General features: G+C 52.3%; 8 protein-coding genes across 19 annotated transcripts in view; 3 read left to right on the top strand and 5 right to left on the bottom strand.

Annotated features, from left to right (window-relative positions):
• The window catches only part of SLC37A4 (solute carrier family 37 member 4), a 6,477-nt gene extending 1,304 nt beyond the window's left edge, over window positions 1-5,173 (top strand). For 2 of the 3 annotated variants that reach the window (XM_027581520.1, XM_027581521.1), the window contains exons 2-10: window positions 1-325; window positions 1,160-1,392; window positions 1,700-1,943; window positions 2,454-2,612; window positions 2,862-2,947; window positions 3,459-3,572; window positions 3,784-3,849; window positions 4,189-4,327; window positions 4,458-5,159. The exon at window positions 1-325 is cut by the window's left edge and continues 19 nt beyond it. In XM_027581520.1, the coding sequence (XP_027437321.1) occupies window positions 178-325; window positions 1,160-1,392; window positions 1,700-1,943; window positions 2,454-2,612; window positions 2,862-2,947; window positions 3,459-3,572; window positions 3,784-3,849; window positions 4,189-4,327; window positions 4,458-4,624 (1,356 nt within the window). In that variant the 5' untranslated portion in view covers window positions 1-177 and the 3' untranslated portion in view covers window positions 4,625-5,159. Of the gene's footprint in view, window positions 326-1,159; window positions 1,393-1,699; window positions 1,944-2,453; window positions 2,613-2,861; window positions 2,948-3,458; window positions 3,573-3,783; window positions 3,850-4,188; window positions 4,328-4,457 lie in introns of all 3 variants that reach the window. The other variant, XM_027581522.1, reaches the window with a different exon arrangement.
• A 649-nt stretch (window positions 5,174-5,822) lies between these two features.
• Window positions 5,823-8,453, bottom strand: TRAPPC4 (trafficking protein particle complex 4). The gene is made up of 5 exons (XM_027579794.2): window positions 8,279-8,453; window positions 7,929-8,103; window positions 7,218-7,321; window positions 6,452-6,578; window positions 5,823-6,169 (listed from the first exon to the last, which is right to left on the bottom strand). The coding sequence occupies exons 1-5, from the start codon at window positions 8,451-8,453 to the stop codon at window positions 6,091-6,093; spliced, it is 660 nt and encodes a 219-aa protein (XP_027435595.1). The 3' UTR covers window positions 5,823-6,090.
• A 251-nt stretch (window positions 8,454-8,704) lies between these two features.
• RPS25 (ribosomal protein S25) lies at window positions 8,705-11,570 on the top strand. The gene is made up of 5 exons (XM_027579795.2): window positions 8,705-8,955; window positions 9,167-9,262; window positions 9,784-9,967; window positions 11,331-11,430; window positions 11,524-11,570. Exons 1-4 carry the CDS (start codon window positions 8,953-8,955, stop codon window positions 11,423-11,425), a joined length of 378 nt encoding a protein of 125 aa, XP_027435596.1. The 5' UTR covers window positions 8,705-8,952; the 3' UTR covers window positions 11,426-11,430; window positions 11,524-11,570.
• Window positions 11,498-18,509, bottom strand: CENATAC (centrosomal AT-AC splicing factor). 2 transcript variants are annotated; one of them, XR_003517468.2, is made up of 11 exons: window positions 18,335-18,509; window positions 18,055-18,218; window positions 17,535-17,633; window positions 15,234-15,300; window positions 15,099-15,161; window positions 14,704-14,768; window positions 14,452-14,557; window positions 13,506-13,536; window positions 12,037-12,126; window positions 11,827-11,939; window positions 11,498-11,742 (listed from the first exon to the last, which is right to left on the bottom strand). XR_003517468.2 is itself a non-coding variant. In XM_027579792.2 (11 exons), exons 1-11 carry the CDS (start codon window positions 18,452-18,454, stop codon window positions 11,667-11,669), a joined length of 1,014 nt encoding a protein of 337 aa, XP_027435593.1. In that variant the 5' UTR covers window positions 18,455-18,509; the 3' UTR covers window positions 11,498-11,666. The 2 variants fall into 2 exon arrangements, 1 of the variants encoding a protein (XP_027435593.1); XM_027579792.2 differs by having other exon boundaries at window positions 11,827-11,959.
• A 7,157-nt stretch (window positions 18,510-25,666) lies between these two features.
• Window positions 25,667-34,925, bottom strand: FOXR1 (forkhead box R1). The gene is made up of 6 exons (XM_027580574.1): window positions 34,833-34,925; window positions 28,307-28,381; window positions 27,941-28,203; window positions 27,500-27,726; window positions 26,202-26,440; window positions 25,667-25,743 (listed from the first exon to the last, which is right to left on the bottom strand). Exons 1-6 carry the CDS (start codon window positions 34,891-34,893, stop codon window positions 25,715-25,717), a joined length of 894 nt encoding a protein of 297 aa, XP_027436375.1. The 5' UTR covers window positions 34,894-34,925; the 3' UTR covers window positions 25,667-25,714.
• A 7,651-nt stretch (window positions 34,926-42,576) lies between these two features.
• On the bottom strand, window positions 42,577-44,792 carry UPK2 (uroplakin 2). Of its 3 annotated transcripts, none has more exons than XM_027577769.1 (5): window positions 44,663-44,792; window positions 44,054-44,185; window positions 43,729-43,867; window positions 43,404-43,474; window positions 42,577-43,030 (listed from the first exon to the last, which is right to left on the bottom strand). In XM_027577769.1, exons 1-5 carry the CDS (start codon window positions 44,736-44,738, stop codon window positions 42,894-42,896), a joined length of 555 nt encoding a protein of 184 aa, XP_027433570.1. In that variant the 5' UTR covers window positions 44,739-44,792; the 3' UTR covers window positions 42,577-42,893. The 3 variants fall into 3 exon arrangements, with proteins under 3 accessions (XP_027433570.1, XP_027433572.1, XP_027433569.1); XM_027577771.1 differs by having other exon boundaries at window positions 44,054-44,098; window positions 44,663-44,749; XM_027577768.1 differs by having other exon boundaries at window positions 43,729-44,185.
• A 21,773-nt stretch (window positions 44,793-66,565) lies between these two features.
• Window positions 66,566-94,737, top strand: BCL9L (BCL9 like). 5 transcript variants are annotated; one of them, XM_027578851.2, is made up of 11 exons: window positions 66,566-67,247; window positions 73,613-73,670; window positions 79,824-79,856; window positions 82,268-82,369; window positions 83,623-84,008; window positions 84,688-84,807; window positions 87,566-87,776; window positions 87,942-88,026; window positions 88,132-90,409; window positions 90,870-91,151; window positions 91,587-92,680. In XM_027578851.2, exons 4-11 carry the CDS (start codon window positions 82,344-82,346, stop codon window positions 92,678-92,680), a joined length of 4,482 nt encoding a protein of 1,493 aa, XP_027434652.2. In that variant the 5' UTR covers window positions 66,566-67,247; window positions 73,613-73,670; window positions 79,824-79,856; window positions 82,268-82,343. The 5 variants fall into 5 exon arrangements, with proteins under 5 accessions (XP_027434652.2, XP_027434651.2, XP_027434650.2 ...); XM_027578850.2 differs by lacking the exon at window positions 79,824-79,856; XM_027578849.2 differs by lacking the exons at window positions 73,613-73,670; window positions 79,824-79,856 and having other exon boundaries at window positions 91,587-94,737.
• A 155-nt stretch (window positions 94,738-94,892) lies between these two features.
• On the bottom strand, window positions 94,893-106,072 carry CXCR5 (C-X-C motif chemokine receptor 5). Of its 3 annotated transcripts, XM_027578855.2 has the most exons (3): window positions 105,960-106,037; window positions 102,301-102,572; window positions 94,893-97,651 (listed from the first exon to the last, which is right to left on the bottom strand). In XM_027578855.2, exons 2-3 carry the CDS (start codon window positions 102,349-102,351, stop codon window positions 96,584-96,586), a joined length of 1,119 nt encoding a protein of 372 aa, XP_027434656.1. In that variant the 5' UTR covers window positions 102,352-102,572; window positions 105,960-106,037; the 3' UTR covers window positions 94,893-96,583. The 3 variants fall into 3 exon arrangements, with proteins under 3 accessions (XP_027434656.1, XP_027434655.1, XP_027434657.1); XM_027578854.2 differs by lacking the exon at window positions 102,301-102,572 and having other exon boundaries at window positions 105,960-106,072; XM_027578856.2 differs by lacking the exon at window positions 102,301-102,572 and having other exon boundaries at window positions 94,893-97,646; window positions 105,960-106,066.
• Window positions 106,073-136,651: the final 30,579 nt, after the last annotated feature.

Here is a 136,651-nt window from a genome sequence, read left to right as displayed (position 1 = left end):
GCTGCCCCAGGCTTAATGATTGTCCAGAAGGTGGCTATAAAGGGAGCCTGGGAGGCTGGGTGGAGGAGGGAGCCAGAAAAAGCCTAACTCAGCAGATCTGGGCACCGAGAGAGCCACCGGCAGGAGCTGTGGTCAGAGGCTCCGTGTCCCCACCAGTGGGGCCTGCTCCCTTCCACCATGGCGGCCCGAGGCTACGGCTTTTACCGCGCTGTGATCTTCTCGGCCATGTTTGGAGGCTACAGCCTGTACTACTTCAACCGCAAGACCTTCTCCTTCGTCATGCCGTCGTTGGTGGAGGAGATCCCTCTGGACAAGGATGACTTGGGTGAGCCTTGGAAGGCAGGGGCGTGGGCCCTGGGACCCAGGACTAGTAGACAAGTTGGGTGTTTGTGGCAGTGTGGAGGGTCTTTGCACAGCAGACAGGGAGCGGCCTGCAGATGCCGCCTGAGGGACTCTGACCATATACCTGTGGACGGGCGAAGAACTAGGCATGTGCTGTCTGTGTGCCTGAGGGGTGCTGCTCATCTGATGTGTCTCTGTGGGCCTGTGACCCACGAGTGCCCCCAGAGGCATGGCTTATTCTGAGTGTGTTTAGGGGCGCTCTGAGCACTGTTTCCACACTGCGTGGGGGCATGCTAAGACCACAGGGTGCATGCCAGCCACTGATGTTGTGAGTCACGGGAACTGGGGAGTTGGCAAAATAACTTCATGTGGCCCACCAGGTGACATTTTAGGAGGGAGAAGGCCCTTGACTCCACTTCTAAGCTCTTCACCCCATGTTCAGAGGTGGGGCAACAGAACTTCCAGAAGCCCTGGGTTGGCATCCAGTGTGAGGGGGAAATGTCATCAGGCCTTTGTAAATCCCAGGGACGGGGCCTGCCCTGTCCTCCCTTCTTGCCTCCTGACAGCTGCAGCTGGACCTCTCCAGGAGGCTGAAAAGTCATGGGTCAGCCTGGGGCTAGCGCTGGTGGTGAGGAGGAGCGGGGCCCCACGATTCCAGCACAGGCTCTTCCTAGCTCTCTGGGAGGGAACGTATCTCACCCTGCAGGGCACCTCTACACACCTGACCCCATGCCTTCCTCCATGCCTCCTGGGCCTTTGCCCAGGCCCCTAACTCCCCAGGTGTCCTGCTTCCTGCTCTCTCTCCCCGCCCCTGCAGGGCTCATCACCAGCAGCCAGTCGGCAGCCTATGCCATCAGCAAGTTTGTGAGCGGGGTGCTGTCTGACCAGATGAGTGCTCGCTGGCTCTTCTCTTTGGGGCTGCTTCTGGTTGGCGTGGTCAATATAGCGTTTTCCTGGAGCTCCCTGGTACCCGTCTTTGCTGCTCTGTGGTTCCTCAATGGCCTGGCACAGGGGCTGGGCTGGCCTCCATGTGGGAAGATCCTGCGGAAGGTGAGTGTCTGCTTCCAGGGAGCTGGTTTAGACTAGCACAGAGGATGCCCAAAGAGCATGTGGGAGTACCAGCACCCCCATCCCAGAGCAGGCTCCTTGGGAGTTCCAGTCCAGCTCCTATTGCTTGTCAAGATATTTTAGGAGCTAAACATGGTGGGATCAGGTGGCAGATGAGGGCATAGGCCCTGCCAAGTAGAAGCGCACTCTTCCTCACCCCTGTAACGTGAGCTCCTAGGTCTGCCCCACCTGACCCTCACCTTCGGCGTGTTTAACATGGGGACCTACTCTGTCCCCCTCTGCCGCACAGTGGTTTGAGCCATCTCAGTTTGGCACTTGGTGGGCCATTCTGTCCACGAGCATGAACCTGGCTGGAGCGCTGGGCCCCATCCTGGCGACCACCCTCGCCCAGAGCTACCACTGGCGCGGCACGCTGGCCCTGTCCGGGGCCCTGGGTGTGGTTGTCTCCTTCCTCTGCCTCCTGCTCATCCACAACGAGCCTGCCGATGTTGGACTCCGAAACTTGGACCCCACTCCCGCCAAGGGCAAGAAGGGTGAGCCCCCACCCAAGCTCATCATGGGGCCCCCTTCATTCATCATTCATCTGGCAGACTCACTGAGGACTGGCTGGATGCCTGGCCCTGGGCTAGCCAATGGCTGTAGGGCGAGGGGTGGTGATGGCGAGTTGGTGGGGAGTAAATAAAACTCCGTTCCAAGAGACACTTAAGTACCAGACAAGTGGCAGAGCCAACAAATGCTGTGACTCACGTTATATCCTGGTCCTTCCTCACAGCAGAGCCAGACTTCCCGGTCCTGGACAGCATCCTCAGCTTAAGTGGCTTGGGTGCCTTCTGCCATGCGCCCTGATCCTCAGTTTTTCTCTCATTTGCTGAGACTTGCTGTGGAGCGGACAGGGCAGAGCAGTGGGTGAAGGGGTACCTTCCTGCTGGTCCCTGGCTATGTGGATGGACTCTGGCCCTGTGGCTGGTTAATGAGTGGTGGGGGCTCAGTCGGGGCAGAACAGCAAGAGCAGAGCCTGAGGCTTGGCCTCCTCCTGCCCCCAGGTTCCTTGAAGGAGGAGAGTACCTTGCAGGAGCTGCTGCTATCCCCCTACCTGTGGGTGCTCTCCACTGGCTACCTTGTGGTATTTGGAGTAAAGACTTGCTGTACCGACTGGGGCCAGTTCTTCCTTATCCAGGAGAAAGGACATTCAGTCCTCGTGGGTAAGATGGGTGTTGGAGCAGGGGTGGGCCTAGGAGCAGGAATCGATGAAAGGGATGGGAAATTCAGGCCCAGCTTCTCTTTATCCCTTTCTTCTTTCCCTGAGGCCAGGCACCACCCAGACAGCTGTGGCTGGTCACCCTTGGGGACCCTGTACCTCTCTGGGTTACAGCCAATCTGGGACAACCCTAGTGTGTTTAACACCCTTCCACCCCTCCTTTCCCTCTTCCCACCACAACTCCCTACGCCAGGTAGCTCCTACATGAGTGCGCTGGAGGTTGGGGGCCTTGTAGGCAGCATTGCAGCTGGCTACCTGTCAGACCGGGCCATGGCAAAGGTGAGTGGGCAGAAGGGACAGGAAGGAGGAGGGTCCCTTTAAATCTCCCCAGCGTGACCGGGACAGGCACCAGAGAGGCAGGAGCCCTGGGGCATGGGCAGGTTGGCATATGGGTGGGGGGAGGTTGGAATGACTCCAGGCTACTCTTACTTGCTGAGGGTGTGGAGGCAAGGTAAGGTTCCTGGGGAAAGGGTTTTAACGGATGTCAAGGAGAGCTAGAATTTCTCTCAGCCTAGCAGTGGGCTTCTCTACAACCCCAGGGAAACTGGGGTTGAGGAGAGACTAGGTGCAGCTTGCCAGCATATGTCCCCATGGTGGAGGAGGGGATGTGGTGGAGTTTGGCCTCAGAATATAATGAGCAGGTCCCAGGGCCTCCCAGAGCTGCCCCGGGGCCAAGAACTGTGGTAGGACTGCCAAAGACCTGTCAGCAGAAGCCCTGCCGTGTCAGGGTCCAGAGGCGGAGGTTCTCTGCTGCTTTTAGGGCCTGACATTGCTGGGCCTGTATCCACAGGCAGGGCCGTCCATCTACGGGAACCCTCGGCATGGCCTGTTGCTGTTCATGATGGCTGGCATGACCGTGTCCATGTACCTCTTCCGGTTAACTGTGAGCAGTGACTCCCCCAAGGTAAATGAGGCGGGCCTGGCCCACCACCGGCACAAGGATGAGAGAGCAAGGGCCACTGTCTGGCTTCCTGTCCCTGGCTCCACCCTGGCCCAGGCCTTTCTCTGCCTCTCAGATTTCCCTTTCTAGTTCTGGTTTACCTCGTGTCCTCTGTACTTTGGTGCTCCTCCTGGACCTGGGGCCCGGTTTTCTTCTCTTCCCTGTGCTCCTCTAGGATGTTGCTTTCTGGACTCCAGCTCTTCACCCACTCGCTGAGCTCATAGGCTTTACGGAGCATGAGGTGCCTTGTCTGTGGTTTTCCTCCTGGTTTGTCTCCCCCTTGTCCTACCCTGTCTGCCTTGCCCTAGCATCAATTCTGAGAGAGCGCATCTAACGGGGAGGGATGGCTTCTTCTGTCTCTCCTTCACCTACCCACCCAGGCCCTCAGGTTGGCTCAGCGTGGCCCCACTCCTCTAGCTCGGCCTTGTCAATTGTATCAGGAAGTGGGATGAGGGAGGTCACTTACTATCTCCTTACTACAATCATCTGTTCCTAGGGCCAAGCATTTTTCTCCCCTCTGGCAGTGGTAGGTAGGTAGACTTTCTCAGACTCTAAATGCCACCCTGCCCTGTCCTTGCAGCTCTGGATCCTGGTGTTGGGAGCTGTGTTTGGTTTCTCTTCTTACGGTCCCATTGCCTTGTTCGGAGTTATAGCCAATGAGAGCGCCCCTCCCAACTTGTGCGGCACCTCCCACGCCATTGTGGGACTCATGGCCAATGGTAAGTGGTGCCCTCTAGAGTGTCTACCTCACCCCACTGTGCCTTACACATAGGCTAGCTAGAGGCTGGGGCCAGGCCTACTGACTCTAGCCTCACAAATGACCCGGGCTCCTCCCCTTCTCCTTGGCAGTGGGCGGCTTTCTGGCTGGGCTGCCCTTCAGCACCATTGCCAAGCGCTATAGCTGGAGCACAGCCTTCTGGGTGGCTGAAGTGATCTGTGCACTCAGCACAGCTGCCTTCTTTCTCCTGCGAAACATCCGCACCAAGATGGGCCGAGTGCCCAAGAAGGCTGAGTGAAGAGTACAGGCTCCAGTGCATCCTCTCCCACCTGTGGCCTTCCCCTGCAAGGGGCTGGGGGGGAGAGCGGGGCAGAGAGAAAGAAAGGGGGGCTGCTCCGGTTAGCACCGAACCTTTGATTTCCTCTTGTGCGCCTTTCCCCTTGCCCAGGTGGCGCTGGAAGTTACCAGTGGCTAATGAGGTCCCAGCTCCCCATCCCGTGTTCTATTTAAAAGGCAACTTTTGTTCCTGGACTCCATTAGCTCCTATTTCCTGGCTTCAAACAGGAAACCCCTGCAGTCAGGAAGTCCCCTAAACCCTATTCTTCCCCTCCTGGGCCCTCCCACGCCATCCCCAGTAGAGGTGAGACTCCTCCTGCAGCTGCAGGCTACCAGTGACCCATGATTGCTGCCCTAAGGCCTCTTAGCACCGAAAACGGTTATTGCCAATACCTTCGATTCCAAGGGGAGAGGAGGCCATGACGTTCACTAGTACCCTGTGGACGGTGTGGGGCATGGGCGGGAGGGGGGAGGACTTGACACAGATTAAAACTAGATTTGATACTAAACACTATCAGTGAGTCATTCTTTCCAAAGGGGTACTACAAGCCAGAGACTGCTTTCTTTGGAAAACATTCTCTCGATACCTGCTCTTTCCACCCCAAAAGGGGCAAACTTCATCTCCTTGGGATGGGAAATCTGACATGGACTCCTTCAAGTTTATGGCTCCTTTGCCTCCAATTTCACTAATTCAGTGATCATTTTACAGATGAAACTACTGGGTTTCAGGCAGATGAAACCATTCGATGGAGAAAGGCAGTGTAACCGTGGCTCACGGATAGTGTAGTCAGAAAGCCTGGGTTCAAACTCAGGGGCTAGTAACTAGCTTTGAGACTCTGAGGCAGAGAGTCCGTACTTTGCTAAATCTATTGTCCGTAATAGAATGCATCCTGAGATTAGGGTGAGGGTTAAGTTAAAGCAGTAAAGCCTGGCTGTAAACACCTGATAAATACCCTACCGTCATGACCACTGCCGCCACCACCTTAGAAGTCAGCAATTCCGGAACTAGACCCAAGGCTCCCGACTCAAGGCCCCATGCTCATTCAATGAACAATTCCTTGTTTTCTACTAGAACGTATCTCATTTTCCCAGAATTCCCTTATCATTCCTGTCTCCCCACCAGAGCCTTTCCCCCCCAAACCATTAATGAGGATAGCGAACACAGATCAAAGGAATGTTTATTAAGCATTTATGGGCCTACTCCCTCCATAAATAAACCTGTACAGAGTTGGGAAGTAGGCTCACGGTGGATACAGGAGGGCAGAGAGCATGGCTTTAAGGCTCGGGGATCGGTACATGTCATCAGGCTTGGCACCCTCCCATTTTCAAGTGCACTAACGAGGCTGCGGGGATCTCCACTGGAGTGGATACAGCAGGATCCCTGCTGTAGGATCTCTCAAAACTTGGGGGATCCATTGCGGGCTCAGCCTACGACCCAGGTCCAAAAGTTCCAGCCTTCTCTGCCACCTCCAGGGCTAACTTCAGGTTCTGGTCAAACAGCTCACACCTAGGCCAGACCCAAGAGGCACAAATGAGGACAAAGTGTGAGGTCTCAGACTCTCCTCCCACCTTGGGTGCCGAGGTAGAGCCAGGGGAAACTCTTGCTTGAAGAAGGACATGAATGACAAGAAAAGTCTTTGGTTTCTCAAAACAGCAAGAAAAGACTAGCCCACTTTTGTTCTATTTAAAAGTAACTCTTCTTATCCTTTTGGAAAAATGACCTCAGGGAAGAGCACAAAGGGAGGGGCAAGGACGCTTTGACCAGTATCTGGGGAGGGGGACCGCCTACCTGATGGGCATTTCCAGGGAATAGAATGGATTCTTGAGGGCAAAGTCTGAGTAGATCTCATAAATCTTTCGGAGAAGAGAATCTATTCCAGCTTGCCTAGGATCTGCCAGCACCACAAACTTGATCCCTGGAGAAGGACCAAGAATGGTTACAAAAGGGTAGAGAATGCAGCAAATAACATCATCCTGTGTGCATGTGGCATTTTCATAAGCCCATTTTTATTTTTATCCTTATTGCTCCATAAAGCAGGAAAGGCAAGATTGTGAATCTGTAAGACCAGAGCAGGGAAGTGACTTTATCACATCACCCAACTGACTGAGACCACGCTTTGACATCTAGCTCTGTCACTTAATTCCTAGTCTTGTGGTCCCTCAGCGGCAAGTGCCAGGCAGGGGGCAGACTCAGGCAGTTTTCAATTGTCCCCACTAAGGGAGTGAGGCAATTGCCTCGATCCAAAGGTCATTTCCATTTGGCATTCAGGTTTCATTTTGAAACACACCTTGCAAAACGTGTGCAACATGAGATACCATTACGGTGAGTTTTATCTGCACACAGGATAACCAGGGCTGAGCATTCTGGGTGGTGTGGACAAAATTGGCATGAGATTAAATATTGGCTTTGGATTCACAAAACAGACATATGTGTCTGTGCAATTGTCCCAGGAAAAGTTAACCATCACCCCCTTGCTTACCAAAGTTGTCTTTGGTCAGTCCCCTTCCCCCAACCTGCCCCACTGCATCCCTTTGGCCTATTGGGAGACGCCTACCTGTCAGTGTCTGGAAGCAGTGCAGTTTGAACGTGTCGGTCTCCAGCATTTCAATGCCTGAGCTGCCCTGTTCTGGAGACAGCTGGGAACCGATTGCGAACAGCCTATTTGCAAAGGAGGTAAGGTTGGGAATGCACCCTGCTATTTTGAGGGAGGAGTGCTTCTCAAACTTTTCCACTGAAGCGACCCTCTCTGCTGAGTTCACATTACACCCTGAGAGGTCAGAACAGGCCGTGTCAATTGCCCAGCAGCAACAGCACCCAAATTTCTTTAAAATGCATTTGAGCTCTGCATGTATTTTACACTCATACTTAAAACATTTTACATTGAAAACTTTGGGTAAAATTACCACTGGGAATGCGTGCCATGGTTACTTACTCCACACCTATGATTACTCAGCACACCTTCTACTATCGTTGAGAATGGGAAAAGGTCTTAACGATCATTTAATTCTGTTACCTTACTTTAGAAACTAAAGCTGAGGGAAGAGAAGTTGACTTGTGCAAGGCCACACCACTGCCGGTATTACCTAAAACCTAGTCATCTGGATTAATTCTCTTTCTTTCACAACTACAAGAACTGACGATTTAAAAGGAGGCGAAGAAAGGTAAGCACGGCCGCTCAGGAGACTTCCCGCAGAACCACACTAATCCAGCCGGCCTAAGGGCCAAGCGCAGGCCCACAGGCCCTAGGAAGGGCTGAGGGACTTACGAGTGGAACATGGAGGCCAACATGAGCTTCTCATTGGAGGTGAGGCGAGGTCGGCCGAATCGAATGGACACCGGGTAATTGGCAGGGTTGCCCAAGTACTCCAGCACCTCTTTCCCATCGGCCGTGTACTTGCCGTTCACGTCCACGCCATTGATGGCCAGCACGGCGTGTCCCACTGCAGAGGTGAGGCTAAGGGTCAACGAAACCCCAGCGTGGGGATTCCGCCGAAGGGACTAGCGACCCGGCCTCACCCACCTCTCCCTTCTCCCTCCGCGCGCTCCCCAGCCCCGCAGAGACACCAGCCCACGCCGCACCACCGGACCCACCCCTCGGACGCAAGCCTAGCCCACCCCGGATGCCGTCGCGCTGGCCGAAGGCAACCAGCACACGCTCGTCGTGCAGCTTGAGCAGGAGATCAAGGGGGTAACTGAAAGTTTTCTCTGCCTCGGCCCGGGGCGCGTAGCTGTCCAACTGGTAGATGAGGCCGCCAGCTTTGTTCACCACATACACACTAAAAATCGCCATTGCGGCCACCGCGCCTCTGAAGACTCGGATTGGGCTTATTCCTGACGGCCCCGCCCCGGAACCGCAGCGGCGGGGCCCGCCCCCCGCCCCCTCCGCCCAGCCCCGAGCGCGCTGATTGCGGCGCCTGCGCACTTAAAGGACCACGCTTAGCACCACGGGTCGCCGGGGGTCGTTGCGGGGCCTGGCAGATTGTTTTCTGTCTCTCGTTTCCAGAGCCAGGGAATACAACGTGGGGCTGCCTCACAACTAGCGGCAAAGCCCAATAAGTCGCGGGCAGCGTCCGGGGTGCGCGGCTCGGGAACGACTGCCCCCTCGCTGCGCCCCGCTCTCCGCTGCACGAGGGAGCCGGGTCTCCGGCCTTCCGCCGCGGGCTCCGCCCCTTGCTCCGGAAGCGCTCGCTGCGGGTGGAGGTTTCTGGGCCGGTCGGGGAGCCGGGCTTCCTTTTTGTCCGACATCTTAGCGAGGCTGCAGGGGTGGACGCTGCTCTCCAGGCTTCGCTATGGTGAGCTCTCGCGGGTGGCAAGCCGGTGCGGTTCTGAAAGCCGGGTGGTGCTGGGGCGCAGTTGGGGCGGCACTGGACGGAGGGCCCCCGACCCTCCGGGCCGCTTCTTAAGGCGGGCGGGGGATGGCTTCACCCATGTGCTCCGGTAGTGGGGTTAGGGCGGTGCGGGGCTGCCTTGTGACTTGACTGCATTCCACCTTTTTCTCTACAGCCGCCCAAGGATGACAAGAAGAAGAAAGATGCCGGAAAATCGGCCAAGAAAGACAAAGACCCAGTGAACAAATCTGGGGGCAAGGCGAAAAAGAAGGTAGGAGTGAGCCCCCCCAGGAGAGGGGGGTACTGGGGACGCCGGACCCATGTGGTTGTGGTAATAAGTGACATGTAGAGCAAATGGCTTTTAGAGTTGTGCGGTCTAGAGTCCGATTGTTAGAGCTTGGGCTCTCATCACCGTTCTGTGTTTTTGGAAGAATAGGGTGGTACGCACTTAGAAATTAAATAAGAGTGTATGTTTTGATGCTTAGTACATGATATTTTATTTGATGTCGTGGGGTTCAGCCTATATCCGAAATTCGCAAAGACTTTTTTCCCCCAAGACTTTCCCCCCCCCCAGTCTAATGCATCTTTGACGCCGTTAATGGCAACTAGACTTCCTTTTATTTTGGGTTCTTGTTTCAAATTACTTGAATCTTAGTTTGTAGAGTTGGAATAGCCACCCTTGCGGTATAGCACCACGGCTATGGAAGAGAGTTCTCCGACACAGGTTGTTTGGGGAGGGAGGGAGTGGTTTCTTCGAGGAGTACTGACTTTCCTTTTCCTTTTGGTGAGCAGAAGTGGTCCAAAGGCAAAGTTCGGGACAAGCTCAATAATCTGGTCTTGTTTGACAAAGCGACATATGACAAACTCTGTAAGGAAGTTCCCAACTATAAGCTTATAACTCCAGCTGTTGTCTCTGAGAGACTGAAGATTCGAGGTTCCCTGGCCAGGGCAGCCCTTCAGGAGCTCCTTAGTAAAGGTGAGAGGGGTGTGTTGTACTGGTGTGGTTTTACACGTTAAATTGGCCTGCCCCTATTAGCTACCCTAAATGGTTTTGTGTCTTCGTTTTTTTAAGGTTATTTATTTGACAGGGACAGCGAGAGAGGGAAGGAACACAAGTAGGGGGAGTGGGAGAGGGAGTAGCCCGCCTCTGGCGGGGGTGGGGGGGCTGGATCCCAGGACCTGACTGAATGACCTAGGCGCCCCCCATCTTAAATATTTTTACTGGAATTTCCTAAAATAGGCACGGGCTGACCACTGGTTGTAATATTTTTTTTAATATTTTATTTATTTTATTAGAATGTAAATGACAAGGGGGGAGGATCAGAGGGAGAAGCAGACTCTCCGCCGAGCAGGGAGCCTGATGCGGGACTCGATCCTGGAACTCCAGGATTATGACCCGAGGCAAAGGCAGTCGCCCAACCAACTGAGCCACCCAGGCGCCCTGGTTGTAATATTATCCCTAGGGTAGACCCCAAAGCAGGGTTCTTGGCCAGTTTTGTCCCATGGACCCCTGTGTCGTCATTTTCAAATAATTTCATTTTAAAGAATTAAGAAACCCAATGATGTTGAAGTGTGGCTATGAAAAAAGTAAAGCATTTTTTGCTTAAGTATTTTAAAAATTTCGTTGTGGATATAATTACCATAATCTCATATTAGTATATGTGAGTGTAAATATTTTAAGCCACCTGTAGTGTCTAATAGGGAAATAATGACTATTTTTTTTTTAAAGATCTTATTTATTTGACAGAGACATAGCGAGAGAGGGAACACAAGCAGGGGGGGAGTAGGAGAGGGAGAAGCAGGCTTGCTGTGGAGCAGGGAGCCCGATGCAGGGCTCGATCCCAGGACCCTGGGACCACGACCTGAGCCGAAGGCAGACGCTTAACGACTGAGCCACCCAGGCGCCCGGAAATAGTGACTTTTAAGTTAAAGTGCTATGAGGGTAACCATCCCAACAGTAATGGGCCCCTCATTTAGAAAGAATAAATAAAATTCGATTATCACCAAGAAATGGAGGGATCTGGGGCGCCTGGGTGGCTCAGTCGTTGGGTGTCTGCCTTCGGCTCAGATCATGATCCCAGGGTCCTGGGATCAAGCCCCGCATCAGGCTCCCCGCTCAGCGGGAAGCCTGTTTCTCCCTCTCCCACTCCCCCTGCTTGTGTTCCCTCTCTCTCTCTCTCTCTCTCTCTCTCTCTCTCAAATAAATAAAATCCTTTAAAAAAAATAAAAACGTAGGGATGTTTGCCTTTGTTATTAAATTCTCATGCTCAAATTTAGTATTTCTAGCGTCTATGAAGCATTTCATAGTACTGCGTGAAAACCTTCCTTTTTCTCTCTAGGACTTATTAAACTGGTTTCAAAGCACAGAGCTCAAGTAATTTACACCAGAAACACCAAGGGTGGAGATGCCCCAGCTGCTGGTGAAGATGCATGAACAAGGTAAGCAAGAACTCGGGCCCACAGAGTAGAAAGTATACATCCCACTTATATAAGGCTCTACAATTCTGATTCTTTTATTTTTATTTTTTGCAGATCCCACCAACTGTACATTTTGGAAAATAAAACTTTATTAAATCAAATAAGCGGATGTGTCTCTTTCCTAGGAAAAGCAGTTACAGAAGGTAATAGGTATGGGTTTGTTGACTTGGTGTTATGCCTTATGGTGGTTGGAAAAGTTACCAGGAAATGATTGGCTTTTTCTCTTTATGTGACTCTTTGTTCCTTGCTGCAGCTTCCGTTTTGAATTGATGTCTGAAAGGAAATGAAGGGTTAGCAGGATGAAGGCTGACATCTCCAAGGGGGTAGTGGTTTGGAGTCCTGGCACTGTATCCATACCTGGATTGCCAGCGGCGTCCATTATTCCAGACCCGGCCAAAAGAGGGCAGCCAGCCTACACTGGTGCTAGAGCTGTGATCAAAGTTGGCCCCAACTCTGTCTGGGGGTAGTTTCTTCAGTTTTTGTTTTTCCTCTACAAATAAGTAAACTTTTTAAACAGTTTTAAATGGGAAAATTTTAGAGAACCCATTCTTGAATTTGTTTACTTACTTTCTTTAATAAACTCTTCATAGGATGGTCCTATTTGTTGGTTTACGGAGCTGTGTTCCTCATCCTGGACCATCCAGGGAGGTGTAGCACCTGGAAAAGACCCATTAAGCGGGAATGAAGGCACTCTTAGGTTCCAGGCTACTGTGAAACATGCCCTAGCTATAAACTCTAACCTAATTGACAACTAGAAATGTTCAAAAGCAAAAGCCAGGAATTCTGGATCATGGGAAGTTGAGGGCCCTGGGCTAATTTAAAGCAACATATCTTACATGTGATATGCCGTACTGGTATTTAACAGTTTTGCTGACGCATAACTGACCTGCAACTGCGCACATGTAAAGTGTATAACTTGAAAAGCTATTGAGTGAAACCATCACAGTCAAGATACTAAATATCACCACTATGCATTGTTCTGCCCCTTTAAAGTACTTGATCTCTGTGTTCCTTTTCCCAGCCCCAGGCAACCATGGATATGCTTCTGTTAATTAATTTGCATTTGCTAGTATGTACTCTTTTAGATCTGGCCTTTAATAGTTGAGATTTATCTATGCTGCACTTAACAGTAGTTCCTTTGTTGAGCACTGCTATGTTCCTTCATTGAGGCACGTTTGGATTGTTTTCAGTTTCAGTTTGAGGGTACTGCAACTAAAGCTGTGACCATCTGGTGTGCAAGCCTTTGTGCAGACATGTTTGCTTTTCTCCTGCAATGTCTGGATCATAATGGTGGGTGTATGTTTAACTTCCTAAATCCCTGAACTGTTTTTCCAATTGGTTCTGCCATTTTACATTCCCACCAGCAGTTTATGAATGTTCCTTCACATATACAGTCTTTAATTTTAGCCACTCCGATGAACATCTTTTTACATGCCTCTGCTGAGTTTTGAGAGTTCTTCATATATTCAAGATACGGGTCCTTGATCAGATAGCACTTTATCATAACCAACTTTATTCTTTAAAAAAGTAATTGGGGCTCCTGGGGGGCAGTCGGTTTGGTGTCCATCTTTAAAAAGAGATTTATTTCAAGGGGCGCCTGGGTGGCTCAGTCGTTAAGCGTCTGCCTTCGGCTCAGGTCATGATCCCAGGGTCCTGGGATCGAGCCCCGCATCGGGCACCCTGCTCCACAGGAAGCCTGCTTCTTCCTCTCCCACTCCCTCTGCTTGTGTTCCCTCTCTCGCTGTGTTTCTCTGGCAAATAAATAAAACCTTTAAATCTTTTAATTTTTTTTATTTGAGAGAAAGCGAGCACGGGGGGGGGGGGGGGCAAAAGAAGAGGAAGAGAGAATCTTAAGCAGACTCCGTGCTGAGCATGGAGCCTGTCGTAGGGCTCAATCTCACGACCCCCTGATCAGACCTGAGCTGAAACCAAGAGTTGAACACTGAACTGTGCCACCCAGGTGCCCCTAAAATAAATGGTTAAAAAAAAGAAATAATTACCTCTTACCATCTGAGAAACACTGCCCTGGGCCTTACCTGAGTGGACGTTACCAATTCCTGGTGTATCCTGTAGGGGAGGGAGGGAGAAATCCAGATAAGAAACTGATGACACTATTCCTAGCTAGAAAAAGGACAAGCCACAGGAGGGGGTGCAAGCACCACAGTGGTGCTTCTGTGCCTTGGCTGGTGTTAAATAACAGAGTCCTGTCCCTCAAAAGACTCATGGTCTCAGTAATGAAGATGTCCAAAAAACAGAGTGCCTACTAGGTGCCACGTAAGCAAAACCCTTTCCTCACAGGGCATATGTATCGTGGGGGAAGAGATTTAAGTATAAATTACACAGATTACATTCACAACTTTTTACATGGTCCCATGTACATTTACAACAGGCGACCTGTTCACATAAGCCTTCCATGAAAAGGTGACCTTTGAGCTAGAATGAGGAAAGGTAGGCCTATTATTTAAGGCAATGACGTGCAAAAAACACAAGACACAGTATGGCTGGAGTATACAGAACATCAGGTGAGGCAGTCGCTTTCTGTGTTCAGCACAGGATTGCAGGGGGGATAGAAACTTCCAGAAAAGTGATGGAGGACATCTAGCCAGGAGGTAAAATAGGCTGCCTCATCGACAGGATGTAGGAGATGAAAGAGGAAATAACTCTTCCACAGTTCTGGAAATCTAGGGATGGTAGGGGTTAGCCTCGGGTGCCTGTGGGATATTTACAAATGTCCTAAATTGAGCAGGAACTGGGGGTTCTGCAGAGGATGAGCTGTAGGAGTTGGCACTCCTTAGTGGCAGTGGGGGCAACGGGCGGATGTGATCACTGGAGGGTGAGGAAAGAGGTCTGAGAAAACACTATGGAGTGGCACAGCAAGAGACAAGAGCCCAATGGCCAGAATCGGTACAAAAACCCAGGAGAGATGGGTGTCCTGGGAATTGAGGGGGCACTGGCCCTTCCTAAATGGCTTATCCATTGTACCTGATGGCCGATGAATGTCAAAGGTTGTCCTGTCTCCATCCAGTCAAGGGCTGGGGCGGGTGGCAGGTCCAAGTACGAAGGCTGCTGTGAGGTGGAAGCCACTAGACTGAAAAAGACAAGCAGGAGCCAGGCTGGCAGATGAGGTCCTTGAATCATGAGGATAGCAGAGATGAACTTTCCCATTTTCCAGCCAAAAAGTTAACAGAATGCTCTAACAGGCCAAACTCTGAAGAGATTCCTTAGCAATTTTACCTGTTGGTCCTTTTCCAGCTTCCAAGTGTTGAAGAGCCGCCTTCTGGGTCTGGCACTGCCTGAGGCTGAGTTTGATTCAGGAAAAATAAATGTGTCTTGGATGCTTAAGAGTCTGCCTAGGCCATGCTCCCACCCTCCAGTAGGAAACAAATTGGCATACTGGCCTATAGTACTGCCCATCTTGCAAACTTCCTTCCCTCCCTCCCAGCTCTGCCCACATTGCCACTGACAAGGCCTGCCCCCTGGCGGACAGGTAAGGGAATTCAAGCCGAGCAGATGAAGCGTGGAGTCCATGAGTTCTTTTAGAAGAGCCTGGTAGGTGAAATGCTGGACCTGGGAGAACCAGCGACCAAGTGGATTTGGATACTGCTCTGGCTCCTCCGAGGGACACCAACCTCTAAGACGGACCGAACCAGCTCCTGCCGGCTTTGCTCCACCTCACGGATCTGAGCTGCCATCTGCGGGGGAGAGGCTGCTTAGCTACGTACAAGGTCATGGGGGCTGGGTCCTTCAGTGGCCTTTTAACTCACCTCTTTGATCACCTCATCTTCCTTTTCCTCATAGGTATCCAAACCTTTCACCATGGATTTCTTGAATCTAAAAAGAAGGGCAAGTCAGCCAAGAACCCCAGCCCCTGCCATTTATGAAAACATCTGCAGGGCACCTGGGTGGCTCAGTCGGTTAAGCGACTGCCTTCGGCTCAGGTCATGATCCTGGAGTCCTGGGATCAAGTCTGGCGTCGGGCTCCCTGCTCGGCAGGGAGTCTGCTGCTTCCTCTGACCCTCTTCCCTCTCGTGCTCTCTCTCTCTCTCATTCTCTCTCTCTCAAATAAAATCTTTAAAAAAAAATCTTCAACAGATTATTTTTTTCTTCAAATTTTGGATAATTTCAGAATCACAGAAACAAAATGAACAATAAACACCCATGTACCTTTCACCCAGATTCACTGTTGACATTTTGCCATACTGGCTCCACTTCTCTACTATGCACACATTTCCTTTTTGCGAAATCAAAAATGGGCTTTAGAACATCATGAGACTTATACTTGTTTTATCCTACAATACACACGGAAAGGTATCAGAAAAATAACAATACTACCATCGACAATAAAACTACTAAGCAAAGCTCAGGATTCCTCCGCAGTACTTTAGTCCTTGAAAAACATCCTAAGGGTATAGAGTCAGAATTTTGTGTTCAAGTTACTTGAATTACTATTCTTTTGTGATTATTATCAATTTGATATATAGCTACGATAATCTCATTGTTTGCAATCAGTTTTAGGATTTTTTTCCTGGTAAAACACATGTAGGGGAATGGCTCTACCATAGTGCCCTGGCAGCCTTGCACCTATCTGTTTGGGCAAAGCCTAGAACCCCAGCATCAGAATCTTGGCTGAGCACCTGTGTGATGCTCCTGGAACACAAGAGGAAAAGAGCTGCTGTGGGGCCATCTCCCACTTGCCTCCTTGTCTCCCCCCGCATACACCCCTAGGCTGTCATGAGAGTTTCTTATCACCTCCCGGGTTCCAATGTAGTATGCAGCTTTCTGCCCAACCCTCTCAGATTAGAGCTGCAGGCCACACTGGGCTCCCCAGCAGCAGGGTGTCACTGCAGTTAGCCCTTTTTTTTTTTTTCAGAGTGGTCCTTTTTGGTGGGTGGGACAAGGACCTAGGAAGCTGGCACTTTGGGTTTATTCTCTTCACTATGTAACTAATAACGTGTCTAAACCTAAAAGTGGCTCGTGGTATCTTAACCAGTCAAATCAGTCAGACTTGGCTTTGCCTTGTGCGTGTGAGCTTTAAATTTATAAGGTTCAAAAGTCAAAACTGGGGTGCCTGGGTGGCTCGGTTAAGCATCTGCCTTCGGCTCAGGTAATGATCCCAGCACGTGCTGGGATGGAGCCTGGTGTCAGGCTCCCTGCTCAGCAGGGAGTCTGCTTCTCCCTCTCCCTCTGCCCCTCCCCCTTCTCATGCTAGCTCTCTAAATAAAATCTTAAAAAAAAAAAACTATTTAATAAAAAGCTCAAAGAGTCCATCCTCATAATTCTCAATTACAACTTTTTCTGCTCAACTATTCTTCATTCCCACCAAACACCATGTGGAGCTGGGCCAGGGTGTAAGGAGTGAGTGCTTTTTGGCCTCAGTTCCCCATCTCCCACCCAGTGTGAACCACAGATTTGAAGACAAGGTAGTAGGATTTAGGCATTTCTCACAATTCCCTCATTATTCTCCACACAGAGTAGGAAACAATAATAGATGTCATGAGTTTTTCTGTAATTTTGGTTCTGGGATCCCTTTGGGTTCCATTCCCCATAATCTCAATATTGTCCCAATAAAAGTAGTGTGAGGCTGTCTGTGTCCTTTTCCTGAAGCAGCAACACTCACTCTGTGCTGACCAGCTTACTGCACTCCAGTTTCTCAGGGTCCTCTGGAGGCTAGTTAAAATAGAGTCTAACACTATTCAAAGAGGGCACTGGGTGAGTACCAGTTGCTTGCACACACTATAAAAAGCCTCTTTTATTCCTAAAGGACCTTAATATTCTCTGTACCACAGATTTAAATAATCGATTATAGATAACTTTTATTATATACAGTTCTCTATTTGCTAAATGCATTGTAAATCCCATGCCCCAACTAGATAGAAACCTTTAAAGGACTCTATCATAGTTCTTTTGTGTCCAATATAGTGCCTAGAATAATGAGTGCTACGAAGACAACAGATACTTACGAAGGCCCTACTGAACTTTGCAATTAGTAGAGAAAGCTCCAGTACCTGACACAGACCCAGAGAAGCCCCATTCTGTTATTTCATCTCTCATAATCAGTGACTTACCGTGCATAGTCCTGGGGGGAGATCAGAAACTTCGCTTTCATTTGGAACTCAGCCTTGTTCTCCCACCAGAATCTGTTGGTTGCTTTCTTGTGCTCTGGGCTGAGAATGAACGGATAATCTCAATGATAGATTACAGAATATCCCTCAGACATCTAGGCATTAGATAAGTAATGCACACTGACATCTGGGTTTCTGCCTCTGGGCAAAGCTGAGCGAATACTGTTACTAGTCTCTTCCAGATGTCCAGTCTCCCTCTTCCAATAAAAATGGGAGAATCTGAGAGCAGATGATGGGAGGTAACCGTGAGCCAGCTGCCCAGCTGGCTTTCCCACCACTACCATCCGGACCATGGCAGCCCTAAGCCCTCCACCCCTCAAGGATGCCATGCCTGTAAGCTGACTCGACCCACCCAATCAAACCACAAAAGCATTCCTCCTCTCACTCACCCCAACCCCTCCCCGCCCCCGGCCACGCACCAGTATGCGAAAGTGCTGGATGAGGCTCCCAGGCCGGATCTCACCTGGCCAGATGCTCCAGCAGCCCCCCGTGCAGCACGGTCAGGTCTCCGTGGCTCAGGTGTTTCCGCACCTCACAGCTGCAGCACGGGCACCAGCAGCGCCGCTCGTGCTCGGGCACGTAGCGCTCCACCTGAGCGGCGCGGGTGGCCTTGCGGGCGGCCTCTACCTGCGGCGGAGAGGGTACCAGGTGGAACCCCCACGTCCCACCCTCGCGCCCTCCCTGCACTGCCGGCATCCCCCACCCCAGGCCGTCCGCGGCCCCTTCCCGCCTCCCGGCCGCACTTGGGGCAGGAGCCGCTCCAAAGCCGCCTTCAGCTGCCGCTGGTGCTTGCGACTGTAGACGTGTCCGCGACCACAGAAGAAGGTCTGGCGGCACAGGGGGCAACGCTGCGCCGGCGCCATGGGCCCAGGACTGGGCGTCCGCGACGCGCAGCGGCTCTTTCGCCATCCGGTGACCCCTGACCCCCTCGGGGGCGGGGCGAACCCAGCGGTCCCCGCGGCCCCCAGCGGCGGGCAGGCGCCACTGCAGACCCATCTGCGGCTGCGCGAGTCCCTTTGGGGCTCTCTGCAGACGTGCGCGCCCAGCCGTCACCGACATTCCCAGATGCCGTCTACCCAGAGAAAGTGGCGGCGGCGCTGTGCGGATGCGCGGGAAAGAGCAGGCGCCACAGTTAGGTGCCACTGCAGGACCACAAGCCGCACGCATGTCGGGGCATTGACAAAGACCCGCATTGACAGTGGAACAGATTGTAACTAGTACTATAGGGTGCTCACTGTGTGTCCAGAGAGAGCTTCATATTAACTACCTCACTTAATCCTCACAATAGTCCTACGTGGCGTACTATTACTGCCGGTATTTTACAGATGGGGAAACTGAGGCACGGGGAGGAAGTAACCGTGTGGAAGTTTGCGCAGGCGTGAAGCATCGGAGGCAGCACCTTTGGTGCTCTTCAGTTCCGGCTGGCGGTAAGGAACGCATGCTGCAGGCGGCCTTCATCTGAGACCTAATCACAGCCATACTCCCAGGGGGTGTTCTGAGCAGTCGTTACTGTGAAGCTGTGAAGGGGAAGCTATAAAAAGGCTGCAGAGTCATTGCTGAGGGTTAACAGACATTTTTATTCTGTAAATTTTCTCATCCAGTGGAATTTTCATTCTTTACAAGCTTTTGCTAGCATGAACAGCCTTCTTGTCTGTCCTGCTCTCCTAAACCTTAGGGCCTAAGGTAAATTGCTCCCTTAAACAGCTGAAATCCCCAGGCTGTGATCTCTACCCTAGAGCACCCCAAAAAAGCTCGGGGCCCAGCCCAGACCTTACTTATAGGATGTGCCTGACAGAACTAACACAGAGTCCCAAATTTCACTTAGATTTGTTACCAGTACTGGTGCATTAAGCTGGATGGGCTACAATGTCTGTGGGTGTATATACAGTCAACTATACATAATTCAGGCCCAGAAAGTAGCCAGACTCTCCTTCAGATCTTGACCTCCTCTTGGAGCTTCCCAGTAGACTCAGGCCTCTGTCAGATGTGACTCATTTTGAAGATCCCCCAACACGCAATTCCTTGACCTCCCATCATTTCCCTGGCGGGGTCAATCCTGGACCTTGTCTGCCCAAAATTGCTCCTTCTCTAAATTCAAACTCTGAAGTTGTATTCTGACCACCATCTTCCACCCTTCCACGTGGCCTTAGTTTCCATCTTGCCTTTAACTGCAGGAAGACCTCCAGTCTTGAAGATGAGTGCTCTTACCCGTTCACTCAGAAAACTATTCAGCATCTACCAGCTGCTTCGCTCTAGGTTCTCAAAGCGTGGCCTCCAGGTCAGCAGCATCAGCATCTGGAAGCTTGTTAGAAACGCAAGTTCTTGGGCCCCACCACAGACCTACTAAATCAGAAACTCTAGAGTGGGGCCCAGCAATCTATGGTTTAATGAGCCCTTCAGGTGAATTCTAATGCTCAATCAAGTTTGAAAATTAGTGGTCTAGGGCTTAAGTCCTCTTGGCTTCGCCGGATCCCAACATTGTTCCCACTACACTCTCATGGCAACCTACACTTCACTTGACCTTCCCAGACCTCTCTTTTTATCAAACCCCAAATGCAGATCAACACAGCCATCTGTTTCCCTCATTTGTTCCCAAGCTGCTTAGAGTAGTCTACACTGCTTCAACTTCTACTCACTTCTTAGCCCTCTGCAATTTTGCTTTTGAAACTGTTTCCCTAAAGTTCTCCATTACGGAGTGTTCATTCAGTTGCAACTGAACTTGACTTGTGTGAAATGGAACTCAACATCTTCCACTTGAGAACATCCCCTATTTTCATCCTCCCAGGGAATACCACCAAGCTAAAGCCTGGAGTTTTGGGGAGAGTTATCTTTGACACCTGCTTTTACTCAGTCTCCATATCCACCCTGTTTAAGTTGTCTTACTGGATTTCTGAGACGTTTAAGTTCTGTTCTATACTCTTTATACTTCTAGAGCAAACCTTGCCTCAACTCCCTTGCTCTTTTGCTTAGAGTCACATAAAATTTTTCTAACTGGTTTCCAAGTGGATGGTCTATGTCAGCTCCATTTATCCTCCAGACTCCTCACTGAGCAGAGCCTAACTCGAGGCTTGACACGGGGGCTGGATCCCATGACCCTGAGACATGACCTGAGCCGAAAACAAGAGTGGGTCACTTAACAGACTGTGCCACCCAGGCGCCCCAGACTCTTGATCTTGGGGTCATGAGTTCAAGTACCATGTCTGTAGATTGTACTTAAAATAATAAAATCTTAAAAAAAAAAAAAAACTAGGGCGCCTGGGTGGCTCAGTTGGTTGGGCGACTGCCTTCGGCTCAGGTCATGATCCTGGAGTCCCGGGATCGAGTCCCGCATCGGGCTCCCTGCTCAGCGGGGAGTCTGCTTCTCCCTCTGACCCTCTTCCCTCTCGTGCTCTCTATCTCTCATTCTCTCTCTCTCCCAAATAAATAAATAAAATCTTAAAAAAAAACTAAAAGGTTTTCTATGCTTAGACATCACATTTATATATATGCACATAATTTTTGTCACATTTGTAGTCATATCCAACATATTATTTTGCTGGGGGTTTTTTTCTCCTCAGAATGTGTTGTGGGTATCTATGTTAGCACATAGAACATAAATACTATCTATATCCCGATGACTCTCGGATGTATTTACATCTTCAGCTCAGACTTATCTTCTGAACCCCAGACTTATAACAGTTATCTGTTATAACTGCCCTGATGTCTCACAGATTCTAAAGATTTTATTTATTTATCAGAGAGAGAGAGAGAGAGAGAGCACAAGCAGGGGAAGTGGCGGGCAGAGGGAGAAGCAGGCTCCCCACTGAGCAAAATGCCTGATGTGGGACTCAATCCCAGGACCCTGGGATCATGACCTGAGCCAAAGGCAGGTGCTGAATGCACTTAGCCACTCAGGCATCTCACAGATTCTAATCAGAACTGCTCAAACCTGCTCCTCCCACAGGCTTCCCCACCTCACCATTCTCCCCAATTGCTCAAACCAACCAACCAACCAACCAACCAGATCTAAGCCTCACTTCACCTGCATCCAATCAGTCCTGTTGACTTATTGATGCTGCCTCCAATCTACATCTCAAATCAGCCTGCTTCTCTCTAGTTCTCTGGCCGCTGCCCTAGTCCACCTGGACTACTGCATCACTTCCTAACAAATCCTGTTGCTTCCATGTGTGCTCTCCTAGCAGCCACTGCCAATGAGCGGCTAAGCAGAATTTTAAAAATAAGGGGCACCTCGTTAGCTCAGTCTGAAGAGCATGAGATGCTTGATCTCGGGGTCGTAAGTTCGAGCCGCATGTTGGGTGTAGGGATTACTTAAATAAAACTTAAATAAAAAAGTCCTGTTACTTTCACTATACTTGAGAAAAAAATGTAAATCCCTTATCATAACCTAGAAAGGCCACATGGCCTGGTCCTTGCCTCCCTCCCCAGTCTCACCTTGGGTTTTTCTCCCCTCGCTTACTATATTCTGTCCTGTGGCCTTATCCGCATTCCATCAACAGGCCCAGGTGAGGAGGTCCCTCCCTCCCAGGCTTTATCCACTTTGTGCCCTCTACAAAACACTTTTATTCCCCATTCTGCAGCCTGGATACTCGTTATCCAGGTCTCAGCTAAAATCTTTTAGGACTTCTCTGGGGCGCCTGGGTGGCTCAGTCGTTAAGCGTCCGCCTTCGGCTCGGGTCATGGTCCCAGGGTCCTGGGATCGAGCCCCGCATCGGGCTCCCTGCGCCGCGGGAAGCCTGCTTCTCCCTCTCCCACTCCCCCTGCTTGTGTTCCCTCTCTCGCTGTCTGCCAAGTAAATAAATTAAAAAATCTAAAAACACAAAACAAATAATGGTTGCATAAGTGAAAAAAAAAAAAAGGAGCCGAGAGTAGGAGTAGAATATGCTATCAGAGGGCAAAAGAGGCAAAGGCAGGTTTCTCTCAGGGCTGCTTTTTCCACAAAGGCTGTATTTTGTTCTTTACTTCTGACCTGTTGCCTTTGGGATCCACTTGCAACTCAGACCAGACATGGACAGGAATGTAGGCAGGGATAAGGATGTGCAGAGGAGGTGGACAAATTGAGGCCAGGCCAGATGAAACTAGAGCTGAGGACTTGGGACCCTGTCCTTCTTCCTGGGAGCTAGCTAGACCCGAGTGGTGGTGGTGGTGGTGGGGCCTCTGGGTGCACAGTGCTGGGTGGGCCCAGAGGGAAGGACATGAACGACCTGGTCCCTCCACCCACTCCCTGAGTGGATATCACATAGAGATTAGCATCCAGAGGGTCTAGGAGGAGAGAATCACAAAGCACCTGCAAGTGGATTAGGGAAAGGCCGCTCTTGTCTTGCTCCAACTGGGCACCTGCACATGTCTGTGCTGTCTTTTCCTTGGAACTGGTCACTTTTTCTTCCCATCCCCTCGCTGCTCTTCCGCACCTCCCCAGCCTGCCCCTCTGCCTCCTTGGAGCATCAGCAGCACCCCACAGAGCCCAGCTGGCTTTGGGCACTTCTGGACAAGTAGTGGCTGTTCTTTTCTAGACCTGGGATAAAGAACCAGTGCTAACTCCTCCTGTGAGAAGCCTTCCCTAGCTCCCCCAGACAGGGCTGATTGTTCTCTTCTCTGTGCTTCCAGAGAATATGGAATGTGCCGCTTAGAGAAGTTACTAGTGACAAATCATAGCAAATAGTGCGTTCTTACTACCTGAAAAGCCCCACGCTAGGCTTTGGGGGGCTGGACTTATAAACGTGCATTGTCCTCCCTGGTTGCCCATGTCGCTGTGGGTGAGCCCCTCTGGGCAGGGGCTATATTTTATCTGTGCTTGGTTCAGTGGTTCTCTACCCCACCAGCCTTAATGCCCCAGGAATAGAGCAAACGATTTGTAAGACTGTCTTTACCAGGGCGCCTGAGTGGCTCAGTTGGTTAGGCGACTGCCTTTGGCTCAGGTCATGATCCTGGAGTCCCGGGATCGAGTCCCACATCGGGCTCCCTGCTCAGCAGGGAGTCTGCTTCTCCCTCTGACTCTCTTCCCTCTCATGCTCTCTCTCATTCTCTCTCTCTCAAATAAATAAATAAAATCTTTAAAAAAAAAAAAGACTGTCTTTACCATCTTGGGGCGCCTGGGTGATGCAGTCTGTTGAGTGTCTGACTCAGTTTCAGCTCAGGTCGTGGTCTCGGGTTCGTGGGATTCAGCCCATGACAGGCTCTGTGCTTAGCATGGAGTCTGCTTGAGATTCTCTCTCCCTCCCCTCCACACACACACTCTGTCTCTCAAATAAATACATAATCTTTAAAAAAAAGACTGTCTTTACCATCTTGAATCTTGCTGATAAAATAACTTACCAACACATGTAATTTTAAAAAGGTCGATATAACACTTTAACTGTAATATAACAGAAAAATAAAGGGAGAGAAATTTATGAAATAAAGTGTATTTCAGTGGATAAACTAGACTTGAGAATATGAGATAGTAGGAAATTTGTACATACCTACGGTGAGAAGAGCTTAGATTTAAGAGAGGATATTCAAATGACTATTGAAAATACTTCTTTATATTGGCTGTCCTGATATAACAACTATTTGTCCATGTAGAATCCCCGAGAGAACAACAGACACAAACACAGACTCATACAGCTGTGTGCTATCGGTTTTAAATATTAGAGCAGCTTTGCTGTCAGTGAAGTGATTTTCTGAAGTGGCAAACAACTCTTGGTAAACTTCCAAACCAAAAAAAAAGGCACAATTATCCTTCATTTTACAGAACAGTTGCATTCCTGAAAAGTTCAGTATATCTTAAAATGATGCAACAAGGGGCGCCTGGGTGGCTCAGTTGGTTAAGAGTCTGCCTTCCGCTCAGGTCATGATCCCAGGGTCCTGGGATCGAGCCCCACGTCGGGCTCCTTCCTCGGCAGGGAGCCTGCTTCTCCCTCTCCCTCTGCTTGCCACTCCACCTGCTTGGTGCTCTCCCTCTCTCTATCTCTATTAAATAAATAAATAAAATCTTTAAAAAAAATGATGCAACAAATACTCTCTGCTTAGGTGTAATACCAAGTTAGGTTCCTGGCTGAACTCCTTGTCTACGGCCCCAGGTATAAGGGTCAGTTCTTCAAGGTCAAAGGCTGCCTTCAGCATGGAGGATATCCCAAGCCCTGGGTTCTGAGAGTGGAGCTATGTTCCCGGGCAGGACTGGGGTGGGGGAGCAGGACAGGGGGGAGCAGGAGAGGGAATGAGAGGCTGATGGGAAAATCAGTATTGTCCTCAAGCACTGTCTGAATGCCTGGGGCATCCGGATGCAGCTTTAAACCTGTTCTTTCTCCCTCAGCCCACGGGGCTTCTCCGTATTCCCCTCGGACCTGAGGCTGGCACCTGGCCCTGCCCTGGACACCAGCTCCTGCCACCAGGAAAGCTCCAGCAGTCCGGCTGGGATCTGAAGCCTCTGAGAACTCTGAATCCGCTGGTGCTCTGGCTTCTCCCAAGGGCGTGGTGGAGACAAACAGCAAGGGGGATGTGCCTGCATCTTGGCTCTAAGTTCCCATCCTTTGCTCAAAATGGTTACATGGGGAGGAGAATGAGGCTCTGAGCCTGACTATCCCCTTTTCCAAAATAGCTCTTTCCTCTCGCCCTTCTCACTGCTCCTTCTTGGCCTGCTCAGAGGGTCTGTCTCTCCTTCAACTGCCCCACAAGTAATGTCTTTCCTTAGGCTGCTTTCCACTGTTCCCAGTTGATTACATCCCCTCCTGTGAGTGGCGGGCTGCTATGAGCTAGCATCTCCCAAGACTATCCTCATAATCCAGAAAAATGGGAGTGGCTCCAGGATCCCTGAAGGGGGTGGAGTATTTTCTTCCTTTGAAGAAAGAAGAGCACGAGCTCCCTTTGTGGCGCGCCAGGCCAATGGTGTCCATTTCCAGCCCCAGAGCTGACCCCCGCCTCCCACCCCATCCCCATCCCCAGAGACTACACACACACACACACACACACACACACACACACACACCAGAGACCACACACACACACACACACACACACACACACACACACACACACACACACACACACACACACACACACACACACACACACACACACACACACACACACACCAGGCTGCTGCAGGTAACTTTAATAAGGGATGGACTGACTCCTGCTTCTTGGATTTAAAGGTCAAAGAGGAAGGGCATCACATCTGTAAGAAAAAAAGAGTCAAGGGAATCTACCTGCCCTTTGCAGCTGCTGTTCCCTCAGCCCGGATCATCTCACAGCAGATGATCTACTTCTTTTCCCTCAAGGCCCAAATGCCACCAGGTCTCCAGAAAAAGAAAAAGCCTCCTTTGCACATGACCCCTCATACCATGCTTCTCTCGCAGCGTGGCCACCATTTCCCCAGGCTGCGGGCTGTGAGGCCAGCTGCACCTCAGTGGTTTTTCCATCCACCCCCTGGACCTCAAGGCCATGCCTGTGTGGGCGGGGTCCCACCGCAGGCAGGCGCCACGCCAGGGTCTTGGGCCACTGCCATGCTCCCCGCCCCCCAACAGAAGGTGCCCCGTGCATGGCGTGACCCAACCTCCCTCCCTGCACACTCAGCCTCTCGTCAGGATGGCCAGGCCCCCTCCCCTGAGCCCCTTGCGTGACAGGACCTCTCACCTGGCTGGCTCATGCACTGCTGGATACTTTCCAGACGCGTGGAGGCCAGGCTGCGGGCCTCCTCGGCAAAGCGGCGGTGTCCCTCCTCGGTCAACTTCCAGAGGCAGGAGCGGGGCCGCGCGCTGGCCCCCACCTGCATGCTGACCGGCACTTTCTCAAAGCTGTCTCGGAAGCAGAGATTGTGACGGATCGTATTCTTCCAGCCTTCCGGGGCCGTCCGGAAAAAGGGGAAATGTTGTCTGTGGACAGGGAGGAATGTCAGGAAAGGCACGGTTTCTTTGGGAGAGGCCCTGTCCTGATGCTCTTGTTCTCCCCCAGGGCCCAGGAGCCCCAGCCCCTCTCTCGCGGTGGAGAATGGCAAGCTGGCCTAGAAGAACGGCTCTCTGCTGGTGGAGCCCGTGGCAAAGCCCCACCTGGTGCGTTGCTTGTGCAAACCCAGTTTATTGTTTTAAACCCAGTTTATTGTTCCCATTCCCGGGCTCGTTTTCCTCCTTCCCTCTGAGGGCTCAGGACTGTGACTTGCGACGCAAACAGAGCAGAATCAGGATAACCGACTCCTGCAAGAGGAATCCTGGTCAAGGAAGGACACCACTTGTGGATCAACATTCTGAGATTCTCCGGCTAGAGGGAAAAGGTCGGAGAAGCTCCTCACACCCATGTGCACACGACTCTCAGAGGCAAATGTAAATCCCTTCTCAACTGGGCACCCCTGGCCCCTGGGGGTGCCGGGAGCTGTGGCCGGCAGTCCAGCCCAAAGGGAAAGCATGTGAGAAACTGCCGGGGAAACCAGACTTTCTACTGGAAAATCCTGACAGGGAGGATGGGAGAATTTCTGACCCAGGTGAATTTATGTTTTAAAGAACTCAGATACAGGGGCGCCTGGGTGGCTCAGTCATTAAGCGTCTGCCTTCGGCTCAGGTCGTGATCCCAGGGTCCCGGGATCGAGCCCCACATTGGGCTCCCTGCTCCGCGGGAAGCCTGCTTCTCCCTCTCCCTCTGCTGCTCCCCCTGCTTGTGCTCTCTCTCTCTCTCTCTCTCAAATAAATAAATAAAATCTTAAAACGGTTGGATTTTTCTAGATGTGGAAGGGAGTGAACGTGGATATCTTCCGGCACACAGGATACGTGGACACACATTTGGGGACACCCTGGAAGCAGTGCCTGGGAAAGGAGGCCTGGGAACACACTTATCCTTTCAGACCCACATGGTAAACCAAGGCAGCAGCCCAGGGCCACTGGGGCAGACTGGCCCTGGCCCCCTCCCCTCCCCCTCCTCACAGGACCCCCAGTGGCACATACCGAGTGAAACTGTAGATCTGTTGCACGTTGAGGCCACAGGGGGAACTGTTTCTTAATGCCAGTGCAATTAGGTGGAAGTAATTGAGGGGGGGCCGGGACCAGAGCCTCCCCTCCTGGCTGTTGGCTTGCCGGAGCCTCCGACTCTGGAGGGGGGCCCTTTTGTGAGGGGACGGGAGAGCCACAGAGGAGCTGTCATCGTGGTCCTCAGCCTCCTCCTCTTCTGTGAGCTAGAGGAGCACAGAGTAGGAACTGGTCCTAACTCCACCACCTCTACTCCACGGGGTGCGGTGGCACGGGCGGGGGTGGTCTGGGCCACCGCCTGGGCTTCTCCCCAACCCAAGGGCGCACGGCTAATTCCTGAACCCATTCACCCTTGGTTAGCCCTAAGCAAACAGCCCTGCCTACAGCCCAAGTCCAGCCCACGGGCCCAGAAATTCCTACCTCCCAGGGGCTGGGGGAAGAGGCAAACCGCTTCCGCTTCCGAGGGGGAGACTGCTCGCTGGAGGAAGGCAGCGACTCTGACCCCGGCGCTGTGGCCTCCGAGGAGCAGTTGGCGCAGTCTTCCTCTCTTGGGGGCAGCTGAGGGGAGGGGAGTGTGCTTGGCAGATCCTGCCACTTACGAGGTTCTGGGACTTCCAGCTTTCCAGGGGGAAACACGATGTTGGGGTTTACCCACATCCACAGGTTGGGCTCAAGGGCTGGGCCTGTGTGGAAAGACAGGAGGTTGTGCACCACAGCTCACTGGCTCGGGGCGGGGCGGGGGGCCTGGGCCGCACGGCCATGCTGGAGAACCCACCCCCTACTCACCATCGTTACCAGGGCTGGCTGTTTTCTCCACGGGTACTTTTGGTGGCTCAACTATTCGGAGTCTGTATCTGGCAACTGACAAAAAGAAAGGTTGAAGAGGGTCAAAACGTCCTGGGATTTCCACTGTGGCCCCAGGATCCTGGGCCTGGAAGTTTCTCCGAGAGAGGGCTGTGGGCCCGCCCCAGGGCGTTAGGACACCATATTTGACCTCTCTGACGGGCTCGTTCTCCTCACTCCACACGCACTGTCCCCTGAGCGATCTCATGAATGCCTGTGACTGACTTCAGCCACCATCTATCAACTCAGGGCTTCCAAAACTTCACCTCTAGCCCAGACTTCTCTGCTTGCCCGTAAATAGAACTGCCTCTGGGAGGTCTCTACTATGCAGGCACTTCGAACTCAACATTTCTAAAACTAAACTCCATCTACCTCCTGTATTCCTTGTTTCAGCAAGTGGCACCACCACCTAACCAGTCCTTCAGGCCGGAAACATGCAAATGTTCTTGACTTCCTAACTCTTCTCTTTCCAGTCTAGCTACACCCAGTCAGTCCCCAAGTCCAGCCATAACCCTACAGCGTTTATCTGCTGTTCTCTAACTTAATCCTGTTGCAGTGGGAGCATCTTCCCAATATATCAATCCAATCTTGTCACTCTTCTGCTTAAGAACTTTTTGATGGCTTTCCATGAGGGCCACATTGAAGTTCCTTGAGGTGGTCTACAAGGCCCTGGCCCCTCATCAGTGTTGTCATTCCTCCCAGGCTCTCTCTACATCTCCAACACACCACACTCTAGATCCCGGGCCTTTCCACAAGCCATTGTCTTTGCCAGAAACACTCTTCCCTCTTCCTGCTGCCCTAGTTAATTGCTAGGCACTCATCACATTTCTGCTTTTTTTAAAGATTTATTTATTCAAGAGAGAGGGAGTGCGAGTGAGTGGGGGGAGGGGCAGAGGGAGAAGGAAAGAGAATCTCAAGCAGACTCCCCACTGAGTACCGAGCCTGATGTGGGGCTCAATCCCTCGACCCATGAGATCATGATCTGAGCCAAAATCACAAGTTGGATGCTCAACCGACTGAGCCACCCAGGTGCCCCCATCATGTTTCTGTTTTTGTTGTTTTTTTTAAGATTTTATTTATAGGGGCGCCTGGGTGGCTCAGTCATTAAGTGTCTGCCTTCCGCTCAGGTCATGATCCCGGGGTCCTGGGATCGAGCCCCACACCGGGCTCTCTGCTCGGCGGGAAGCCTCCTTCTCCCTCTCCCTCTGCCGCTGCTTGTGTTCCCTCTCTGTCAAATAAATAAAATCTTAAAAAAAAGATTTATTTATTTATTTGACAGAGAGAGACAGCGAGAGAAGGAACACAAGCAGGGGGAGTGGGAGAGGGAGAAGCAGGCTTCCCGCCGAGCAGAGAGCCCGATGTGGGGCTCGACCCCAGGTCCCTGGGATCATGACCTGAGCCGAAGGCAGACTCTTAACGACTGAGCCACCCAGGCGCCCTGAAAAGTGGAAAAAGTAGAAAGAGATATAAAGTTGGAAAGAAAAAGACACAACTACCATTATTTATAGAAAAAAAGAACGTTAAGATAGAAACCATACAAAATCAATATACAAATTATTAGAACCAATAAGGTCCCAGCAAGTTTGCTAGACATAAGAACAACATACTAATAAACACTGTTCCTCTACAGTAGCGTGAAGAAACTGGAAAATATACTAATAATAAATAATAATAATAAAAATTATGTTATTTGGTTACAGTAGCAATCAAAATTATACATTTTCTAGGAGTTGGGGCGCCTGGGTGGCTCAGTTGTTAGGCGTCTGCCTTCGGCTCAGGTCATGATCCCAGGGTCCTGGGGTTGAGCTCCGCGTCGGGCTCCCTGCTCTGCAGGGAGCCTGCTTCACCCTCTCCCACTCCCCCTGCTTGTGTTCCCTCTCTCACTGTGTCTCTGTCAAATAAATAAAATCTTTTAAAATAAATAAATAAATTATCTAGGAGTTAACCCATCAAAGAATGAACTAGACCTTCATGGGAAAAAGATGCAATCACTATTTAAGGACATAAAAGTTCTGAATAAATGAAGACATGATACATATTATAAAGACACCAACTGCCCTCAAATTAATCCATACATTTTATGCAGATATCATAATACCTAAAAATTAAAATGTTCTGCATAGTAAAACCACGAAAAACAAAAAACATTACTAGACAATAAAATAAGCCAAAAAAGAAATTTTCAACTCATAAAGTTCTTAGCTCTCTACTAGATAGACAACCTTTCACTTTTTGATGTTGTAGGAGCTAACAAACCTATAAATGGGCAAAAGATATGAATCAGTATTCACAAGGAAGGGATATCTGAATTACTAACAAGATGCTCTCAGCCTAACCAGTAATAAGAATACGATAAAATAATGAGATAACACTTTACATCAAACTGACAAGAATTATAAAAACAGATAATACCAAGTGTTGACAAAGATGCAGGGAAATAGAATCCTTCCTCACATTGCAGATCTGAACAGCCACTGGTGCTTCCATACTGAAGGACTGATCGCTACACGTGACAGTCTACTCCTGGGTGTGTCTATTCAAGTCAATACAGGAACTTTTATGCTAATCTTCCTTGTTAGGATCATTTAGGTGTAGAGATTGATTCAACAAACAAAGAAACAAACTTAAAAAAACAATACTTCACCCATCTTTCCAACTAACTCCCTCCCAACTAGCCTTGGATACCATGATATCACCAATCCATTGATCCGTGGCTTTGGAGTACCTTTGGTAGACCTGGATTTATTCAGGGTTGTGGTTTGGCCAAGCAAGTGCTCCAAAGCCAGCGACGGTCAAAGGAATTGATAGTGTTTGCAAGAGAGAACACGTTTGACCATGGGATTCCAGGTTAAAGAGGGGAGACTATCCAGGGATGGAGAACAGTGAAAGTAACAGGGTCAGCAGGTTGGTGATCTCAGGGAGATCAAAGGAGAGTGCTGCTGTCAGTCTCCCTCCCTCCCTCCCTGGCACTGATGCTCTCATGCCTTCTCAAGGACAATGTTGGTGTAACCAACCGCTCCTCTATTCACTGTTGTTTGTGTTTCTGTTGGATTATTCTCATCAGCATTCAGGTATGATGTTAAGTCTCTCATCTTACCGAAAAGACCTTCTTTTGTCCCCATTTTCTGTGCCAGGCCATTGCACCACGTTTTTGCTTTCCTTTGAGGCAGAACTCCTAGAAAGAACCACCCTTGAGCCCTTGCCAATCAGGCTTTCATCTCTACCACCCCACCCAAACCACCATCATCATGGTCGCCAATGATGTCTGCTGTACTAAATCCAATTGTCGGTCTACCTCACACCTGACCTCACAGGGGATAGGTCCTCTCATATGACCACTCCTTCCTTGACACATTTTCTTCACTTGCTTCTAGGAGACCACGATCTCTTGGTTTTGATTCTCAGTGGTCATTTCCTTAATTTTGGCTGGTTATCTCTCTTCTCTCCAGTATCTTTACAAAGGAATGTCCCCAGGGCTCATGCTTGGTTCTTCTCTCTTCTCTTCTTCTCACTCCTTAAATGCTACCCACATACCAAAGACTCTTAAAATACACCTCCCTCCAGTACTCCAGACTTATATATCCTCCTGCTTACTCAACATTTTTACTTGGAGATCTAAAAAGTATGCCAAACTCAGCATCAGTCCCAAACAGAATTCCTGATCTTCCTCCCTAAATCTGTCCTACCAGAAGCTTCCCCTGTCTCAGCATGAGGCCACTCCATCCTTTTACTTAATCAGCCAAAACTTTGGAGGAATCATGTTCTAATCTCTCTTTCTTACACTATACATCCAAATCCATCAACGAACCCAGATGGTTCTGCTTTCTCGGCCACCACCCTGACCCTCCAGCCTACCACCATCTCTTGTCTGGATTACAGTAGTAGCTTAGTCTACCGGCTTCTTAGCTCCATATTTACAATGTACTTTCAACACAGCAGCCACAGTGATCTTTTCAGAATATAGATCATGCAGGATTAGTTACATAATTTGCAGGGCCCAGTGCAAAATGAAAATGAAGGGTTCCTTGTTCAAAAATTAAAAATCTCTGGGGCGCCTGGGTGGCTCAGTCATTAAGCGTCTGCCTTAGGCTCAGGTCATGATCCCAGGGTCCTGGGATCGAGCCCCACATCGGGCTCCCTGCTCGGTGGGGAGTCTGCTTCTCCCTCTCCCACTCCCCCTGCTTGTGTTCCCTCTCTCGCTGTCAAATGAATAAAATCTTTAAAAAAATGTTTAAAAAAAATTAAAAACCTCAAGACTGATAGCAGAACATCGAACCAAGTACCAGCCCCCTATGCAACCACACGGCTCACACGCTCGGGAAGCCTGAATCATGTCACTCCTCTGCTCAAAACCTTTCAACCATGCCACATCTTACTGAAAGTCAACCCCAAGGTCCTTAGAGTGGCACATGGGCTCTTCCGGATCTCTGCTCCACACCCTGTGAACTTCCCTCTGTATTTAACTCTGATCCAGCTTTGCTGGCCTCTTTCCCGTGCCTCAAACACCCCAGGCATATTCCCTCCTTAGGAATTTTGCCCTATTTCTTCTGCCTGAGAAACTTTTCCTCTAAATATCCTCTTGCTCACTGTCTCACTCCCTTCAACTCTTTGCTCCAATATTATGTTCCTAAGGAAGCCCAACCTGATGACCCTATTTAAAACTGTGGCTGCCACCACCTCAACCCACAACCACCATTCCTGAACCCTCTTACGGTGTCCTTTTTCCCTTAGTTGTCACCTTATAACATACCATATATATTTTTTTTAATGTTTTATTTATTTATTCATGAGAGTCAGAGAGAGAGAGAGAGAGAGAGAGAGAGGCAGAGGCAGAGGGAGAAGCAGGCTCCCTGCCTAGCAGGGAGCCCGATGCGGGGCTCGATCCCAGGACCCTGGGATCATGACCTGAGCCAAAGGCAGATGCTTAACCATCTGAGCCACCCAGGCGCCCCATATATATATTTTTTATGTGGACTGTCTGCCCCCAGTAGAATGTAAGTTCCGTTTAGACTTGTCTGTTTTGTTCATTATGTATTACCAGGGTCTAGAACATCGCCTGGCAAATTGGAGGTGCTCAATAAATATTTCTTAATCAACAAAGATACTGGAATTCGTTAGCATTACTTATGGTGGCAGAGAGTTGGAGACAATGTAGGTTTCCATTAGTAAGGAGAACTAAAATGCAAAAGGTAGTATATGCAGATGATAGAATACCACCCAGCCATCAGAAATAACGAACCAGGGCGCCTGGGTGGCTCAGTTGGTTAAGCGACTGCCTTCGGCTCAGGTCATGATCCTGGAGTCCCCGGGATGGAGTCCCACATCGGGCTCCCTGCTCAGCGGGGGGCTCTGCTTCTCCCTCTGACCCTCTTCCCTCTCATTCTTTCTCTCAAATGAATAAATAAAATCTTAAAAAAAAAAAGAAATAATGAACCAGATCTTCATTCAGCAACCAGAGTAGCTCTCAAAAACAATGTGAGTAGGCAGGGGCGCCTGGGTGGCTTGGTTAAGCGACTGCCTTCAGCTCAGGTCATGATCCTGGAGTCCAGGGATCAAGTCCCACATCCAGCTCCCTGCTCAGCAGGGGAGTCGGCTTCTCTCTCTGACTCTCCTCCCCCTCATGCTCTCTGACTCAAATAAATAAATAAAATCTTAAAAAACAAACAAAAAAACAACGCAAGTAGCCAAAAAAAAAAGCAATGAGCATTTAGTAAATTAAGGTCATCTATAAACATAAAATAACGTTAAATAGTTCTCAAAGATACACCTATCTAATGACATTAAAACAATTAGGGTAGATACAGGGGAGTGTGGGAGGTGAGGGAAGGTCGTGTGGGGGCGTGGGGGGTGAATTGAAGGGGGACAATGGGTTAATCCAAGCACCTTGCGGGAACAGATGACAATAATGTACCACGAACTAGGAGGTGATCACCTCCACTCTCTGCCCTTGAGGTCCCAAGAAAAAGTCCTCTTTTTAAAGACCACGACGGTCACCCATCCCTTCAGCAAATATTGAGCACCTCTAGGTGTCAGCCAACGTACTAAGAGGGGGCTACAGCCTTGAACAAAACATAACTTTTTTAAAACACAGAATGAGTGAAATGCGTGGTGTGCCAAATGGCGGTAAGCGCCATGGAAGAGGGCCACGGCGAGGCCTAGAAGGTTCTGGGACTCAGCTGGCAGTGGGGCGGAAGTGGCAGGCAGCAGGCGGACGGATGCTGGGGCCGGACCCGCTGCCCGCAGGGGGCTCTCGGTGGAGGCCTGCCTTGCCCCCTCGCGGGGTGGGAACGGGGTGGGGGCGCCGGCCCGGCGAAGGGGCATGGGCCCCGAAACCGCAGCCAGCTCCAGGTTCCCCTGCGGGACCCGCGGTGGGGGGCTGGGGGCCGGGGAGGGGGTGAGCGCCCCAGCGCCCAGCGAGGACCCCACCTGCCGCCCGCCACGCCCCTCCCCCACAGCGCCGGACACTCACGGTTCTGCTCGGCCAGGGGCAGGTGCGCCGTGGTGAAGGCCAGAAAGGACTCATTGCCCATGTCCCAGTCCAGCAAGCCCGGGACCTGGCCATGGAGGCTGGCCCAGAGGTCGAGGTGTTGGAGTTTCAGGTCCACCTTCAGGGAGAGGAGAGGTCGCCCGGTAGGGGGTGGGAGACTCGGAGACACTGAGGCTGAGGCCTCGCACCACTTCCTCAAAGCCCCGGGCTCGGGCTCGGATCCGGTTAGTTGGCGCCAGCTCAGGTGTGGAGAGTCCCCAATTTGAGGCCTTTAATCGCCTCTGGCCTCCACCGGCTACTCTCTGCGACCTCTCTCCTCAACCCCTTACACTTTGATTTTGGGGCTTGGGGCCCCTGAGGGTCCCGAAGGGAGGGATCCCAGGCCCTCTTTCCCCTCTGCATTTGCACAAAGCTCTGCTTGTGTTTAGTAAGTTTCTCTACCACCACCACTGAAGAATGATCCCTTGATAGTATTAATAGCTACTTTCTAGAGGTTCTGATAGATTTCATGGCTTATCCAAGATCTTACTCGTAGTACTTGCTGAAGATAGGATTGGGGGGTGGTTTTTTTTTTAAGATTTTTTTTAGGGGCACCTGGGTGGCTCAGATGGTTAAGCGTCCGCCTTCGGCGGCGGGCATGATCCCAGAGTCCTGGGATCACGGCTCCTTGGTCAGCCAGGAGTCTACTTCTGCTTCTCCCCCTCGACTCGTGCTAGGGCACTCTCTCTCTCTCTCAAATAAATAAATACAATCTTAAAAAATAAATAAAAAATAAAGACTGTATTTATTTATTTGTCAGAGAGAGAAAGCACAAGCAGGGGGAGCTGCAGGCAGAGGAAGAAGCAAGCTCCCCGCTGAGCAAGGAGCCCGATATGGGACTCGATTCTAAGATTCTTGCATCGTGACCTGAGCCGAAGGCAGACACTTAACCTACTGAGCCACCCAGGAGTCCCAGGAGAGTGTTTTGTTTTTTAATTTGGTTTTTAAAGATTTTATTCATTTGAGAGAGAGGAGAGCGAGAGAGAGAGTGCACACAGGGTGTGGGGGGCGGGGCAGAGGGAGAAGCGGACTCCCTGCTGAGCAGGGAGCCCAACTCAGGACTCCATCCCAGGGCCCTAGGAAGCGGAAGGCAGACGCTTAACCGGTTGAGCCACCCAGGTGCCCTAAAATTTGGTTTTTAATCATTTCAAATTTACAGAAAAATCCCAAGAATAGTATAAAAATTCCTGTATACCTGAATCCTATAATTCACCAATGACACCAAGTATTAACATTTTATCACATTTTAATTTTTCTCTCTATATAAGACATTTATTGTTATTTTTCTGAACTATCTAAGAGTAATTTGCAGACGTAATGCCCTTTACCCATAAATACTTCACTGGGTATTTCCTAAAAAAGGGGATAATGTCATATATAACCAGAAAACCAGAAATGAGACCATTATCAAAATCAGAAAATTTAACATTGACTCAATACTATATTTAACATACAGATCCTATTCAAATTTCACTAATTGTCCCAATGACGTCCTTTATATAAATTTGCTCTCTGGTCTAGGATCCAGGTCAGGCTCACACAGTGCATTTCATCTTCAAGTCTTTTGCTCTCCTTTCATCCCAAGCAATTTCTCAGCCTTTTTAATCTTTCATACCATTGACATTTTGGGAAGAGTACAGGCCATTTATTTTGTAGAATGTCCCTTAGTTTAGGTTTGTCTGATGTTTCCTCATAATTAGACTTGTGCATTTTGGGCAAGAATATCATACGAGTGATGTTGCTTCCTTCTCAGTAATTCACATCAAGAGGCACACGATGTCAGCGTGTCTCATTATTAGTGATGTTAATTTCAATCACTTGGTTTAGTGGTATCCACCAGGTTTCTCGAGGGTAGTTACCTTTTTTTCCCTCTCTCTTTCTCTCTTTTGTAATTAGTAAGTAATTTGTGAGGAGATACTTTGATCTAGAATCCTGTTCCTCAGGGCACCTGGCTGGCTCAGTCAGTAGAGCATGTGACTCTTGATCTCAGGATTGTGAGTTCAAGCCCCACCTTGGGTGTAGGTATTACTTAAATAAATAAAACTTCATTTAAAAAAATAAATAAGGGTACCTGGGTGACTCAGATGGTTGGGCGTCTGCCTTCGGCTCAGGTCATGATCCCAGGGTCCCGGGATCGAGTCCCGTGTCGAGCTCCCTGCTCAGCGAGGAGCCTGCTTCTCCCTGTCCTTCTGCTGCTCCCCCTGCTTGTGCTCTCTCACTCTCTCTGTCAAATAAATAAATAAAATCTTTTAAAAAATAAAAATAAAAATCCTGTTCCTGAAAAAAAGTTTAAAATTTAAAAAAAAAAATCCTATTCCTCATCAAGTTTAGGCCCATTAATTCTAGTATCCATTTATGATTCTTGCCTGAATCAGTCATTACTAGGATGGGTGTAAAATGATGATCTCTCTAAATCGATCATTCCTTTCCCATTTATTTAACTGACATTCTATTGTAAAGAAGAGCTTTTCTGTATCTCATGTATATTTTTTAAGATTTATTTATTTATTTTGAGAGAGAGCGATCACAAGTGGGAGGGGCAGAAGGAGAAGGAGAGAGGATCCTAAGCAGACTCCCTGCTGAGCAAGGAGCCTGAGGTAGAGCCTGATTCTAGGACCATAAGATCATGACCTGAGCTGAAACCAAGAGTTGGAGGCTTAACTGCACCACCCAGGTGCCCCTATTTTTAAAAAAGATTTTATTTTATTCTATTATTTATTTACTTATTTTACAGCTTTTATTTATTTGAGAGAGAGGGAGAGCATGAGTTGGGGGAAGGGGTAGAGGGAGAAGGAGAAGCAGACTCCCCGCTGAGCAGGGAGCCAGCCGGCACAGGGGCTCCATCCCAGAACCCCAAGATCATGACCTGAGCTGGAGGCAGACGCTTAACGGACTGAGCCACCCAGGCCCCCCTATTTATTGATTTTTTAACTCCAAGAGGTAGAGATTTTATTTTTAAGTAACAGCTACGCCCAACATGGGGCTCAAACTTACAACCTTGAGGTCAAGAGTTGAATGCTCCACCGCCTGAGCCAGTCAGGCACCCCTTATCTCATGTTTGTTTGTTTATTGTTAGTATGGACCCGAAGGATTCTTAGAGTGGATTATTTGTAATTATTAATTATAACAACTTATTATAATTATTATAAAATTCTATAATTCTAAAATTGTCCCAGATTAGGCCAGTGGGTGAACTAGCCCCCTTTGGTTCCTCTGTGCATCCTGGGTTCCCTATCAAAGCCTATGCACCCTGTGCTGAGCTGCCTGTGGCTTGTCTAATAGCCCAGAAACTTTGAGAGTACCTAGCATATAGGAGGCCCTCAATAAATGTTTTAACTACTGTGAAAACAACAGCTTCCCTTTTAAAAATTCGCTAGGACTCTACCTTTAATACCAATAATAGTAAATTTAATGCTAATTTCTCTAATTGTAAAAATAATTTATGTTCAGGGTGCCTGGCTAGCTCAGTGGGTAGAGCATGAAACTCTTGATCTTGGGGTTGTGAGTTCGAGCCTCACCTTGGGTGTGGAGATTACTTATTTATTTATTTATTTTAAAGATTTTATTTATTTGACAGAAAGAGACAGCGAGAGAGGGAACATAAGCAGGGGGAGTGGGAGAGGGAGAAGCAGGCTTCCTGCCGAGCAGGGAGCCTGATGTGGGGCTTGAGCCACCCAGATGCCCCTGGAGTTTACTTAAAAAAATAAAATAAGGGGGGGGCACCTGCGTGGCTCAATCGGTTAAGCGTCTGCCATCAGCTTAGGTCGTGACCTCAGGTCCTGGGATTGAGCCCCATGCTGGGCTCCCTCCTCAGCGGGGAGTCTGCTTGTCCCTCTCCCCCTGCCCCTCCCCCAGCTTGCGGGCAGACGTGCACATGTGCTCTCTGTCGCTCTCATAAATGAATAAATCTTTTAAAAATTTTTTAAATTGAAAAAATAATACATGTTCAGTGCAGAAAACATGGAAATATAGAAAACACTAAAGGAAAAACAATAAAGCCAAACTCATTCTTTGTATCAACTCAGAGATAATAATTGATTACATTTTGATGTATATGCTTCCAAAATTTTTCCATATGGGTGTTTCATTTTTGTTTTGTTAAAAAAAAAAGTTATTGTAATGCATCTACTCTTTAATAGGCCTTTTCAAATTAGTCTACCATTTAAGAATGTTTCAATCATACAAGTAATATATCTGATAAGGGATTACTATCCAGAATATATAAAGAACTACAACTCTCACACACACACACACATGATTTAAAAATGGGCAAAGACATTGAATAGACATTTCTCCAAAGAAGATATACAAAGGTCCAATAGCCACATGAAAAGATTCTCAACATCACTAATCATTAGGGAAATGCAAATGAAAACCATAAGAAAATACTTCACATCCATTGGGATGGCTATTATAAGAACAAACAAAACACAGGAAATAACAACTGTTGAGGATATGGAGAAATTAGAACCCTTGTGCAGTGCCTGTGAGAATGTGAAATGGTGCAGTCCCCATGGAAAAAAGTACAGGGGCTCCTCAAAAAAGTAAACATAAGGGCGTCTTTGTGGCTCAGTCGGTTAGGCGTCTGCCTTTGCATGATCCCAGGGTCCTGGGATTGAACCTGGCTTCGGGGTCCCTGCTCAGCGGGGAACCTGCTTCTTCCTCTCTCTCTGCTGCTTCCCCTGCTTGTGTGCTTGTTCTCTCTCTCTCTCTCTCTGTCAAGTAAATAAATAAAATCTTAAAAAAAATTAAACATAGAATTACCATATGATCCAGGAACGTCTGGGTGGCTCAGTCGTTTAAACGTCTGTCTTCAGCTCAGGTCTTGATCCCAGGGCCCAGGGATCGAGCCCCACGTCGGGCTCCCTGCTCGGCGGGGGGTCTGCTTCTCCCCCTCCCTCTGCCCCTGCTTGTGCTCCCCTTCTCCCTCTTGCTCGCTCTCTCTCTATGTCAAATAAATAAAATCTTAAAAAAAAAAAAAGGAATTACCATATGATCCAGCCATTCCATGTCTGGGTATACACCCCAAAAAAACTGAGAGCACAGACCGAAACAGATATTTGTGCACCCATGGAGCAACACTCTTCCCAATAACTAAAATGTGTTGGAAACAACCCAAATGTCCATCAGCAGGTGAATGCATAAACAAAATGTGGCCTCTACATATAATGGCATATTATTTAGCCTTAAAAATGAATAAAACTCGGGGCACCTGGGTGGCTCGGTCTTTAAGTGTCTGCCTTCGGCTCAGGTCATGATCCCAGGGTCCGGGGATCGAGCCCGGCATCGGGCTCCCTGCTCGGCGGGAAGCCTGCTTCTCCCTCTCCCACTCCCCCTGCTTGTGTTCCTTCTCTCACTAACTTTCTCTCTCTGTCAAATAAATAAATAAATTCTTGAAAAAAAAAAAAATAAAACTCGGACACAGGCTACAACACGGATGAACCTTGGAAATATTATGCTAAGTGAAATAAACCAGACACAAAAGGACAAATTGCGATTCCACTTTAATGAGATACCTAGAAGAGCCAAATTCATAGAGACAGAAAGTAGAATGGTGGTTGCTGAGGGTTGTGGGGAGGAGGGAACGGGTACAGAATTTCTCTTTGGGATACTGAAAAAGTTCTGGAGATGGATAGTGGTGGCGGGTGCCCAGCAAGGTCAATGTATTTAATGCTACTGAACTTAACAGAAATGGTTAAAATAGTAAATTTCAGGTTATGTATATTTCACCACAACTTAAAAAATGTTTATATCAGTAAGTTGCAAACTTTGCTGAGCATTGGAACCTCCTGATCTTAAAAAAATACTAATGTCAGGCTGCCACCCCAGTCATTCTGATTCTAGTATAGGGTATGGCCTAGGTGTTGGGGCTTTTTTAAAGCCCCTTAGATGAATCCAGTGTGCAGTGGAGTTTGGCTCCCAGTCCGATGCTCTTCCCCCAGCGTAAGGTTGGGCCCCCAAACCCCCCTTGGCTGGTGCAGTTAGGGTGGGGGGCACAGGTCAGACCATTCTCTCTGCAGGGCACATCCTCCCTGCCCATCTCTCCCGACTTCAGGCCCCAGCTCTGTTAGGCCGACCCAAACAAAGAAGGTCCCAGCGTCCACCTCCTTCCTCATTTTTCATAGCACTTACCACATTTTTACAAGATTTTATTTATTTGAGAGAGAGAGAGAAAGCACAGGTGGGGTGTGAGGAGGGGCAGAGGGAAGAGGAAGAAGCAGACTCCCCACTGACGTGGGGCTCGATCCCAGGACCCTGAGATCATGACCTGAGCTGAAGGCAGACATTTAACTGACCGAGCCACCCAGGTGCCCCACACTTATCACATTTTTTATTTAACTTATTTACTTGTTCGCATTTTGGGGATCTGTCTCTCGCATTAAGTTCCGCATAAACTCCACGAAGGAGGAAACAATGTCTTTCCACATTTTATTCCTAGCACTTCTAGTAGCACCTGGCATGTAAGAAATGCTCAGTTAATGTTTGTGGAATGAATAAATACTGTTGTTTCTTCTCTTCCACTGCCTCCCTCTCCCAGGGTCTTGGGTTGCTCTAGAAAGGGGTGGTTAAGACCATTGTTCCAGCATCTTCTATGTTTGTTGTTTTTTATTGTTTTCACAATTTTTGGCGACTTCCCAGTCCCCCTTCTCTTCAGGGCCTTGTTCATTCATTCATTCGTTCATTTGTTCACTTATTCAACAAGTATTTACTGAGTACCTACTATGTCCCAGGCACTGTGGGGCACAGGTGCTGTAGGCACAAAATGACTGCTCTTGGGGAACATACAGTCTGCTGCGGGAGACAACTGAAGAGTCATATAAACATATAATTATAAACCATAGTAATGCTATGAAAGACAGGATAGGGGAACCTAGTGAGGGGATGGCGGTCAGAGGCTTCCCTGAAGAAGTTGGGTTACCTGTGCAAATAGGAGTGGGGTGGGGATGGGGGCAGTCAAAAGAGCAAGCCAGGCATATGGAATAGTCTGTGCAAAGGCCCCGAGGCAAGAGGGAACACAGGATATTGGAGGGAACACAGTGAGAACAGAGGGGCCGTTAGGAGAAGGACCAGGGCTAGTCTTGAAGGTTGCCTTAAAGATCCTGGTGTTTCCCCTAAGAGCAATGCAAAGGTCACTGATCCTTGTAAGGGCTGTGTACCGGAAAGCGGACCACGCTTGCTCTTCTCCCTCAGTTACCAGACTCTACCACCCTTGTCCTCCCCCACCCAGGGTTCTTCCACTTCTGCTCCCTCCTCCTAGGCCCCCTTAGCCTATTCTCCACTTCCCCCACCCCCAGCCTGCTGTCCAGGGTCCCACCCTGGCGGCCCTCTTTGTCCCCAGTCAGAGCTGTACTCCTTTCCCCAGCATTTCCCTTTGCTCCGCCAACACCCCAGGACCCTCCGGCCTCCAGCCCTGCCCACAGAGCGCACCATGCGGGCGGCCTGCTGCGGGGCGGTGCAAAACCCACAGGCCAGGGGGTCTGAGAACTCTTGACTCCCGACTTCTGGTCCCATCCAGCCCCTTCCTGCCTCCTGAGAGAAGCAGCTCTGGGTTGTGGGACGGGAAGGGGACTAGAGCGCCTGCTGCCTGACGTGGAGTCTCTTCCCGCCCAGGTGGAGCCCATGGAAGGGAAACAGGGCAGATGGGGCATCAGACTTTATTGAGGGGATTTCTGTCACTGAGGGAAGAGTGAATTATTGGGGGGGCGGTGGTGATTAAAGAGGTGAAGTGGGAGGAGCGTCAGTTCTGACAGGAGTGGGCTGAGGGGCTTATAGGGAGTATTGGGAGGTGAGGCACCGGGAACCTAGGGGAGGGCAGAGGGAGGAAAGGGCTCTGGTGAGAGGGGGCAGCGAGGAGAGGTGAAGGCCCTGAGGAAGCCATGGTTGAGGCCTGGGAGCAGGCAGTCTTTTCAGGAGAGGAGGCAGGCACACAGGGCAAAGCCGTGGCCTGGGGAAATGGACAGCATCCTGGACCTCCTGGAGGCCTGCTGCCTGGCACTGGCCTCCTCACTTCTGGGCACCCAGGGCCAGGGCGATGATGAAGCCCAGAACCAGCAGGAACATGGCGACAGAGAGCAGCACTGTGATGACCACCATGCCCCCCGTCCGGGCCATTCCCAGCCCAATGGATTCCACCTTCCTTCCTGTCGGAAGAGAGAGTGGGGAGGCCTTGGTGGGCAGGAGGAGCCCTTGTCCTGACCCAAGGCTCTCTGGCTCATCCAGCTGTCCTTCGTGCATTTATTCATCCAACCAATCAACTGATCCACACATCCGTTGCGTAAACATTTATGAAGCGTCTCCTGTGTTGGTCACTGAGGACACAGAAATTAATTGGACACAATTCCTACCCACATGGAAGCTTTAGTTTATGAGATGAGTCAACAGGCAGTCAAAAGGCCAAGGGCTCAGGGCTAGGATACGAGTACGCAAAGAAGCTAAGGGAGCCCAGGGAGGAGTAGCGGGGGGGGAGGGGGTGGAAAGGCCAGGGAAGATCTGGGGGGGCATTGATTTACTTACGAGGAAGTGTGGACATTGGGATCTCTCTACTGGACTCAGTGGATGTCCCCTTCGTCACTAGGTAGGAGATGCTTTCGTGGTGGGATTTGGGAGAGAGAGGAGAGACTCCTCAGTGATTATCTGGGACTTGGGGAAAGAGGGAGGGAGCCCAGTCCTCCCCCTTCATAGCTGTGCCCTCCTCCAGCAGAGGCCCGTTCTTGACCCCTTCACCTGTACCCTCGCTTTCTTACCCCAAGCTGACCAGCTCCCTCCCCACCAGCAAATGTCAGGACCCATCTTCTCTCCCTGCACACCCTCCAACAGGTGGCCTGAATCTGGTACCTACTAGTATTTGGTTCCTGGCAAGAGGGCTGTCACCTGGTACGCACTGAGCCGGGTGACCGTGAAGCCGGCCCCACTGTCCACCACACTCACCAGCTCCCTGCGCCCACGGCACGGAGGCACCACGAAGCTAGATTTCACCACTGGGCGGGAAATTGGGGGTGAAGTCAGGGGTGTTTTCTGGGGGCCCCAAGGAGAAAGGGCAGCAGAATATGGGTGGCCAAGGAGAAGGGTTGATAGGAAGGCGGGAGCAGGGGAAGGGGTGCAGGTGGTGTCCTGGGTAGGGGTCTCTGGGGACCAGGGGGCCATCTTGGGAGGGAGTAGCAAACCTTGGCTGTCATTGGCTCTCCGGACCATCAGTGTGGCATTGCCCCCTGTGAGGTGACAGGGGGGCAAGGCAACAAGCAGACTCTCTGTTAACGCCGGAGACAGCAGACCAGAGACGCTTGAGATGTTGAAGTCTGCTGGGGGGCCAAGAGGGAGTTCCGGGTGGGGGCAACCAATCCCCTTCCCAACCATCAGATCTGGCCCTGGCCCCTGGGGGCCGTTTCTGAGGATGAAGCTGCTTCCCCGGCCGCTCTACCTCGGGTTGGCAGGACACAGGCCTTTGCTTGTCTTACCACCAGGTGGCAGCCTTGGGCTGCAGAAGCTGGGCTGTCCACCAAGCGGTCAGACTCTGGGTGCCAGTAGGGGTTACCAGCGACCGACCTTACCCCAATTCCTAGCCTGGGCCCTTCCCCACACCTCTCTGCCTTCCGGGTTTGGAAGAGGACCAGGAGTGTGCCCTGGGCTCAGTGACTGATGCGTGGTCACTGCCATCACCAGACCCCCAAACCCAACTGGCCAGACCAGCTCCTCTTTGAGGGCCTTGGAGGGCACAGCACCTCCTGCGTGGGCCTCAGAGTCCCTACCCCCACCCCAGCAGAGATGGCAGAGACCTGAAGCCCCCAGGGCCAGGACAGTCAGCAGAATCAGGATCGAGGGCAAGGTCCGGACGGGCAGCAGGGATGCCATAGCTGGGCTGGGAGCTGGAACGGGTGCTGGCAGGCTGTGGCCTCTGGAGGCAAGTGAGGCCAGGCCCCTGGGGTGGCTGATTTTGTCTTGGGGTGGGAGTGGCTGGAGGGGAATCCTGTCCAACCTGCCCTTGGGGCCCTACAGCCTCAGGGCAGGCCCCCCAGACAGGTTTTTCAGGCCGGGGGACTGGCTCTCAGGCCAGAAGTGGGGATGCCCTGGCTGGATCGTGATGGCTTAGTCAGCTGCAGAGGGGCAGGGTAACTAAGGTGGGGGTGGAAATCACCCCTTCCCCTGGCACTCCCACATGTTAGGGCCTGAGTATTCCTGCCTGCACGTGCATCGGGAGTGTGGCCTGTTGAGGACTGCTCCCCACAGATGGTGGGAATCTTCCAGAAGGGTAGCAAGTTCTGAGACTGTCCTAGTGTGCAAGAAGAGGAGAGGAACGCCAAGGGGCTCCAGATAGGGCCTTGGCTGGGCAAGGATGGAAGGGAAACTGAGGCTGGTAGTAGGGAATGGGGGCAGCAGAGCCAAGGGTTCCAGTTCACTTTGTCCAGTGAGGCTCAGACAGTGCTGCTCTGGGAGAGGCAGGGGGCTGTTGGCGCCAGGGAGCGTGTGGGAGTCAGATTCCTCTGGAGAGGGGCAAAGGGATGCTAGGGAAGCCTTTCAGAGAGACCGGAGAGGTGGGCACCAGCCCAGTCCAGCAGGGATGGGCAGCCAGCCTTGATCAGCAACCATTGTTGAACTGATTGAGAACGGAGGAGAGAGAGACCTGGTAGGAGAAAATAAAAAGAGACACAACCCCTCTGACTGCATCCCCCACCCCTGTGCTCAATCAGACAGAAGTGAGGGACGAGTTTTTGTGGAAAGCGAGGAGTGATGAGGAGAAAGCACCCACTCTGGGCACAGGGCATGTGCTAACATACCTATCCTTACGGCCATCATGGCCTGTCCACAACACCGGCTCCCTTTTGTAGATGTGGGAACAGCCTCCGAGGGAGACTGCTCGGAGAGGCCAAGAGCTGCACAGAGAGCCCTGATGGATGTCACTGCGCCCTGAACCCTTCTATCTTCCCCGGTCCCAGAGAAGGGCCAGGGTCCTGTAAGGAAGGGGGGGCGTGTTCTTACCCCCCCTGGTGAGAGGGGGAGTTCAAAGCTGGAGTGCAAGCATGGGGTGACGGTGAAGATAGAACTCACGGACCCAAACAGGGGTCGGAGGGCCTTAGACCAGCGCTTGTCCACATTTACTGTGCCTCTGAATCACTAAGGATCTTGCTGAGAGGCAGTTTCTGATTCAGTGGGTCTGAGGTGAAGCCTGAAAGTCTACATTTCTATCGAGCTTCCAGGTAACATTGACTGATGCTAGTCTGAGAGGCCCAGACTTTGAATTGCCGCATGCTCTGTGCTGCACCCAGGACACACACACACACACACACACACACACGCGCGCGCGCGCGCGCACACGCACTCTGGGTCCTCTTTGGTGGAGATCAGGGGCAGGTGTTTTTTCCCCAGTTTCCCAGGACAGGCTGCCTTGGGGTGAAGAATTGAATTCTGTTTTTCCTATGCCTTGGTTTTTGTCCCCTTTCTGGTGGGATCCTACCATCATTCTACAAACTGAAAGAGGACCGTTTGCACATTGAGGAGAACTTTGGAGAGAGGGAACACACTAGGTGCTGGCATCCTGGGGGTGAGGAGATCTTCCTGGTGCTCCTCAAATCCCACCACTAACCTGGCAGGACGAGTACGCTTGGGCTTGGGAGGTATCTCTTCCCATTTCAGTCACAAACCAGGGAGCAGAAAGAAGAGGCTGGGTTTATTGCGGGCTGGGCTGTGTTGGGTCCACGCCTCAGCACACATCCCATCTGAAATTATGAGTGGGACAGAGTAGGGTAGGGATAACAGGGCCCTGTGCCTTTAAGCCCTCCCTTTTCCCTCCAGCCCCCCTTCCCCACCCCGGCCCTCCCCAGGTTTCTGGAGGAACTGAGAGTTGCGTCTTCTCCCTGCCCTGCCGAGCTGCTCACTGGCTGCTCGGGAGGCTGTGCTTTGCGGTCTCCATGGAAACCATTAGTTGCTAAGCAACTGGAGCATCATCTGTGCTGAGCTCTCGCATCTAATTATCCCATCACAGCGGCGAGGAGGGTTTGGGGAGCTGCGAGGAGGGGGAGGCCAAGCGCAGAGGCAAGAGGATAACTCTTTTAGCAGAGCAGATTCATTGACACGCTGAAGTCATTTAAAGCCACAGCACCCTGTGCCTCTGGAGGATGTCCTCGCGGCTTGGAGTAAAGGAACCAGGGCCACAAATGCCTGGAGTCGCTCTCTTGGACCCACACTTTCTAAGCTGTCTCCCCCGCAGAGTCTTGATTCTAAATTCACTCAAGTTTCCTCTTCTGCCCCCTTCCTTCCCCGTCCCATTCCCACGTCAACAAACATTTATGAAGCCCCCGATCTGTGCTAGGAACAGGTCTACAGAGGCAAAGTAAGTTTCTGCCTCCAGGGAGTTCTTAATCTCTCTATTCTGCCTGGACTAAAAGATTAGCTCCTAAAACCGACCTACTCTTTCTGAACTATAGTACTTTGTATTTGTTCCTGAACTGTGGTAGTTTTGTAGCCGGAGGCTCTCAGGTCAGAACCCAGGTGTATCTGGTATACCAGTGGTTCTTGTTCCATAATGCAGCTCTTCTGCTTGCCAGTCAGTTAGAAACATGTCCACTGGGGCACCTGGGTGGCTCAGTCAGCTAAGCGTCTGCCTTCGGCTCAGGTCACGATCCCAGGGTCCTGGGATCAAGCCCTGCGTTGGGCTCCCTGCTCAGCGGGGAATTTGCTTCTTCCTCTCCCTCTACCCCTCCCCCTCACTCATTTTCTCTCTCTCTGTAACTCAAAATAAATAAATACAATCTTAAAAAAGAAAAGAACCATGTCCACTTGACTCCACGGGCACGTGAGCCTCTGATGGGGACTATTGTCCTCCTGTTGATAAACAATACCATCTGACTTTAGGTGAGTCATTTTGAACCTCAGTTTTCTCACCTATAAAATGGGAAGACTTGTTCCTTTTCAGTCATCTAGTGAGATGTGATAGGTGTCGAAATGCTTTAAAATAAAGGGGTGGAAGGAATGCTGGAGATCATTGTCATAATTAACAGGAGCAGACTGGGGAAACCCTGGGGACTTGAACCAAGAAGTAAGATGCAGGGCTCACCAAATATTGGTCTGATGGGAAATGGCAGAGCCTCCATCCTTGAGAAGTGAGGAAAAGGCAGAGAGAAAAAAAATCTGTGTCATGTAGGGTTGGAAGAAACCTGGATGCTCCTTTATTTTTTTCTAATTCTCCCTCTGATGCAACCACTTACCCCAAATCTTCCGGCTTTGTGGCCTTGGCCCTGTTACCTACTTGAGTATTCTGAGCTGCAGTTTCCTCTTCTGTAGAAAGGGTATAAAATCTGTCTCACTGAGATATGATGACCATCACTCAAGCTAATTTATTTAAGAGTGCATAGCACGATATCTGGTTCAATAAATATTAATTTAAGTAATTCATCTTATCCTCTCCTTTAACCCTTACTACAGATGAAAACTAGAGGCTCAGAGCAAATAGCTCAGAGGTCACAGAGCTAGTAGCTAATGAGGTGGGATAGAAATTAGAATTTGGGGGCACTTGCCTGGCTTAGGTAGTAGAGCATGCAACTCTTGATCTCAGGGTCATGAGTTTAAGCCTCACATTGTGTGTGGAGCCTACTTAAAATAAATAAAGTTATTAATTTAAAAAAACCAGAAATCAAGGGCTCAGTCAGTTAGGTGTCTGCCTGGCTCAGGTCATGGTCTCAGGGTCGCAGACTGAGCCTCGCATTGGGCTCCCTGCTGAGCAGGAAGTCTGCTTCTTCCTCTCCCTCTGTCCCACCCCTTGTGCTCTCTCTCAAATAAATAAATAAAACCTTAAAAAACAAAACAAAACAAAAACCAGAGATCAGAATTCGGTTTCCCAACTCTGTCATTGATACAGAGGGCAATGGTTGGGCAGGAAAGGTAGTCTGTGGGGGAAGTGACAAGATGTGGGCCAGCTGTAACTTGTATGCCAAGCATGCCACCGGGGCCCCAGGCACACAGAAATTGCCTGCCTACTCGTGTTTCCATTCAGTAGACATTTGTTGAACAACTCCTCTGCAGTGGGTGCCATGATAGATGAGATACGGAGAGGACAAGAAACCACTCCCGCTATCAAGTTGCTGAGTTTTGGAGAATGAACCAGTTGAAATAATCAGAAGGGGATATTCCAAAAAGGGAACAGCATATGAAAAGGCTCAGAGAAGTGAATTATCCTGACACCTTCTGGGAACTGGGAACAAATACATCTTGGCTAGAAAGAGGCATGCAAAGATGAGCAGGGCAAGACCTCCAGCCCTGAGCTGGGTCACCAGTGGCTGTGTATCCTATGCTAAGGAGCTTAATTTTTACTCTGAAGAAAACAGAGAGCCTTTGAAGAGTTTTAATTGTGGAAAGAACATTTTGGAAACAGTGTGGGAAGGGATTGGCAGAGGGTAACGGATTGGCACCTTGGGTCAGGGTTAGTCTGTGTGGCCAGTAGAACCCAGCAGAAGCAATGGTCACTCCTGAGGCTAGATCGGAGAAGGACTTACACCTTCATCTTTGCTCTCTCCTGGATAGCTCACTCTGGAGGACGTGGGAGCACCACAACGGGGAGGTCCATGTGGCCAAGGATTGAGGCCTCCTGCCCACATCCAGAATGGAACTGAGGCTTCCAGACAATAGCCGTGAGAATGAGCAAGCCTGGAAGCAGATCCTCCAGCCCCAGTTGAGCCTTCAGATGACTGGGGCCCAGGCCGACATCTTTTACTGCGACTGCACAAAATACTCAGAGCCAGAACTGCCCAGCTAAGTCTCTTCCAGATTCCTGATTCTCAGAATAGTATTTGTTTTTACAAGCCGCTGATAGACAACTCATACAGATATCTTGGGAAATTGGACATTTTCACAGTTGGGTGTGTGAGTCTGGGGCACAGAACAGAGGGGTGGGATAAAGAGAGAGAAGGCGGGCAATGGTTAAAATTGTGATGTGGGGAACAGTCCTTGGAGATATTAGGACACACAGCCTCTGAAGGACAGACAGACAGAGGGGAGCTGATGAAGGAGGAATGGGAATGAGGAGGAAAACCACAAGGGAGCAGATGGGGAATTTCAAAAAGGAGGTGTCGAATGTATGAAGGTCAGAATTGAAAGTAAGGACTGAGAAATGTTCACTGGGCTTGGCACCTCGGGGGTCACACATCTTTAGGAGCAGCTTCCTACAGGCGAGGAAGGCAGATGCGGGAGTCCAGAGATGACTGGCTGGGGAGGAAGTGGGGATAGAACCATGCAGGCTGCTCCTTGAAGAAGCTTGGCTGGGAAGGGAAGGAGACAGGGAACTGGAGGGGAATTTGGGGGAACTCACCTGCTGTGGTTTGGTTTGGTTTTGTTTTGGGTTTTTTTTTTAAGGTTTTATTTATTTCTTTGACAGAGAGAGACACAGTGAGAGAACGAGCACAAGCAGGGTGAGTGGGAGAGGGAGAAGCAGGCCTCCCGCCGAGCAGGGAGTCCGATGTGGGGCTCGATCCCAGGACCCTGGGATCATGACCTGAGCCGAAGGCAGACGCTTAACGACTGAGCCACCCAGGCACCCCAGTGTGGTTCTTTTTTTAAGATTTATTTATTTATTTGAGAGAGAGAGAGAGAGAGAGAGAGAGCATGAGTGGGAGGGGCAGAGGGAAAGGGAGAGAGAGAATCTCAAGCAGACTGCACTGAGCACAGAGCTGGACACGGGGCTCGATCCCACAATCCTGACATCCTGAGATCATGACATAAGCAGAAACCAGAAACCAAGAGTCGGGATGCTGAACTGACGGGGTCACCCAGATGCCCCACCTGTTGTGTTTTTAAAGGTAAAGATGCAGGAGAGGGAGGGTTGTGACTGATGTAGAGGCTTCTGGAAGAGGGGAAAAAGTGGGGTTCAGATCAGAGGTGGAGGCATCAGCCTTTAGCCATAGGAATGACTCTCTCTCTTTCTCTCTCAGCAGAGAGAAAAGATTGGGCAACAATGCAGAGTAATTGTGGGGAGAGGGTCGGGGAGAAAGTCAGGGGGAAGGAAGAAGCAAATTAAGGGAGCTCCTTCCTGATGGCCTCCACTTTCTCTGGGAAGTAGGAAACTCAGTGGGGAGAAGGGTTTGGGGTCTGAGGAAGGGGGAGAGTTTGAGTAGCTATTTGTGGGGAGAGGAGGACATGCTACCAAGGGCCTTGAAGAAGGCTGTCTGGTGGTGGCGGCCCAGCTGAGCTTGGGGACCGCTCATCTTCAGGGGCGCTGGCTGCATTAGTCAGGGTTCTCTGGAGAAACAGAGCAGACAGGATGTGTATATAGAGAGAGGTTTATTTTAAGGCATTGGCTCATGTGATTGTGGAGGCTTAGCAAATCCACAATCTGAAGGGGGAGGCAGGCAGGCTGGAGACCCAGGAAAGAGTTGCAGTTGGAGTCCAAAGGTGGTCTGTTGGCTGAATTCCTTCTTTCTGTGGGAGGCCAGAGGGGAGGTCAGTCTTTGTTCTTTAGGGCCTTCGACTGATTGGATGAGGCTCACCACACCATGGGGTAATCTGCCTTACCCAAAGTTCACTGATTTAAATGTTCACCTCATCCAAAAACCATCTTCACAGAGTCATCTAGAATGATGTTTGAGAAAATATCCGAGCACCCTGGCCCAGTCAAGCTGACACATAAAATTAACCATCACACTGACCTTGACATTTTAGGAGCTTTTCAAATTACACAACAGCTTGAGTGCAGAAATGATAAAACTGTCAGGTTGGACTGACTCAGGGTTCAGGTCTCCAAGGCATAGGAAGCGCAGGGTGTTGGCAAGAGTGAAGGCCTAGAGACTAAGATGTGGGCTAGTTATGAGAAGGGGTGATGAATGTGACCAGAAGGAGCACTGAGGAGTGAGGTCAAGGTTGAATAAAGATGTGAGAAGAGAGGGGGAGCAGGGGAGCGTGGATGGGGACGGGACAGAGAGTGACGGCCATCCAGGTGGCTGCTGGGGAAAGAAAGCCAAGGTCCTCACTGCAGCTGGACGGAGCACGAAGTTGCGAGGCCAAGGGGTGCTGCAGACCCTCGTGTCTCCGGGAGCCAGGCAGATAACAAAAGCAGTAAAACAAGGTGAGTGAAACTGGGGCCAACCGGAGACTGTATAGCAGCAGGAGCTCCGGCTCAAGGGGAAGCGCTGCCCTGCTGAAAGGGGGGCCTAGGGCGGCTGTGCCTCCTCTTTTTTTTTTTTTTTCAAGAGAGGCCAGACATCTGAATTTGTAGGTAAGGTGCCCTTATTTTCAAATTCTAAACTAATATATATTATAAAATGCACTTTGTGAGCCAAACGATAAACATCTTTAAGGCCAGCTTCACCCCTGGGGGCCGCAGATCGTGTCATCTGGAACCGGGTGATAGAACAGGAGTGGGTGGGGGCGCCTGGGTGGCTCAGTTGGTTAAGCGTCTGCCTTCGGCTCAGGTCATGATCCCAGGGTCCTGGGTTCGAGCCCTGCATCAGGTTCCCTGCTCAGCGGGGAGTCTGCTTCTCCCTCTTCCCCTGCTCATGCTCTCTCTCGCTCTCTCTCTCTCTCAAATAAATAAATAAAATCTTAAAAAAAAAAAGAACAGGAGTAGGTGTTTTGCTGGTGAGCAAGGGGGAAGACTATTTGAGGTTGAGGGGATAGAGGCTGGAGGGTTTGTGGAAGCAGGCAGGGGTTCAGTGTCAGCAGGGGCCAGAGCGCTGGCAAGGAGGGCTTGTGATGGAAGGGGAGAGAGAGGCGGAGCAGATGCAAAGAAACAAAAGTCCTGGAAAGGCCCGGCCCGCCATGTTTAGAGCCAGTGAGGAGCCTCTGACAGGGTCAAAGCAGGGAAGTGGCAAAATTCAGTTTGGTTGGAGAAAGATGATTGTAGGAGAAGGTGGAGGCTTGATTGTGGGGTAATTAAGCCACTCCTTAGACCTGAAGGAGAGCTAATCCTTCCAAGAAATAATGGTGGCCGAATTAACATGAATTAATTTATTCAATAAATGTTTATTAAATGCCTTTGCACCAGTCACTGTGCTAAGTACCAGGCATTCAGAGGTGAACAAGTTTGCTCTCCCAGAAATTATGGTATAATGGGAAATACTGGAGTCCACTCTACCACACTGCAGCAGGATTTTAGTAGAAAAAGTCATGCTAACAGTTATTATTTGTTGAGTGTTTACCACATGTCAGGCGCTGCACTAAGTCTTTCATTTATTTTCTTGCTTAATCCTCATAGCAACCTGGGGGGGGTACTGTTATTATCCTCATTGTATTAATGAGGAAACTAAGGTCAGAGACATTAAATGACTTGCCAAAGAGGCTCCTCATGGAAGGGGCAACTTCCATGGGCTTGGGCAGTCCTGGAGGGCCTCCTGGAGGAAGTGGTAAATAAGTGAAGCTCTGAAAGTTGGGTAGGAGTTCACAGGGTGAAGGTGAGGGAGGGAAGGGGGAGAGGGGAGATTGTTCTAGGCTGAGAGAGCTGCAAAACCTCATTAAAGGACTGGAGGTTTAGAGTGGAATTTGGGGAAGTCATTGGAGAAGTAGCCAGGACCAGATGAAGAGCTTTGTAAGCCCCTTTAAAGAATTTTGTTTTTTTTTTTTTAAAGAATTTCAATTTTTATCCTAAGGATAAAAAGAAGCAGTTGAAGGGTTTTAAACTGGAGAGTGTCATGATTAAATTTGTATCTTAAAAAGATGATTTTTGCTGCAGTGTAGAGATTGTGTTGGATGAATAGCTGGGAGATATTTTAGATGTCTCTTGACACACTGCTGAGATAAGATTCTGGGAAAAAAATGACCAAAGAGGGAATTTTCGGGTGATGGTTTGATGGGAGGGCTATGGGGCCGGGTAGGGAGCAGAGTGAAGGATGCCTCCCAGGCGCTGGCTTGGACAGCTGGGCAGATGGCGGCACTGTCACCAGCTGGAGTGCTGGGGGGAGGGGTGGAGGCTTGGAAGGAGATTTGTGGGGAGGGGTTGGAGAGCTGTCACTTTTGAACTCGCTGAAATGAAGTGCCTGAAGGACACCCAGGTGGAGGTGTGTGGAAGGTAGTTGGATGCATGGTCTGGAGCTCAGGAAGGCTGTGGGCACAGGTGTGACAGCTTCGGCCTCGGGGAGGAGCGCCAGCCCGTGAGAAGACAAGAGCAAGGACAGAGCCTGGGGAATACCATCATGGTCAAAGGGAAAGAGGAGACTGTAAAAGAGACTGAGAAGCTTCCCTCAAAGGAAAAAGAGAAGAGCCAGGAGGGCGTGGTATCCCAGGTACCAGAAGAAGAATGCTTCCAGGAGCCATGCTCCACAGCAAACTGGTTCACAGGAATGGGAGAGATTTGAAATGTGCTCCTTGGCTTTGGCAAGTAGGAGTCATGGAGATTGCCTCCCTCTGGAAGTGAAGGTGTGGGAATGAGGGCAACTGGGCTGGGCACAAGGGTGCTGAAGGACTGATGGCCTGGGTGGAGCTGGGTCTGGGATTCCTGTGAAGGGCTGAGAAGCCAACAAAACAGCCTAGGGAGGGCAGGTGTGAAGGGGGAGGGTAGGAAGAGTCTTCTTCCCCCACTCCCCCCACCCCCACAGTTCCTTACCCTCTTGTACCTCAGGCTGGGTGCCTGCCCTTCCGAGTTGTCTGTAGGAACATATGGTGCGCACAGGGAAGGAGGTCAGGAGGGGCTTCCTGGGGTATTGGTGGAGTATGGAGAAGGGGTGAACTGAAGCAGAAGTGAGCTGGTCTGGCGCAGCCTTCCCTTCAGGCCTGAGGAGGAAGGAGCTCTATCTCCTCCTCCCCCTCTACAGGGGTGAGGCAGGGACCTGAGAGCTCAAGCCCAGCGAACAGGGGACCCAACAGAATTGTGCCCTGTAGCCCCTCTTGGGGTCCAGCCATTGCTGACCTCCCTCCACTTCCGGGTTAGCCAGTTCCCCAGAGAGAACAGGGAGGTGTTTCAAGGTGGCTGCTAGGAGGAAAAGCAACGCGTAGGGGAAGGGGCCCGAATCCTTCGGAATCCCACCCCACCCTCTGGCAGGGAGGGGTGGTCTTGGCATAGCTACCCCAGGTCGCAGCCCCCAACTCTGCCTTCTCCCGGCTCCTCAGGCCCTGTTTGATATGCACATCAGATCCGGTGCCCTTTACAAAACTGTTATTTGTTCAGAAGCCCGAGGGAGGGGGAGGGAGACCGCGGTCCCCCCCCCCACACACAGCCACTCCCACTTGCAGGGACCTGCCCCTAGTCACACTCGCTCAGCAGCTCAGAGGCCGCAAGCCTGAGTGCTCCCCACTCGGCCTTGCTGGAAGTTTCTCCTCAGCTCTGCCGGAAACGCCTGCCTCAGAGCTTCCCCTCACCCCCACCAGCCTCTCCCCCTCAGCCCTTCCTCCCCGCTCCCCTAGCCCTGAGCTCGGCGCTCCCCTGCGCCTCCCACTCCGCCGGGAGCCCCGCGGGCTGCTGAGGCTGCAGCGCATTTGCCTCATGGGTCCGCAGCCCTCTATCTCCAAGAACTGAACTGGTCCTCCGCCGCCCCCCGCCCCGCACCTCCCATCCTGCCCATCCTGTCCTAAGGGTGCTGGGACCGCTGGGGGTGGGAAGCGGGCGGTGGAAGGTAGCAGAATGGGGTGGTGTGTGGGGGGACACGGAGGGCAGTGAATGGCTTTGAAGCAGATGAGCCAGGACTACACACCCCAACTCGGGCTGCTGCTTTCCAGCTTGGGACCCTGATCCCAGTTTCCCGTCTGTCGATGGAGGTGGTACCCCTCCTCAAGGGGCTGCGGTGGGGCCTGAGGTGCCCAGCACAGTGTCTGACACACAGTAGGTTCTTACAACAAGGCCCCTCTCCTCTCTTCATGGGGGTGGGGGGCGGGCTCTGAGAAAGAGGTAGGAGGACAGAAACTGGGTTGGACGGAGGGAGAGAGCTGTCCGGGAGCCAGTGAGGCACGCTGGGGGTGGGGTACAGATCTGTTCTGTGTCAGCCCAGGGTGGAGAGGAGCGGAGAAAGTGCCAGAGCCCCAGCCCCCCCCCCCCCCCAGGCTTCTGTTCTCTCTGCACTCCTTGGCCTGGCCTTGGGGAGCCCTCTGGGAAAGGCCGTCCTCAGGCCAGGGGGAGGGCTGGGGGGGTGGGCCTGGTGTGGGGGGCACTGCCTCCGGGTCTTGAACGACCCCCTCCCCACTCCCCCAACTCATAATCCGATTTCTATTCCTACTCCCTCCTCTGGACCCGTCGCCATGGCAACAGTTTTCTCAGTTGCACTTCATCAGTTTCTCGGCAAATCTTTTTTACTGCCCCCCTCCTTCGGTCTCTCCTTTTCTCCTCCATCAGCCTGCATTTCTACATACTCATGGTGCTCACCTTGCTCTTTATCCCCCTCCCGGCTTCTCTGTTCCTCTCTGGCTCTCCAGTTGGTCCCCACCCGCTTCTGTCCAAATCTCTCTTTCTACAGCTCCCCTCCCCCCTCTCCCTTTTCAAGCCCCTGATTGTAGCAACAAGCTAGAGTGTGTTGGCTAGACAGGAACTTGTGTCCTTCTGATGTCAGGGCCGAGGAGCTGAGAGTCCTGGAGGGACAGGGTTTGGGTGAAGTGATGTCAAGGTGAACATAAGGTCGTGTTCATCTGTTCTGCCCTGACCAGGCTGCTGGGAGCGGTGGTGAGGGAAAGCCCTCTTGGGCACTTTCTCCTCCAGTCCTAAGTCAGAATGAGGGTGGCTCTGGGGTGTCCTAGAGGGTACTAGTCTTGGCTGGCTTCCCACCTCACCCTCAGAGACCGGACCCAAGGCCTCCAGCTACCCCCCCACCGGGGCGCTTCCCAAGCAAACACCTAACTCTCCCTCGGACTTCTGATCCCCACAGCTCCACTTAGACCTCTCCATCTGCTCACCAGTCAGATCCACTGGGATGTCCTACTGTCGGGCCTAGCCCTACCACACTAAATATGAACGCTTCTTCCCTAATCCATCACTCCTCTGTGTACTTCCCTGTTGCTGCCCATGTCTCCTTTCTCTGTCATTCTCCACATCATCCAAGGTGAATCAGTTCTCCTTTTGAAATATCGTCCACATCTGCTTCTAGCCCTCTAGCATTCTGTAGCTGTTGCCCTGGACCAAGCATCCAGCAAGTCAATCTGGGCCTCACTAGAGGCTCACTTCACACTTGGACTTTTTGCTCGGGTCTATCATAAATGTAGTCTCCCCTCAGAAACCAAACCTGTCCTAAACACAACTTTCTTCTCTCCTCCTTCTTTCTCCTGCTTTTTCTTCTTAATTTTTTGAGAGCCTATTAGGTATTTTTTATTTTTTTAAAGATTTTATTTATTTATTTGACAGAGAGAGAGACACAGCGAGAGAGGGAACACAAGCAGAGGGGGTGGGAGAGGGAGAAGCAGGCCTCCCGCGGAGCAGGGAGCCCGATGCGGGGCTCGATCCCAGGACCCTGGGATCATGACCTGAGCCCAAGGCAGACGCTTAACAACTGAGCCACCCAGGCGCCCCTAGAGCCTATTAGGTATGATGTTTTTCATATATATCATCTCATTTAATTGCCACAATAATCTATAGAGTAGGTATTATCCCAGTCTACAGAATAAACTGATGTCCTAAGTGGTTAAAGTAATTTGCTCAAAGTTCTACAACTAGAAAGCAACAGAGCTAGGACTCAAAATCAGATCTGTAAAGTTCCAAAGTTAGTGTTTCGTTTTATTTTTTGCTATATCAAGATGCTTCCATAAGACTCTTGTACTCAAAAACCTTCTGAGTTTTCTTATTCTTCCTTTAGGCTTTTGAGGCTCATGATGATGTGACACCATCCCATCTACAAAACCATGTATCTTCTTGCTTCTCAATGTGACACGGATTGGTATCAACCCGGAGAACATTGTGTGTTTTAGGGTTTTATCTTCATCTCTGTCCTGTTCAATATTTTTATTATTATCTTATATGAAAATACAGTATCACATTACACACATATAAGCCTGTAGAGATAGTAAACACTTTGAAGGACAAGATAAGGATCCCAAAATCATCTCCATGCATAGGATGTCAGGCCAATGTAACAAGATGAAATGATCAGCAGTCTATGTAAGACCTCAGCAATGTATAATGGACCAGACATGGCTTAGAAGCAGTACAGGTGAAGGAAAAAAAAAAAAGAAGAAGAAGAAAGAAAGAAACAATTCAGGTGAAACAGAATCACAGAATTAAGGAGTTTAGTAAGTTCAGTCCAAGTCATCAGCATAATATGGTTGCCAAAAGTAAATTCAATTTTAGGCCATATTAATAGAGATACAGTATTTGGAATAAAGGAGGGGATTGATAGTCCTGCTTTACTCTGAGTTGCCCAGGTGTCATCACGGCAGTGACTGTTTAGTGAACTGGGAATGTTTAGGCTGGAGAGGAAGAGAAGAGTCAGGAGTCATTAAAGCTCAAATATGTGAAGGGCTATCATGCGGAGGAAGAATTAGACTCACATCGTGTGACCCCAGGAGGTAGGTAGTGTGTGGACTAACAAATGGAGACCACTGGGAGACAGAGGTCAGATCAAAGGAAGGAAAAACAAATGTTCATTCACTGGGGTACCTGGCTGGCTGAGTCAGTAGAACATGTGACTCTAGGTCTCAGGGTCGTGAGTTCAAACCCCATGGTGGGCCTAGAACTTAGGTTAAATAAAACTTTAATTAACCCCCCCCCCCACAAATGTTCATAAATGGAACGGGCTGCCTTGGAGGTTTGGTAAGCTCCCCACTCCTGAAGGTGTTCAAAAAGATGGTGACACACTGCTTGCCAGGGGTGTTGACGGGGGGAGGGGGGCGGGGGGGGTTGCGGCAGAAAGATCCTGAAACAGGTAGTTGGTCTTCCTTGAGGCCCCTTCCCACCAAGATTTGTGATTCCTCCTGCTTTTGTTCTTTCTGTGCCCCTCACCAAACCCTTGTGCTCCCCTGGACCTGAGGTCAGTCTCCTCTTTCTCCACAGGGCTCCCTGAGGATGCAACCTGCACTGATTACATCAAGTCCGCATCTTTTATTTTAACTATCGCCACCTTATGAGCTCCTTGGGGGCAGGTGCCTATCCTATCTGTTACAGGATCAAAACTTACTCAGCACTGACTCTTCTCAGCCTCCCTCTGTCTCCCCTCCCCTCACCCCCAAGATAATTTTATCCTTCACCTGTTGTTGGAAATCTTGTCTTGGCTTGGTCAGTTCCAGAGCTTTTGTGATACAAAACTGGGAGAATAGCAGGAGAGAGACAAGAGGCAGGAGCCAGGCAGCTTTCTGGTGTGTTAGGGAGAATCTGGGTAACGGGTGAAAGAAAAGGGAAATAATGAAGCCTAACAGGCTAAGCCAGTCCATATGATAAGGGGATGAGAGCTGTGTGGACTACAGAGGACAGAGCTGGGTGGAGAGTGAGTCAGCCGCTGCAAGGTGTAGCAGAAGAGAAGAGGAAAGGGAATTTTAACAAGTGGTGCCGTAGGTTATGAATTGGATGATCAGGAGGTAACAACTCAACGTTGGGATTCCTTTTTGAAATGATTTTTGGTGGTGGGAAATTATTTGGGTCGCGGGATCCTGGAATGTATTCAGGTTTGCAGATCCTGCAACTTTCACGGGATCCAGCATAGTGCCAGGTTGTAGGCACCCCTATGAGGCAGGACCCAGTCCCAGCAGATGGAGCAGATGTGTTCCTGAGGCCGTGAGATTCTGCCAAAAAGATTGGAACATTAGGCTTCTTCTCTCACCTCAGAGGTATGTCTTGTAAAACCATCTCCTAACCTGGGACTTCAAGTTCCAAATGCCCTAGCCATTAGAATTGGTTACGGGTCTTGACAGATGGAGAACCTGAGCCCCAGGAAGGTCCATCAGCTTGCTCGAAGTCACAGAGCAGGTCTGAGGCCTGGTTGGGACTGGGACTACGCTGGTCTCGGGGATTTGTCCACAATCCAGGGATGCCATTTTTCCACTGGGCCAGAGAGCTACCTGCATATAAAGAGAGTCCTGATGAGAGAGAAGAGGGGGGCCTACGGGCCTGGGGCAGCTGAGCAGCCCTCCCTGTGTTCAGAGCCCTGCACGAGGCTCTGCGGGATGTCCAGATAAGGAGGCCAAGCCTGCCTTCCCAGATCTCGTGGCCTTGCAGGGAAATGAGCCAGACACAGGAAGAAGTCCAATGGAAAGTTGGAAGCGAGCACCGCAGTGGTGTGGTGGGAAGGTTCTGGACTGGGAATCAGGAGGCCTGGGCACCACTGCCAGCCATCACTCACCAGCCACCATCCTATCACCACACTGGGCCTCAGTTTCCTCACCTGTGAACAGTCTTTTTTTTTTTTTTTTTTTTAATTTATTGGGGAGGAGGGGCAGAGGGAGAGGGAGAGAGAGTCTTAAGCAGACTCTGCACTGAGCAGGGGGCTGACATGGGGCTCAATCTCAAGACCCCAAGATCATGACCTGAGCCCGAAACCAAGACCGGGAAGCTTAACCGACGGAGCCACCCAGGCGCCCCCACCTGTGAGTATTCTCTTAAAAACAAAAGCTCTCTAGTGTTCCGGATTAGAGCAAATTAATGCAGTAACTAAACGTATCCGGTGAGTGCTTGTCCCCATGCTCGCCCCTCCCAGCACAATCTCAGAAAGGCTCTTGCTGCCAGTTGATGGCAGAAATTAAAATGTTCCCAGGACTCAGAACTGCCAGGCAACGTGCACGGTGAGGGGTAGGAGGTGACACGTGGCTTTCTCTGGGCCCCTGCCTCTGGTAGCCTCTCCCAGGCTTCTGAATGCCACTCTCCCCTCCCCAAGCCCACCGCAGCTAGGCGAGGGTTTCTCTCTCAGCTAACCAAGCCTGCTCTTTAATTGTTATCTTCCTGATAAAGAGCCTGAAGATAAACTCATCCAACCCTTTTGGTTTACATTTGAAAAAACTAAGGGCCCAAGACAGGGTGTGACTAGGCCAGGGTCACATGTGACTAGGCCAAGGTCACACACTCTTGACTCTCAGGTCAGTCTTCTTTCTTTTGGGACTTGGGGGAATTTATTAGAAATGGATTGTTTGGGGGCAGGGGGGGTACCTGGCTGGCTCAGTCAGCAGAGCATATGACTCTTGACTTCAGGGTTGTGGGTTTGAGCCCCATGTTGGGTGTAGAGATTTCTTAAAAAATAAAATCCTTAAAAAACAAAAAGGAAAGAAATGGGTTGTTTGGGAAAGCAGGCTTAGAGATCCCTCCCTCCTCCCTTGTAACATCTGGTGAGTTCCCTTGCTGGGATCCTGGTCTATCTTTAGGGCTCCAGGGAGATGTACTATCTGCCTGGACAGAGTCACACCTTGGGAGGGCATAAGTCTCAGCTCAGATGTTTCTCCTGGGGTTTGCAGGAAACTTTCCAGACTCCCAAGTCCAGAATAGGGGTCTCTCTGAAGTGCTCCCCAAGGCTTCATGACACTGAATTGAGATCATTTGTTCGTTTGTCTGTCCCCACCTAGACTGCAGGCTCTGAGGAGAAGGACCACATCTGTCTTGTTCACCGACATATACCTACTGTTTTGTCCAGTGCCTGGCGCATAGTAGGGTCTCAAAAATAGTTTTTGAAAGAATAAGTAGATGGGCTTGATCAGAGGAGGATTCCAGGAGGAAAAGGCAAATGTTAAGGCAGGTGTCACAGTCTGAAAGGAGGACAGAATTGTTTCTGTTTGGGTGAACCGCCCACACTAAAAGGAAGTCTAATAATGGGAAATGGTGAGAGGCAGGGAAGTAAGGCAACTGAAAGGAAAAACAAAGACGGAAGGAAGGAAGCCTGCAAGAGCTTGGCCTTCAATAAACTGGGAGGGCTTCTGGGTTGGGGGGAGGAAGGGTCTCAGCCCTGAGCGGGAGAAAGGGAAGTGGTTGTGAGCACCTAGAATCCCTCAAGAGGGGTTCTTTTATGAGGAGAAACCCAGAGGGCAGCTTGGCTGGAGGGAGGGAAAGCTGAAGTGCAGCAGGGTAGCTGGTGGGAGCTCTGAGTCCTGGCTACAGGTTTTTGAATTTGATGTTGGGGTCTGGAGGGAATGGGCCTTCTGGGAAGGCTGGGGGCAAGAAAGAAAAAGAAGGTGAGGAGCAGCTTCCTTCAACTGACCCCCTCTGTTAGGTTGAGACCCTGGGAGGACAGGGCTAGGTCTTTCTCCGCCCCCCCCACCCCCCCACCCCCCCGGCCCGAGGTCCCTGGGCACCTGGGCCCTACAAGTAGAGTCCCTTCAGGCAAAGATCTGGAAGTGGCTGAGGCAGCCTGCTGAGTGGGGGTGACAGGGCAGGCCTTGTGGGAGCTCCCTCCTTCCACGAGCCTTCCCAGAGGATTCTCTTTACCTCCGGAACTGCTGTTCCTTCCGGAGGAGTGCTCTGTCTCCAAAGTCCTTCCACCCCTCCCCACCTGAGCAAAGCTTGCGCGCTACGCCAGATCCAGCCACCAGGGGGCAAAAAAAAAGCAGCCCTTAGGTCAGTGTCCCTCCACCTGCCCCCAACACACACCCCCCCACCCCCCCCCAACAAGGCCAAGATGGGGGGTGCCTCACCTGGCTCTCACACGGTGTCGCGTAGCCCCGTTAACCCCTTCCTGCCCAGCCTGGGTTACTTCTCCCAGGCAGTCATTCAGAGAATTGGAAGGCAAATCTGATGGTGGAGGGGCTGTTGCCCAAGAAAGGGGCTAGGGTGGAGGCAAAAATCAGGGTTTCCAGCTACTCGGGCCCCCGTCCTCGCCGGAGCTGGCGGAGGCTAGCATTCCCTGCCTCAGGTGGGGAGCCATCTCCGCAGAAAGGTGAAGGAGCCCCCTGGAGGCAAAAGAGGCAAGGGTTGTGGCCACCTGCGCGGGGCCTCACAGGGGACTCAGAGAATGCTGGGGCAGCCGCAGAAGCCAGACTTCCGGGTTCTCCGCAGCCTTCCGTCTGTCAGGGACCTTTGTAACAACTAGTGGTGGGGGGAGGGTGGCCAAAGAGTGGAGGGAGAGACACAGAGGACTGGGGTGGCGGGAGTGTAGACAATTAAGATTTGGCAGCAGAATGGGCCGGACCACGCAGCTCTCAGGTGCCGGGTTTTGCGCGTCTCTCCTCGCGTACGAGGCAGCCAGCCCTCCAGGGCTCTGACCAGCCCAAATCCCGAGGTTGCATTCCGGGCCACAAGGTGTTAAACAGTGGTGGGAGTGGGGTCCGGAGTCCCTCCCTCCTTCCCTCCCTCCCAGCGTCACCACCTCGGAGTTCACCAGGCTGGCGCGCAAGGGGTTAAGTCTGCCCGCAATCGGCAAGACTGGAGCCGGGGAGGGAGAGGAGGGGGGAGGGGGGGGGAGAGAAGAAGGGGGAAGGAGACTGCAGGGAGACAGCGCCAGGAACCCCCTCCCCAGGGACCTGGCCCCTGGGCCCCCAGCCCCAAAAGAGGCCCTGCCCTCCCCGGGGTCGTGCTCTCTTCCCCCGCCCTGCCTCCGCCCTCCAGCTTTGTGTCCCCAGGAGGGTGGGCTGCAGGATTTCCAGCCAAGCCTTGGCTGCCTGCTCAGTTTTTCCAAACCCTCCAGTCGGGGAAGGCGGGAGCCCTGTCAGGATAAGAGTCCCTCCCCCACTGCCCCCGCCGGCCCCCTCTCCCAGCCTCCTTTTTTCTGCCCCCGCACCTTTCCCAAACTTCTTTCCCTTTCCGATCCTGGCCCCTGCGCCCCCTATCCCCACCTCTATCGGTTCCCAAGTTCCAAGTTCAGGTTGGAGGGGCCAGGTGGGTCCCATACTCCTGGCGAGGCGCTGGTAAAGCCAAACTCCGCAGGCCGACACTGAGACCTGCTGGGCGCCCGCCCGACTCGCAGCCTGGCGCCCGCCCCATCCCAAGACGTGGCCCCCAGGTCCACCGGTGAAGGTGGCCCAGGGGTCTCCCGCCCCGGGATGGAGGTGGTGCTCGGGGCGCCGGCAGAGCTGGACAGCGGACTCTGGGCGGCTGGTGCCAGGTCTTTGGGGGCACGCTTCGAGGAGGGGGCAAAGTGTTCCGAGCGCTGGCACGGTTCTGTCCAGCAGATCTATTATATAATAATCACCAGCTATCAGGAAGCCAGGCAGCTGGAGTGAGTGGGGAAGCCAGGATGCCCGGATCCGCTCCTCCTCCAGGCCCAGGAAGGTGTCTTCACCGAGATGGGGGTGCGGGCGCAGCCCAGAAGTGAAATGCTGTGGGGGTCGAGGGGCAAGTGAGGGGCCCTGGGCAGTCCGAAGGCGGCCCCGAAAACCCCGCCCCCAGAACTCTGACTGACAGTGCTCTGAGCCAATGACTGAAGTCTCTGTAGGGCTCAAAGTTAACCCTTTCTTGGGTCCTTAGTTGCTTTAGGGGATTAGAGTCCCTTCCCAGGAACTGTTCTTCAGTCCTGAATCCCTCCCACCTGCATGAGGTCGGTGAGGAGTTCTAACTGGAGGATCCTTGCGTCCTAATCTCCTCGCGAAGTAATCTCAGATAATCAGCCTCCCTAGCGCCGCGCCCCCCCACCCCCCACCCCCGCCTCCAGTCCCAAACTAAATTGTATTACATGACGTGCTTGTGTGCGTACACTCTGTGGTTCCAGAGCCAGGACCGCATGGCGCTGGCACACCCACCCTGCGCCAGGAACAGGCACCCTCACACACCTATACCCGTGCCGGCACCTTCCACCAACAGTCGCTGACACACCTGTGACACTCCTCGTGACACAGTGACACACAGATACGTGGAAACACCCGGTGATTCCTCGAGTTCGCCAGTAGAGGGAGCCGCTCGATTCCAGCAGTGGCGCCAGCCCCTCTCCTCCTCTCCTCGCTCACTCCAGGGTTCCACCCAGAACTCGTGGCTGCCCGGAGCTCAACTCCGCATCCCAACCTGGAACCTACACTGGGGGAATGAGTCACAGCCCCACCCAGGGGAGCGCTCTACATGGCTGCTCCACAGGACATGCCGAATACGCTTGAACTTACTGTGTACCGCATTTAACAGACCTTTTGCAACACAGCCATCATTCAGTCCTGCAAACACTGTTTTCTGGACTTTCTGTGAACCGGGCATTGTGCCAAACAGATCATAACATGCCCATGTGGTTTGTCATGTATGTAACGCGAGACTGATCCACATAAATGGGGTGGCCCCTTCCTCCTAACAAGCATCCTGCTTGAGAAATGGCCCTTTTGCCTTGTGGCTCATATTATATCCACCCGACCCTGGAGAGAGGAGAGGAAATTAAACACTACTTCTGCAGATCAGGTACTCTCCTAGGCTCTAGGATCTTTCACACCAGAGCTCAGCTTTTCTGGGCTTCGGTTTTCCGTGGGAACACCTACCTCACGAGGTTGTGATGATCCAACCCCTAACCCAGCTTGGCGTTTGGCACAGCAGTTAGTAGGCATTTGGGGGAGTTTTGTTGATTGGATCAAAACATGATCTAGAGATAATGTGTATGAAGATGCTTTGTCAACTGATGTTAGACACACACGGGGGTTATTATGTGATCTTTTTTTAGGGTTTGTCCCTCATCTCCACCTGTGCCTCCTCAGACTTTGCCCGGTGCCCAGCTGCTGGCACTATCAACCCATCAAGTGAGGTTTTTTTTTTCCCCCCCTCCGCAAGTGAGTATTCATGGAAGATCTACTATGAACCCAGCACTTGAGTGCTGTGGGGAATATAGAGGCATAGGAAGCATAGTCTGGACCCTCAAGAATCTTTTGGGGCAACCAAACATATATACATGAAACAAAACATGTAAGTAGGTACTCTAGTGGGTGGCATAGACGTAATAGGTAGTCAGAAGAGAGTGTGGTCTATAAGGACTAGGGCTCTCTGGGGACCCAGGAGGGGCAGCGGAGAGGGCCGTGGAACCGAATATCAGGAGCAAACAGGCTTGTTAGTCTTCTTCATTTCTGAAGCAGTCTTGCTACTTGTTGGTTTCAATTTTCATTGGGAGCAGTAGGATATAGGAAAAGTGTCCTGGGATAAGGAGTCCCAAGTTCTTCTCCCGGGCTTACCACTTTCTAGCTGTGTAACCCCAAGGAGGTCCTTAACTGCTGCCAGGCTCAGTTTCCTCGCCACTGTAATGGGGCCATAACCTCTTTCTCACAGGTTTGTGGTAAACATTGAAATAACATTTGTGAAATGCTTTTAAAAAGTGCTTTACAATTTCTTCTTCATTGCACGTATCCTCTTATAGGGTCTTGGGTGTGTGTGTGTGCAGCACTTTGAGATTAGGAGTTCTTTTGAGAGTACAAAGATTTTACTTCCACATTTTCTTAGCATCCACTTTGTGCTAGGTACTGAGATGAAAAAAATTCAGTCTATGCCCTCAAGGACCTCATGGTCTACTAGAAAAGACAGATGAATAAAGAGATGCTCAGCGCATAATGAATGTGGGTGGGTACAGTGAAAAGGGGACCCAGTGTGTGTGTGTGTGTGTGTGTGTGTGTGTGTGTGTGTGTGTGTGTGTGTTGGGGGCTGAGGGGAGTCCAGGCAACTCCCACCCCTTCCAATCAGTGTAGGCTGGAGGGTAGGTTTGTGAAACCTCTCTCTAGCCTGGGATGTTGTTGGCGCGTCTCTTCCCCAGTCCTCAGGAATGGGGAGGAGAACAGGGTAGAAGCCCCCTCCCCGCCCCCCGGGCCAACCTGCCTCCCGCTAGCCGGCCGGGCGCCTTACCGAGTCAGACCACTGGGAGGCTGGGGGAGCCGGGTTGGGCGAGGAGGCGAGCGAGATGGGGGAGCTCTTATTTTGACAGGGGCCTCTCCGGGCTCTGGTATGAAGGCAGAAGGAGGCAGCCAGAGAGCCCCGATGCTTATTCAGGCTGGGGAGAGGAGCCGAGTGGAGGGGCGCGCGAGGCTCCGGCAGCGCAGGGGAGCCCGGGGAGGCGGCGGCGCGCGGCGGAGCCAGTGGCCGGACATGCCCCGGACCCGGGGCCGCTGCACCACTGCCGCCGCCCGGAGCCAGCCGGCCGGACGCCCGCACGCCTGGGTCCCCCGGCGCCGCGCCGCCCGGGGGCTGCGACCCGGACCCTCGGCGTCCGACCAACAATAAGCGCCCAGACAGCCCCCTCCCCGCCCCGCGCCCGCCGTCCCCGCGGGCCTCGGGGAAAGTGAAAGGAGGAGGCGAAGGAAGGGAGGAAGGAAGGAAGGAAGCAAGGAAGGAAGGAAGGGAGGAGGAGCAGGAGCCGGAGCCGTGAGGTTCGGGGCCGAGACCCCAGCCCTGAGCCCCGGGCCGGGCGGGTGTGCACGCTCTCCCCGCCTCTGTCCGGCGCCCACGACCATGCTCGGCGGTTGGGAGGCAGGAACCTAGGCGCCCAGCGACCCCCGGATACCCTCTCCCGGGCCGGGCTGGTATTGAGATCAAGGCGTCCAGGATCAAAAGATCACCGCCTGCCCGCCCCCCTCCGCACCTCCAACTGGCAAGCCGGAGGACCCCAATCCAGTCACCGACCCTGACCTGGTCATGGCGTCCAGCTCCGGCCTGGCGTGAGGACCCCCGACCCGCGCGAGGTGAGGGGTGGGCTGGGGCCGAGGGCGAAAGTCATGCCAGGCAGGCAGAGGCTCGAGGAGGGTGATCCAGTTTGAACTGGGGAGGGGGAACACAGTCTGATTGTCTGTTGCCCTCTGGCACGCACCCCCAGGCTGTTTAAAGGGTGGGGGACGCCCCCAGGGTTAGTGGTGGCTACTCTTGGGCCCCCAGTCAGGTTGGCAGCCCCAGAGCTCAGGGGGGAGGGCTTAGGGGCAGCCAGGGGACCCTGCCACCCTAGCGCAGAGAACAAGGCCGGCCTTGGGCCAGCTGGAGCAGCAACCCTGCCCTGGGGGCTTCTGGGAGATGTAGTCCCCCTCCCAGGCTCACCAACCTCTTGGGTCTCAGCACCCCAGCACTCCTCCCCTGGCTAATGGGAGCCTCCAGAAGGAGGTGCATTAGGCTTGGGGATTGCTGGGGTTACCCTCTGCCCCCAAGCAGTGCCTAGGAGCAGGAGGGGCTGTGCCTGGAGGAGTCTCCCCGGCCAAGGATTCTCAGTGGTGTGGGCTTGGCTGGGGGGTGGGGCAGTCACACAGTTCCTTGGAGGTGTCCCTGCGCTGCTAAGGGGAGGCTCCCCCTGCCTCGGTCCGGGGGAGCTCTTGGAGGAGGAATATGAGGAAGAGAAGTGAGACTTAAGCCTTCTTGCTTGTCTGGAGTATGTCCTGTTCCTGGGCTGCTGGAATTTGGTTTCAGGAGACACTGAAGTCTACTCTCCCCTTCTCCCTCTGGGTTGCTGAGAAGGAGAGTGTCCCTCACAGTCTGGGAGTCTGGAGGGTGTCTCTCTGGAGCAGTGAAGCCAGGATCTGCTTCTGTCTGTCTGTCCAGCCTCCTTCCTTCCGGGTTTTTCTGACACCCCTCCTCCCGCCTCCTTGAGGCTGTCTGCTGCTTGGGGTGTGTGTCTGTGTGTGTGTGTGGGGGCTCTGCTGCAGGGAGGAAAAGTGTTGCTCTGGGAGAGGTGAGCTGGGCATGTGACTGAGCCTTGGGATAGGGGCTCGGGGCCCACTTGATCTTTGGCCTCGGTTTCCTGTTTTACTTAGGAAAGCTGTCTTCACACTGTATCTGCTGGAATCCCACTGATGCCTCTGGGCAGCTCTCCGAGTATGACCTCCAGGGTGGGTGGGCTTCCACTCCTCTTGTTCTCCCCACTCCTCAGCCTCTCCGGAGAGCAGCCACTTCTGTGGGGCCGGGCTTATCTGCTGCTCCCTAGCACAGTCTTGCCTTCTCTGGGTCAGGATTTCATGGCCCCAGGGGAAGAGCATGATCAGGCCCTGTCTTTCTGGTATCATCTGTGAGGCGCCTGGTGCTAGAAGCCTCGGGATGCAGTGAGAATGGGCCAGGAAGGTGAGGGGTAAGGGAAATCTGGTAGAGAAGGAAGGTGCTGCCTCCCCTAGGTGATCAGGCTCCTTGGCATTGGAGAACCAGGCCTGGAAGGCCAGGTTCTAGCCACCTCCCTCTAGAGGTTCTCTGCTTACCTGTATTGCCTCTGATTGGGGGGCGGTGTGTGTGTGGGGGGGAGGTTTAATGTTTGAAAGGGCACCGGTTAGGGGTAGAATACCTATAATCTTCCATCCAGGGTAACTCCTGTGCTTGGGATAGCAGGGGCCCCATGGCTGGAGATGGGTTCTGGAGGTCCATGTGGAGGTTCAAAATGAATCTCTAATTACTGGGCTTGAGGGTCAAGGCGGGAAGAGATTACAGAGTCCTGGAGAAGGATTGGTGGTCCACAGAAATCTGGGACTAGAACAACAGTGATAATGTGGGGCCTAGTGAACTTGCTTATTGAACCTGTGCCAGGCACCCATGCCTCTGTGTGGGTAGTTCCTGCCCCCCAGCTTCTGGGTACCTGGCTTAAGCAGAAGCCCTGGGCTGGAGACTCAGCTTCCCTGAACATGCAGGGCAGTAGCCTTCTGGGCAGAGACCTAGTGGGTGGCAGTGTCGACTCAGCAAGGGCTGGAATGCCTGGCACCTGCTTTAGATTAAAGGAGATGCCTGCAAAGGGGGGATGCCGGCCTGTGGGGGAGTGGCTGGGATGGAGCTCCGTGTAGCCCAGGAGTGGGGTGGAAGAAAAGGACCAGGGTTGCAGGTAGCAGCCGCTCTGGTAAGAGTGGAAGGAGCCAGCACTCGCCCAGCTCTGCAGCCCCTCCTCCAGGGAGTCTAAGACCGGAGCTGGGGGCACCGCCACACTGGCTCTGGCGCCACAGGCTGAACTTCTGCCCCAGTGCCCAGAGGATGGGGCATCTGCGGGGAGCCAGGGTGTCTGAGTGTCCAGGCTTCCCAGGACTTCCCAGAAAAGCCTGCAAGGAGGTGGGGGGCACTTTGGGGTTCTTGTCCTGATGCCATGTTTATTCTTCCTGGGGCTCCTTGGTTGCTGGTGATGAGGCACCCCCAAGATCCTGGGTACCCAGGGGTGATGGGGAAATGGCATCCCTTCCTTGTGCCAGGAGCCCTGGGCACTGCCCGGGTGCTGACCTGGGGGGAGGAAGCAGAGGGGGATGGCAGCGTGGGAAAGTGGGCAGCCGTGGGAGCCAAGCGGGTACAGGCTGGGTGCCGCGGGCAGGGAGCCTCTGCCAGGCCCGCTCTCCCTGGGGTGGGGCTGGCTGTTCCAGGGACTGGCTCAACCTGTTGAGCGCCTCGCTGCTGCAGCTTGGCATCTGTGCCCCTGCCTGCCAGCCCTGGCAGCTGCCCACCATAGCCACACTGGAGGGGCTACCCCCAGGGATCTGGGAAAAGGAGGCTCTGGGTGGCCAAGGGGCCAGGATGGGTCTGGTAGAGGCTCATCCAGAGAGTGCTAAGTTTCCTCAGGTCTTGTCCTCTTAACTACCAGAGCGGGGCTGGGGCCAGGTGGAGGGCTGGGTAGCCCGAGGCTAGGAGCTGAAGGACTAGGTGGAGAAGGCCCCCATACTAGCCCTCTTGAGGTGCTGCATGTCGCTTGGATGGGCGGCCCTAAAGGCAGCCTGGAGTTACAGCCTGGAATTTCCTCCGCTGGGTGCCAGGGCCAGGCCTCCAGAGCCCCACCCCCAGCCTGGCCTGACCTCCCCTCCCTGGGAGAGAACTGCCTAGACTGTCCCTGGAGGTTGGGGGAGGGGCAGTAAGGGCATTCTGCTGCCCCGGGAGGGGAGGGGTGACTTCTTGGGTGTGGGGGTATGTTGTACTGCCTCAGTCTCCCCAAAGGCCCCCCTCCCCGTGAAGAAGAGGGAAGCCGCTGGTGCCCAGGGAGCTGTCTCCCACCTTGCTCTGAGTATGGGGAGTCCTGGGTCCCACGGAGGATCTCTGAGCACTGCGGGCCCTTGCTGTCCCCCCACCCCCTCAGACCCCTTAGCTTGGGGCCCATCTTGGGGCTCTGCTAGCTGGCGGAGAAGGGGAGCCGGGGTGCTACTCTGTAGGGGAGAAGGTGTTGACCACCGCCCACATATGGGGGAATATGGGGGAAGCGGGCACAGGCAGCTTCCCTCTTCCTCTCCCGAGGGGAAGGGCGGCCTCCCCTGCCTTCTTTCTTTTTCATTCAGTGGCCAAAGCGGAGTCCTCTCCTTCTTTGCCTCCTTTCCACCCCAGGCCCTTCCTGCTTGGCCCTGGACCTCCTGCCCCTCCTAACCTTGGTGTCTCTTCTAGGCTCCCCTCCCTGGGGGGCTGGGATTCCCTCTGTCCCACCCGCTCCTCCAAAGGGCTGGTGGCCCTGTGCTGGCCTGTCTTCCCCTCCCCCTTACTCTCCACCCCCAGCCTCAACTGGGAATGGCCCTGAATCCAGCATTTCCAGCATTTCGAAACCAAGATTGTTTTGAAATCCCTGAGTACTTACTTCTCCACCCCCTCTGACTCCCCTCCTTCCCACTAGCCCAGAACTTAGTCCTCTAATCTGACCTCACGCTGTGCATTGCCAGGGTCTGTGTGTGTGTGTGTTTGAGTGCTAGCACTCAGCCACGTGCATACTACTGTGTGTGTGTGTGTGTGTGTACGTGCGTGTGTGCGATTCAGTGTGTGTGTGTGTGTATCCCAGTGTGGGTGTATCTTCTGTCTGTCAGCACTTCTGTATGACTGGCCCATGTCTTTTCTGATTCTGGAGCTCTCCTCATTCTCTGGGAGTGTGGCAGCCTCTATGGGTCTTGAGGCATTCTTAGGGAGTTTGGGGTTATTTTTAGGAGATAGATATCTTGGATGTGTATCTTTGGGAATCATGTCTGTGTCTCAGTTGCACGTCCCGGGGAATGTCTCTGAGGAGTGTGTATGCCTGGGGTTGTGTCTCTTTGATGAGTTTATGTGCGTGTGTGTGTGTGTGTGTGTGTGTACGTGTGTGCTCTGCTTCTCTCCTCCTCCCTTTGAGTATGTGTGGTGTGTGTAGCCACAGGTCTCCCTACAGCAGCCTGGGACATGGAGTCCTCTGTCCCTTGATAGGGAGGTTTCCTGGAATGGGGCCAAGGCTTCTGGCAGTTTCATGGTCCTTGGAGAGAAAGTGGTGGAGGGGGAGACTTTGGGATAAACTGTCCCCCCTGGGCTGGGCTCTCTTCCTCTGCCTCTCACAGACACCCAGCACCCTCTTCTTGACCTCATGATACAGTGGTGGCTGACCATAGAGAGGCTAGTGCCATAAAGGCAGGGCTAGGAAAGGGAGTTAACCCTCCACCCCAGTCATTTGCTTCACTGGGGATGAGGAACAGGCCAGCCACATCAGACCTGGGAGCTTGGCGGCTAATTTAAGATTCAGGAAAGTTGACTTCTCTAGCTAGGGGCAGACAGCAAAACAAGACAAGACATTGATATTTCCAGTCTTCACAGAAGACAGAGGGCGCTGGAATCCTAAGGGGGTGATGTTCCACCCCAGAAATATGAGGCATTTGGGGTGGGGCCAGCTGCCATGGTAGCCTGGATCCTGGGAAGTCCTTCATGTTTAATTTCATTCTGTAGTTAGACAGTGTTCTGCAGTGGGGGAGGATGCTGGGGGGGGGGGCGTTTTTGTTTTTTGTTTGTTTGTTGCCAAAGCAAGGGTGGTGATAGCAGAGTTATGTTAGCACGGGATTTGGGCACTGGGACCCCTGATAATCTCACTATGACTCAGTTTCCCATCCTGGGGTCTCAGGCTCTAATTGAATGCTTTCCTCTAGAAGCACTTGGGTCAGATCAGTGAAGAAGAAGAAGAGGGCCCGGGCAGGGGCTGTTTGTAGGAGTCCAGGGCCTGTGGAGACAGCAGCAGGAGATAGGCAGAGGATAAGCTGTCCCTTCCCCCCACCCCCGTGGCCTCTGGTCCCAGTGGGAGGAAGGGAGGGCTAGAGGCACAGGTTGGTACAGTGCTCAGTGACCCAGCAAGGGGAGGGCTTTGGCAAGGAATTTTCAGTTTGTTTCTCAATCTCTGTCTCTGAGACACGCACACACACGTCACTGCAGACACCTTCAGGAGATGAGCCTAGAAAAGTCACCCAGGTGGCGGTAAGGCAGGGCGCTACCAGACGGGGCTATGTGGAACCAGCTTCATTCTGGCAGAAGACACCCTGCACCTGCCCCCTTGAACTGGAAGTTGAGCCCAGCTGGAGGTCTCCTACCCAACTCCCCCATCCTGGGCCCAGGAGCAACACAGGCTGCACAGGGTTAAGTCTGGTTGGCAGGGACACCCCCCTGCCCCCAGTGCAGAGAGAGAGAGGGAGGGGTGGTTAGCAGCTTGCTCTAGTTGGCGTCTCTCCCAGAATTCTTCGGAAAAGAACTCCCCTTTGACCCCCAGTACAAACTGAGCCCAGCCACCAGCCTCCCTCCTGCCTGCCTGTGGGAGCTTCACCCAGCCCCCCGTCCTACTGAACTGCTAAGCCAGATCCTCTCACCCCAGGCCCTCCCAGCCAGGCCGGTGGGGACTCTGTGTCTTCAGGGGACAAGGGGTGTAGCCAGAGGGACCACACAGGGACACGGGAGAGGCACCATTCTTTTCTCTGACCTAGGATAATCCTGGGGCTGGCTGGCACTGAAAGCCAGGGTCCTCTGGTCTCCCCATCTATCCCTTCCCCCAGGACCTCAGGCCAGGTCATGGGAGTCATTGGCCCCGCCCCTGTCTCTCTCAGGCATCTTCCAGTGCCTTCTCCTTTCCTGCTTCCAGGGTAGGGAGGGGGAGCAGTGTGGTGCAGCAGCTGGGTCAGGCCTGGCTCCCAGCCAATCCACAGAAGTCCTGGAGTGTGTGTTTGGGGGGGGTGGTGTCCGAGTAGCTCAGAGACTTCCTGGAGCTGCAGGCTCTGTGTGCGTGTGTGTGTGTGTGTGTGTGTGTGTGTGTACACGTTTATGTGGTGTACATGTTGGGGGCGGGGCTGGGGTTATGGGAGGAGCAGGGGCCTAGATTGCTGGCTTGGGGCTTCTAGCTGTGACCCTCTCTCCACAGGGAGCCCCCTTCCCAGACCACACCCTTGAGCCTGAGCCCGTCACACAGTACTCCCGAGGTGAGAGCTCCCCGTGCTTGCGTGTGCCCTCCGCAGCCGCCTCACCGCTCTCTTGTCTGCCAGTCTCCTGCTTGGCTTTTTGTCTTGGGCGCCCTCCCCCTGGCTTTCTGCCCCCACTTCTCCTTTCATTCTCCTGCCCCCAGAGGAGGGGAGCTAACCGCCTTACAACCTGCAACCTGGGGGTGGGGGTGGGGCAGGAAGGGTTAAAGCGCCACTCCAGTGAAAGTCCCAGGCCTTTTCTGAGCTGGAATCTTTCCCGGCTGGGAGGTGGGGAGCTCCTGCCCAATCACCCCTGGAGGGCAAGGTACGGTTTCCTGGTCATCCCAAGTACTTGCCCCCGCTCTGTCCTGGCTTTGGCCTCCGCCGGCTGAGTCAAAGCCAGGGTGGCTACCAGCCACTGTAATGTGGTTTCTGCCCTGGCCTTAGACACACACACACACACACACACTCTCTCTCTCTCTCTCTGTCCCTCTGTCCCTCTCTCCCTCTCCCTCCTGCCACCCCCCTCCTTCCCTCCCTCCCCTCCTTCCTTACTTAGCAACAACTCCCTGAATTCACAACAAACAAGCCTGTAGGCTCCTGGGCTGACTAGGGAAAGCTGCCGAAGGCTGAGAACTGGGAGGAGGCACGTCTCTTAGACCGTCCTCCGGAGGGAGGGGCTTCTAATCCCCCCACTCTCCTTCCCTGGCCGGAGGCCACTACCCCTCAGGGACGGGGAGGAAGTCGTCCTGCTTCCAACTCAGGCAATGAAAAAAGTGGGGAGCAGTGACAGGTGTGGCTGAGCAGGTGTGGGGGCAGGGGTTGGACTCCACCTTTACTAGGGAGTCCCACCTGACCTTTGACCCCCACCTGGGGAGTGAGAGGGGCGGCAGACTCCTCTCCAGGCCCCCCCCACCGTCTCTCTCAGCAGGGGCCCTGTGTTGTTGTCATGGTAACTTGCCTGGCTCCCTTCCGACAATTAGGGACCAGGATGGGCGAGGACATAGCGGATTGGGGGTGGGTAGGACTGGCCCCCCCCCCCCAGAACTTTGCTCTCAGGGCACCTGTGCTGAGGGGGTGGGGGGTGGTGCCCTCTCTTTGATCTCTTCCCTGGGCAGGAACTCTGGCCTCTAGCCAGGACCTGGGGCACATTGGCCGTGGAGGGAGTGTATGTGGAATGAGTGAGGGGCACCTATTCTCTCGTCAGAGCACAGAGGGCTGATTCAGGGTGAACTGGTCTCACAGACTGGTTAAGAACCCAATTGCTTGGGCGCCTGGGTGGCTCAGTTGGTTAAGCGACTGCCTTCGGCTCAGGTCATGATCCTGGAGTCCCGGGATTGAGTCCCGCATCGGGCTCCCTGCTCAGTGGGGAGTCTGCTTCTCCCTCTGACCCTCTTCCCTCTCGTGCTCTCTATCTCTCATTCTCTCTCTCTCTCTCTCAAATAAATAAATAAAATCTTTAAAAAAAAAAAAAAAAAAAAAAAGAACCCAATTGCTGGCATGTCTGGGTTCAAATCCCGGTTCTTCTCATTCTGGACTGTGTAATTTAGGCAAGTTACTTAACTTCCCTTAAAGTGGGGGATCATAAAAGTACTTTCGTGTAGAAGCTATTGTGAGGATTAAATTAGATCATGCGTGTGTAGCATGCAGGACAGCCTGATGTGATGGAATAAATGCTCAATACCAGGGAGAGAGCCTCCTCTTTGCCCCTAGCCATCACCTTCTGCCGGGACTCCTAACACCACTCCCGGGGGGCTTTGGCAGGGAAGAACTGACGGCGGTGGGGGACTGGGGCTGGGGGCGGGGACAACCTTTCCAGAACTTCAGACTCCTAGATTCTAAGACCCTTCCGGACTCACTTTCTCACTGCCTCAGTCTCCCCACTGTTGGAGCCAGCTGACGTCTTGGTTGCAGGTTCACCAAATAGCCATAGGCCCAGAGGGGGGCCTGGGGGACTTCGGACATGTCCCTCCCTGTCTGCCCGCACTTCTCAGGCTGAGCTCTCCCTCCCCCAGGCTGCTGGCTCAGATCAACTTTAGCACCCCTCCCACCATTCCATCCCTGCTGCTCTGTTCTTTCACCAGGCTGAACGCAACATTCTGTCCTTAAATGGCTTAACTGGCTGCCTCCTCTCCTTCCTGGCCTAAGGGGTCAGGGACCTTCCTTGGGAAGAACAGTGGCAGTGTGGAGCTGTGACGTGGATGGCAGCTGTTAGGGTTGCCCCAGGGTCCAGGGTCCCCTGGATTCCCTGTACCCTCTGCCTGGGCATTTTCCCCGAGTGTGGCAGAGCAGTGCCCAGACCTGTGATATGTATAGAAGCCCAGATGGGCATGCCTGGCACCTGCCGCACACAAACGGGCAGGGAGGAGGCATCCTGAAGCCCAGAGGAGGGGTGGGGTCATATCAGCATCCACAGTAGCCAGAGGACTCTTTTTGTGGGTGGCATGGTAAGTGTGGGCAGTGCTGGAAAGAGTTCTGCTTCAGCCCTGTGTGCCCCTGGGGCAGGGTGAGTGCCGAGGGACACCGGTGAGCAGGGCTCCTGAAGGTCCTGGCATGGGGGATGGGATAATATAGGAGCTGAGGCTTGGGAACCTCTGGATGAGGAGCCCAGGAGTGGACAGCAGGGATGGGGTGCCCACAACTAGGGGAGCTCTGCAGACAGGTGGTTTGGATCTTCTGGGGAGTGAGTATCCAAATCTCAGGGGAAAGTGGATTATAAGATGTGGCAGAAGTGTCTGGGATCCCAGGGCTCCTGTGTCTGAGACCTGGGCTTGGCTGGCAGGTACCTTCTCTGGCCTGGTACCACGATGGGTGGGCTGGAGCCCCTGGCTCTATGCATCCTCTCCTTCTGGAACCAGAGAGGACACTTCCCTTTTGTGGGCCTGAAAGTGAGGGCTAGGGTTGGCCTGGGCCATGCCTCACTGCTGTGCTGGCCATGTCGCCCAGGCCCGGCCCCTGGGGCCTGTTCCTTGGGCAGGCTGGGGCTATTTTTGGGATCGGGCTGGGGCTCTGGGGCTGGTTTCAGATGTTCCAATGTGAACAGGAGAAAATGGGAACAGATGGCTGGGGGGTCCTGCTGGGAGCCAGGTTATTTTTAGGGCCTTGTTAACCCTTTTGGGGCTTGTGGAGACACCCTGAGAGGGACAGCCCTCTCCAGTTCAGAAGAGGATAGGCCTTCTCCCCGGACCCCTGCTTTCTAGAACTTCCTGCGCCAGTCGCTCGTCTTGCCCTCTCAGACCCTTCCCTCTTTAAGAATGTGCATGGCAGGAAAGTAGGCTCCAGCTTCCTCCAGCCCAAACCCTGCAGGAATCTGCCAAGGGGTCAGGCGGGGAGAGGGCTGCCTGGCCGGGGGAACGTGGGCCACTGTTGACGGGAAACCCCCTTTCACTTGCCTCCTGAGGTTTTGAGACACACACCTAAAGCTAAGAGAATGGAACCCAGCTTTCTGGGTTCACCTCTGGGTTCAAGTGTATGTCAGTAAAGTTAGTGATGCCCAGGGGAGAGCTAGCTGAGGGAGCTGGCCTCTTCCAGGAGGACAGAAGTCTTTGTACTCGGTACCCCTTATATGATGTCCATGGGCCTCATTCCCTTGGATACTCCAAGGACAAATGCCCACCTATATTTCCCAAGTGCCCACAAATCTGGGGGCCGGGCAGGGGGTAAAGAAGGGGACATCATGGCCAGAGGTGGTTTCTTGAGGGCTGAGAATGTCATAGGCATTCTGTTAGATGGTTTCACTGAGTATCTCACCCTGTACATTTACCCTCACTTTGGAGATGAGGAAACAGCCTCAGAGGGACAAGTCCCCTAGCTCAGACAGGGCGGGATATGATTGGCACCTTGTCTGCCTGACTGTGAACCCAGCCCTCATTGCACTGCCCATGTCCCAACCCCAGGAGGTGAGGCTGCTGGGGCAGGATCTCCTCGGGGAGCAGGTTTCTGGAATGAGTGTGGGAAAGGAGGCCTGGGGGCAGGGGACCCTGCCTGTCCCGGGTCTCACAATCCCCTAAGCCCTTCTTGCCTGAGGGTGCCAGGACTGACACCAGAAACCCCGTTCGGCCTTCCTGTCTTCCCTGCGGGAGGATCACAGGCACACATCCTGTCTCTCAGTCCCCACCCCCACCCGGTCCTGGCCCACAGGCTCCTGCTTCCTGCAGGGTCATGGCCGCCTGCGTGTCAACGTGGGCAGAGCTGGAGGGCCCTCCAGGTGCTGCCGGTGCCAGGGGTTTGGGCCGGGCAGGCGAGGTGAGGGGGCTGGGAGGATGTGTTTGCCGCTGGTGGTACCTGGGGGAGCGCGCCGGGCGTTGGGTGAGGTCCCGCCCCGTGGTGCGCTGGCTGGCTGTGCCAGCAGTCTGCCCAACTCCAGTCCTCCCACAATGGCCCCATTGTTCCCGGCCGCCAGGCAGTTTGGAGGAGGTTCCTAGGCCACCCCTACCCACCCCCCCCAAACAGGGGCCAGATTAACCCCTTGGAGGACAGGCCAGGTGAGGGCCCACAGGGAGCCACCCTGCCCATTCCTCCCTGCGGGGACTCCAGGCTTTGGGAAGTCACCTTCCGCCCACGTGTACCTGGCGACAGGACCACTCCAGAGACTGGGGTCTCCCTCCTAGACCCTCTCCCACCCCCCACCGTGGTGCAGGTGCCAGGGGGCAGGAAGTGCCAGTGGGGTGGCAGGCGGAGACCAGATATATTTGGGCCGGTGGGGCTAATTCCAGCCACCGCCTGCCCTACTGGCTCCTGAGCGCCTTTCCTTCCTGTGAAACCAGAGCTGGGTTGGGCCTAGCTCAGGATTTCGGTGGATTTAAAGAGGCAGTGCCGTCCCTGCCAGCCTGGCTTCCTCTCCCCCTCCCCAGGTAGGGTCTGGGGCAGAGAGAGGACTGAAAAGAACTTCTGGCTCTTGCCTTGCCCCGGGCTAACCCTGGGCCCTTGCCCTGGTTGGGGGTACCAGGCTCTTGGCAGCTCCTCTCTCCCAGAGCTTTGGGCGGGTGGGGTGGGCGGGGGTGGGCTGTGGTTTCCTGTGTTGGCTGTTTGTGCCTGGCCCAGAGTGCCCGCCGCCTGCCTGGGCTTCCTGCCCTGTCTTGTTTCCTTGTGCCCCCCACCCTCCCTTCCCCCTCCCCCCCCCGGAGGGAGGGAGCAGCCAGGGATTGGGCAGCAGCCTTTGGGGGCACCCCACTGCCAAGGCATGACTGCGTCCCAAGGCCTGGCCACATTGGCACTGGCTGAGGGAGCCAAGTGAGGTGACTTCAAGCTTGTCTAGGCCATGTCACTTGTCTTGCAGACTCCAGAGGGGACAGTGGGCACCAGAATGGGCAGAACCCCCCTTCTCCCCAGAAGCACCTTGTTCAGACACCCCAGACTAGAGTAGTCTGGGACTAGGAGTCCCCACACAACTGCAGGACTGGGATTGCCTGGCATCACCCTGGGGCTGCAGGTGGGGTGAGGTGGTTTGTCAACCAGACAAGATTGTTGATTTGCATGGTCTCCTCTGGCAAGAGGTGGGGTGGGGGGAAGTGGGGAGAGCTGCTAGGAACCAGGGCGAGGAGAAGCCCTCTGAGCCTGTGAGTCCCCACGTAGAGGGTCCCAGAGCAACACCTTGGTTCTTGAGCAGATTTCCTGCTGGGCTATGAATCCTTGACCTCCCCACTGGGCTGAGTCACCACCTCAGGAAGAGGAAGTGACCTGGGTGGTAGAGGAGAGCTTCGAGGGACCGAGTCCTGACACCCAGGAGAAAAGGGACCCCGCCCTTGTTGTCTTGGGAGCTGCATCTCCTTGAGCCAGGGGACAATAATCCCACCCCCGTGGCTCCAGGAGGGCCCTCGCAGCCCATTTCCTCTCTAGAGGTGTCTGCCCACTGTACTGGGGAGCATGGAGCCTCCAAACCATTTTCTCACTGCCTCTCCTGAGTGGTTTTGAGCTAGGGAATGAAGCCGGTGGGCCAGCTGGTGAACCAGGCAGGGGCTCCCGGGGCGGGGGCAGCTGGAAATAGGCGGGTTGCCACTGGTGTGTGAATGCCCGTTCTACCCGTGGCAGCTCTCTGTTGCGCATCCTTTGAAGGCATCCGTGGAAGCCTCCCTGATCTCCCTCCCCCCACCGAGGTCAGGTCCACCGGCTCCCCCCAACCCCCCAGGGAAGACCATGGGGAAGCAGCTGATCTCAGGCTCTTTGTCTCAACAGCCTCCTGGCCTGTACTCCTGACCGTTTGCTCAGGTGACTCTCGAAGCCTTTTTGTGAGCACAAGTCACCACTCCCCACCCTACTCTCTAAAAGGGAGCCCCAGCAATGTGCCCAGAGTCCCATGCCTTTCCTTTCACTCATCCCAGGGGCTCCTGCTCGGGTGCTGGGAAGCCCCCTTCACTCACTGGTGAAAAACTGCACCCACCAGGAATTAGCCACCCCCCATCCCCAGGCCCTCCAGGTGTCTTCGGGGGGGGGGTGCCCTGAATGTGTAGAGGAGGAGGGGTCTTTGGGAGCGGGGGCAAACTCCTGAGGGGTAGGGGGGAGGTGTGAGATGGGAAAGTCCTGACTCATCTGTGCTTGACTCAGCTCGCCCTGCGGCCTGGTGGGAGCGAGGGGGTGGAGTCGGAGAGGGGAGGGCCACTCCAAGATTCTTCTGGGGAGGAGCCCTGGTCAGACTGGGGACACCGGAGAGGACTAATTTCCTAACAGCCCCATTCCAAATTATTACAGGTCCCAAGATTTGAAGCTGTGAACACAGGAGGTAGTGGGTGCCCCTTGCCCTGCCCCTCTGCCCCACCGGGGGCGGGCCCAGTAGCTGGAAGCCCACCTCTCTGGTGCAGGCTCAGATGAGGAGAGACACTGCAGTGCGGAGAAACACCCCAGGAATGGTCACATGACCCAGGGGCACGTCGCTTCCTTTTCCCACACCTCAGTTTCTTCCTGGTGAAATGGGGATAATAATACTGCCCCTTTAGGTGGTAGGTAGTTTTGAGGACCCGCGCGGTGGTGAAGGTGAGAGCTTGAGTGAGACGCGTCAACCACAGGCCTGTCCCTAAGCCCAGGTCCCTCTCCAGCCCAGCTCTGAACTGCTTCTGCTCTAACCTGTTGCAGGAGATGGGGGCTGGCCGAGGGAGGCTTCCCAGCTGGGCCCTGGACTTTGGAACCTTCCCCTGAGGAGCCTCTCTTCCCAGAGGCAGAGCTAGAGCAGGGAAGGCCAATGGGCCTGAGGTTAACTTAGGGTTAGACTTCCACAGGGTCGGAAAGGGGGTGGAGGGCTCGCCTCCAGGTCCAGCCCAGCCTCCAGCAGCCCTGCTGGGAGCGGCAAGAGTGCGCACCCGTGTCTGGCTGGGCCGATCACGAGGGCGAGGCTGGGCCCAAGTCTCCTCCCCTCCCCCCACCCCGATGGGGGGGGCGGGGGAGGGCAGGGCAGGGGGCGGTTGGGTGAGGCTTCTGTGTTTGTGTGAGTCTGTTGGTGTATCTACGGCCCCGCGTGTATGTTTCTGCGCGCGCGTGTTCCTTTGTCACTACCAGGCTCAACTTTCTCCGGTTCCCTTGTGGCCGGGCCTCAGTCTTTTCATCCGCTCAATGAGTCGGCGCGCTCCCTCTCTGCCGTCGGGCAGCCTGGGCGTCTGCGGGGGCCCCAGGCTGATTCCGTGTTCCTGCTTGGGCCAGCGCCTCCCTCGCCCTCCAGCACACCTCCGCGGGTCGGCGTGGGCGCGCCTCTAGTTTCCTGGGGTCCGTGCGTGTCTTTGTCTCCCCGTCCACGTGTGAGCTGTGTGTGTGAGTCAGAGTTCGGGTGCTTGTGGGTCTCGGAGCCCCTGCCAGGCGGCGCCCAGCGCTAGGCCGAACCTCCGCTCGCCGCCGCCGCCCGCGCCCCGCCCCTCGCCGCACTTGGCCGGGTGTCTGTCCGTGCGGCGCGTGCGGGGCCCGGCGAGGCACGCTGCAGTCCTGTCCGTCTCCCGCTCCCTCGCTCGCTCGCTGGCTCCCTCGCTCGCTCTGCCTCTCCGCTCGGGCTCTGCCGAAGGGGGCGGGGTGGGGTGCAGGGGCGGGGGGGAGGGGAGGCTCCTGCATTCTTGCGGTCGGGGAAGGAATCTGAGCCAGCGTTACTGGTCTCCAGAAGAGCCCAGCTGCAGCCCCGGGGCCCCGCCAGGCCTCTCGCTGCCCGCCCGGGCCTGCTGGAATGGGCACGGGCTAGGCCTCGAGCTGGGGGCGGGGCGGGGCATTGCCCCTACCCCGGCCGCCTCCGCGCCGGGGGGCGCCCGGGGGGCGGGGCGTGAGGAGTTCCCCACCCGGGGTGAGGGGCGTGCCTGGGAGCGGGAGTCCCCCGGGGGCCCAGAGCAGACCTGACGGCCGCCCCACGCGGGCGCCTTTGCAACCTATCCTTTTAGTGATATCTGCCTCTGCGGCCCGGGGGGGGGGGGGGGGGGGGGGGGGCGTGGGCCTGCTAGAGACTGCAAGCTCCCTGAGGGTAAGGTACGGGAGGGATGGGGATACAATCGGCCTCTAGGCTAGAGACCCCACCTAGTAGTCCTCCCTTTCCATTCCCACCTTACCCTGTCCAGCTCCCTAGTCCCAGGGCTGTTGGGTCCTCCCTTCTCCCCTCCCCGTCTTACACCCCCTCCCCAAGTCACAAGTTTTCTCTTTGGGGCTTGTTGCTGCAGTCCGTGCTCCAGTACCGAGTACCTGGCTGGGCCCTGGGCACGCACAGGGGCCGTAGCCCCACTGTGTGTGGGAGCCATGAGGATCCTGGCTAACAAGACAAGGTGTGTGGGTGTCGTGGAGGGCGGGAAGCGTGTGTGTGGAGTGCGGGGAAGGGAAGGGCCCAGTGATCATGGGGCTGAGCTGTGCTGGCTTGGAGAGTGAGCCGTATGGGCACTTGGCTTCCAAGGCCACCGGTGGGCTAAAGGGGGGTCAGAATGGGAAGGCCTGCCCTGAGGCAGGAGCCCACAGCCTTAATGCCTGGGCCCAGGGGACCGAGGGCACTGGCAATCAGCTATGCCTGCTGGTCTAGTCCCTTCCAGCCCTTGCCTCCTAGAAAACCGTTTGAGCAGACCCCCGCCCACCCCGCTGTCGGGTCCAATGGCGCCCTCTGGCCTCAGTCTAGCTGGGGGTGGGAGCCAGAGGGAGGGGCGGTGCCTGCCTCCCTCCCCTTCCCCAGGAGAAGCCGGCAGACAGGGCCAGGCGGCAGCCGCAGGACAGCAGAGCTGAAATAAATCTGAGCTGGTGTGGAATGAGGGGGGATAAATATCCTCTCCCGTGATGTGATCTTTCCAGCGGCTATTAATAGGTCTCCGGGGAGGGGGAGGCGGTGGGGGGAGCGGGCTGGAGCTTAAAGGGCCCGCAGCCTAGGCTGCAGGAATCCTTGGCTTCCAGCTTCACTCTAGTCGGCTCCACACACCGCTCCCCTCCCCCTTTCCTCCTGCTCCTGCCTGCCTGCCAGGCCTGCCGGTGGACCCCTTCAGGCTTTCCCCTCCTGCTCTGAGGAGCCGTCTGGACCAGTGGGTACCACTCTCCAGTGTGCTTGTCCGCACGTCCCCAGGGGAATGGGGCTGGGGCATGAGCAGTGACCCTCAGGTCCTGTGCCCCTTACCTGCTGGTGTTGGGCACATGAAAGTTGAGGATTAGGACCTTGGAAGGAGACTGGAGACAGCAAACCCTAAAAGAGAGGTGGTTCAAGTGTTGGTCAGGTGCTAGTGGAGGGGAGTTGGCCTGGAGGCGTGCAGTCTGATGGATGGTGGGGGTGGGGGTGGGCATGGATTCTGCCACCCAAGGACCTGGTTTCCACCTGAATCGTGGGGTCTGAGCGGTGGAGAGCGTTGCCCTATCTTCACTCCCCAAAGTGGAGGAAGGCATCGGCCCTTGTCTGAGGGAGATAGGGAATAGCTGGTAGTCTTAAGATGCTCCTTGGCCCCCACCTCCACTACCATTAAGTGAGGCAGGATGGGGGCAGTTAAAATGCAGGCATGCTAGGCCTCTAGCAAGATTAACCTTTCATGTTTCTCCCACCTTGTCCCAGGTTACCCCACCCCAGGAGGAGAGAAGCTCCAGGGAGCCCGCCGCTGTCCCCGCGCGGCCACTGCCCCCCAGCCCCAGCCAAGCCAATGCACCCAGAAAATAAGTTGACCAATCATGGCAAGACAGGGAATGGCGGGGCCCAGTCCCAGCACCAGAATGTGAACCAAGGACCCACCTGCAACCTGGGCCCGAAGGGCGTGGGGGCGGGGAGCCATGGGGCCAAGGCCAACCAGATCTCACCCAGCAACTCAAGTCTGAAGAACCCCCAGACAGGGGTGCCCCCTTTCAGCTCACTCAAGGGCAAGGTGAAGAGGGAGCGGAGCGTGTCTGTGGACTCTGGAGAGCAGCGAGAGGCTGGGACCCCATCCCTGGATTCAGAGGCCAAAGGTACCCCATTTCCTGATCCCCAAGACCCCGACGTGTTCCAGTCCAAGGCCCAGGCTTGCTGCCCCCTTTGCCTAATCTCTGTCCCTTGCTCCTCTCCAGCATTTGTGCAGGGTCACCTTTCTCTTACCCCCATTATACCCATGGACTTGGTCATTCTCTCAGGAGTGGGGGTGGCCAGGGCAGGGACTTCTCATCCTTAGGTGCCACCCACGGAGGGGCCACACAGCGTGATGGGGCTTCCGGTCAGCCTTATTCCTCTCCAGAGGGGGAGAGGGAGGTGCTCTGGGGTGAGGAGCAGACCCACACACCTCCTAGGAACCTCCTGGTATCCCAGCTGGTGGGAGCCTTTGAGCAGGCTCTGGGGCCTGGAAGGGTAGCAGTGGCTTCCCCTCCCTCACCCCACCCCCCCCAGCCCTAATTAGAACCAGTTGTGGTTGGGGATTATGCTGTGCTTGGTGCTGGGTGGGGGAAGGGAGACAGGCAGCGGGACTGGAGAGAGAAATCAGAAACAAATGGTGTGGTGGGGGCCAAGGGCTGGCAAAGTGCCCGCCGTGGCCTGGGCAGTGCCCTCTTGGGGTAGGGCATCTGAGGGAATGGGCCCGTGGAGACCCTGGCTGTAGGAGCACAGGGCCTCTGGGCACTCACTCTGACCCCTGCCCGCTCTGTCCTGCCTGGGCAGAGGTGGCACCCCGGAGTAAGCGGCGGTGTGTGCTGGAGCGGAAGCAGCCGTACAGTGGGGACGAATGGTGCTCAGGACCCGACAGCGAGGAGGACGACAAGCCCATCGGGGCCACCCACAGTGAGTGCCCATTGATGCCAGGATCTTGTGGCCCATGGTACCCCCAGGGGATGGCTGCCCTGGGGGAGCCTCCCTCTCCTCACTTAGGGCTTTAGAGGGCTGAGTCTGAGCGAGGAGCAGGGGTGAGGAGCCCAGTCTACTTCTTTCCTGTCTCACCTGTCGCTCTGTCCCTCCCTGCGCCGCGACAGCTTAGCCCCTGCCTTCCAGGTGCTCAGTGGCCCCCTCTTCCGAGGGACAGAGGTGGCGTGGGGTGGCCCCTCCTGGCCACACCGCCTACACCTCCTACACCTCCTCCCATGAATTCTTGGCCTCTGCTGCCACCTACTGGTCAGTGGAGGCAGGGTGGTGAGGGTCCTGCATCCCTGGGAACCAGACTGTGGGCTCAGCCTCGCAAAGTCTGGCTAAGCCTGGCTGTGTCTCTGGCCCCCTTCCCCAACCTCTGATCGACTCCTGGCAAGTGCCTAGCGTGCGTCACCAGGATGAAGAGTGGGTGTGGGTGCATGCCCACTCCTCTCATTCTTTTATTGAGCAGAGCGTATTTGGGCCTTGCTCAAGTGATGGGGGGAACCCGACACTCTCCTGCCCTTAGGAAGCCCACACACATTTACTGGTGATTTCCCTCAAAGCTCACATCTCTTGGAGGGGAGAGACGACTCAGTGCACACCGAACTAGCCAGAGAAGGAAGCCGACTGAGCAGATGTTTGTGGGAGGAGCGGACCATGTCCCTGGAGGTGGGGCGTGCGGGCTGGGACTTTAAAGGTCCTCTGGTCCCAGGTGCCCCCCCAGGGGACTGGTGGTCCATGAGCCTCACTGAACCCATCAGTGTTAGATGGGGGTGGTCACTGCCTCCCAGGACGCACAGCCCCCCACCACCCTAGTTCGCTTTTACAACATTAGACCGCCGGGATGTAGAAACGTTGGCAGAGGGCGCCTGGGTGGCTCAGTTGGTTAAGCGACTGCCTTCGGCTCAGGTCATGATCCAGGAGTCCCTGGATCGAGTCCCACATCAGGCTCCCTGCTCGGCAGAGAGTCTGCTTCTCCCTCTGACCCTCCCCCCTCTCATGTGCTCTCTCTCTCTCTCTCGTTCTCTCTGTCTCAAATAAAAAAAAAAAAAATCTTAAAAAAAAAAAAAAAGAAACGTTGGCAGAAACAGGGAAATACGAAGGAGAAGGTGCTAACATCCCGTCCCCAGCACTAAGGCATCCATTGCTACTATTTCAATTGTACTTGCCATTATGTTCTCGAAGAGTTCTTAGTCTGGGGCAGTCCGATGTTGTGGCTCATAGCACAGACTCTGCAGTCAGACCATGCTAGGCACTTGCCACTGGGGCAGTCCGATGTAGTGGCTCATAGCACAGACTCTGCAGTCAGACCACTGGATCTCCCATTTATTATTTGTGTGAATTTGGGAAAGGGTCCCAGTTTCATCTATAGAAATGGATTTGAGCACAGGGTTGGTGTGAGGAGTAAATGAATCCATACACATAACACTTAGAACACTGTTAGTTTTTATTATTGTTATTGTACTAGAAAGTTCCTTATCCGAATAAAGCCTGTCTCCTTCCCCTAACTTGTACCCGGGAGCCCTAGCTCTGTGTGCGGAGTATGCACCTTCCTCTTCCCAGGACAGCCCTCACACACGGAGGCCAGCTCTCAGGCCCCCTCGGCCCCCAAGCTTTTGGCTCTGTTATTTTTTGTAAAATTTGTTTATCTTGGCATGGAATGGGTCCGCTGACTTACCTAGTCCCGTTAATGACCGCACGTAGATCTTTTTGAGGCTCGGACTTAGAATCCACTTTTTGACCATGGAACAAACTTCACTCAGTGCTCAGGGTGGTCAGTCTACCCTGGGAGGGCACCCACTATGCCAGCCTTCTCTAACTCTGTTTTCTAAGGACTTTTTTCGTTGGCGACATAGTTCTGAAGTTGCTGTAAAAATAGATTTCTTTGACATGCCCCACTGTGCAGAGCAGGGAGTTAGTGTTTCCATTTTATAGATGAAGCAACGGAGGCTTAAAGCGATGAGCTGTCTTGTTCATAAGGGCACAAAATCCGTTAGCGGTGAGCTAGAATACAAAACCATTCATCGTTTGACTCATCAATCTGTGCAGCCTCTTGGCTTTCTCCCCTCACTTGGTCAGAGCGTTTGCGGGTACACACACACACACACACACACACACACACACACACACACACACACACCCCCCATAGTGCGTGGGCTCAAAGCAGGGTACACACACACACACACACACACACACACACACACACACACACACACCCCCCATAGTGCGTGGGCTCAAAGCAGGGCTTTGGAGTCCCTGCCTGAGTTCAAACCCCGGCTTGGCACTGACAGGCTGTGTCACCGTGCGTGAGAAATGTCACCCCTCCAAAGTTGTTTCCTCCTCTCTAAAGCAGCGTATAGGACATCTTCCTCCCAGGGATATTGTGGTCAGATGGAATCACATCTATAAGTGTCCTTCGGGATGTCAGGTACAGGGGAGCCTGTTTGTAAGGGTCACATTTCCCCTCCCCTGCATCTCCCTAGGGTCCCCACAATTTCTGTCCGGGTCGAAGACGGGTCTAGGGCAAGTAAGTGTGGACACCAGGCACGTATGACCAGAATGTGACAACAGATCGCCCGGCCGGCCTGAGCCTGTCTATCTCTGGGCATCTCTGGAATGGGGTGGTGGGGAGCGCCAGCTGGCTCTCCTTTCTGAATCTGGGCCGCTTACTGGGTTTCTCTCCTCTCCCGTGCAGACTGTAATGTAGCAGACCCAGCCATGGCGGCCCCACAGCTGGGTCCTGGCCAAGCCGCCCAACTGCCCCTCAGCGAGAGCAGCGCTCCAGGACCCCCCCATGGGCCGCCGCCGGGCCTCCGGCCCGACGCCCCTGGGGGCGGGGGTGGGGGTGTCCCCGGAAAGCCTCCCTCACAGTACGTGTATGTCTTCACCACCCACCTGGCCAACACGTAAGTGCCTCAGGACGGGCCTCTGTTTACCCGGCACCCCTCAGCCTGGAGTCCTGCGTGTTCCGTCTGCAGGGAGCCAGGGTTCAGTTGGGTTGGGTCGGGTGAGGGCAAGGGCCCCCTCCTGCCCTCCTCCCTGAGCTGTTGGTGCCTGCCCCTTCTGCGCAGGGCTGCCGAGGCTGTGCTGCAGGGCCGGGCTGACTCCATCCTCGCCTACCACCAGCAGAACGTGCCCCGGGCCAAGCTGGACCAGGTGAGTGTGGCGCCCAGCCTGGCTACGGCGCCTCCGAGGACGGTAGGATTGCTTGGCTGGTGCCTCCCCTTCCCTGTCTCACGCTCTGCCTCTGTCCCCCCGCAGGCCCCGAAAGTGCCACCTACCCCAGAGCCACTACCCTTGAGCACGCCGTCAGCAGGCACCCCGCAGTCCCAGCCACCTCCACTGCCACCGCCGCCGCCCCCGGCCCCCGGCAGCGCTCCGCCCGCACTGCCGTCTGAGGGTCCCCCCGAGGACACCAGTCAGGACCTGACCCCCAACTCGGTGGGAGCGGCCAGCACAGGCGGTGGCACCGGGGGCACCCACCCTAACACCCCGACCGCCGCCACCACCTCCAACCCGCTGCCTCCTGGAGGAGACCCCAGCAGTGCCCCCGGCCCTGCCCTGCTCGGGGACGCCGCCCCCCCAGGAAACGGGCAGCGGAGCCTGGTGGGCTCTGAGGGCCTGTCCAAGGAGCAGCTGGAGCACCGGGAGCGTTCCCTCCAGACGCTTCGAGACATTGAGCGGCTACTGCTCCGCAGCGGGGAGACTGAGCCCTTCCTCAAGGGACCCCCGGGAGGAGCCGGCGAGGGGGGACCACCAGCACAAGCCCCTCCTGCTCCCCAGCAGCCCCCCACGGCCCCTCCCAGTGGGCTGAAAAAGTATGAGGAGCCCTTGCAGTCTATGATTTCACAGACGCAGAGCCTGGGGGGGCCCCCGCTGGAGCACGAAGTGCCTGGGCACCCCCCAGGCGGGGACATGGGGCAGCAGATGAACATGATGATGCAGAGGCTGGGCCAGGACAGCCTGACGCCGGAGCAGGTGGCCTGGCGCAAGCTGCAGGAAGAGTACTATGAGGAGAAGCGGCGGAAAGAGGAGCAGATCGGCCTGCACGGGGGCCGCCCTCTGCAGGACATGATGGGCATGGGGGGCATGATGGTGAGGGGGCCCCCGCCTCCCTACCACAGCAAGCCTGGGGATCAGTGGCCCCCTGGCATGGGTGCACAGCTGCGGGGACCCATGGATGTCCAAGATCCCATGCAGCTCCGGGGCGGACCTCCTTTTCCTGGCCCCCGTTTCCCAGGCAACCAGATGCAACGGGTGCCTGGGTTTGGAGGCATGCAGGGTATGGCCATGGAGGTGCCCATGAATGCCATGCAGAGGCCGGTGAGGCCGGGTATGGGCTGGACCGAAGACTTACCCCCCATGGGGGGGCCCAACAATTTTGCCCAGAACGCCGTGCCCTACCCGGGCGGGCAGGGTGAAGCAGAACGATTCATGACCCCTCGGGTCCGGGAGGAGCTGCTGCGGCACCAGCTGCTGGAGAAGCGGTCTATGGGCATGCAGCGCCCCCTGGGCATGGCAGGCAGTGCCATGGGGCAGGGCATGGAGATGGAGCGGATGATGCAGGCGCACCGGCAGATGGATCCGGCCATATTTCCTGGGCAGATGGCTGGTGGCGAGGGCCTGGCGGGCACTCCCATGGGCATGGAGTTTGGTGGAGGCCGGGGCCTCCTGAGTCCCCCCATGGGGCAGTCTGGGCTGAGAGAGGTGGAGCCTCCCATGGGGCCAGGCAACCTCAACATGAACATGAATGTGAACATGAACATGAACATGAACTTGAACGTCCAGATGACCCCACAGCAGCAGATGCTGATGTCACAAAAGATGCGGGGCCCAGGGGACATTATGGGGCCGCAGGGCCTCAGTCCTGAAGAGATGGCCCGGGTGCGGGCCCAGAACAGCAGTGGCATGATGGGTGGCCCACAGAAGATGCTCCTGCCCTCACAGTTCCCCAGCCAGGGCCAGCAGGGATTCTCTGGGGGCCAGGGGCCCTACCAAGCCATGCCCCAGGACATGGGCAATACTCAAGACATGTTCAGTCCCGACCAGAGCTCAATGCCCATGGGCAATGTGGGCACCACCCGGCTCAGCCACATGCCCCTGCCCCCTGCGTCTAATCCTCCCGGGTCCTCCAACCGGGGGCTGGGCAGACGGCCTTCAGACCTCACCATCAGTATTAATCAGATGGGCTCGCCGGGCATGGGGCACCTGAAGTCGCCCACCCTTAGCCAGGTGCACTCGCCCCTGGTCACCTCACCCTCCGCCAACCTCAAGTCACCCCAGACTCCCTCACAGATGGTTCCCTTGCCTTCGGCCAATCCTCCAGGACCTCTCAAGTCGCCGCAGGTCCTCAGCTCCTCCCTCAGTGTCCGTTCGCCCACTGGCTCGCCCAGCAGGCTCAAGTCTCCTTCCGTGGCGGTGCCTTCTCCTGGCTGGGTTGCCTCACCCAAGACCGCCATGCCCAGCCCTGGGGTCCCCCAGAACAAGCAGCCACCTCTCAACATGAACTCTTCCACCACCCTGGGCAGCATGGAACAGGGTGAGTCAGCTGGGCCAGGCCGGTGGGGGGTGGGGTGGAGACTAGACTCTGGCACTGGGAATCTCGGGGGGTGGGGGGTGGGGAGGGGTGTTCTTGCCGGGGCGGGCGAGCGCGTGAAGGCATCCGTACCAGGTGCAGAGGTGGATGGCTCTGCTTGAGGGGCACACGTCGGCAGTTGAGCGTGAGCTCCCATAGGGAGTGCCATGGGGCTCTCCCAGGCATTTGGAGGGGTTCACCCTTGGGCTCTCTCCACTGTCTGGGGGCCCCGAGGCTACGGGAACTGCTCAAGGACGGGTGGGCGATAGTGATAATGGGTTGAGCAGAACAGTGGAGTAGAGGTGTGCCTGGAGGAGTCAGGAGATTTGGGAGCTGGCCTTTTCCTAACCCACCATTTGAGCAGCCAAACTCGTCTTCCCTTCCCCAGTCACCCCCCGCTCTTTCTGTCTCCCCGCTTCTGTAGGTGCCCTCCCGCCTAGCGGCCCCCGGACCAGCTCCTCAGCACCTCCCGCCAACCCTCCCAGCGGCCTCATGAACCCCAGCCTGCCATTCACTTCCTCCCCAGACCCCACGCCTTCCCAGAACCCCCTGTCACTGATGATGTCCCAGATGTCTAAGTACGCCATGCCCAGCTCCACGCCGCTCTACCACAACGCCATCAAGACCATCGCCACCTCTGACGACGAGCTGCTGCCCGACCGGCCCCTGCTCCCCCCTCCACCACCGTCGCAGGGCTCTGGGCCAGGTGCGAGGCAGGAAGGGGGCCGCAGGGAGAAGAGCTGGTGTGGGCACCGGGCATGAGAAGAGTTGCCACAGCCAGCAGTCACCCCTGTGGTTACGCTGGCTCTCATGCGCTCCCAGCGGGCCCTGGGAGTGGGGGTGTGATGTCCCGGGTCAGGTTCCCACTTCTCATGTAGCGAAACCAAGCCCAGGGCACCCGAGTGGCCTTTCCGACATCCAGTGAGTGATGTGCCTACGGCAAACCGGGCCAGAACTCGGGTGTCTTGGCTTCTAACCTGAATGCCAGAAGTCCATGCCCCTGCGGCTAGCACAGGCCCATGGTGGAGGCCCTCACCCCTCCTGGCATGAGCCTGGCTGGGGAGTGGGGAAGAACTGAGTCCTGCAGCCTCCCCCAGCTGGGTGCACACAGCTCCTCACCCCCTTTTCTCTCTCCCCACAGGGATCAGCAATAACCAGCCCAACCAGATGCACCTGAACTCAGCTGCTGCCCAGAGCCCCATGGGCATGAACCTGCCAGGCCAGCAGCCCCTGTCCCATGAACCCCCACCTACTATGTTGCCCTCCCCTACCCCTCTGGGGTCTAACATTCCACTGCACCCCAATGCGCAGGGGACAGGAGGGCCCCCTCAAAACTCCATGATGCTGCCTCCGGGGGGCCCAGACTCCCTGAATGCCCCCTGTGGCCCTGTGCCCGGCTCCTCCCAGATGATGCCCTTCCCCCCTCGGCTCCAGCAGCCCCATGGTGCCATGGCCCCCAGCGGGGGTGGGGGCGGGGGGCCTGGCCTGCAGCAGCACTACCCTTCGGGCATGCCCCTGCCCCCAGAGGACCTGCCTAGCCAGCCGCCGGGCCCCATACCCCCTCAGCAGCACCTGATGGGCAAAGGCATGGCTGGGCGCATGGGCGACGCCTACCCCCCGGGCGTGCTCCCTGGGGTGGCATCAGTGCTGAACGACCCCGAGCTGAGCGAGGTGATCCGGCCCACCCCGACGGGGATCCCTGAGTTCGACTTATCGAGGATCATCCCCTCTGAGAAGCCAAGCAGCACCCTCCAATACTTCCCCAAGAGCGAGAACCAGCCCCCCAAGGCCCAGCCCCCCAATCTGCATCTCATGAACCTGCAGAATATGATGGCGGAGCAGACCCCCTCACGGCCCCCCAACCTCCCGGGCCAGCAGGGCGTCCAGCGGGGTCTCAACATGTCCATGTGCCACCCCGGACAGATGTCCTTGTTGGGCAGGACAGGTGTGCCCCCACAGCAGGGCATGGTGCCCCACGGCCTGCACCAGGGAGTCATGTCCCCGCCACAAGGCCTCATGACCCAGCAGAATTTCATGCTGATGAAGCAACGGGGTGTGGGGGGTGAGGTCTACAGCCAGCCCCCCCACATGCTGTCCCCACAGGGCTCCCTCATGGGCCCCCCGCCCCAGCAGAACCTCATGGTGTCCCACCCGCTGCGGCAGCGCAGCGTGTCTCTGGACAGCCAGATGGGCTACCTCCCAGCGCCGGGCAGCATGGCCAACCTGCCCTTCTAGCAGTCCCCTGGGGCGGGGGGCGGGGGGGCTGGAGCTGGGGCGATACTGCAAATATGTTAACCTTAAAGAAGTTTTTTCCCCTCCAGTGTTGGGATGGCCTGGGTCTGGGGGTGGGGTGGAGGGGGTGGGAGGGACTTGTGTGGGGAGTGGCATTTATGGAAACCAGGTGTGCTGGCAGCTTAGGGGGGGAAGTGGCAGAGAGGGGTGGGGGGTTTGGGATTGGGGTTCCATTTCGGCCACTGGGACTGCCCCTCCCCCACCCCTCCCCAGTCCCATGGAGCTCCTCTCTTCCCTGGTTCTCGGCACCCCTCCCCCTCTTCAGCTATGCTTTCAGAGTCCTGTTACGGAACAGAACGTGGGGAGAATCCCGGGGGGGAGAGCGGGCGGAGAGGAGAGGCCTCCGCTCGCTGCCCCTTTCCTTTCTGCGGCTCTCCCCTCGGCCCTGTGTGTTGCTGGAGCTTCACTCTCCTCTTGGTTTCTCTGCTCCCGCCCGTTTTTCCTTCTGTCTTTTCCTGCCTCATTCCCTGATGTGGCTGACCCCCTCTCCCACTCCTCCCCCTCCCTGCAGGCGGCCGGCGGGGCGGGGGGGGGGGGGGGGGGGGGGGGTCAGGTGCCAACCGCAGCTGTAAATAGAGTACTGCGCTTTTGTGCCGGTGTGTGTGTGCTGTATCTCTGTGCTTTGATAGAAGTCACAAAAAAGAAAAAAAGGTTAAAAGAAACCTTTCCCTCCCCACCCGTTCTTCAAATTATTGCCCCTTTCCATTCCTCTGGACTCAGGACCACGCAGTCCGACACACGCACCCACTGTTTGCCGTGCCTCTGGGTCCATAAGGACACCATTCCGGTCCCTTCCCCCAAATGGGGAAACGACAGAAACCCCACACCTAGACTGAGGTCAGACCACCCAGGCTTCCACCTGGGGAGCCCCTTCCGGGCTGAGACCCCCCCCCCCACAGACTCCCCAGAGCAGCAGCCTGTCTGCTGCTGAATGAATGCAGGAGAATGTGTGCTCAGGCATGCATGCTTGCCCCACGCAGGTGACCCGGGGCCCTGGCTTCCCGGCTATGGATGTCTGGTGTCCCCTGCTGCTACACCTTAGCCAGAACTTGAAGTCCTTCGTCCCCAGTGTGGGATGAGGGAAAGGAGGAAGAGGTGGAGGCTGTGTGGCCCCTTGAGCGGAGCCAGGGAGGCACCGCACCGCGGCCCAGATGGTCCAGGGAACCCCCAGGCCCTGACTTTCCCAGGCACTGCCACCCACTTCTCACCAAAGGCGGAAGGAAAAGGGGTTGGCTGAGTAGATCTGTCTCTCTCCGGCCTCCACCCTTTGAGGATGGATTAGAGAAAGTGATGGAGAAGCAGGGAGCATCCTACCTGCCCACTCACTGGCAAGGTCCCTCTGCCCGGGGCTCAGGGCTCTGTGCCTGCCCAGGCCCGGATGCAGTCACTGCCAACCCCCTTGCTTGCCCTGCTCTTTCCCAGAACTCCCCACCTGCCTCTGGTCAGAGCTGAAGCCATACAGACTCAGTGTTTTGCCCCGCCTTGGCCCCAGGAGTAAAACACTTCTCCTTTTCTCACTTCCTTTCCTGCCTCGTGGGGTGGCAGGGCAGTTCCCTGGCCTCTGTGCCCTGCCTCCAGGGCCAAGGGCCATTTCTAGACAAGGTGTTTTCTGCCATGGCCCCGTCCCCAGCCTTCCTGATCTGCAGGGTCTGGCCTTACATTGGCAGCTGTGATACAAAGGGAATTTGCCCCACTTTTCCCAGTCTGGTGCTGTCCTCAGTCCACCGTCAGCCAGGTCAAGCGCTTCCTCTGGGGCTGGCTGGCTGCAGGCTCCTGCCTCCCCCAGCACCTCCCTGGGGCCCCCGGGGCCAGGGCCCCGACACCTGTGTTTGGGGGCCACCTGCCTTCCATCCTGCCAGGCACCTTGCCCACCCTGCCTCAACCTGGGCCCTGGGCCCATGAGCCCTCCCACCTCTGACCCAAGACCCCCCAAACGGACTCTTAAGTGTTTCCTGCCCAGAGGAGAGAGGGGTCAGACCGCAAAGGGCCCGGCGTCCTCCCTGTCCTCTTGCCCCATCTCCGCCACCAGACTAGCTTTCCAAGGTGAACTCCACAGGCCAGCCTACGTCCCTCCATCCATGGCCATACCCCCAGCCATTTTGTACCATTATATAAATATATATATATAAATATAAATATATAAATACAATATGTGAAGACATCTTCTTGGTTTTTATTTTGAAACAATTTTTAGGCTTGTTCCGGGGGTCTCTGTGCTGCCTGTACTGTATTGACCTGTTTTATAGGTGCCTTTTTATTAAAAAGAGAAAATTAAAAATCCAGCCTCTTGCCTTTTTTGCCTCCGTGTCTGGCTGCTCCGCTGCCCAGCTTACTGTTGGATGCTGGGAGGAAAAAGGGGGACCCCGGGGCCTTCCCAGTGTTCCATGGTGAAGAGACTGGTTTCCCCCTCCTCCGCCCAGGTCACAGCTCTGATTTCCACCATGGCGGCCGTCTAGGGGGCTTGGCTGGCTGCCCTTGAGGGGGACTGGGCCCCCCAGATGTACCCTCAGCAAGGGCAGGGGTCCCGGACCTCCCACCCTAGCCAGAGCAGGGGCTGCGGACCGGGGCAGGAGAGCCCTCCCTGGGGAAGGTGGGCAGGCAGGCAGGCACGGAGCGGCTTCCTCTGGTTCCATCTGAGTAGTAGCCTCTCAGGGGCAGGGCTCGGCTTCCTGGGGCTCGGGGACTTCCCTGCTTCTCACCCTGCCTGGCCTGAGGGGATGCCTCGTGGCTCTTGCTGAGGCCCAGAGAGGTGGCAAGCTCTGGGTCTGGTCCGCAGGCAGGGGGCTGGATGAGATGACCCCCAGAGGCCCTTTCCAGTCTGTCATTCTTCTCTGGGGGGTCTACATCTCTGTTCTGACTCTTGGCGAAGTGCTCCCTCTGTATGATTGGGACCCCTCTGCTGCCCAAGTTTCTCCTGGTTGTGTGGCTTGCAGAGAGGGGGACAGGAAGGAACAGCCTGCCTCCTTCCTTATCGGTGCTCAGACCTACCAGAGCTCTAGACCCGACTGCCCCTGGCCCATACTGGGACCTCTCCGCCCTGGGCAGAGGAGACAGCTGGCTTTGGTCTCTCCTTGTCCCTCCTTGAGGCTGAGGAAGGAGAATCTCTTTCCTTTCAGTGGCTTTCCTCTGCTGGAAGAACTTTCCTTAGTTCTTCCCTAGGACGCTGGCTGATCTCTGAGGGTGCCTGGAGTCTGCCCTCAGTCCGCAGACCTCCCAGGGCCTGGTGACACGGGGCTGGCCCGGTTCCACTTTGGTCAGAGCCAGGAGCAGCTTCCTGGATTGGGTCAGTCGGAGTTTCCTGCTCGATCAAGATGCAGGGCTGGTAGCCTGGCAGGATGTCTGTGTTTGTTAGGGACCGAGATGTTAAGGCCACATTCTTTTGCCAGCTGGCCTTCCCTCAGCCTTGACCTCCATCTCTCCCCTGGTGCTCAGCCTCTAGCTTCTTTCGGCAGGAGGGGTGAGAGGACAGGTGGGGGGTAGTTGTGGAGGCCTGTGGTCCATAGGATGACGGAGTGCATTATGGGAGGGGACTGACTTTCCCAATTGGCAGGGGCAGAAGTAAAAGTTGTTTCTTGAGCTTCCAACGGTGAAGATGAAAGAAGGGGATACAGATGGGCACAGGCATCCTTTGCTTTGCCTCCGGGCTGCTTCCCTTGCCTGGACTGCAGCTTAGCCCCGGGGGCTGGAAGAAGAGCAGGCAGGAATGTCCTGGAAAGAGGGCGCGGCTCTAGCTGCCCCGAATGAGGATATCGGCCAAGGCGAGCTCTTAAGATCGCAGCTCCTGCTGGAAGGGGTTCCAGCAACACCGCATCCCCCAAGGAAAGCAGAAACAGAGGGGGCTGGGACCTAGAAGGTGGTGAGGGAGGTGGCGTTCTCTGACTCAGAGAGACTGCTCTTGCGCCAAGTAGGGAATAACTGGCAAAGGGACGCAGGGCCAGCACAGCCCAGCTTAGTCAGAAGGCGCGTCAGGTCGCTCCGGAACTTCACGCCTGCGAAAGTGTAGAGCATGGGATTGAGACAGCAGTGGGCCAGGCCCAGGAACTCACTCATGGTGATGGCCACGGAGAGGTAGCCGTTCAGCTCGCAGCCGTAGCCCACGGTCTTCAGCCTCGCCAGGGTGTCCAGGAAGATGACGATGTGGTAGGGTGACCAACAGAGAAAGAAGACGCTCGTCACCAGGATGGCCACCCTGACCGCCTTCTGCCTCTGCGGGCGCCGCTGGGCCTGGCACAGCCTGTGCACCACCCCGACGTAGCACCAGCCCATCACCAGCATCGGCAGCAGGAACCCCCCGACGTGGTAGAGGAAGCGGGAGGTGAACCAGGCCTTGGTTTCGGCCTGGTTCTCCTGGGAGAAGGTACAGCGTGGCAGCGAGTCATTGTGGTGGGGTTGGCTGACTTTGGCGAAGAGGATCTCCGGCAAGGCGAAGAAGCAGCCCGCCAGCCAGATGGTGGCACAGGTGATGTGGATGGAGAGGAGGCGGCGGTGGCGGTAGGCGTGGACGGCGTGCACGATGGCCAGGTAGCGGTCCACGGCGATGCAGGCCAGGAGCAGGCTGCTGCAGTAGAAGTTGATCTTGTGCAGAGCGATCACCGTTTTGCAGAGAAAAGTGCCCAGGAGCCAGCCCACAGAGCCCTCGACCACGGCGAAAGGCAGGATGAAGACCAGCAGGAGGTCGGCCACGGCCAGGTGGAACAGGAAGGTCTCGGTGGAGCTGCGCGTGTGTCGGTGCCGCTCCAGGATCACCAGCACCAGGATGTTGCCCATCATACCCAGGAGGAAGATGAAGCCGTAGGCCACCGGCATGAACACGGCCTTGAAGGAGGTCAGGAGGGGCCCCTCGACCGTGGAGCAGAGGTGATTTTCCACCACGGGGCTCTCGGTGCTGTCACTGTAGTTGCCGAGCTCCCTGTACTGCGAGGGCGGGGAGACAGCGGGAGGGGGGGCTGAGGACACGTCTCTCGCCCTCACACAGGGACCCCGACTCCCCTGTCCCCCCCACCCCCGCTGCCGCTTTTGCCCCTGTACTCCCAGTGTGTCTCACCGACCAAATCCCAGTCTCCCCTTGTGTGTCCATGAACCAGTCACTATGCCTTTTCCAACTTCAGTTTTGGTCTGTAAGAGGGACTAATGCCTTGCAGGGCCCTGACAAAGATGGAAGGAGATACATGGCGTATAGAGTGGGGAGAGGCTTCTCTGAAGGGCCGCGCACCTGTAAGTTACTTTGTGTTTAGGTGTCCTCCTAAACATGGAAGGCTGTGGGTCCCCGGGCCGGAATGAGAGCTTCAATTTGGGGAATGGATCTGGTTGGGGCAAGGAGCCATCTGGTCCAGTTCTGAAGAGAGCAGTGGGCACTAAAGCCCAAGATCCTGCTGAGGGGGTAGCTGCTGGGGTGGCCTCCCGGCTTCCTCTTGGGGTGTCTCCCTATTCCTGAATGTCTTCATTATCCCCGAAATGGTGGTAACAGCCCCCTGGTTTGTTTAATGTGTGCAATGAGCTCGGGTATGGGATATTCCTATCCTACCCATGTGTCTTGCTAACGGCCCGGTGCGTTTGAACCCACGTCGATCCACCTCCAGAGCCCATCCTTCCACCACTACGCAGTTTCATCTGGGGTTCCCTCACTGCTACTTCCCATCACCGGCCACCCCCCTCCTCTGCTTCCTTCTCTGCCTCAGAAGCAAGTGAGGAAGGGGTGGTGCTCTTCCAGGAGAAGGTGCCATGCCCACTTTGTCTCCGGAAGCTCCTCCTCCTCCCCGCCCCGCCCCTCGCCACCGGCGCTCAGGTTGTTTACCGAGCTAACCGCAAAGGAAGACATGGTATCTGTTTTCATACCTTTCACTCACAGCTGTCCCTCTGCACCTGCTCCTCCTCACTTCCCAGCCCCGTTCTCCCCCCTCCCCCCTCCCCCAGACCCCTCCCCATGGTTTCAAAACCAATTATAACCAACTTCTGTGGGTTGCAAAAGGCACTTGTATACATGATGAGCCCCAGGGAGGGAGAGGATGGGAAAGGATACTCTGCACAGAAGCTCCAGCTGGTCTCACGCCGCCCTTCTTCCAGGAGAGCGAGGGGCTTGCACAAACAGGGGGTGGTTGCACTGCCACCCAGGGACCTCAGTTGCGGGTTACACACTCACTCTCAGTGGGCAGACTCATTCTCCAGCCTGTGTCTTTCCTTCTGGTCCCAGGGACAAGTGGGTCTTGGAGAAGGGGGTGGGGGTTACATTTGCGCGATGACCCAGGCATCTGCCTCCCCCACGCTAGCGGCCCTCCACCGTGGCCTCAGTCCAGCCCTCCTCCACCCTACTGCCCAGGACTACCGTCTCTCCATGGCCCCATTCCAGCAACTTCTCCACCTTTGTCCATCCCCTACACACAGGAGGGATTTTCTGTGATGGTCCCAGATCTCATCAGCGTCCTGCGTAAAGTCCTTCATTGGTTCCCCATTACCTGTAACCACGGGTTTTCTTCTCATCTTTACCCCCCCCACCCACCCAATTTCACATTTAATAGCAAAGCCAGTTATAAGAAGAAGTTGTGCGAAAAAATTAATCAACAGAAGGTTGGAGTAAGCCAATCCCAGCGCATTCACGCAATAGAATACAATGCAGTCCTCAGAAAGAAAGGTTTGTCTGCATGTTCTCTTAGGGAAAGATGGTTAACACACAGCGCCCCGTTTCAGACCCGATTGCGGGGCACTCCACACAGCATGATCCCCTGGACTCTCCTCGCAGGGTTTCCTGGGGCCTCGGCTCTTTGCCTTGCCTTCAAACCAGACTTCTCCACTCTTGCCTCATGTGGTGTTTCACACCTAAGCTCTTGTTTAAGAAAAACAACTCGGCTTTCATTTGAAAACCATGGACTGGCAGGGTGAGGTCTGCACTCCCCTATGGGGGGCTTGAAATGTCTACGACATAGCCCCCTGACTTTTCAAGCCTCATCTTCTACTTTATTGCTTTAGGCACCCCGTCCTCCAGGTTCGTCATTCTACTGGCTGCCTGCCCCCAACACCCCGATGCACCCCTGTCTCGGAATGTTTGCTCCAACTCTGCCTTGTGCGGAGCACTCCTTTCTCCCCGTGATTGCCTGGCTAATGTCTATGCTTCCTTCAAGGTCCCACTCAGCACCCCCTCCCCACCTCCCTCCTAGCTTGGGAGGAGATTCTCACGGTCTGCGGGGTCTACGAGTCTTTATTACGGCCCTGGGCATTGCCATGTGCATTTCCTCACTAGATGGCGAGCTTCTGAAGGCAAGCCCTTTGTGTCCCCCTGACAAGGCCATGTGTTTCACGCATGACAGACATGCAACAGATGTGTGCCCAGCGGCTCTGAGGGCAGGTTCCCAGAGACGCCAGACGCCCTTGTATTCTGACACCTTAGGCAAGTCCCTCTCTGGGCCCCGGCGGAGACTCAGACCCTCCTTTCCCCCTTCTTTGGTTCCTGCCTCCTCCCGATGCCCTTGACAGCCTAGAGCCTGTCTTGGGTTCTCTCACCATATTGGGAGCTGTGTCCAATACTGTCATCGAATACAACCATTTGACTCATGTTGGAATTCAGCAGGAGGTAAATGGGGAAACAGTGAGATGAGTAGTCTCCATGCGGAGCAAAGCAATTCAGACCCAGGGTGAAGAGATGCGGGGGCCGGGGGCCGTCAGTGGGGCTGGACTCCACCTGCCTCTGGGAGGAGTCTGGCTGTCCCACCGTGTGGAGGGCTTGGGTACAGCCGGCCTATCTGGCCCAGAAGGCCCTTTATGAGAGCCACTCAAGTCCTGACCCTCTAAACCATCCAGGCTGATTGGTTTATCGCTCATTTAAAGTCAGCACAGTGGGATATGCCCCCAGGACCCTTGAAGCCCCATCTCCTGAGAACCCAGGTTTAGAAGACGGTTGAGGGGAACCGATCTTTCCCTCCTTGCCAAGACGTATTTGTTTGGCAAAGTGCTCAGGCAGGGAGGGGAACACGGGAGGAAGCTGGTTTGAGGGGTGCTGGGAACTGTGAGTGCGTCTCAGCAGGAGGTGTCAAACAGACATTTTGGGGGCTTGGCAGTGGTACATGTCAAAGCCACTTCCCATACCTAGGGGGTCAGTCACCTCCACCCCTCCCCAAACCGTGGAGGGAGGTAGTGAAGCAACGTTAGTTCCAGTCTGGTGGCAAGTGGAGGGATCACGAATCCTCTATAGCGTGGGGAGTGGGGAGCAAAAGGGACCCCTCCAAGACTCATACCCACAGGGAGCTCAGTGCCAACGATCTGGCCGAGTGCTTACTCATTCTTTGCCATCAAAAGCTGCAGGGGCGCAAGGCCCTCATGCACACACCGGCTCTGACGGCCCCCGTATAGACACAGTCACGACAGCATGCGGCCCAGGCAGGTACCCAGCAGAAACGCGCGTGCGCAGAAGCCAGGGACTCACTACCCAAAGAAGGCAAGCAAACACGAGGAGTGGGATGCAGCTGAGCGCTGAGCCAGGAAACTAGGCAGAAGATTGCTGTGAACACTGGGGATAGGGCAGGAGAAGGAGAACATTCCGGGCCCCGGTACTGAGGAGGAGAGCAGACGGGCGGGGGGCGGGAGGCCAGTGCCTCACAGCCCCGCACTGGCCAGTGGGAAGACCAGCACACCGGCTTCTGTGTGAGCAGGTGGCATGGGGCTGACGGGGGCATTCCTCGGGGGTCTGCCCTGGACCCCCTCCTCTTCGATCCTCTCCACCCCATCTTGGGTGACATGGCTGGGGAGCACTTCCACAATGCAGAGTTCTCCACAGCCCGGAACTAGAGGCCCAAACTGACCAGACGGAATTGGTAGGGAATAACGAAGAGACCGAGACTGGCGTTTAAAATTTCAACCGTCCGGGCACAAGTTAGGGAAGCTTGGCTTCCCTGGCTTACCGACGGTTGCTGAGAAAAAGACCTGAGAATGTGTTGATCGCCAGCTTCAGATGAGTCACAGGGTGACGTGGCTACTGTCACCTTACCCTAGGTGAACAGAAACCTGTAGGTGGGCAGCTGATACCACCCCGGTTTGTTTGGTCTGGACGAGGGTGACCAGTTTGCTGAGGGGTCTGGAAATCCCCGCCCTGGAAGGAAGTTTTCAGGTCCCGGCGAGAGGAGTCGAGGCACAAGAAGATTGGCGTCTGAGAGAGCTGCCTTCTTCGAGGACTAGAAGAGCTGCCGTGGGCAAGAGGGCAGGACGGCTTACCGGGAAGCCCTAGAGGGCAGACTGGGAGGAATGGGCAGAGGTTGGGGCGTGGGGTGTTTCCATCAAAGGAGAAAGAACCTTCCCCCGGGCAGAACTCTCCAACAGGGGGTTGGGGGGCCGCTGGGAGGGAGAGGAATGTCTGAGCTCAGGTGTGCGGGGAGGGATTCCTGCCCTGGACAGGAGGCTGGGCCCTGCCCTCAAATGTCCCTCGCACACAGCTCCCAGATGCTCCGATTCTCTGGCGGTCATGCTCTGCCCAGGGCTGAGCGGGTTCTCAGCATGAAAGTCATCGAGCTCAGCCCCTGCATGGGAGCTTTGTTTCCCTAGCTCGTCTGTGGTGTAGCCAAAGAATGCCCCAGACTGACCTTGCGGCTCAGCCCCCAGGAGAAGGCAGGGCTGCTGAGTGTGGGGCTCATCCAGGCAGAACCCCAGGACTCCAGGGGCCTGAGTCATCCTGGCTGTAGGAGGCCTCTGCACACAGATGCAGGTTGTTGCTCTGGCCATAGGGAGCACACGCAGGCTCCATCTCCTTCCCGGTCCCTGTCTGGACAGTCCCAACCAAGAGTCAGGAGCTGTGAATGGGGCCAGCTGGGCAGGCTCTCCTTCCAGCCCTCAGGGGCTCGAGGGGGGCAGGCATCTGGAGGATTGAGACTGGGCTAAGGGTGCAAACGGGGGTCTTGTGTCCCTAACCCCACTCTCCCTTTTGAGGGTCCACACTCCCAAAAGACCATCTGAGACTCCGGCGTGCCACTTGTCACATCACCCCCTGGCTCCCCCTCCCCCCTTCAGGAGCGAACCTACGTGAAATATTTCGTCCTGTCATTCCTGAAAGACTACTCAGTCTTGTCTCTTGATTCTCAGCACCTTACCCATGGCCACTTTTTATGACATTCTGCCAGAGGGATGGGATCTGTGTCCTTAAGGAAGGCAAGAATTCCTGATGGACACTGTGGTCTGTATGCCTGAGCCCAGATTCACCTCAACACTGACCTCTCCCCAGGCTGGCCCTGGGTGTCTCCCTCATCTCTCACCCCTCAGGTCACCCCCCAGTTGGGGCCTCCTCCCCTGGGATTCCTCTGGGACTTTTCACCTATTTGAGGGGGGGTCCTTCTCTCCCCTGAGGCATAGCCCAGAAACAGCCTGGTTTTAGTTCCTCTTCCTTACTCCTTCTTGATGAAATGAGATGGTGATGCTCTGATCACAGTGAAATGGTTTTGGGGGATCATCACTGAGGAGGAGTTAGGGGGAGCCAGGTCCTGGGACCGGACCAGATTTGCCCTGCTCTCTAGCAGCTTCCCCTCCAGGCTGGTGTGTAGGGTGGGGCTGGAGGTGCCGTTTCTGCCCAGCCCCTGTAGGTATTCCAGCCCAGGCCCCAGTGCTGTCAAGAGGGGGCTCGGCACTCCCAGATCAAGGTTCCTGTGGACAGAGACTTTTCTAGGTCTGCCTAGATCTGCCTTCCTAGCAGGATGGGTCCCTGGTATGCCCACCCCAGGGACCTGGCTCCTTATTCCTTGGGCTTAGCCATCTAGAGTTTTTGTTTGGATCCTCCACTCATGGGAATTAGCAGCTCATTTTTTAAAAATGGGCATTTTAAGTGGCCAGAGTTGATCTTAGAATTCAGGAGGTGGAAGGGAAGACAGGATGACCAACACTTGACTATGACCAAGGGCCCTCACTTCTTAACCTAACATTAGAGTGTAAAACCCTGTCTTCTAGGAAAGTGAACCAATACTTGGTTTGGACAAGGACAGAAAAGGGGATAGGAAGTAAAAAGCATAGAAGCGAGACTAACTTCAGAGAGAAGTGGGCTAGGACCTTTAAATACATCACAAGTCAATAAATACGTATTGAGAAGCTACTTATGTGCAAGCCCGTTCTGCTATCCTGCCATCCTAGGGCCTCTGTTCCGCGAGACACTGTCGAGGCGGCTATTAAAACTGCGCCCGGCCCTGCTCTGAGTGGGTGGGGTGGAAGCAGAGGGTCTGTGCTCCTGAGGGGGCAACCGCCCCGGGGAGAGAGCATGTACAGGGAGTGAGGGAGACAAGATGAGGCATGGGGAGCTGGTGGAAGAAGAACTCCAGAGCCTGGATGGTCCCAGGACTCCTGGGCTCCCGACTAGACTCTGATCGAGAGGTCGGGCGTGATGGCGTGCCTGGCCCAAGACCTCTTATGTGCGTTGTGACAGGCAACAAGTAGCCAGGTCTGTCTCTCTGGGCTGTCGGTTTTCTTTCATATATGGGACATGCCCTGTTGTCCCCTGCCCTCTGCCACCACCTGTCTCTAGTAGGTCACGCAGCAGAGTGAGGCATGCAGTTAGGGGAAACTCTTGAGATTTCTCAGAAGCCAGGACTGGACAGGTCTTGTGTTGGTTATGATGTTATCCAACTGGGTCAGGGCTCGTGGTCAGCTCGAAGCTGTGGGCAGAGGAAAACACCCACTAACCTAACCAGGTAAGTTCAGGGGCCAGGATGGGGAGTCAAGGTGGGCGCGTGGTGCCTTGTCAGGGCGGTGGAGTTTTAGTCTGGTCTAGGGTATTGCCCAGACTCTGTGATCGCTCTCAGGGTCAACTTCATGGGCACATGACCCGACACTTAGAAGAGCTCCATGCTTGGTTTAGTGCTCTGCTGTTGCTGTCTTGGAATTCTTAATAATTTTTGAAGAAGGGGCCCTGCATTTTCATTTTGCGTTAGGTCCCACAGGTGAGGCAGCAGGTCTGATTAGACGGATGGTTCTGGCTCTGCTTTTATCTGGGGATTGGATCTGAAAGGCCGGTCTATGGGTAATCAGCTCTTCCCCCCTCCTTCTCCCCTTGTTCTACTTAGAGTTCCAAGCTTTGGGATCTGGACAAGGGAGAGGCAGAATTTTCCTAGCAAGACTGAGAACATGGTTGGTAGAGTTCTAATAGAGACTCCAGCCGGTGGAGCTAGAAGGTGTTGGGGAACATCTCAGGGTGAGTTTAGGGTCAGGAGAGCTAGTGGGTGTAGGAGAAAGGATTTGGATCCTTTATGATCCAGCCCAGAGTGCAGCTCAAAGAGAAGTCCTTTCCTTAGAAGTACCATTGGCCATGGGGAAAAAGGAGGAAAGGAGGAAAAAAGTTCCCAAAAGATCCTCATAAGCAGCCTCCTCCTGCCTGTACACAGGAGCCCCAGGGTTCTGTTGAGCTGTTCCCTACACACATCCTTTGGGAGCCTGGTCAACTGAACCACTCTGGTTCACAGGAGGGACTTGGGTGGGTGGCAGAGTGTGATGCTGGGGACCATTTTCTTAGCTCATCCAAGAATACCTTATCTCTAGAGATTCCAGTTTCTTGAGGGGGGTCACAACATGCTTTAAAAAATTCCTAGAATTAACACAGAGTTCTCCCACCAACTTGGCATCCCTGTGCCCCTGGACTCTGACCCAGTATGTGGTCCTCTTCCTTACTGACCACCTGCTCTCACGCTTCATTCCTTCAGCACATAATTATTGTCTAAGAGCTTCCAGTGAGTGGGTTTTTTTTTTTCCTTTCTGGGTAGACTGTAAGCTATTTGAGGGCCAGAACCAAAGCCTCAACTTCTCCAACCAACACAGAATGTAGTACCCCAATGATAGAATCGTAAAGCAAGAGATGAATAAATATACTGGAGCAATGCCAGGTTCCCAACAGTAAGAAAACCTCCTAAATATTTTCCCATCTGGGCCCTTATTCCACCTTGAAGAGATAAGGAGAGGATCTTCTTTTGAAAAATGGAGAGGCAAAGTGACTCGTTCCAGGTCACATAGCAAGTCAGGGAGGGTGCAGGACCGGAACCCATATTTCCAGTTCCCCCGAAAGAATGTCTATTTCAAGCAACAGCTCTACTTATCTCCTTCCTCCATGGAATGGGAAAATACAGTCTTAAAAAGCAAGAACCACTGGGCCTGCCTCGATCCTGCCGAACCACAGTGGGAGGGGACTCCACAGCTAGCCCCTCTTCCCTGGGCCCTCAGCACAGAATATCTAGAATTCCAAGGAGGGCCTGGGCGACCAGCTGTCTCTACTCACCACATCTTCCAGGTTGTAGTTCATAAGGTCCATGTCCAGGGTTAGGGGGTAGTTCATGCTTGTAGCCGTATGTCAACCAGACTGGTCACTGACTGATGTTGAAAGGCTCTCTGGTGCCTATAGAGAGGTGGCAGCCGTCAGCTGCAAATTTAAACAAATGAGCTGCGCACTGTCTCCTGGGGCCGTGTAGGACCCGCTGTCTGCCTCACAGCTCATCACTTTTTTTTTTTCCACTGGGTCTTTTCTGTTTTTTCTTTTTTTTTTTGAAGAAAAAGGGAAAATCCCCACAGCATCAGTGCTAGTCAAGCATTTCAGCCTCTTTCCTGGCAATGGTTGTCTCAATGGGGCTTGTGACTGGTGTGAAGGCTGCCCCTGGCTTCTCCAACCTGCATCTCCCCAAAAGGGAGTTGTACCTTATAATGAAAACCACCACACCAGTCAGTGGGGCAACAAGGGAAACTCCGCATAGAAAGGGAACAGGAGGAGAGCCCTTCCAGGACCTCTTCTCCAAGCCACCTTCAAATCTTCACCTTTCTCACCACTAGGGAGACCGTTCATCCGGTTCACCCCAGACTGAAAGTCCCTTGTCCTGGGAAACCCCTCACTCCCAGGCAAATGGGGACACTTGGTCACCCTACTTGCTACCATCCTTTTGCCCAGGCAGGGGCAAAACCCCTTCCCTTTCCAGCTCAAGTTCAGGAGAGAAAGGTTAGAAATTTTCAAAGGGAACATCACTAAAACATTACTGGAAGTCAAAAATGAAATTACCCAAATTACCAGCAGAAAAATATAAGTAGTCACAGAGTCATCTTCTGACTCAAAAAGGATGATGTTCTAGCTACAAATGAACTTGGTTGGCACATAATTATTAACATCAGAGACTACCCAGCTGGAGTAGAGTCTCACTCAGGAGGACCCCAAGGTTCAGAATGGGAGAGGAACATCCCCAAGACCCACAGCTAACCAGTGGCAGAGCTGGGCCTCAAAGCTAGCTTTCCTGACTGCATATTCAGTGTTTTCTCCACACCAGGCTGCCACTCCCACGGGCTCATGCAACCCTCTCCTTTCCCTCAACTCTATCCTCTCTGAGGACCCCTTCCTTTAAGAAGCCCCTTTGTAGGCATTGATCACTGTCCCTTCCATGTCCCCTCTTTGTGCCTTTTCTTCCAGGAGAGGGCATGGCCTCTCTTGGTCCACAACAACGTAAAAACAATGACAGCACACCAGCGCACCCACACGGGACGTGCTGCTTCTTTGCCCTTGTCATCATCTTCCCTTCCAGCCAAATTACCGTTCGCTGGGATTCTCCCCTTTGGAGTGTCTTCCTTTATCTTTTCCTCCATATTCATCCCCCCTCTTTCTCTCTTACACACCTTGCTTATAACCCCCACCAGACCCCCAACAGATACAGCTTTCTTGGGTTTCAACAACTTGAGGAGTTCTTGGCCTCTGTTTGGGCTGTTGGGGCCCATCTTTCCCCTCTTCATTCAGTCACTGGCTTCAGCAATGGCTTTCAAGGAGGAAGAACCCCAGGACAATGGGTAGGAGTCCCTCTTCTGTACTTCCAATCCTGAAACATTCAGGAGGAAGCTGCCCCGATGTTTCATATGTCCCATGCTTGCTAAGCACTCCCCATTCTTCCAGCCCCACACCTGAACACCCCTGCCCCTCCAAACCATTGATACATTCAACTTAGTTTTTGCTACTCTAGGGACATTGATTAGGAAGGAATATAGGGGCACTTGGGGGCTCAGTTGGTTAAGCATCTGACTCTTGATTTCAGCTTAAGTCATGATCTCAGGGTTGTGAGATGGAGCCCCGTCCGCTTCGGGCTCTGAGCTGGGCGTGGATCCTGCTTAAGATTCTCAAGCTCCCTCTCCCTCTGCCCCTCCCCTGCAAAAGAGGAAGGAATACAGCCTACAGAATCACACAGGAATTGGAAGGGAATTTGGAAGATAAACCAGTCCCTCCTCATTCCCCCTCCCCTGCCTCCAGCAAAATGCAAGATTCTCGTCACTACATCCTCATCAGATGGTCAGCCACTATTGGACAAACATCACTAAGAGTAAGAAACTTGTTCCTTTCAAGAGATTGTGTTTAAGGTAGGATGATTTAATCATTAAACACTCCTCATGCTGAGTCAAAATGTGTCTCCCTGTAACTCATCCCAGAGGTCCTGGCACTGCCTTCTGTCCAGAGTGTCTCATAAGCACCTTCTGAAGACAGATCCCACATCCCCATTAGTCTTCTCCTTTTCAAAATACACATTCTGGGTGTTTTTGGTCATCCTTCATAAAGGACACGATTTCTGGGTCCCTTTTCAGCCTCTGGGTGATTTCTGGTTAATGGTCCACATATCATTTGACTAGGACAAAACATACGAAGATAAGAATTTCCTTGTTCAAGACTCCATACGTACATAACTGTGATTAAAATGTCTTTCTTGCGGGCTCCCACTCGCCTTGACAACATGCCTAACAGACTTTATTCTGACGGTTCTAGAGCATCATCTCAGCCTATGAAGGGGAACTTCTGAAATCCTGGTTCAGTCATCTGTGCTGTGGTAACAACTTAGATAAGAGTGCCATTCTTCAATCTATCCTGGTCCTGATGGAAAATATTGGCAGGACAATGCCAAAAACAGAGCTCTGCTTCCTGCCGTTAGAGACCCACTGTTCTCAAAGGCCAGGTAAGACTTCATGGAAGAAGTAAGATGTGAGCTGGACATTAAAGGTTTGGGTAGACCGAAGATCTGATGTGCCTGGAGGGGAGGGTGCATGGTTAGGCATGGTTAGGAGATAATGAGGATTGCATGAAAAAAATACGTGGAAAGAATGACTCAGTGTACGGGGGTGTGATTATGGTAGTGATGACGATGATGATGATGTTGGGGTGCAACAGGAGGAGGCAGGAGACGGTTGCAGTGTGCACTGGACAGGATAGGAATTGCTCTTGGAGCCTTCTCTCACAGTTGCCCATTTCCCTTGATGCACTGCAGGCCCAGAAGAGGGGTCCGGGAGGAGGCTCAGGACTACTCAGAAGCAGCAGGCTACTGCTATGATGGTGTGGGGCAGCGAGGTGTCTACGAGCTTCTCAATGGCTGACCTGAGTTTTATGGAGCAGAGGAACCTGTGACTGTCACCCAAACTCCTTTCCGGGTCCTTGACTTCCTGATGCTTCTGGCACCATGGACCCATTCAGATGTTCCTTCCTGTCTCTCCAGATGCTGGGACATACTGTAAGTCCCCAGGGCCCTCTTGTCCCAGCCACTGACCTTCGATGGTCAATTCAATTTGCCTTAAATGGATAAATACCTCCTGACCATGAATTCTAATGTTGCCTTAGAAGGTTCAGGGAGTAACTGCCTCTGGTAGAAAAGATGATCTTGTGACTTTCAAACCCATAAAGCCAGACTACCCCACCCCCAATAGAGAGGGCAATGCCTAGGCTGTGATCCCTTGATTTTAAAGATGAAATAACAGGGGTTCCACCTGTGTGTGATAATCAGATGTGGGGGCGGGGGGAGAGGGTGGGGGGAGGAGAGCTTCCAGATCATGCAGCCCAAACTTTATTTCAATGTGCCACTTGTTTATATTTCTACTATGTGGTTTCCCAATCCCCACACCACAGGCAGCCTACCCGAGGCTGAATTGTTTCCCAGGCTTCTCATCCAAATGACTGCTGGTGGTTCTGCCAAGGGTGGGCTTGTGTCTGCCTTTGGGAGTAGCTGCTTAGCATCAGTTAGCTCAGGTGAATTTTCTCAATAATTTTACTTCACAGTTCATGGGTTAGATTAAATTTCTATTTATTCCAGATACCAGATACAATCACTTGTCTTGGAGTTCATTTCCCACATCCCACAGAAAAATTAGGCTGTTCTGCCGAATGCTGGGTGTAGGGAATGGGTTGGGGTTTTTCCCTGTTCTTCCGCGAACCTGAGATGCTCTCTTCTGATCTGGGCAAAGATCTTGTCTTCTTTCTCTGAGTTTTTCCCAACTGTTCAGAACAGAGCTCCATAGGTCCCCACCTAGCGAGTCGGCCTTGTTGGGGGGGTGGTGGTGGTGGTGGTGGTCATCTCTCTAGGCACCAAAGAAGAACAATGGCATTTACCGATGTACAAAGGTCTGGAATTTTGACATTTAATTTTACTTTGTATTTAACTTGATTTCACATTTAATCCTATTTAATCCTCAAAACACCTTGCGTGGGAGATATTGGCATCATCCCTGATCATGTTTTGGGGCAGGGTGGGGGGATGAAGAAACAGAGGCTCAGTTCCTTCCTTATGATTACAGAGACAGTAATTGGCAGAGTGAATGTCGGAAGCCAACTCCGTGGACAGTGAACCTGAGGATCTCTCCCCCAGACCACACCACCTTTTCTCAGGGATTGTTTTTGCAAAGGACAGGCACTTAATCTGGCTATCCAAGGGGAAAACTGCTTAGGCTCTTCACGGTCTGCTCACCAGGTACTCACTACGTGCCATGAAGTGTGCAAAATCCACACACATTATTTCCTTCCTTCCTCTGAAGAGTCTTGTAAGTGTTAGGTATTTTTATCACATTATCACACATGTGGAAACTGAGCTTCAGGCAGTAGTAGGAAGTAGTTGTGAGTGTTAACAGCTCACTCAGGCACCAGGGACCCAAAAGCACAATACAAATCAACACAGGAAGTGGGGTGGTAAAGGTTCTCAGTGCGGGGAGCCAGCACCCACGCATAGCTCCTCTCTCATTAGGTAATAGGTAGGAGTCCCTGCAGGGAGGAAATGGGCTGCAGGTGCTGGTAGGCACATCAAGGTTACCTCAAGGTTATAGGGGCCATGAGTGCGCTTGGAAACGGGGGCACAGGGGTGGGCTGTGTGGCCAGAGTTAGAGAGTCTCGATCAGGTGTTTGCATACTGAGTAGTGGCTGAACCTTCGCCCGAGGGGAAACGTGATCAAGGGTGGCAGGATTCGGGCTCTGCCCTGGGAGCACGTTGTCTAACAGAGAAGGCTGGGACAGATACATGGGCGCAAGTTCGCACACTCATAAACACACGCCCCTTGAGAACATTTTCAAAGTGATATGTATGAATGTACCATATCAAATGAACCCAGTGCGGGCCGCATCCAGCAGTGTGGAAAGCAACTGAGCAAGACGGATAAACCCCCCAAAAAATAAATTAAAAAAAAAAAGGATAAACCCAGCGTTCCCTCACACACGAGTGCAGTGCATGAATGTGCCACTTAGACTGTGAAAGAACACTGGATTTACACCAAAAGGCCTGAATCGGCGGAGACCCAGCGCTTCTGTTTTCCAACAAGGTTGTTTTTATTTTTCTTTTTTTTAAAGATTTTATTTATTTATTAGAGAACGAGCGAGAGAGAAACAGCATGAGAGGGGAGAAGGTCAGAGGGAGAAGCAAGCTCCCCGCTGAGCCGGGAGCCCGATGTGGGACTCGATCCCAGGACCCCGGGATCATGACCCGAGCCGAAGGCAGTCGCTTAACCAACTGAGCCACCCAGGTGCCCTCCAACAAGGTTGTTTTTAGACGGCACCCTGCCTAGCACTTAAGACATGCCAAACACAGAACGCCAGATAGCGTCCCTAGGAAAATGGTTCTCAGATGTTACGCCTCAGAATCAGCTGGAGGGCTTGTTAAACACAGGTTGCTGGGCCTTCCCTCAGAGTTTCTAATTCTGGAGGTCTGGTGGGACCTGAGAATTCTCAGTTCTAACAAGGGTCCAGGTGATGCTGATGTTACTGGCCTGGGAACACACTTTGAGAACCACCCCCGAGGCTACGCAGGATTGGTACGCAGAGATGGCTCACCCTGATACAGCGGGCATCCCACACTGGAGCTCCCAGGCCTGCACCGCTCTCAGCCTCTCCCCACAAATGCTGCATAGCGGACGCCTCTCTCGGACAACTGACAGCACCGCGCACAGCCCGCACCGCAACCTGCAGCCGGCTTCTCTGGGACCGTCCAGCCTCCCTGGGGCCCACGCTGGGGCCGCTGAGATTTAGATCCGGCTGCTCGGCTGGCTCCCACCCCTGGCGCCTCTCTGCTTGGTCTCGGCCTCCGCTGTGACCGATGGTGCCTGTGCTCTGCCAGGAAACTCCCGCCCGCCCTGTGACCCAGTCACTTTGACCATGGCCCCCAGAAAGAAATAGGTTTTACATCACAACCTTGTTGGCGTGTGTGTACACACACACACACACACACACACACACACACACACACACATTTCAAAAATAATTCTTATTCCTAGTATGTGCGACATAGTCATCTTGCATACCCTTCATTTACCTCTCTCTCACCCTCAGTCTGTTTCTTTCTTTAATGGAGGTCACTCAACCAAATTCTTTTCCTGGATCCACAAATAAGTCACAATCCCAGCTATATAAATTACAAATAGAGCTTCTCTGAGGGGCGGCGCCTGAGTGGCTCGGTTGGTTGAGCGTCCAATTCTTGATTTCAACTCAGGTCATGATCTCGGGGTCGTGGGATGGAGCCCCACATCGGGGCCCGCACTCAGCGGGGAGTCTGCTTCTCTCCCTCTCCCTCTGCCCCTCCCCCTCCAAAAATAAAAAATAAAAACTTCTCTGAGCCTCTAGTTTCCTAATCTGTACACTTGTAAGAGGCCTACACTGCCAATCTTGCTGCTGTTTGTCTTCTTGAATAATATCATGTATGCAAAAGTCTTTTCCAGATAGAAATCTTCCGTGTCTACAAACTACGATTAGACACACACACCCCTGCTTTTAATTTTTTTTTAAAGATTTTATTTAGTGGGGCGCCTGGGTGGCTCAGTCGTTAAGCGTCTGCCTTTGGCTCAGGTCATGATCTCAGGGTCCTGGGATCGAGCCCCGCATCGGGTTCTCTGCTCCGCGGGAAGCCTGCCTCTCCCTCTCCCACTCCCCCTGCTTGTGTCCCCTCTCTCGCTGTGTCTCTCTCTGTCAAACAAATAAATAAAATATTTGAAAAATATATTTTATTTATTTATTTATTTATTTGGCACAGAGAGAGAGAGAGAGCACAAGCAGGTGGAGCGGCAGGCAGAGGGAGAAGCAGGCTCCTAGGGAGCCCGATGAGGAGCCCGACCTGAGCCGAAGGCAGATGAAGGTAGACGCTTAACTGACTGAGCCACCCAGGCATCTCCACAAACATGCTTTTTTAAAAGGCTTGGGAAGGAAGGACGTTTAGGCAGAACTTTGAGGGAAGGAAAAGGGGAAGGCCTCAGGCCCAGCAGAGGCCTGCAGGACGGTACCAGCATATATTTGCTGGGGAGAGGATTGTGGGCACTTTGGACTGGCGCAGAGGAGAAGGTGGGAAGCGGACAAGAGGCAAGGACAACGAGTGCCGAGCGGCACAGAGAGCCCGTCTGGGCCTTTGGGTTGCAGACAGTGCCGCTGCGAAACACAGCGGAGTCCCCAGAATCAACAGACCTTCACAACGAAATGAGTATTTCAGGAGGTTTGTTCATTTCAAACTTCCAAAACACATTTATCTGTCACCTACTGCTTGCCCGGGTTTAGCAGTGAACAAGACAGGCTAGCCTAGTGGATGTCTCTAGTGAGGACGGGTGGGGGGTCCTCAGATCACTTACCAGTGAATTATTCCTTAAGCCTCCCCTGCATGCCAGGCCCTGAACTAGACGCAACGAGAAGCAAAACTAAACATGACTCCTGGCCTCTTGTAGTTTACAGCCTGGAGGGGAGGTGGGCATTAGACAAGCTTACGTGCCCAGGAATAATGATAACTCGCAATTCTAAAAATCTGAAAGTGCTACAAAGAAAAAGAACAGGGTGCCCCGACAGAGTATAATAACGTGAACTCAATCTGTACAAACTAATAACCACAACTGCAATACTCCCAGATAAATTTATAGCTTCTGAAGTCCTTTCTCATTCTTTGTCTCAGGAAGACCTCATCTCGAGCCCATGGAGGAGGCCAACCAGGATCTCTTAGCTTCCTTTATTTATAAGGAATCCAAGGCTCAGCGGGTCTTACAAGTGACTGGAGCCTATCCAGTTGGAAAGGAAGCTCAGTCAGTTCTGAGACCAGGCCCTGCGCTCTGCCCTCCACGGACAAGAGATGAGCTGGCCCCCGGTGGGCCGCTTAGCCTGCTTGTCGTAGACGAGCAGGACGCAGACGTTCACCTCCTCCATGTCCACGTCCTCAGAGCCTCTTCGAGGGAGGAGCTGTGGTCAGCAGGGAAGGGGATGGGTGGGACGCCTGGCACTGGATGACCCAGAGGGGGGCCCACAGGACGGAGCAGTCTTGACAGGCAAAGGCAGGAAACGGCTGAAGCAGGATGGTGACATGACATTTGTCAAAGGCATCCACACCCATCTCCGGCAGTGAAAGTGTACCAGGCCCAAGGCGGAGGTGATGGGCCAACGAAACTCTCCACCGCATTCACCTCTGCGATTGGGGACACAGTGAGGCCGGCCCACCTGCCATATCAGCACCTTGATCACGAAGCTCATCAGAGAGAGGTTTCCAAATGACTCGGCTGCGCTGCCCCAGGAAGGAAGCTTTCTGGGCTGCAGTGTGGGGGCTGCTGGGTGTGGGCCAGGCACTTGAAAGGGAATAAATGATGACACAGCAGTGGGGGACAGGGTTGCTGACACTGTGGGACCAGCTCTGGAGAGGAGGCCGGGAGAGGCTGATAAAGGAGCCGCCACCTCCCCTTACCTGCCCAAGGGGGACATTGGGAAATCACACCAGTGGTTCCCTGTAAGCCAGGCAACAGGTGCCAGACTCCGAAGCTTGGTGTTTTAGGCCCCTGTGATCCGGCCCAGATGTACGGTTTTGGTTTTCCAGGTGGATAAATATTTATAGAATGTTCACTGGGTGTTTCCAAACTTAATTTCCTGCTACTTCCTTTCAGGTTCACTTGCCTTCGACCTGGGGGACGCCTCCGCTCTTCCCTACTCCCCCCGACACCTTTCCTGAACCTCAGCAGCTCTTTACCCGCATCGTGGCCCGACCCAAACCTAAACATTCTCAAGGCCCATCTTGGTGCCCCTTCCTCCTCGAGATGCCCCTGAATCAAAGTAATTGTTTCTGCCCTTGAATTAATCTAGCCCTTTACCTGTATTCCTTACTTTTACCTTGCACTGTAGTTACTTATGTACTCTATCAGGCCAAGAGCTTTCTGTGACAATCATCATACATAATTCATTCTTTCCCCAAGAGCTTGCACCAGAAGGTGCTCGATAATTGTCTTTGACTGACCGACCGACTGACTGACTGAGGAGGGAATGAGGGTAGCGGTCAGTGGAGAAGTGATGGGAAGTCTGGGGCCAGGCCCAGGGGAATCTGGCTCTCCCTCGTGGCTTTCCGTGACCTGAGCATGCAGTGCTTCTCCCGGGCCTGCCCGCAAGGTCCGGAGAAAGAACACAGGCTTTGCCTCTCAGCTTTGGTATTCAGTAGCTGCGTGACCTTGGGTAAGTCTCTGTCTTCTTCCTCATGCGTGAATTATATAACACCTACCTCAAAAGATTATCGTGAGAATCAATATGTGATCGAAAACACCTAGTGCCTAGTAAAGGCTCCATAAAGTTTGTTTACCAGTTATCCAAGTGAGAGTCGTGTTTTAGCCTTTTATTTTAGGTGGGAGTAGAAGTCAGGTGGGCATTTGCCTTACTCTCCGTAGTAGAGACATCTGTATGCTTGTAGATCCCTTCCCGCTAGATTATAACCTCACACGGTGTCAGGCACGTAGGTCAGAGTCAGCCGTCCCCAGAGGTCCGGTGACTGGGTGGATGAACACATGCATGGTCATTGAGTCAATGGTCTCTGGAGTTTAAAATCCTACTTGCAAGTGAGCAAGGTGCTCTGGAAACTAAATGAACATGAGTTGTTGCCCTTACTAATGTTCTTTCTCTGGACAGGTGATCCAGCCCCGTGCTGCTCCAGGCCCCCTCAGCGAGGTGCAAAGGAGATGACCCGGAGCAAGAGTTAAGAGAGAGGTTTTCTGGATGGCTGCCCTAGAAACAAACTGGGGCTTTTTGTCCTTGCAGGCCTGGGGTAGGGTGGAGAAAGCCCCAATACGCTGAGCCTGACAAACCAGCCCAGTGTGTGGAAATTGGACACTGTCCTGAAGATTGGTATGGGGGGCTGAGCCCTGGTCAGCTGCAAAGAAAGGACTCTTCGGGCTGGGGGGTGGGGAAAGGGAGTGCCTGGGGAAGTGCCTGGGGATGGGGAAGAAGGAGCCCCAGACCAGCCTGCACAACTTTCCATGCATCTAATTTTGCTTCTGAGGTGAGCAGAGTGAGGAGCTGTCTATCAGGCAGTGGATATTCAGATGTAGAGTTCAGAGGAGAGGAAGGAGCTCAAGATGCACATTTGGCATTAGTCAGAGGGTATTTACAGTCCAGGAAGAGAGGAGACAGACTGTGGCCTAAGGCATACCAGGGTTCGGAGGTTAAGGACCTCTACTCCTTCATTAATGCTTACAACAACCTTCTGAGGAAATTACTTTTAATGTCTTCATCTTACAAGTCATGAAATTGAGGCATAAAGAGGTTCACTTGCCAAAAGCCACATCGCCAACAAGCAGCAGAACTGGGATTTGCACCAGCCAGTCTGGCTCCAAGTGTCATGTGCTTCGCCTCTAGGTTATAGGGGTGAGTCCTGTTGCTGCCCACATTTTACACGTGGGGAAACTGAGGCTTAGGTGAAGTAATTTGCTAGGCAGCAGAGCTGGAGTAAGAACTCTCTCGATGACTCTCTGAGAGGTCTCTGCTTTGTTAATCACTCTGCCATGTGACCTGCACAACATTTTTAAAGATGGGGAGAAAGCCTGCTACGTCTCTCAAATTACAGCCCTGATTCAACTGCCTTTCCTACTCACACACAAGACTTTTCTGGCCCGTCACTATGCTCAGAGAAAGGGGATGCCAGGTCTAGCTGCCAAGTCAAACTCAGCCTCTGCCACCCCTCTCCTTCCCCCTCTCCTGGTCAGGAAGCCCATGACTAGATGGAATTCCTGACTTCTGGAAGCTCAGGTCTTAAGCTAGTCCCATGGAATGGTTCTGTGTGGCCATCAGCAAGCTGCTACCTTTCCCAACCTCACTTCTGTCTTCAGTAAAACAAGGAGATCGGGTCAGGACAGTGGTTCCCAAAGCTGGCTGCATGTCTGAACCACCCACCTGCGGATGGTTTGGATCCTGTCGCTCCCACACAGACCTACTGAATCCGACTCTTCCGGGGTGAGGCCCAGGCATGTGTGTGGTAGTTCTGACACACACCTTGGTTGAGAAACCCTGGATAAGGTGGTCTTAAGGTCTCCTCCCGGGTCTAATGCTCTGTGGTTCTGGAGCCTCCCTCATCTTGAGCTGTGTTCCTTTGATGTCTCTCTCAAGGCATAGCGCGAGGTGGACCTATGAGTAGAAGGCAGGAAACCTGAGATCTCATTCCCACCAGGCCTATAACTCAGTTCCAACAGAGAGGCTTCCTCTTTGGGCCTCAGTTTCCCCAAATGCCAGAACAATTTGTTGGGGGGCGGATTGCTCTAGATTCATTTACCCAGCAAGTGTTAATTGAGCATCTACTCTGAGCTAAGATGTGCAAAGCCCTGGGTCTGAGTCTAAATCATGCAGAACGGTAACATCATAAGGGCAAGGGTGGGAAGGGTGCTACCGCCTGGTTGCCCGGACTTCTAGGCATGGATATGCCAGAGTATCTTGTTAGCACCTGCATGAGCATTCCCTCTCCCCAGACCCTGGTCCTGGTGGCACCACCTGGTCTCCACAGCAGCGAGCAAACCCGCTAGGTTCGGGAAGGAAATGGTATGCAAAATTGGTCAAATAAAAATGAGTAGCTTTTCTAGATAATGACAATGCTAGTTCTGAAATATTAGACTAAACCATCTCATTCAGACCAGCACCACTAAAAGCTTACTTTTCCAAGTGCGCTCCTGAGCATTGCCATAGCCTGAGAGCTGGTTAGCAGTGCAGGGTCCCGGCCTCCACCCCAGGCGGCTGAGTCTGCTTATTAAGAAGATCCCCAGCTGACTGTATGTTAAAATTTGAGAAGCACTAAACTAAGAGAAATCACCTCAGAAAACCCTTCATAAGAAATGTACGTGAGACCCGGATGAGGAGAAGCTGGTGACTTTCCTCACATGGCTCATGACCACATGTCGCGTGTTCTTGGATGGGACAGATCGGTGGTGTGAAGGCATCCATTCTCACCAAAGTGGACCGTGTCAAGGTGATTTGTGAACAGTTCATCTGAAAGAATTAACCAGATAGGAATGTTGTTGTTTTTAAAGAAAGTAAACATAATTAGGTGGGATTTTCCCTGTTAGACAGAAATAGTGTTACATTAGAATATTCAGGTCTGGAGGAAGTTTGACTGTTACCCCACTACTTCCTGGACATGCCACTGGTATAGACTGAATTGTGTCCCCCCAGATTTACATGCTGAAGGCTTCACGTTCAGTGTGACTGTATTTGGAAATGGATCCCCCACCCCCCTCCGCCACTTGCCACATGACCACAAAGGAAAGGCTGTGTGAGAACAGAGACACAGAGCAACCATCTACAAGCCCAGGACAGAGCTCTCACCAGAAACCAAACCCTTCCAGAACATCAGAACCTTGATCTTGGACTTTCCAGCTTCCAGGACTGTGAGAAAATAATTTCAACTGCGTAAGCCACATGGTCGGTGGTATTTGGTAATGGCGGCCTGAGTGGATGAAGAGAGTCACCCTGGGAAAGATCCTCAGATTCCACAGTCAGTAGTGGGAAAAAGAATACCACTGATGGTCCCGTTACGAGTGTTAACGTGAAATATTGTGTGTAAAGCACCTGGCACAATGCCTAGCTCTGACCAGCTGAACGGCAAGTACAATGGTAACTACTGTGGCCCTGGGACACAGAGTCGTAGAAACACCAGTGGCGCCAAACAGACAATCCAGAAGCATACCTCGGCATTTGTAATAAGCTCCAGGAGTCAAGAGAGGGACTGTGTTTTTATTTACCATGTGTCATTTTCCCTGTGCCTACCATATGTATGGCACATAGTAGATGCTTCAAAAATATTTCTTGAATGGGGCCCCTGGGTGGCACAGTGGGTTGAGTGTGGGACTCCTGGTTTCAGCTCAGGTCATGATCTCAGGGTCGTGGGATGGAGCCCCATGTCAGGCTCCGCCCTCAGGGCAGAGTCTGCTTAAGACCCTCTCCCTCTACCTCTCCCCCACTCTCCCCCTAAAATAGATAAATAAACCTTTATTATTATTTTTTAAGATTTTATTTATTTATTGACAGAGAGAAAGAGCACGCACAAGAAGGGGGGTCGGGAGAGGGAGAAGCAGGCTCCCCATTGAGGAGGGAGCGCAACTCCGGGCTTGATCCCAGGACCCTGGGATCATGACCCGAACCGAAGGCAGACGCTTAACCGACTGAGCCACCCAGGTGCCCCAATAAATAAATCTTTAAAAAAATATTTGTTGGGCGCCTGGGTGGCTCAGTCGGTTAAGCGACTGCCTTCGGCTCGGGTCATGATCCTGGAGTCCCTGGATCGAGTCCCACATCAGGCTCCCTGCTCAGCAGGGAGTCTGCTTCTCCCTCTGACCCTTTTCCTTCTCGTGCTCTCTATCTCTCATTCTCTCTCTCTCAAATAAATAAATAAAATCTTAAAAAAAATAATAAAAAATAAAAAAATATTTGTTGACTGCATGAATTAGAATTTAATACATGCTAAAGAAGGACTCGTAATTCAGTGGTGAAAGAAAAGACCCTTCTTTGAAGGATGCTGGAAAAATTGCTGACTTGGAATAAAACAATTTGATTTTATCATTTCATCCCATAAAGGGGCTTTGAAACGTTTTGTGACCATGACCCACAGTAAGAATGATGTGAGTCCGGGTTGTTCTAAAGGGGTATTCGTGAAGGTCAGAGAATAGACTATGTTTTATCTAACTCTCTTAACTTGACTTACAACTTTTAAATATGAGACCTCCGGGCTGGGGTCTTCCATTTAATATAATTAAAAGCGTCTTCTGCCCCTATAATTTTTATTCTATAACTGGGGAAACTGAGGTTGAGAGTTTAAGTAACTTATACAGAGGTGGTGCAAACAGCAAGTGGCAGAGTTGGGATTTGAACCTACACTCTTGCCCGGGGTCTGGCTCTGTCAGGGGCAGGCGGGGCTGAATGGATGGATAGTGAGCTTCCTGGGGCTGAGCCCTCCTTCGCCTGATAGGATAGGGCATGAGGACACACACAGACTTTTGGAGCTGACACTTGACCCGAAAATCTTTGAAGCTTTGATAGGCATGGTGAGGAAATGGAAAAAAAAACCCAAAAAACAAAAAACAAAAAAACCTGTCATTTCAAAGCAAACATTAATCCATCTTCATTCTAGAAAAGCCTCTCGAAGGGACTTTTAGTTATGCAAATGTAGAGCAGAGCTCCTCTGCTGAAATGGAGCCGCCTGTGACCGCTGGCCCAGGAGCTCCCCTCCTCTGGTGAAAGCAAGGCAGTAGTAGCCTATGTTGGAGGCAGAAAGTCGTCTTCAGATGCTGTTTCCCTTTTAAGAAATCTGATATAAAATACACTTTATACAATAATATTTAATGAACAATTTTCATGTTCCAGGTACTAAGCAAAGCACTTTACAAGGATTATCTCATTCGATCGTCATAATATACAATATTATAATTTTTATTCTTTTTTTAAAAAAAGGATTTTATTTATTTATTTGAGAGAGAGCGCGCGCATGCGTGAGCACGAGCAGGGTGGGGGGAGCCGCAGAGGGAGAAGAAGAAGCAGACTCCCCACTGAGCAGGGAGCCCGAGAGGGGGGCTCGATCCCAGGACCCTGAGATCGTGACCTGAGCTGAGGGCAGGTGCTTAACCGACTGAGCCACCCAGGCGCCCCTAAAATTTTTATTCTATAACTGGGGAAACTGAGGTTGAGAGTTTAAGTAACTTACACGGAGGTGGTGCAAACAGCAAGTGGCAGAGCTGGGATTTGAACCTATGACTGACTCCAGAGCCTGTACCCATCTCTATCATCCTCTGGAATTCTTCCAGGTGTCATTAACGATCCCCTAACATGGAGAGCCCGGACTAGAAGGACATCCTCAAGATTGACTCAGATTGGAGCAGAGCAGGAGAAGCTATCCGTTTCTGTGAAGTATGTGCCAACTGGGGCCATCCTTGCTGACTTTTGGAGGGACTTGCTTCTTCACCCGGGAAAGAATGGATGGAACACTTCACAATGAGGTCACGAAGATGCAACAGATAGGAAGGAGCCAAAGGCCTTTTTTCCTCTGGGTCAGGCCAGGAAGAGTTGAGGTTCAGGTGACCAAATCAAGTTCAGAGGGGTGATGCTGGGGAAGGTTTTCAGGTGACGCGGAGGTAGCCAGACCTTCTCGAAGAAGCATAGGGCCCACCGGACAGAGGCCTCTGGCCAGAGCGAACTGCTGAGGTAAGCCATGTTTGGAGAGCTACAGGAGATCAGAAAAGAGCCTGCACTGGCAGCCTGCAGCCTCATCCTGGATAGGGCTGCCTCTTGGTGCAGACTGGGGCTGGACACGGGTAGGGAAGACCTGCACATTCCACATGGAAGGATGTCCTTGTTCTTTTGGCTGTGAAGGCCGCCGCTAGGACTTAAGAGGACTTTTTGTTTGTGGATTTAGCTTGCTTCTTGCTTTGGAAGTGTAGGTGACACACAATGTTACATTGGTTTCAGGTGTGCAACACAGCATAGCTTTTATTTATTTATTTGTTTGTTTGTTTGTTTGCTTATTTTCAAGATTTTATTTATTTGACAGAGAGAAAGACAGCCAGAGAGAGGGAACACAAGCAGGGGCAGTGGGAGAGGGAGAAGCAGGCTCCCCGCTGAGCAGGGAGCCCGATGTGGGGCTCGATCCCAGGACCCTGGGATCATGACCTGAGCGGAAGGCAGACACCTGACGACTGAGCCACCCAGGCACCCCAGCTTTTTCATAGGGGGCATGCATGCAGCACTCGTGCTAACAACTCCACTTGAAGAGCTTTCTTTTATTTATTTAAACTCTTCAAGTGGAGTTGTTAGCATGAATGCTGCATGCATGCCCCCTATGCACCCCCCTTGCACTTCCTGAGAATCCAGGTGGAGGCTCTTCCACCTCTCCTCCAAGTCAGTAACCCTGCCTGGCTGCCCCCACTCAGTGGTTACACTTCTACCGATGCTCCTTCATGTTATGTTTAAGCTATTGGTTCATATTTAGCTTGTGGTTAACATAGATGGCCGGATCTTTTTCTTTCTTTCTTTTTTATAGAAAGGCTCTACATTCAGTGTGGAGCCCAACACCAGGGCCCAAACTCACAACCCTGAGATCAAGACCTGAGCTGTGCGCAAGAGTCAGAGGTGTAACCAACTGAGCCACCCCGGTGCCCCAGGCCAGATCTTTTTCATACAAACTGCTGTCAGGCCACTTCTTCCAAGCCTGTTTCTAGTACTTGTGCAGCCAATTAAAAATAAAGCAAAATGTTAGTGCAGGTCATTCCACCTGTAATTTTGTTTGATTCTGGTCTGCTGCAATAATGTTAGTTTTTTATTCTGTCACCTTTTGTAATAATCCCCTTCCCTTCTATCTCTCTATCATCTGTGAAACTGATGAGCACTAATTACTTTGTAGTTAGTGAAAAATAACTACAGAAATTCATTCATAGTTAAAGAAAATGGGAAGTAGGGCAAAACACAGCCTTGTGGCATAATGCTCTAACAGGGGTTCTAGAAGTGTGGCCTGGGAATCCTAGAGTTACCGGAGACCCTCTCAGAGGGTCTGTGAGATGAAAGCTATTTTCAAAATAATGCTAAAATGTCTTTTTCGCTCTCGTTTTATTACAAATGAACTATGGAGTTATCCGGAGGCTACATGATGTGTGATATTGCAAATGATCATGCAGAAGCAGTTACGAGAAACTAGCTGTCTTCTATGAGCCAGACGTTAAAGGGATTTGCAAAAATATAAACCAGGGGCGCCTGGGTGGCTCAGTCGTTAAGCGTCTGCCTTCGGCTCAGATCACGATCCCAGGGTCCTGGGATCCAGCCCCATGTCGGGCTCTCTGTTCAGTGGGAAGCCTGCTTCTCCCTCTCCCACTCCCCCTGTTTGTGTTCCCTCTCTCGCTGTCTCTCTCTCTGTCAAAAAATAAACAAAATCTTTTAAAAAATAAATAAATAAGTAAACCAGAGCCATGCTTTCCCCCACTTTTTTTTCCTTTGGAAAATAGTTATTTTTCATAAAAAAAGGTTATGTTCACATGCAATAGGTTTATTACTGGCATTTTTAAAGCAATAATAAATAAAGCATGTAACATTTTTCATTAATTTTAATTTCTTTTTTTATTATGTTATGTTAATCACCATACATTACATCATTAGTGTTTGATGTAGTTTTCCATGATTCATTGTTTGTGCATAACACCCAGTGCTCCATGCAGTACGTGCCCTCTTTAATACCCATCACCGGGCTAACCCATCCCCCCACCCCCTCTCCCCTCTAAAACCCTCAGTTTGTTTCTCAGAGTCCATAGTCTCCCATGGTTCATCTCCCCCTCCAATTCCCCCCCTTCACCTTTCCCTTCCTACTATCTTCTTTTTTTTTTTTAACATATAATGTATTATTTGTTTCAGAGGTACAGATCTGTGATTCAATAGTCTTGCACAATTCACAGCGCTTACCATAGCGTATACCCTCCCCAATGTCCATCACCCAGCCACCCCATCCCTCCCACCCCCCACCACTCCAGTAACCCTCAGTTTGTTTCCTGAGATTAAGAATTCCTCATATCAGTGAGATCGTATGATACATGTCTTTCTCTGATTGACTTATTTCACTCAGCATAACACCCTCCAGTTCCAACCACGTTGCAAATGGCAAGATTTCATTCCTTTTGATGGCTGTATAATATTCCATTGTGTATATATACACCACATCTTCTTTATCCATTCATCTGTCGATGGACATCTGGGTTCTTTCCACAGTTTGGCTATTGTGGATATTGCTGCTATAAACATCGGGGTGCATGTACCCCTTCGGATCCCTACATTTGTATCTTTGGGGTAAATACCCAGTAGTGCAATTGCTGGATCGTATGGTAACTCTATTTTCAGCTGTTTGAGGAACCTCCATACTGTTTTCCAGGGTGGCTGCACCAGCTTGCATTCCCACCAACAGTGTAGGAGGGTTCCCCTTTCTCCACATCCCCGCCAACATCTGTCGTTTCCTGACTTGTTAATTTTAGCCATTCTGACGGGTGTGAGGCGGTATCTCATTGAGGTTTTGATTTGGATTTCCCTGATGCCGGGCGATGTTGAGCACTTTTTCATGTGTCTGTTGGCCATTTGGATGTCTTCTTTGGAAAAATGTCTGTTCATGTCTTCTGCCCATTTCTTGATTGGATTATTTGTTCTTTGGGTGTTGAGTTTGATAAGTTCTTTATAGATTTTGGATACTAGCTCTTTATCTGATAGGTCATTTGCAAATATTTTCTCCCATTCTGTCGGTTGTCTTTTGGTTTTGTGGACTGTTTCTTTTGCTGTGCAAAAGCTTTTTATCTTGATGAAGTCCCAATAGTTCATTTTTGCCCTTGCTTCCCTTGCCTTTGGTGATGTTTCTAGGAAGAAGTTGCTGCGACTGAGGTCGAAGAGGTTGATGCCTGTGTTCTCCTCTAGGATTTTGATGGACTTCTGTCTCACATTTAGGTCTTTCAACCATTTGGAGTCTATTTTTGTGTGTGGTGTAAGGAAATGGTCCAGTTTCATTCTTCTGCATGTGGCTGTCCAATTTTCCCAACACCATTTGTTGAAGAGACTGTCTTTTTTCCACTGGACATTCTTTCCTGCTTGGTCGAAGATGAGTTGACCATAGAGTTGAGGGTCCATTTCTGGGCTCTGTATTCTGTTCCATTGATCTATGTGTCTGTTTTTGTGCCAGTACCATACTGTCTTGATGATGACAGCTTTGTAATAGAGCTTGAAGTCTGGAATTGTGATGCCACCGGCTTTGCTTTTCTTTTTCAACATTCCCCTGGCTATTCAGGGTCTTTTCGGGTTCCATACAAATTTTAGGATTATTTGTTCCATTTATTTGAGAAAAGTTGATGGTATTTTGATAGGGATTGCATTAAATGTGTAGATTGCTCTAGGTAGCATTGACATCTTCACAATATTTGCTCTTCCAATCCATGAGCATGGAACGTTTTTCCATTTCTTTGTGTCTTCCTAAATTCTTTCATGAGTATTTTATAGTTTTCTGAGTACAGATTCTTTGCCTCTTTGGTTAGATTTATTCCTAGGTATCTTATGGTTTTGGGTGCAATTGTAAATGGGATCGACTCCTTAATTTCTCTTTCTCCTGTCTTCTTGTTGGTGTATAAAAATGCAACTGATTTCTGGGCATTGATTTTATATCCTGCCACTTTACTTAATTCCTGTATAAGTTCTAGCAATTTTGGGGTGGAGTCTTTTGGGTTTTCCACATAAAGTATCATATCATCTGCAAAGAGTGAGAGTTTGACTTCTTCTCTGCCGATTCAGATTCCTTTGATTTCTTTTTGTTGTCTGATTGCCGTGGCTAGGAAGTCTAGTACTATGTTGAATAGCAGTGGTGATAGTGGACATCCCTGCCGCGTTCCTGACCTTAGGGGGAAAGCTCTCAGTTTTTCCCCATTGAGAATGATATTCGCTGTGGGTTTTTCATAGATGGCTTTTATGATATTTATTAACTTTAATTTCTAATACACTAAATGTCCATAGAAATGACCTACATAAACAAAAGTTCTTGAGGGTCCTCAACAATTTTTAAGAGTGTAAAGGAATCCTGAGACCACAAAGGTTAAGGACTACAACATTAGAGATATTCCTCTGGGCTGATGCCCAGGCCTTACTCTATGAGTTGTCATACATAACATGAAAATTCTTTTCAGAGTTTTCCAAGCACTTTTCTTCTAAGGCAGAGGCAACATAGCAGGGCCAGCACTAGAGACTGAAGAGCCCAGGGCTCTAATTCCGGCTCTGTCACTAACTAGCCCTGTGATCCCAGGTAAACCTGTCCGCTTCTCTAGAGACCAGATTCCACGGGTCTTCATTGTAAAAATAAAGCGCTTTATAGGATTGACCTCTAAGGTAAATATTCAAATTTTTTTTAACAACTAAAAGCACTTTTACAAACCTCCTTGGGGGAGGAAGGAAGGGGAGGAATTTGTTCTTTATTTTACCCACAGAGAAGTAAAGGTCCAAAGATGTGAAGAGAAAAAAATGCTCAAGGACTCGCCCTGAGGCAGCATCAGACACAGGAACTAAAGCCAGGGTCCTTGTCTTCTGCCTATGACTTGACCCACTCAGTGAATGATATGACTAATAATAGAATTTGCCTGGATAGAGCATATAAAAAATACATTCCTATGGTGAAACAATTTCACACTGTGAAAAGTTGGATAGACAGAACAAAGAACTTTCATAGGTTTCCTGACTATGGTAGCCAGCCTCCAGGATGGCTCCCAGTAATCTCTGCCTCCAGGTATTCATGGCCCTAGGGAGTCCCTACCCCCATTCAACAGTGCTGACCTGTGGGACCAGTAGGTATTAGGTCAGTATGTTGAAGTGATAGTATGTGACCTTGAGACTTCATCATAGAAGACGTTGTCCATGTTGCTCTTAGATGGCTCTGGGAAACACCACCCCCTAACAATGTTTCAAGGACATGCAAGCATCTCTGTAGAGAGTGAGATGTATTGCAGAAGTGAGACATCCTGCCAATAAGCAGCACCAACTTGCATTCAGGTGGAAGGCAAAGGTTAGATTATGACGGAGGCTGGGGAGCTGATAAAGCCCTGGGGTAAATCAGGGAAGGTGGATTGCTGTCCTGGCCAACTGAAAGAAAACCGCATGAGGGCGCCTGGGTGGCTCAGTTGGTTGGGCGACTGCCTTCGGCTCAGGTCGTGATCCTGCAGTCCCTGGATCGAGTCCCGCATCGGGCTACCTGCTCGGCAGGGAGTCTGCTTCTCCCTCTGACCCTCCCCCCCCTCGTGTGCTTTCTCTCTCTCATTCTCTCTCTCTCAAATAAATAAAATCTTAAAAAAAAAGAAAGAAAGAAAACTGCATGAAGTGGTCTTTTCTAAAAGGCATAGAGTGAAAAGCACCAGCCAGACCCATAGCAAACAAGTGCCATGGGATATGTTGATTTGCTTTAGCAAAGAAATCATACCTGGTACTGTAGCTGCAACTGGAAAACCACCAAGTTTTGGATAATCCATGTCATTCTCCAAGGCCCATCAGACTTCTAATAGACAAATAGGTGATTTGAGCCGGGATATGGTAGGAATCACCACCCCTGTTCCTTTCAAGACCTCATTGGTGGCATTAATCTTTTCAATGCTTCCAGAAATGTGATCCTGGTTTTTGTTTACCATTTTAGTGTGTGGACACAGTTCTAGTGACTTCTGCTTGGCCCTTTCTTTCATCATAGCCACCAATGTGGGGAGTCTACCAGTTGTCGAACATAAATACTCAGATACCTACTGAGTATATCTAAGCTGCAATGTATACCCACCTGTATGTTCTGGAGCTGAGGAAATACTAATGGGATGGTTCTGGGAACCAGTGGGCTTGCTGTGAGATGGAGCCAAGCCAAAACTTGCAAAGATCATCTGACCTCCCTAAGCCCCTACTCTGACAGTGGACAACAGTGGCATTTTGAGTGTCCAGGGGTTAGCATCCAGTTCGAAGCCATAGTTCTCTAATCTCCCAACAATCTGGTTATGTTCCGTTCCTAATGCATAGTCACCTGGTAAGTGGCTATAGGGGAAAGGGTAGAAGGAATTTTGACAATATGACTTTTTGGCAGTAGAGTAAGGTCCTTCCTCAAGTGGTCCCAGTCTTCCCTTTCTTCCACGGGGTTGGGGCTCCAATCTAAGAACTGGTTGAAGGACCCTTACTCTATTGTCAGAAGTCAGACTTCTGTTCACCACAATGGCAGTCTTTCCACTTACACAAACCAAGTAAGACTTCAGTGGGCTGCCTAGGCATTTCTGTCCTAGGGACACTGTGAGCACGTAGCCAATACCAAGGCTCGGCAGGCCAACCACTTTAATGCCTGCTTTGGCCGAGCTGCACATTACAGTAACTGCACTGACTTTGTCTCGGTTACTAAATGCCTGCACTTGACTCCCAACACCCTGACATCCCATCATCCCTGTTGCATCAATTCAGAGAGCCCACTGCATTTCCCATTTTCATGCTTTGCTTTTAGAGCCCTTCAATGATGCTGGTATTATTCCCACTAATGCATTTCCTTGGTGAAGGGTGTGTCCTCTGGATCCTACCAAGGAATATCATGAGGTGGTTTTACATTATAAATCCACTCTCGCATTCTGGATACCCTTCACTTCCGTATTGGAAGTTCTGACATCCCAGCCTCATTCAGTGCAAACCCTCTGTGGGTTTAACAGCAAACTATATTAGAGCCATTCCCAACCAACGTGAACAAATACATTACATTCAGAACCTCTGCTGAGTGCACCTATATATAATACATTCAGCCTGGTCGAAAGCTATATTCCTTCCAGCCTGATCCAACACCTTTAGGATCTACTCTCATGCATATTCCCTGGGTTTCTGCCAATATAAATTGGCATTTGAAGGGTCTTGATCAAAGGTAAAGAGAATTGTTTGTACCACGTTTGTGTAACTTTTCAGTAAGGCTGAAATTTTGTCAAAACAAAAAGCGAAACAACACATAAACTGACAGAGTCTCAATATTCCTGTGGTGTGTGTGGTATTTTCTCCTGGGTCACACCGCAGCCTGCTGTTACTTGAATCTGGTTGCAGATCTAAAAGAAGTAGTAAGGTTACGTTCCTAGGAGGATTAGCAGTCCCCTGCAAGGCAACTACCTTGGGGAGGCCATTACGCTTCTCCAGATAAGGAAGGATTGACTGTACTTCCCGGGCTGAAGGAAGGTCAGCGGCATTTAGTTTGAGGTCTTCAGCTTCATCAGAATCTGTCCTTGCGTTCCCTAAGATTCAGGGTCTTACTCCTTTCCAGTCAATGTCTTGATTTTAACCTGAGACCCTACTAGGTAATTAATTCAATATTTATTGGAATTCAGTTCCCTGTAAGTAGAAATGTAGGCTTCGGATATGAGAAATCTTGACCCTAAGGCTACAAGAGATAAGAGTTTCTTTTAGGGCAGTTAAAGACATTTTTTTGGTCCCTTTCCCAGATATTAAGCTGGAATTTAAAGCCCTAAGCTTGTGATTTTCTTTCTGCAAACTCTCTAGCATACTTAGAAGCAACTGACAAGGCTCGTTATGCTACTATTTCTCCCAAAATGTTCTATGGCAGCAAATATTTGTTACTCAAAGGCTTGCCTTCTGTAAGCATTTATCATAGCTGACCGCAGGTGAGAATGGGGACTGTTCTTCCACTGAATGCCATGGAATGCCAACGTCCCCTTTACCGCTGGCAATAATCATTAATGCATTTATTATTTTTTTAATATTTTATTTTTAAGTAATCTCTACACCCAGTGTGGGGCTTGAACTCATGACCAAGAGTCACATGCTCTTCTGACTGAGCCAGCCAGGTGCCCCAATGATTAATGCATTTAAATTTAATCAGATCAGAGAACAAATTCCAGATTCTTATCTTTAAGATTCTATTTCCAAAAAAAAAAAAAAAGATTCTATTTCCCTGAGACCACAGCCAGTACCAGTGAGCACATCAGACAGGGAAGCAGAACCACTGTGAATTATGAGAGGGAGTTTCTATCAGAATCAGACCTTCCACAGTTCTGGAAGGAGCTGGGGAAGTGAAGGACTAGCAGAGAAGTCAGAGGATCAGAAAAGGAGTCACCAACATGGGAATTCAAGCCCATCTACAGGGCATGGGACGGGTGATGAGAAAAGCTCGTGGAGCTGCCACCTCTGTGGGCCCACTGCCAAGTCCCTGGAGGTGGGCCTGGGGCCACTGTTGGTCACCTGGTCAGCAGTTGGGAAGATTTCTGTACACTAATCAGAGCAAAGCAAGGACAAGCTTGAGCTCACTGACACTTAATGGTTGCAACTCTCACCACATCTAACCACAATGACCTTCAGAGAATAATACTTGCTGCTTCATTTCTGCCTTGCCAATTTCATGCACGTTCCTCTTTTGACCTACTCTAACCTGAAACCATCCGGTGGAGGGGTTTCTGGCAAAGAGAATTCTAGCTTAACTGAGTTCTCACAGTACAAACCACCACTGCCACGTGCAATGTGTGATTCTGGCCTGGTTCCTGGGTTGGAAGGAAAACAGCCCCTAGAAGACGTTTTGGGGAAATCGGGATGATTTTTAGATGGACTGTTAGGTAATTAAAAGGGATTAATGTTAATTCTGATGCTTGAAAATGGCATTATGGTTATGTAAGAGAATGTCATTTTTAAGAGTTAGACACTTCACAAATGTGAAGTTTCAATGGCTTAACGTTTATTTATCTGAGTTTTTTGTTTTTTACTTATTAAATGAACATGGCAAAATGTTAACAGTTGTTGAATCTATGTGGTGGATCTGCAGATGTTTCAATTTTTCTGTTTGAAAAAATTTTTAAAAATATCTTATTTATTTATTTGACAGAGAGAGACACAGCAAGAGAGGGAACACAAGCAGGGGGAGTGGGAGAGGGAGAAGCAGGCTTCCCGCGGAGCAGGGAGCCTGATGCGGGGCTCCATCCCAGGATCCTGGGATCATGACCTGAGCCAAGGCAGACGCTTAATGACTGAGCCACGCAGGCACCCTGAAATTTTGAGTAATAAAATAATAGGGAAAATAAAAGACTGCTCTTGATTACGACCTGCTCTAGAAGCATTTCGGGCCCGCCTCTTCTCTCTACTTACATTTACCCTGTTGCTCTCCAAGCATTCCCAGCTGTAGCTCTGAGGCATTTATCACACTGCCCTTCAATTTCTTGTTTTCTGGTCACTCTCCCCCTCTAAACTTTGAAGTCCTTAAAGGACACAGATGTCTCTCACCTTGAACTCGCCTGCGCTTATTTCTGTACTTGGCACAGAATAGGTGCTCCTTTAATCCCCGTTCAGCCAAGAACAGAAGTCTAATGGAAGAACTTTCTTCAGGGATACCACCAAGTTTAGGGTTCACGTGAATCTAAGGAGAGCAAGGTTTTGGATTTTTGAAATTTTTGTTTCAAATTACAAAACTAATACATGCAAGTTAATGTAGAATCAAAGTGAAAAACAAAATTGGTATTTCATTCCTGTTGTATACATACTCCATCCCCTGGAGTCAAGAGCTTAGAATGTATCTTTTCAGAACTATTTCTTTCTTCTTCTTTTTTAAATTAAGTATGCTCCATGCTTAACATGGAGCCCAACAAGGGGCTCGAACTTGCAACCCTGAGATTGGGACCCAAGCAGAGATCAAGAGTGGGCTGTCCAACCAACTGAGCCACCCAGCGCCTCTAGAACTATTTATAAGCAATTATACACACACACACACACACACACACACACACACACACACACACACTACAAATATTTGATTTTTTTTTAAAACTGAATGATATATCATGGAGTTTTCCACATTAGTGTATCGATAGATTCACATCATTCTTTACACAGGCTACATAGTAGTTGACTGTATGGATGTGCATTTTTTTAACCACCACATTCGAATAAGCGTGGGGGGTAGGGGAGCAGTTCCTACATGAAACTAGTAACCCGGACAAAAAAAGGGATTTGACACATCCAGTCATCGAGAGAGCAGAAGAGCTCAGCCTTGCACTGTGGGTCCAAGTCAGGGTAAAATGGCAAGTAAGGGACTCTAACAAGGAAGGGACTTTACTTCTGGCCTATTTAAGGAACAAAATAGCATAGAAAACCGTGATCCAAGAGTGAAACCAAATTGAGCCAACTGATAAATGTGAGAGCTTCCCACTAAATTAACATAGTTGGAGTGCCCTGAAGCAGCCAGTGTGGATCGCACACACGGCCACAACCCCAGGAGCAAGCGAAAGCAACAAGTGTCTGGGCCACATTCATGATGGAGGAGAAAGTCCCACAGGTTTCCCAGTGACAAGAGAAAGTTACCAAGCAAGTGCTGATGAAATCCTACCAGAAGATGTCTCAAGGTCCATCAGGGCTCCTTGTTGACACCCCCACCGCTTTCGCTTTCCTAGTCCGTTTCTCATACACAGAAATAAGCCCGTTTTGCCCTGTAGCCCCCTTTCCTTCCTAAACATGATGTGCTTTTAGTCTCTAACACAGAGACTATTAAACTGGGCTGTACTATCTGGATGGTATTTACCTATTCGAAAACACAGCAAGAACCTATCCATGTCGATTTCTCTTTGCTCCCACGTTACAAGGGTGTGTTTGTGGCTCTGTCTGCTGCTAACGGCAAGTATTGTTGTAAATAAAATAAATATAAATAAGCTTAGAGGCATAATTTACAGAAGTCCAGTGAGTGGTGATTCAAGAAATAACAAGTTTCGTAGGTAAAAGTAAGTCCTTAAATTGGCCATTTCAACCTGGGATTTTGTGTAGTGCCAGGAAATTGGAGTGTTCCATCATTTGAATACTACTCAGCAGTGTTAATTGGCGCATTGGTATTTTTTTAACGTTTAAATATTCGCTATGGGTTACAATCATTTGTAAATATTTCCACAGAAGAAACGCAAAGAGAGGAGAGGTAAATGTTGTAGACTACACTGACACAAAATCAGAAACTGATCTAAAACCAGAATTTGCAAAAGTAATACCAATTTCAGCACTAAAACCAAATTGTTATAAAGGGAAATGAGCTTGTATGAAGCAACGTGTACTCTAATGCCTAACTTAAAGATGCTTTTGGATGTGTTTTTAGCAATTCAACTGACATCAATGCAACTATAAGAAATATCTTTTATACCTGGATTATCTGTCATTAAACACAAATTACAAAAAATTACTAGACAGGGCAATTAATGCTTTGCGTGTTTAAAATTTTCATTTTAGGGGCACCTGGGTGGCTCAGTTGGTTGGGCAGCTACCTTTGGCTCGGGTCCTGATCCCTGGGTCCTGGGATCGAGCTCCACATCGGGCTCCCTGCTCAGCGGGGAGTCTGCTTCTCCCTTTCTCTCTGCCCTTCTCCCTGCTTGTGTGCTGTCTTTCTTACTCTCTCTCAAATAAATAGATTAATTTTAAAAATGTTTTTTTCATTTTAAGAATGCTACCTTTTAAATACTAAATATTTGTATCATCATCTTTCAACTTCTTACAATGTGTTTATTTGGCATTTACTTTGTGTTAACTTTTTAAATTGTCTTTTAGTGTTTTCTATTGTCAAATGACTATATCAAGTAGAGATCATGTTTACATGTTATTGAAATATATAATCTTGGGGCGCCTGGGTGATTCAATTGGTTAGGCGTCTGCCTTCAGTTCAGGTCATGATCCCAGGGTCCTGGGATCAAGTCCTACATCCGGCTCCCTGCTGAGCGGGGAGTTTGCTTCTCCCTCTCCCTCTGCCCCTCCCTGCCGCTCGTGCTTGCTCTCTCGTGCTTTCTCTCTCTTTGACAAATAAATAAATAAAATCTTAAAAAATATATATGTATAATCTTGTCACAATATGTAGATTTACAATAATGATAAATGTGCAATTATTACACTGCTTTTTTTATAGCAAAACTCTGAAACCTTTAGTATACACCTATCACAGAAAACTGGTGCACTGTTTATTATCATGATCACTCATTATTATTATTACTATTTTTAAAGATAGTATTTTTTTTTTAAGTAATCTCTACATCCAACATGGGGCTCAAACTCACAACCCTGAGGTCAAGAGTTCCATGTTCTACCGACTGAGCCAGCCAGGGGCCCCGATCACTAATTATTACTTAAAACATGTAAATAAAGTGTTACAAAAAATACAGAATCACTTATAATATCAAGAATCCCTGGGAATTTCTATGTCTTACTCTGGAATCCTGAAGGTTAGCTGTAAGTTAATTTTTGACGCTGGTCATGGGCACGTAGCAGGTCATAATACTATTGGATCTGTTGTCATACACATGTTTAAATTTTTCCATAACGAGTAAAACAAAACTGGATCATGCTACATTCCTGCCCAACCTCCTTCAATGGCTTTCCAGTGCCCATAGGATAAAAGGCAAATATGTGATCATGCCCTTTAAAGCTTTGCATAGTTTTCACCCTCCCACTGCTTTGGCCCCAATGCATCTCACTCTCCCACTACTTTCCAGCAACACTTGCCTTCTCTCAGTTCCTCAAACTCACCAAACATGTTCCTGACTCAAGCCCATGCTGCTCACTTGCTTAGAGTACTTTTCCTGTCATTTCCTAGGCAAACTCCTACGCATCTTTAAACAGGAGTTCCTCTTGGAGGCCTTGCTTGGACCAGCCTCCTCCCCCTCCCACCACCAAATCTAAATTAAAAATCCCACACAGTTCCTTCATAGTGCTTCCCCCAGTTGGTAGTTACATTCATGCACTTACTGGTTCAGTGACTATCACCCTCACTACACGGTAAAGGCAGACAGTGCAACTTTTTCTCACCCCTGTTTTGCCTGCACCAAGCACAATGCTTGGTACAAAATAGCCCCACGGTAAATACTACTTTAAACAATCTCAGCTATCAAGGGAGGTAGATATTATAATAATTAGGAAATAAAGCAACATTTTTCTTAGTGAATATATGACAGCTCTCAGTGATCACCAATTTTTTTGTTTTGCTCACAAACCTATCCTAGAATCTCACCCAAAATCAACCCTGGGCTTGCTATTTGTTGTTTCTGGAGGCTACCTTTCTTCTTAGTGGCTTTCATTAAATCTAAAAGTGATCCTCCATGGTTGGCAATGGAGGATCACTTTTAGATCTTAGTTGGCAATGGAAGGAAAATAAGCATAGGAGATGTAAGAGACATAGCAACCAATTGCAATTTTCCTAGAATTTCAAATCTGACCCTGGTCCCAAGATTTAGGGGTTGTTTGTTTGTTCCATATTACTACACTTTATTATTTCCCTTGGATTAAGATTTAGTTTTGGGTGCAAATATAAGAGAGGACTTCACTACAGACTCTATAGACATTAAAAAGACAACAACAGGGGGCATCTGGGTGGCTCAGTCAGTTAAGCATCTGACTCTTAGCTCAGCTCGGGTCTTGATCACAGGGTCATGAGTTCAAGCCTGGTGTTGGGCTCCACACTAGGCATGGAGCCTACTTTAAACAAACAAACAGGTAAGTAAATAAAGACAACAATGGAATATTATGAAAAACTTTACACCAATAAAAATTTAACAACTTAGAAGACATGGATACAATCTTTGAAAGACACAAATGATCATAACTGACTCAAGAAGAAATGAAACACCTGAATAGTCCTATATCAATTAAATAAATGGGATTCGTAATGAAAATTCTCCCATTAGGCCCAGGATGGCTTCATTGTTAACAAAATATTAGCAAATTGAATTCAGCAGTATGTAAAAAGGATAACACAGCATTCCCAAGTAGGTTTATCCTAGGAATGCGAGATTGGTTTAACATTAGAAAATCAATTAATATAATTCATCATGGTAACAGAATAAAAGAGAAAAACCATATGATTATTTCAATAGATACAGAAAAAGCATTTGGCCAAATCCAAAACCAATTTATAACAACAACAACAAAACTCTCACTAAGATTTCTTTTGTCCAAGATTCACCTTGTGTATAGCTTAGCTTCCATGCTTTTCACTGTGTACCAAGGATCTCCCCCACAACCAATCCTGAAAGAGCCAACACTCAACCTTAAACAAATATTTGAGTACCTGTAATGGGTTAGGCAATGTCCTAGGAGCTAAGGATACAGTTAAGAACAAGCCGATGAAGTCCCTGCCTTATAGAGTTTGTGTTTTTGAAATAGGTTTGATTTTATTAAAGGTTCTGGGGGGACTCCTTCCACTTTCACCCTACCCATGTCACTTATGATAAATCTATATGTGTGCCTGTCTTCAAAACTTCTCTTCTCTTTCCCACTTCTCTGTAATTTCTCACAGATTATAGAATAAATGATGACTATACTACAAGTTCTTTCAGTGCCTTAGGAGATAAATTATCTGGACTCTAGAGTCTTGGACTCCTTTAAAATACACAGAGGCTCATTTATTATTTTTTCCCACATCTTGGACTTCAATTCACATTTAACTCTATTCTCCTTAGGAAAGCACTAAATAGGAGAGGCATGGTTTTCTCTCTGTCACTTGTAAATCTGCCACCATATCCCCAAGCGTTAAATTAATAATTATCTTCTTGCTCTAAACATTTTTTTAAAAAACAAACTTATGTAAATATGATTCACATACCATTTAAAGTGTTCCTCTATTTAAAGGGTATAATTTAGTGTTTTTTAACTATATTTACAAAGCTGTGAAACCATCACAACAATCTAATTTTAGAACATTATCGTGCCCCCTTAAAGAAATCCCAAACCCATTAGCAGTCAATCTTAAATACTTTTAAAGTGTCTTTATCACTGTCCTTAGCTGGTTTTCTCAAGCCTCAGTCTAGCGCACCTCTCCTTCCCTAGCTTCAGCCTGGTGCACATAGTCCCAAAGTTCCTATCTTTGAACTTGACCTTCTTCTGTATTCTCTCTGCCCTTAGGACCATAGTGGGTGTTACCTCCATAACATCCGTCCCACCCTCTCCACCTTGGGTAGCAA

Source organism: Zalophus californianus, chromosome 11, assembly GCF_009762305.2.
Source record: "Zalophus californianus isolate mZalCal1 chromosome 11, mZalCal1.pri.v2, whole genome shotgun sequence".
In the NCBI taxonomy this organism is placed as follows: Eukaryota; Metazoa; Chordata; class Mammalia; order Carnivora; family Otariidae; genus Zalophus; species Zalophus californianus.
Note: the sequence above shows the minus strand (reverse complement) of the source record. Positions and strands in the feature narration are given on the sequence as shown.

Bases quoted from the DNA above. Each gene is read 5' to 3' on its own strand.
- CENATAC (XM_027579792.2), bottom strand. From the start codon at position 18,454: ATGGCGCCGGCGCAGCGTTGCCCCCTGTGCCGCCAGACCTTCTTCTGT. The intron at 14,558-14,703 runs GTAAAATTGCTA...TGTCTTTTTCAG, and splicing joins AGCTGGAAAAGGACCAACAG to TCTAGTGGCTTCCACCTCAC. The intron at 12,127-13,505 runs GTAAGGCCCAGG...GGTCTTTTCCAG, and splicing joins AATTGGTAACGTCCACTCAG to GTGCTACACCTCCCTGGATG.
- CXCR5 (XM_027578854.2), bottom strand. From the start codon at position 106,016: ATGAACTACCCCCTAACCCTGGACATGGACCTTATGAACTACAACCTG. The intron at 97,652-105,959 runs GTGAGTAGAGAC...CCGCCCTCGCAG, and splicing joins ACTACAACCTGGAAGATGTG to TACAGGGAGCTCGGCAACTA.
- TRAPPC4 (XM_027579794.2), bottom strand. From the start codon at position 8,453: ATGGCGATTTTTAGTGTGTATGTGGTGAACAAAGCTGGCGGCCTCATC. The intron at 8,104-8,278 runs GTGGGCTAGGCT...TCACCTCTGCAG, and splicing joins CCAGCGCGACGGCATCCGGG to TGGGACACGCCGTGCTGGCC. The intron at 6,579-7,217 runs GTAGGCGTCTCC...GTCCTTCTCCAG, and splicing joins CTGCTTCCAGACACTGACAG to GGATCAAGTTTGTGGTGCTG.
- BCL9L (XM_027578849.2), top strand. From the start codon at position 82,344: ATGAGGATCCTGGCTAACAAGACAAG. The intron at 87,777-87,941 runs GTAAGTGCCTCA...CCTTCTGCGCAG, and splicing joins ACCACCCACCTGGCCAACAC to GGCTGCCGAGGCTGTGCTGC. The intron at 88,027-88,131 runs GTGAGTGTGGCG...GTCCCCCCGCAG, and splicing joins CCCGGGCCAAGCTGGACCAG to GCCCCGAAAGTGCCACCTAC.
- RPS25 (XM_027579795.2), top strand. The intron at 9,263-9,783 runs GTAGGAGTGAGC...TTTGGTGAGCAG, and splicing joins GGGGCAAGGCGAAAAAGAAG to AAGTGGTCCAAAGGCAAAGT. The intron at 9,968-11,330 runs GTGAGAGGGGTG...TTTTCTCTCTAG, and splicing joins TCAGGAGCTCCTTAGTAAAG to GACTTATTAAACTGGTTTCA.
- UPK2 (XM_027577768.1), bottom strand. From the start codon at position 44,738: ATGGCATCCCTGCTGCCCGTCCGGACCTTGCCCTCGATCCTGATTCTG. The intron at 43,475-43,728 runs GTAGGTACCAGA...CCACCACGAAAG, and splicing joins TTGCCAGGAACCAAATACTA to CATCTCCTACCTAGTGACGA. The intron at 43,031-43,403 runs GTAAGTAAATCA...CTCTTCCGACAG, and splicing joins CCCAATGTCCACACTTCCTC to GAAGGAAGGTGGAATCCATT.
- FOXR1 (XM_027580574.1), bottom strand. From the start codon at position 34,893: ATGGGCAATGAGTCCTTTCTGGCCTTCACCACGGCGCACCTGCCCCTG. The intron at 28,204-28,306 runs GTGAGTAGGGGG...CTTTCCACACAG, and splicing joins AGCCAGCCCTGGTAACGATG to GCCCAGCCCTTGAGCCCAAC. The intron at 26,441-27,499 runs GTATGTGCCACT...CCCTGTCCACAG, and splicing joins CAGATCTACAGTTTCACTCG to ACAACATTTCCCCTTTTTCC.